At 48.2% G+C, this 121,763-nt stretch overlaps 3 protein-coding genes and 1 non-coding gene across 15 annotated transcripts; 3 read left to right on the top strand and 1 right to left on the bottom strand.

Annotated features, from left to right (window-relative positions):
• The first annotated feature begins 11,223 nt into the window (after positions 1-11,223).
• Positions 11,224-13,709, top strand: her1 (hairy-related 1). The gene is made up of 4 exons (XM_072706894.1): positions 11,224-11,265; positions 11,739-11,834; positions 12,131-12,224; positions 12,666-13,709. Exons 1-4 carry the CDS (start codon positions 11,224-11,226, stop codon positions 13,466-13,468), a joined length of 1,035 nt encoding a protein of 344 aa, XP_072562995.1. The 3' UTR covers positions 13,469-13,709.
• Positions 13,710-16,083: 2,374 nt separating this feature from the next.
• Positions 16,084-16,176, bottom strand: trnar-ucu (transfer RNA arginine (anticodon UCU)). Its single transcript has 2 exons — positions 16,140-16,176; positions 16,084-16,119 (listed from the first exon to the last, which is right to left on the bottom strand). It is a non-coding gene; the product is annotated as a tRNA-Arg (tRNA).
• Positions 16,177-18,155: 1,979 nt separating this feature from the next.
• On the top strand, positions 18,156-27,042 carry mepcea (methylphosphate capping enzyme a). 5 transcript variants are annotated; one of them, XM_023803607.2, is made up of 6 exons: positions 18,156-18,608; positions 18,684-18,762; positions 19,149-21,113; positions 23,279-23,497; positions 24,477-24,600; positions 25,269-27,042. In XM_023803607.2, the coding sequence occupies exons 3-6, from the start codon at positions 19,194-19,196 to the stop codon at positions 25,322-25,324; spliced, it is 2,319 nt and encodes a 772-aa protein (XP_023659375.1). In that variant the 5' UTR covers positions 18,156-18,608; positions 18,684-18,762; positions 19,149-19,193; the 3' UTR covers positions 25,325-27,042. The 5 variants fall into 5 exon arrangements, with proteins under 5 accessions (XP_023659375.1, XP_023659373.1, XP_023659377.1 ...); XM_023803605.2 differs by having other exon boundaries at positions 18,684-19,027; XM_023803609.2 differs by lacking the exon at positions 18,684-18,762.
• A 7,713-nt stretch (positions 27,043-34,755) lies between these two features.
• LOC111839579 (disks large homolog 4) lies at positions 34,756-112,562 on the top strand. Of its 8 annotated transcripts, none has more exons than XM_072706408.1 (22): positions 34,756-35,335; positions 75,151-75,312; positions 77,340-77,396; positions 96,713-96,766; positions 99,512-99,562; positions 100,167-100,291; positions 101,673-101,842; positions 102,393-102,529; positions 103,121-103,265; positions 103,355-103,493; positions 103,733-103,889; positions 104,757-104,859; positions 105,412-105,526; positions 106,045-106,221; positions 106,802-106,844; positions 107,132-107,165; positions 107,256-107,303; positions 107,673-107,774; positions 108,165-108,337; positions 108,721-108,833; positions 108,922-109,013; positions 109,204-112,562. In XM_072706408.1, the coding sequence occupies exons 1-22, from the start codon at positions 35,306-35,308 to the stop codon at positions 109,308-109,310; spliced, it is 2,334 nt and encodes a 777-aa protein (XP_072562509.1). In that variant the 5' UTR covers positions 34,756-35,305; the 3' UTR covers positions 109,311-112,562. The 8 variants fall into 8 exon arrangements, with proteins under 8 accessions (XP_072562509.1, XP_072562508.1, XP_072562511.1 ...); XM_072706407.1 differs by lacking the exon at positions 34,756-35,335 and adding an exon at positions 55,483-55,581; XM_072706410.1 differs by lacking the exon at positions 34,756-35,335 and adding an exon at positions 58,073-58,089.
• The last annotated feature ends 9,201 nt before the right edge of the window (positions 112,563-121,763 follow it).

Below are 121,763 nucleotides of genomic sequence, written 5' to 3'. Positions count from 1 at the left end.
TATTTCGGTGAAAGGAAGTAGGTTATTAAAACATTACGTATTGAGTGAAAATTGCAGAATATAATGGTACAATCATAATAAAGTAACGAGGCAACACACATGCCAGGGAGAGCTATATACAGTTCTAAAGAGATAAATTAAATAAAAACACATTTTTAAAGTTTTCACTGCTTTAAGATTTAAACAGGAACTAATTTCTTTCTTAAAAGCACATTTACACTTCTGAATATGAAACTTATCCATGAAAACAATTAATCAGTTTTAACACTTTAAAGATTTATCAAATTTTCATAGGAACTGAGCTTTTGCTGATTTTCATTGAGCCCAAACAATACGTGTTTCCAAAAAAGAACAAAAACCATAATATTCATAGAAATAAAATCTTAAGAAGTTTGCCAAAACAAAATTAGCAAACGGGCAGTTCCGAAACTGAAGTAGGTTTACAGTGAAACAAGTCAAATAAAGTAAGGAAAGGAAACAACGGATTGCATAACGAAACAGCGTGTTTTAATAAAATATATTATGTTCCTTTCTAACGTACTAGGAACTCGGCCTGTGATTATAGGATTAGCATACCCTTTCATCCTAAAATGTAAAAAAACCCAATTTAGGGTTTCCATCGGGTGCCACGCGGCGAAAGGACGGCGTCTCCAGCGGCGTCTCGACACCTCGACTTCCGTCGGCGCGTGGAGCGATGCAAATGACCACGCTTCGCACTTAACGCGCCAGTAAATTCATTGTCTTTTCCAGCTCCTTTTTAATCTCCCCAAAAACGTTTCCAAATCACACACTTAAAGTAAAAAAAAAAAAAAAACTTTACACAGTTAAACTTATGAACATGTATATTAAAACCAGCAAACAAACGGGATAATAAAGATTATTATTCTGCGGTTTTAAGTTTTCTTTTAGGTAGAGTCAGGCGGTTATGCACAAAGCATTTTGCAGTGTATTTGTGTTCTTTAGCGATTGATTTCTTGTTAATAAATGTAATATAAACAAACTTCTGATTTTTAAGCTTTTCGTTTCAGACTGGGACAAGATAAAGAAAGAGAGCTTATTTTAGGTCATGACATTTGGCAACACGCTCCGTTCCGTTCCCACGGAAGTTACTTGCTTTGATCCTTTTCGCATACTATAAGTGACAAAACAGGTGATAGCGCGTGCCTTGCGCGCACCTACAAATTATGCAGCATGTGGCAAGACGAAGGAAAATTTGACAAGAATAGATGTGAAAAGTTAATGTAACATTTAAATTTCTTGGAAGACATAAAAACCATTTTATTTCACATTCGTTGGAATTATGTAAGTAAACACATTACATAGTATGCAGCGTCTGTAGTAAAAATAAGATTTCTTCACAATGTAGCAGTTAAAACCGAAATCCAGTTTGTGCAACAACAAAAAAAACCACATGATCACACCCAAAACTGGAAAAAAACTACCGAAAACTGTAACTGAACATGTATTACTTTAAGCCATTAACGATATTTCATTTATTTATACTCTTTAAAAAATAATTTCCCGAGTTCTTGGCGAATGTAATGTACATCTTGAAGCGACTAACATGACGAAAGTTGGGGGCACGCGCCCCTCGAGGTGTGAGGCCACTCGTGCCTTTGGGCTGACTTGTGAAAAGTCGAGCATCACTCCGAGTGACGTCACACACGCGTGTCTCTGCACTGAGATTTGAAGTAAGAAGTCCCTCCTTATTATTCACATTTACCTGAACTTCAATTAGGCTACATGTTTGTCATCTAAATGACAAAAAAAATGTCAGCGTGCTTGAACATTTGTACCATGAATACTCTGGATAAGACTGTAAATATACCCACAAATGTTTTAAAGTAATGCTTTTTTTGAATGTGGATGAAAAGTACTTTAGAATTGTTTGACTGTTTGTGGTTAATTTGCCCTTAATCTGAAATCAGCTTTGATGCGTCTAAACTGTTCTATGTAATGTAATCTCATGCGTTTTCGGACATACCTAACAGTGAGAAATGACTTGTTAATGTGGGAATGTAAAGTGTCTTCGGTTCTCACCGACAAAACTACCTCGTTCCCAGAACCCCACAGCGTGAGAATGGCTCTCACCTGCAAGGTCCACCAGACTGCTCTCCTTAAGGAACTCACCAGGTGCCTGATTTAAATGAGAACGTATAGCTTGCGTGCTTGTAAATAGGCCAATAGTCCAAATATATGTATAAAAAGCGACGTTATTGTTACAAGAGAATGGTCATCAATAGTCCCATTTTGGTTGCCTTTTAGTCTCTGCTCTGAATTACAATTAGCCTACTTTGACTGCTTTGTCTCCTAATCTCTTGTTGCCATGGATCAATTCACCTGTGGCTTCTACCATCATAAAACCGACTTCTCGCCTAAGTGTCCTTAGATCTGCGAATCACACCTCAGTGTTACACGGCTGTGGGAAACGCTGCGGACAAATGGTCACTCATTGCATTGTGTAGGATTTTTTTTTTCCATGTTATGTGTAGACCGTGCTGAACTGAACCTTTCAATTATGAACTTGAATTTCTTATTTACGCACTCACAGAACTAAAACCTGGAGTGACACAGGTAAAAAAAAAATCGTATCCGCAGAGATGCACGTCAGCGAGGCCAGTAAGGCAGTAACGTGCATCGCTATAGATATGCATTTTTTTTTGTCTCACTCCAGGTTTCAGTTCAGTATTCCTTCATACGTAAAAATTAGTACACTACGCTACTTGCGTACCAGTTACGTGGATCCCCGTGTATAGAGAAATAGAAAAAAATATTTGGAAATGAAAGCATTTCCTGTAATCGTGTATATCCACCGCTCGAAATATTTTGCTTAAAATGAAATGAATCATTTTCCCAAGCTTTTGATTTGGTTAGTCCCATGTCACAAGGTCGAGAAGTCAACATGAGCAGCCGAGAACAAACCATGCGGGTGTTATAATATAAACAGTGGCGAGGGAGGATTTTTGTGTTACTCGTTTGATATGAAATGAGATACAAATGCTAGCAGGCAATAAGGACGAGGTGCGTATTCGCCTCGGCTCTGGGAGTGAATCTTGAAGCGGCTCCCACAGTGACACTTTCCCCTGCGCGCGCTAACCCTTTTTTGAAATGCATACTTTCATTGCTTAGAACTGTGTTTGTGTTTAAACTCATATAGCCTATTAATTATATATTGCATCACATTTGCCTCATAATATATCGGCCTATAGCGAATAGCATGAATTATGACGTGACTGTGAGTAAGAAAATGCAATCATAACATCATAGCGAATCATAGCGAAACTCATGGATAGATGTGTTTATTGATGCACGTGGACGCATATAATATATAGAGCCCGTGGTTCGAGTTTAGAAACGCAATAAAAATAGGTAACTTGATTTTGAATGCCTAGCCATTTGCTTAGTGAGGTGTGAGGGGACACGTGTGGGGGGGTAAAAAAATCTGGCGTGTGCCGAGTTCACGCCTCAAGCAACACACGCGTGGGTGTTGCTTGTTCCCACTTGCCATTTGGGTCCACGAGGTCTAACGTAGAGTTTAACTTGCTCGTCTTCCACTACCCTCACATAACTAATATTTAATTAAACAATATAGCCTTGGTCTGTATGTTTAAATACCCGGGAAAAACATAATTTTATCCTCAAAACCTTATCGATTGATATAAATAGATTTTTCGCACAACAGTACAAATACCGTTGTAATTCAAACCAGTTGATTTGGTAAATAACACAAGCAACACAAAAATCTTTCAAAACTCTAATATATGATCTCTATACGTTGTCACTGTCTAGGCTACGGCACCTTGCACTTAAATGCATTTGGCATTGCCTTAAATGCAAGTTGATTAAATAACAATGAAATTACACCCTTGACTGAAATGGCCAGTTCCTATAACAAACGCTCGCCAGAAGGTGTCGCAAGCTCTCCTCGGACTTCTTGTTCCTGAGCCTTTCCAAGAATTCCAGCGCTGAGAATACTTCTTTGAAGCAAGTTAAAAACCACCCGAAGCTTTTTAACCCATCTACAAACTGTATTACTGTTGGTGTTTTTGTGAAGTGTCATTTGCAGACTGCACTGGGAATAAACATCGTCTCCGGACTTTGGGGTCCCCTGCGATGAATTCGCCAAGCGGCGGGGATGAGGAGATCCTATTATGAAAACTTTTGCCAAGCGATCCGTTTTCCCGACCGGGGGCGCCCCTCGCGACATTTGCTCTGTATGCCAGGCAGCCAGTCCAGCCCTCGTCGTTAGTTACGTCGTTAGTTAAGAATGAGTTAATAATCTAGATGGGGTAACGAGAAGATAATAAATGAAATCCGTTAAAACCCTGTTTTCCTGTAAGCCTATACACGTGTAAGCCGGTTAGAGAATGAACCATCTATATTTTAAAATATTTCATACTGCAGATCTTTTTTATTTTTTCCCTCAAAAATTTTCATTATCTCATAAGCCTGTTGATTGGCGTCGAACGAGTCCGTGTCACTGAATTGTGCCTCTTTATTATTATTATTATTATTATTATTCGTTAGTAGAAGTATAGCGGTAGCAGTCATCGTCCTCGCCTGGTGCTAAACAATGCCATTCGCTTTATTTCCTGTTTGTTGCAGAAAGTTTGCATTTTTTTGGGGGGGCATTTTTTCCCGGAAATAATATATGCCTTTATACTGATCCTACTTGTCTGTCATTTCCCGTTGTAACATAAAAGACTATGCACAGCAAACAGCTGAGGCCTACATCAGCAACACCCCTATACAGATAACAACAAAACTTAAGAGCTGCTGCCTTTACGAACTGACAGCACTTTAATTACTCATGAATCTGTAATGTCGTTAGCTATCGAAAAGCTAAAATGCTGATGGGCTCATATATATGATCATATGATAGTAAAATAAAAACGAATTTAATACATTGTCGTGTTTTTTCTTATTTCAGTTGTTTTATGCAGCTGAATTTATTAATGTCCATTGTAACCTTGCATTCCTTTGCTGATACCCAATACATCTTATCACCGCTTTTTATTGCTGCGTTGCGGTTCAACATAACTTACAACCTTCATAGCAGGAGCATATAAAACTTGTACAGAGGATACGTAGAGGATATACATGTAAAATATACACATGTCACATAAGCACGTGTGCATTGAACATGACATGTAGGTAGATTATGCGCAACGATTTTGAAAAAAAAAATCAGTTTATCGTACATCCCAAGATAGTCCATATATACAAATAGATATATAGATATCTACAGATATTTACACATATTACAGCTTTACAGTGTCCCTGAAAGTGTTCAGCTGCTCCTTGAGTCATCAGTTGATGCCATTCCATTCATCACAATCTTCCATGCACAGCAATTAGCAGCCAATACACTGGATCTCAATGACAACGTTCGGGCCATTGTCATGTCATTCAGGTCACTGATCTCCTCCATCTTGGTGGCAGACACGCGTCTCTACTGCGGCCATGGTCTCCATACCTCTCCTGTGGCGCCCCCTGGCTTTGGGAGGACCTCTAGCGGGTAAGAGGGGAGTGGACAGGGACTGAGCCTCTGTGGGGGGACGTGGGCAGACGGGTCCAGGACCCCGTGTCCGAGGACCTGCTCCGGGGCTGGCTGCGGTCCACACCAGGGCAGGTGGCTATGTGCAGCCAGAATCCGGGTTTTGCTGGGGGGCTTCGACAATGGAAGGGGAATCACAGACTGGGGGAGGGGGCCGGCATGCTCTAGGGGGTTCTGATGGCCCCCAGCGCCATCCACGCTCCCCTCCAGCTCCCGGCTCTTGGCCGCAATGAAGTGGCCCACTCTCCGCAGGCACATCCGCATCCCCTCGCGGTACTTCAGGTTGCACTCGGCGGGCAGAGACGTCGCCCTCTCCTCCCTCAAGGAATTATGGGCCCCACTTCCTGTCAGCTGTGGCCCGGACGCCGTCTCTCCCGCGCCTTGCTCCGCTTTCAGGAACTGCACCACACTCTCCAGGATGGCTGCCTTTTCCACCTTGGGATTTCTTAACCTCTGTAGGGGCCAAATCAAGACATTAATCCAGTGCCAATATGCGTTACAATAAACCATTCATTAAGTTTGCTGTTGCTTTACTCATTACACTGTTAGAAAAAAGGATAAAACCCTGCTACAGTTTTGCTCCCCCAGGTACAAACAACATTAATATACCTCCAATTGTACAAAAATGCTCCTCAGAGTCCATTTCTGTACCTTAAGTTAGACTAAAAGGCTCATATACCTACAGCTAGGGAACAGCTGGCAGACCCTGGAGGATACAGCCCCAGGGACAAGAAACCGACGATGTATATGAAGGCTGTAAAGTAATGGAACATCTGAACAGAACAGCACTGACAGAAATTAACATTGGCTTTTACTGACCTCATTTTTCGTATTTTCTAGTAACAACAGCCGTAATGTTTCCAGACTTTGATTGATGCGGTCTCGTCTTCGTTTTTCCATTTGCGGTTTTGGGACCTACCCAAGTGTAAAAAGAAAGAAAAAATATTATTATTTGCAATAATAATAACAATAACAACAAATTTTAAATGACTGAGTCGGCGCACAATGGTTCACCAAATCATTTTAAACGACACAAATGTGAATTTACAGCGCCAAAAATTTGAAATATTTAAGGTTATTTTGAAAGCAGAAAAAAACAAATATTTAAGTTGCTATAGTGCATTTCAAGTTTAACAAGTAATAACTGGAAAGGGTATAGCATATTCTTACTCTTTTCAGATCTTTGGGGTCTGCGTTTTCCTTGGCCATTGTTTTCATGGTAGTATTAAACAATGTCCTATAATTGATATCCGAAACTGTCGTCGACCTCTTAGTGAGATCGCGGCGGTACAGTGAGCTCTCTTGTACGTCTCGGAGACCACGCCCAATTGATGCCTTGTTGATGCAGGTCGCGCCCCTTCCTGTTAGCCACAGGTACAGATAGGTGTCAACTCTGATTGGCCACAGCCTTGAACGTAAGACAATGCGACTAAGTTCACTTTTAATAACCAGGGCATATTTTGATTACCTTACAGTGAAATTAAATATTGATTCCAATGTAAGCAATAGAGCCACTGAAATTTAAAGGCTGAATGGACATTAGGAGATCCCATTCAAGAAAATCTTAGAAAAATAAAAAGATTTCAAGTATAATCGCTAAAACTTCGACCAAGGTTCGCAATCGTTAATTAACCGAGGGTAACAGCAGATATTATGCGTATTATACTTAGAATAACGACAACTAAATCAATAATAAAAAAAGATACGCCTGAGGAATATACGTAGGCCTATCCCCCCATGCCTGCAGTAGACTGAGCTAAGTAATCGTCCTCTCATCTCTCCTTATTACGCAGGATAAAGCAGCACAAAAGCCCAGCCATCAAGAAAAATATGAGGAAAAGGGCACTTAGGTTTATCAAAGGGTGGGCATTTAGGACAAAATGGTCTTAACACCATGACTGAGATGCTGAGTTAAGTTACAACTCTGAATGTAGGTGAGTAGAATGGTCTACTGAAAGGCTCCGTTCTGTGCAAGCTCCGTGCCTTTAAAATATGTCGATAATTTCCTACCAGCTACGTTCCGTAATTGTAATTATAGATTTATCGTTTTATAGTAACGAGAAAACACATCTGGGGACAACCCCTCATTGACCTTTTCGATTTGATCATCCTAAATAAACTACGCCAAACTTCCCACCCCCCTTTCTCCAATCTAACCACAGACACGCTTTTTGTCACCTCCAGATTTCTCGTGTTGGTGTTAAAACCAGGTTGCTTGGGGAGACGAGAGCAATTCTCCACTAATATGCTCTTCCAGGTTCACTGAGAGAGACAAAAAAAAAACGGTAATTCGTCTGACAACAATAACAGCAGAAGCTGGGCTAAGAATGGATTCGACCAAGTGGCAGCACGTGATAATAAACATCCCACGTGTCAAAGAAATAGTAATGATAACAGAAATATGGCCCGATGTGTGTATGCGAACACTATCGACCCTCTAAATGTAGCTTCCCACGGCACCCCTGGCTTAGTTGTGAAATTCCTTTTTCTCAACACTTTTGTGAACCATTTCTTATCAGACCAAGCAAATATGTATAATATGTCTCTTCAGAAAATTCAGAAATTATTCGTTTCTTATTTTTTTGAAAAGCTAATCTGGTTAAGCTTAGAATATTTTAGCCAGCAGATCTCTTGCCTTGGGCAAATTTTATTTTTGTTGTTTGTTATTCGAAACTCCAGCTGAATGTTGAACTTTTCTGAAAAAATTAAAGTGAGGATATGGGTCGGTTCTTAGTAACTAAGAAGGCAGTTTCTGAAAGACGATGCTGCCTTCTGCGTAGCGTTGTATTTACATTAATTCGCATTAATCGAAGGGAGCGGAGGATGACAATCTTCGTCCGATTTGCACTATTGCAAAGGGAAGAAAATGCCTGATACATACATTAAGGAGAATGTGAATAGCTAAGGTAATATAGCCACTGGGGTTGTTGTGCATTATGTTTTTCAGCAGTAAACAATCTGCATTGTGGCTCTAAATCACTTTTTCCCGATTACCAGGCCAAGTACATTCACCTCGTAGATAGTAATGAGGAAAATGTATTTTTGCTACGCTTGTATCTGTATCCAGAGTACTTTTAAACAAATAAACGACAAACTAAAGTTAGTTAGTTAATTAATTAATTAATTAAAAAACCGGACATGTCGTTTAAACAACGAATCAGGCACTTGGAATGGCCGACAAATAGTCTGTCTAATATTCTTTCAGGTAGGAAAATTGCTTCGTCTGTCGGTAAAACAATATTTGCCCTGCCTAAGTTGTATTCTTCATGCTTCAGCGTTTTATATGATCCAGTGCATTTATCCAGTTGCATTCCCGTTGCACGGACCACAATTTGCTTCCCACGCGTAATTGCTCTAGACTTGACACCTGTGTGTAAAAGCACTTCCCGAACTCTATGCCCAGGGACCAAATACACAGCCGCGGCACGCTTAACGGTGACACGCAATGTTTTCCTGCCTTTAGCGGCACACTCGCCCCCCACTGTTTCGCACGCGGGCACAAACGTTCAGCTACAGCTGCAGTTTTATACCTGATGTTTTTTTTAGTATTTATATTTTGCAGGGAATAGGATTTTTGGAGATATGAACCGCATCTTTTGTCTAAATTATTGTATACATTTGGCAAGGCTTCAGAATAAAAACGTATTTGAAATGTACATCAACCGCGAATTTCCCTCCGTGGATAAATAAGTATCCATCCATCCATTCATCATCTAACCCTTGGGTCTAGCCCTTCTGTTTCGCGTGTGCTTTGATTTTTCACTTTATGTATAGTGTAACTCCCCCTTCTCATTTGCTGTCTGTATGTGGGACCGTTGTTCTGGGAGAACGTTGTTTCGTGCTCCTCCACACCTGTGGTATGAAGATAAACCCACTTAACTTGACTTTACTTGAAATGCCGGTCTCTAAGCAGGCTTGGTAGTTGGAAAAGTCAACTAGCTTATATTCGACCGTCCTGCCTGCAGAAATTATGGTCCACACGTACACGTCATAAAAGCATGTGGCCTGACTTTGAGCTGGCGAAGCTGCGATCGTGTGTTTTCTGTCACTTCCTTGCAACACCGCGTTGCTGTTCCCACGGGAAACTTTGCTGTTCCCAGCGCTTCGCTTTCAGACGATATTAAAGGAAAATAACGCACCTTTGCGATTTTTCCCACACACTTGTCGAGTCAAATTATACAACTGAATTAATCGCCTGATTCAACTCATCTTTTTAAAATCACAAGAAGCGTCTATGACACAGTCGGGCACAAAATAGCATTTAAATAACTTAAGACCAAACTGTAGAACCAGTACACATTACCATGCATTTTGGGTGGGTTTTTTTCGCTGGTTGTTTTGCTGATGAATTGCACATAAACGGTCTGGTTTGCACACAACATGCACCTAACACTGAACTGGCTAAAGCGGAATTGTAAAAAATGAATTTGAATGCAGAATATCCAAATGCCTCTAGCAAACAAACCAAAAAATAAATAAACAACAAACTATAGTCATATGGGAGTTTTATTGATGTTGATGTTGACTGATTCTCACAAGAGAACGCCAAATGCGTGTAGCCAAACTGAAAACACCTTTAAGTGCCAGATTGAGCTCGTGGCTGCGAGGTGTTACGTCATTCACCCACTCAGTAGTAAACAGGACCCTAAAGTTAGATAAGGGACATGATTGTTTGTGTTAGTCGTTGCTGCCTCTCAATAAAATCTTATGGGGGATTTAGGGGTTAAAATGACCTTGAAGCAAAACCTTCAAAATCAGTCATTCCTAGCATATCCCTCTCAGAATAAAGGGTAAAAATTTGTACCTTTGCTTGTCACTGGGGCTGTACCTTCAAGGGCCTGCCAATTGTACCCTTAGCTGTTGGGAATTGTACCTTTTAAGGTACAGAAATGGAATCTGATTAACATTTCTGTACCATTAAAGGGTAAAAATTTGTACCTTTGTTTGTCACTGGGGCTGTACCTTCAAGGGCCTGCCAATTGTACGCTTAGCTGTTGGGAATTGTACCTTTTAAGGTACAGAAATGGAATCTGATTAACATTTCTGTACCATTGATGGCACATTAATGCTGATTGTATCTTCGGGATGTTTCTCAGAGTCCAAAGCCCAAGTGACAAGCAAAGGTACAGATTTTTAGCTTTTTTATGTGAGTGTAGGGACCTAATAACACAGTCACTAAAAGTTCATTTTCATTCAAATTTCACATGAATATCAAACCCCCAAATACAGTGTAGTGTTTTTATCAGGATTAACGTCAAAAAGAATTTCTAAAATAATTTTAGATACTTCGATTTTAATTTGAAGAACTTTTGATGAAGCCTCATTACTTCACGATAAGCAACGCTCAGTTATTTGGTTGGTCTTCAAATTGGGGAGATAATTCAGTTCAGCCCCATGCTAACTTTCAAAACATTATAATTAAGTCTTTAAACTACGCAGACTCCGCTCAGGGGTGTCACTTTGCTCACTGAAAAGAAGGTGTTGCTGGCGACGTCACTGTCACCTTTCAGACCACTTGTCACCGCGTATATAAATGGGACCAAGGTCTCGACTGTAAGAGTTTTCTGAAGTGCGTTTGCTTGGTTGATGATTGCGAACTCGAGGGTCTAATACACTCACCGACGTTTTACTTCGACGTTTTCCCGAACTGTCTTCCCGAAGACAAAATGAGGGATTCTAATAGGAGTACTTTCAAGACAGTTAAAAGGGTGAGTTCTTAACAATGAGATATCTTCCCAGTGTTTTCCTCAACGAAATAATAATAATAAATATTCAACTTGTACTACAAAACGATTATTTTTCAGTCGAATAATTTACTGTTGTTGTTCATAAAAGTTGCATCCTAACGATTAGACCTATACGTTTATAATATAACAATATATGATTTGTAAAAAAGTGAGAAATTTAGAATAAATTTGGGACATTGAAATGGGGAATATATGCCGGGTCAAATCGAATAATTTATCAAAACCTTACTAGCTTATTCATTACGTCTAGTCATTTGAATCCCCCCAAAAACACGTTTATCACATATAAAGTGCGCACATAAAATTACAACCTAAAATATTATTGTAAACTGCTTTCTAAATATCTGTCAATTCTGTCAAACTGTTTTTGGCCAACTACACCCAACAGCTACAAAACAGAATGCCTGCCTAAGTTATTGTGTCCCCATCTCCAGGTGATGAAACCTCTGATAGAAAAGAAGAGGAGAGACCGAATGAACCACAGCCTGGATGAGCTCCGGACGCTCCTATTGAGCCACACGCTGGATACGGTACATCTGCCATAACTTTCTCTCAAGGGCAGGGGGCGCCCGATCGCGCTGCAACACGTTTGCCATTATTTTTATAAAAGTGTTGTATAGAGTATTATTACAACAAACATATTCATTCACATACAAACAGGCACATGTTTTCTTTCAGTAGGACTATATAAAAAGATTTATAGATTGTAGATAAGCAATTTGTATAGAAATGCAAAACCTGTGCGCATTTTATGTACCAGAATGCGCTTCTACACGGCGTAACCGCAACGCTTCGTAACGAGATGTCCAATCCGCTTTAATTTCAGCGTTTGCGGAACCCCAAGCTTGAGAAAGCAGAGATTTTGGAACTAGCCGTTGAGTACTTAAGGAAGAGGACGAGCCACGGGGATAGAAGTACAGGTAATGTTCACAGAGTGCGCCTTCTCAACCGTGTACAGTTCGATTCAACTAAAGATAATCTGTTTATCTAATAAAAGCAGCGTTCTTTAAATTTACCGGAATAACTATGCAATTTAATGACTTAATAATTTCTGTTGTTAATTAAGGATATCTGCTTTTCTCCTTCCCTCACTTTCATCTTCCTGTCCCAAATCAAACTGACTGGCTTATTAATCTATCGTTTCTTCTTACATGTCCACTTTGAAACCATTTTCTTGCTATTAATTGGATCATCACACATCTTCCTCTACGCACTCTGCACTTAATCTACCGTGTATTTCACCTTTACTGTCTTACTGTCCTTCATTTTTTTGGTTTTCTGCATCTTAATTAATTGATGCTTCCTTTCATACTTTCTCTCTCTCTCTCTCGCCCGCTTCCTACCACTTCCCTATATCACAGATCCAGCAGGTAAAGCCCTGGATGGGCTGACAGGGACTGTGGCTGATTCAGCGGGAGGGGAGCGTACCGCACTCCAGACGGGCCCTGCATGCCCTTGCTCAGGCGGGTACAGGCAGTTTGACTCCCGCCTCCCCGCCATTGTTGACTCTATGCAAGGCCCCAAGCAGGAGGGCCGTTCCTCGGGTCTGAGACAGAGCCCCGAGCCCCAGAGCCCCTCAGACTTCTGGGGAGGCCAGAGCCTGCCAAATGACCCTCCGTTGTGGTTCAGGGCCACAGATGCTCTGTGCCCTACACAGGGCTTACCGCCAGCAATGCTCTGCCTCAGCTGTGGCCAATCGGAATTGTTCCCTGCCTCTTTACCCGCCTTACCGATGTACCCCAAATTCTCCAGACTCCAGCAGCCTCAGAGTCTAGCCTCTATTCTTCCATTTCCATCCCCTCCCTATTCCCTTTCTCCTCCTCCCTCACCCTGTTACTCCAGCTCCTCCCCTTCTCTCACCACCCCTCCTCCATATCACTCCCATCCCAGTTACTTCACCTTTCCTTCCTCCCTCTCTCCTCCTTCCTCTGATTGCTCCCTGACATCTCTCTCTATGTCACCTCCCCCCATGCCTCCCCCCCCCAGCTTGTACCCTCTGGTTCCTGTGGAGACAGTTTGCCCTCCCCCTATTACAGCCCATCATACCCCTATCAGCCGTCCTCTTCCTGCAATTCCCTCCCCGACCAGGAGGGGGCACAGGAGTGCTCAGAGACGACAGTTGTTCCCCAGTCCGACGCAAACAATATGGAGACCTTGGTCTTGAAACAGAATAATATTCATGACCACCAAGTGGACTCTACAAAACTGGACCATTCATGAGAAGAAAGCATAAAAAAGGAAACCCAGGCCTCAATATTTAGCCAACAAAGGCAGCCAAGCTAATAGAGTGAATGTGCAATCAGACCAGGATTTTTAAAAATATGTATACAAAGTGTCTGTCGTAGAAGATTTTTAATGTATTGTGTCATCAGTCATTTCACTTCACATCTGCATCTTTTGTGTCACTGCTCATGCCATGTAAATATGTTACTGTGTTTATATAAATATAGCTATTTATTTTTTTCTCAAAGTAACTTGTAAATATATTGCAATATTTTAATTAAGTAAAGGTCTATATTTTAAGATTGCCTTTTCTCTCCTTTCAGCGTGATTTATGCACCAGGCATAATTGGGTTTTGTAGACATCTGCATAACAAAGACAGTTTATAGCAGGGTTCTTCAACTCTGGACCTCGATTCCAAATCCAGGCCGTGTTTTCAGTTGTCCAAGGTAGTTAGTTTAATAATTACTGATTCTGATTGGTCAGAGGCTTCACACCTGACTGACGGGTAAAGGAAGGCTGGAAAACCAGCAGTGCTTGGACCTCGAGGACCGTGAGTTGAATAACCCTGGTTTATAGCAATCAAAACGTTATAAATACATGCTCATTAGTTTGCACTCTGACTCCGATTACATCACACTTCGACTGCTTATTCTGGTCAGGGTTGGGGGGGTGGGGGGGTGGACTGGAGCCTATTCCTGGCAGCACATAACACAAGGCTGGGATAAACCCCAAAGATGATGCCTGTCCATCTACAGACACACTTATACAAACTCATGATGGACAACAGAGATACCAAATTAGCATTACTAAAGACCTTCAGTCTGCATGCAGAAGCTGAATGGAAATGGGAAAACCAGCAAACTCCACACAAATGGGCAGAGGTGGATAATCCAGGTCCAGAAAATATAAATCCAGACCAAGATTTTGTTTCGACCAACCAGCTGAGTGCTTTGTGACTGTGACTCGTTAAACTGAAATGATTGGTTTGAAATAAAATCTGGGTCTGGAGTTTTACTTTCTGGACCTGAACTGTCTCTGCTAATGGAGCAGAATCTAAACCATCAACCCTGAAGGTGCAAGTCTGAGCCAGATCAACCATGCCTGTGAAAACCAGCATTTAGAACCAATGGCCAAGCGATTTCCTTCCCTGATGGATTCTTCTTTGACAGAGACACCTGTGTCAGTTTATTTCTGAATCACATACCTGAAGCAGAGTAGAACTAAATTATAGCAACGACAAAGGCCCGGAGCTTGGATGAGATTCAACCCCACAACTGTTGGATGATCGCCAGAAACCCAACACACTGCCCATCACACCACAGAGCCTACAAAAATTACTTGATCCAAATCAAACTTGCCTGTGGTTGATAGCATTATCCTACAAAGGTGATTTCACTGCAGACGTAGATACTTTGATATAACAGAAAGCCAGCTAATGACAAAGCCACATGACTCGAGTGGGCGGCAAATCCAGAACTTTTAAAAGGTTTTACCCAATCAGAGTCTCGAAGTCCAACACACTCTCCATTGTGCCACAGAGCCTACAGAAGTAACCTGATTTAAAATAAACCTGCCTTTGATTCATAGTATTAACTTAGAGTTGACTGCAGATGCACTACTCAATAGAACATAAGGCCATCTTTCACAACTAACCAATCTGCCTCTCACAAGGATTCTTTAACAGAGATGTCAGACCAGCATCAATTTACTTCTGTATCAGAGGCAGCACACAATCAAATGATGCTAACAACTAGACCCCGTGACTTTGCTGGGACTGAAGTCTAAAGATCCAACAGCCCACCCATTACACCACAGAACCAACAGCAACCTCTTGGTTCAAATCTAACATGCCAGGGATTTATGGCATTAACCTAGAAAGGTGATTTCACTGCAGATGCGGTTGCTTTGAGTTAACAGAAAGCCAGATTCCAAAACCAACCTGCCTCTCAGAAGGATTCTTTGACAGAGATGTCATACCTGGGTTAGCTTACTTCTGCGTCTGATATCTGAGGTAGCGCAGAACTGAACAATGCTAATGACAAAAGGCTATGACTCTGGTGGGACTCAAACCCAGAACCATTGAACAGCTTCACCTACTGTAAAGCTAGAAGTCCAACACACTATACATTGCACCACAGAGCCTGTTAAACCAGGCCAATTCCTGTGATTTATGGCTTTAACGTTGCTAGAAACATCACACCAGTGTTGATTTTTTTCTGAATCATATATCTGGGGCAGAGTAGAACTAAATGACACTAACAACGAAGGCCAACAGACTGGACGGGATTCAAACCCACAACCTTTGGATGATCTCTAGAAGTCCAACACACTACCCATTGTGCCAGACCAAATAAAACACGGCTGAGATTTATGCCATTGACCTAGAAAGATTTCACTGCAGACACATTTACTTTGATAGAACAGAAAGCCGGCTTTCACAATCAATCTGCCCTTCAGTGGGATTCCTTGACAGATATGTCACACCTGGGTTAGTTTTTTCTGGATCTGATATCTGAGGCAAAATAAAACTGATTGAAGGTAACGACAAACTCCCACGACTCTGGTGGGACTCGAACCCACAACCTTTGAATAACTACACCCAATCAACACCTAGAAGTCCAACGCGCTATCCATTGCGCCACAGAGCCAGACAAAAACGTCCATTTCAGATCAAACATGCATGTGATTTATTATATTAACCCAGAAATGTGATTCCACTGCAGTATCGGTTACATGTTACGCAACAGAACACCAGCTTTCACAACCAAGGGCCAACCGATCTGCCTATCAGACGGATTCTTTGACAGATATTGCACACTTGGGTTGGCTTATTTCTGCATACAAGCCCAGTATCATGAAGTGCAATTTGTCGGTTAGCTAGATAACAGATTTAAGATAAACCAGTTTAAACGGACTTTATGTTAGTTCACTTACATTTAGCCCAGACTACCTTAAACCTGACAAGTTATCCAGCTAACTAACAAATCCCGCATCAAGATATAGGTCCCGGATACCTGAGGCAGAGTGGACCTGTACCATGCTAGCCACAAAAAGTCCATGAAACCAGCAGGGTGTAAACCAACTACTTTTGAACAACATCCAACAAAACTTTAGAAGGCCAATGTGTATGCAATGTATTGCGCCACAGAGTTGCACATAAATGGACGGACGCAAATTAAACAACACTAGCATACAACAACATAGCATTAACCCAGTAAAGTGATTTCAATGCAGATGCACAGAATGCCGGCATTCACAACCGAGGGCAAACCAATCAGCCTCTCAGAAGGATTCTTTGAAAGAGATAATCACAACCGAAATCTGAAATCAGAGATAGTGTGGAACTGAACAGTAAAGGGATTTCACTACAGATGCACCCTATAACTCTGAGAAGATGGCAATCCACAACCTTTGAACTACCTCCCAGTCAAAGTGTAGTCTGCCTATCCCAGTCATGGTTGTGGCGTTTTTTATTATTCGTATTGTCACTATTATTTGCGAATATATTACTTCTACCGAGTTAACGTATAATAGGCACCCAAGCTTTGTTAAGGTCATATGACCTCTAGAGGGCGCCATCAGAGCCGTTTGATAGTTGGATTACAGACTTTCGAATCCAAAGTAGAATTCTGAATTCTTAGACTGCAGGAAGAAAGCATAATAATATAAACATCAAAAGATGCAGGTAGCTCAAGAAAAACTGGCAACAATAAATATATTTCAAATAACATAAGAGCAACCTGTTATGAATTTCTCTTATTCTAATCTAGTCTTAGTCTCTGGTAAGCAGCTCCCGTGTTGCTGATATATTTACATATATACGAGAATGCATGCAAGTGATATCCCTTTGCCATCTATCACCAGATATTATACTGCATATTGCCAAATCTGGACACACAAACATAAAGTCTTATCTAGCTATACATCCATTTTTTCTACCCGCTTTAAACAATATGTAGTTGAAATGCTTAACGATTTAAACTACAACTGGGAGTATCGAGAGGAATCGGTATAAAGAATGGAAAAGATTTTTTAAAACTATTGTTAACTTGAAAACTGCATATCCCATTAGCAAAGCTCTGTTCGTCAGGCCCCTATGCTACCACATGTTGAAGGCGCTTGTCTGTGGGGGAGGGGCGAAAGTTACTTTATATAATTCCTTAAGCTTTCTCCTAAATGTCCAGATATACAGCTTAGTTACTATTTTATCAATCTGCGAAAAATGTTTCTATAAATACAGTATTGAGTCTAATGTGTCAGCAGAAAATATCCCAAAACCGTGAAGGTTGTTTACACGAGTCAAGAGGTAGTCTTGCCCGGTTCCTGTTTGCCCGCGTTAGATCACGGCCTCCTAATTCTTAACTTCACGCATTTTGACACTAAAACATTTTCGAACGGAATGAATAATTCTTCAGGAAATATATTCAGTCGTTTTTAATGTTTTGGTGGTATTTACCAAAAATTGCGATATCTGTACGGGCAGAGTTTCGGATGCCTAATGAATAAAAACCGGGGGCTTTCTTGAACACCAATACGTGTATGCCATTGGTTAGTTTTAGGACTCTACGCTTTGAAAACGCCACGTGATTGGTGTTTGGGAATGTCAATCAGTGTGTGCGGCGGTCCAGAAAGAACATATAAAGAGCACTGAAACGCCAGAACGGTGCGCGAGAGCGAGCGGATGGTGACAAACTTGTTCATCCACTTAAATAGCTAGTAGTTCAGAGCGAACCCGCTCACAGACATACACACTTACACACAGACTGGCGCGATTCAATCAGTCTTTTTTAATTAAATGATATCGTTTTTTTTCTTAGGGGTGTGTCTTCCCTTTTTCATAATTTTTATTCGTGTCATAACGTTTGGTTGATAGCTATTAAATTAGCTTGCTAACCAGTAAACTTAGGGGCACGATGTGAATTTGTCGTCAGCTCAGCTGTACGCTATATTTGTTTTTTTTTTTCTTCTCTTGTCGTGGAAAATAGCTGAGGTGGGAGGGAGGTTGGGGCTGCTCACCAAAAGAGGAGGCGGCGACCAGGCAGTTGTGTGTTTATCTGTGAGCCTACCGCTACGTTCGTGAGTGAGTGCCTTTTTTTCCTCCGTCGAGCTTGTGTTGCTTATGAATAATTCATAACTTTAAGAAGTGTCCCGACAGGAGGCGTGGTTATGCAAATAAGCCCACAGATACTTGCATAATACAGGAGGCACGTTCACGTACGGTACGCAGGGAAGAGGTGGGTTTTTACGACGTACGACGCACGAACGTTTTTTCTTCGTCAACTTGCTTCGCTTTCTGGCCAAAGCTCATGTGTATGTCTTGGTGCATAGCAATCGGGTGTCAGGACTACAGTTGGACACTGAAGAACTATCAGTTTCTTTGGTCGCTAGTGTGTTTTATAGACCGATATATGGGTGTTTACTGATCCATTATATACAATATACGAACTTGCAACTGTTTAGAAAAGCGGTGTGAAACGTGAAAGTTCCAGGTAGTGAACAGTGAGTATGCCTGCACTTATTGTTTGTCTATCATATGTATGTGTAAAATGGGGAAAACGAGATATAAACGTTGAGTCTGATCACAACATTTTTTTGTTGTTGTTTGATTTGTATTTTTAAGATAAATGCCAGCTCCGTCACCTGTCTACGCACCGTCCAGCAGAAGATGATAGAAATGTCAGTGGACAAAGAGACTGTTTTGCCAGGTGATGTAAGAGTGGATCCTGCAGCTCACCTGCAGCCACAGCAAGGAACAGAAAGAGATGATCGCTGTGCCCAGGGGCCCACAGTGGCGGAGGCTGATATGGCGACTTCCGGAAATTCAGATTCGGCGTCCACATGTGCCGTGGTGGCGCTCACTGGGAGCGGCATCCTGATGGAGAGCGACTCGACCAACAGTTGTGGTCATGCCGAAAGGGTGGAGCTTGAGGCCAAGATGGCCGGCTCCCCGTTTAAGCCTAGAAACGGCCTGCAGCAAGCGGAACCGCAACGGCCGCCTCAGCCACCGAAGCTGAACAAACGGCGCAACACCATGAACGTGGGATTTAAGCATCCCGGTGTTGGCAAGAGACGCCGACGGGCCAATTCTGAGAGTGACCCGGTCCTGCCTACCAACTTCCTGCTTGGTGGGAATATTTTTGACCCGCTTAACCTCAACAGCTTGCTGGACGAGGAGGTGAACCGGGCCATCAACGCAGAGACGCCCAAGTCTTCGCCGCTTCCGGCGAAGAGCCGCGACCCTGTTGAGATCCTTATCCCGCGTGACATCACTGACCCACTCAATCTCAACAGCACCGGGGGGGACGCCGGCATCCTGGCGTCGCCCATCAAGAGTGGGGGCCGAAAGAGGCATCGCAATCGGCACCACGGGGGAGGGGGTAACGCCGCCACCTCCGCCCACCCTGAGCCCTCTGAGCTGGAGAGCACAAAGAGCAGCGAGAGGTGCACTGTCGCAACTGCTGGTGGGGCATCTGCAGCTGAAGGCGTAGTCCTGGAGGCCCCCAGAGAGGGCGCTGTCTTACTCAGCTCCATGCCCTTGCTGGAGTCTCCGCGGCCTTACGAGCTCAACACTGTCATCAACTGTAGGGATACGGTAGTACCGCCTATCTTGCCCCGCGGCACAGCCAGCTGTGGACCTGAGACAGCGAAATTGGCTGCACCTCCATCCCAGCAACTCAGCTCCCGTCAACGTAAACGCAGGCGAGCCTCCAGTAAGTGTGAGTCACGCCCGGCTGCAGTCACTCCCAACTCCTCGGCTAAGAAGGGTGGCAGTGAGAAGGGGCGACGGCCTGGTCAGGGTGCTCCTCAGACGTTTCACACCCCATGCACCAGCACGGGGGGCGGACGGAGTGGACCGGCGCCGAGTCAGAGTCACCGGAAGCCGCGGCAGCAGCAGAAGTTCCAGTATGGTAATTACAACAAGTATTATGGTTATCGCAACCCGGGCTGGAGTGAGGACCCGCGCATGTGCGTCCTTCAGCCAGAGTGGTTCCAGGGCAAAGCCGTGCTGGACCTGGGCTGCAACACGGGCCACCTGACATTGGCGATCGCCAAAAACTGGCGGCCGGCACGCATCGTCGGGCTGGACATCGACAGCGCGCTGGTGCATGCTGCTCGGCAGAACATCCGGCACTACCTGTCCGAGGTGCAGGCCCAGCAGGCCCGCAGGGCGGTCCGGGAGGACGCTGGCGGCAGCCACGGTGACTCCACGGGCCGACGGGATGCCTTGCCGGAGTCCCCTAGTGGCGGAGCAGCAAACAACGTCCAGAAAATGGACAGACCTGACAAGAGTGATAAAAAGACTGAGGCTGGACTGGATGTGATGTGGGTGCCGGATGGTTCTACGAAACTGGCTGAGCCGCCTGTGTCCGTGGAGCGTGGAGACACTGGGGCAGTGTGTTCAGAGGATATGGAAGGGGTAGAAGGCACCATGGAACCTGAGCCCCCGCGCAACTCTCCCATGGATGTGGACCATCCTTTCCCTGTCTCCCTGAAGATCTCCAGGGGCCCCATCGCTGCCCCCCCTCTCCCAGACACTCCTCCCGCGGTCCCTGGTGACTTTCCTGCTAATATCTCCTTTGTGAGGGTAAGTGTTCCCCCTGTGAGTGGGTGTGTTTTGCAGGTACCTGTGTTTCATTGTCACGCTTCTCGTCATTGATGCTATAAAACCCCCTTTTTGAGCTGGTGAATTGAACCTAAGGTTCCTTTGCGGCTGCTGCTGTCTGCGTGCTGCCGATTTGTGGAGGTCTGGACCACCACAATCGGTCCGTTCTGCTGTCTCTGGGGTCGTCGTTTAGCTCATGGTTTGACAAAGCAGGGCTTTGGTGCCGGTGTCATCTGCCTGCCTCTTCCTGTTCGTTCACAAGGACGCGTGTGGCTGCCACTGAAACCATACTGCAGGGTGTCGCTTTTAAATTCTGGTTGTCATGTTTTTTTTCTTTCTTTTTTTCTTAGTAGGTAGTGTGATGTATGTGGCAGCGTGTGCTCTGGATTCATAAATGTGGAGTGAGGCCTGTTTTTGTTGTTTTGTTTTGTTCGTAGATGCTTTGGAAGGGCTGTTTTTCATTATCCCCTGTGTAACACTTCCTGTCAATTTACTTACTCTTGTTCTTGTATCTGTTCATACGCATGTTTGTCTGTTGGTTTCCTCTGTGGAGCAGCGTAGCATGTGGATTAAACCACCCTCCCCTCCCCGTACTCCCCCTGGGCCCAGAGTACAGCTGTGGGGCCCAGTGTCTGCCCGGAGCTCACTTGTGCCTCCCCATGACAGCTGCGTCCGTACAGAGTGGGAATCCCGGAACAAGGGTGCAGTGTCTCTGCATCCGCGCTGTTTACCACTTTCTGTTTCGTGCCTCTGCAAGATGTTGGGAAGTTCATAAGTAGAGGCTGCAGTTTGCCCCGCCCCCAAATATGAGTAGAATGGTAGCCAGTGCTCCTGTTGAGGGTGTGGTCCCGTGGGGGTTGTATTATCTGAGGTGTGAGTGTGTCTGTGAAAGATTGTGCCGATCCAGTTTGATTGTGTTGTGCTTTCTCTTGGATCCCTCGCACCGCAGCTCTCTTCCTTCCTTGTCTTTGTCTAAACACGGCGAGAGCTTGCAACCATGCGTGTGGGGAAATATCTTTGTTTTGGACTGTCAGGTGACTTCTGCGTAGGTGTGTTGCTTTAGGTGTGTTTCGTGTCCATTTAAGAGGAGCACAATTCCTTTAGAGTGGTTCATCTTACAAAATAGCTCAGAAAATATGTGAGGAAGATGAGGAGAGGCGTACTGGAGCTGAAATTCCAGCCACAACTTGGACATCGTTCAGGCAGCTCTGCAAATACCACCGCATGGTTAACGCCTTATTAGCTTTGTTTTTATTTCTGCTGTGGAGCGTCAGTGTGGCTTGGTGCTGCCGGCTAGTGACCGGAGTGTGCAGTGCACCATGACATTTTTATTTGTAACTGGCAACCAGCCCAAAATTATAAAATCACATCCTGTCTATCTATCTAAATGACATCACAATAAAACAATATGATATTATAAATATTTTTATTTTTTATACATTTGTTTTGCACAATGACTATGTGTGTACAGTCAGCTTTAGTTTTTATTTTCCTGCTATGCTGTTGTTGCTAATGGTCCGATTCTGTATCTCTTCATGCAGCTGGAAATCTTGCAGTGTGGGTTCAGTACTTTGTTGAAGGTACACACACCAGCATCTTCTGGGTGACGAGCAGTACATTGCTTAACGTACATGGTGAATGAACAACTCGCCAGTTACAAATAAAAATGTCATGGTGTACTGACACTTGACAGTGAAAATAATAAACAAAGCTAATAAGGCGTTAACCATGTGGTGGTATTTGCATAGCTGCCTGAACGATGTTTAAGTTACGGCTGAAATTTCACCCCGCGACCCTGAATAGGACAAGCGGGTACAGAAAATTGATGGATGGATGGATGGATGAATGGAAGAAAAATATGTTTGGAGATGCGCTGCTTACGGAATCAGACCGACCAGGCTTGTTGGCAACATTCATGCTCAATTACATGAGGGATAATGTTGTGTTTAATTTGAACTGGTTATTTAACATTTTTGTGCCCAAAATCCTCATTAGATGCCAGAGGTCAGTTTATCCTAAAATCATGTGACTGCATGTAAATCCTCATATAATGTGAACTGCCATCTAAAAACTGAAGCAGCAATAAAGTGGACGCTCCTCGTAATGTCAGGCAGAAGCTAACCGGGACCCTGGTCTCCTGCCCGCAGGGGAACTACGTGCTCGACAACGACATATTGCTGCACGCCCAGAAGCCGGAGTATGATGTCATCCTGTGCCTGAGCGTGACCAAGTGGGTCCACCTGAACTGGGGAGACAGCGGCGTACAGCGCCTCTTCCACAGGGTCTTCCGGCACCTGCGGCCCGGCGGACTCTTCATCCTTGAACCGCAGCCGTGGGGCTCCTACGGCAAGAGGAAGAAGCTGACTGTGAGTGAGGAGGTGGCTGGGGAAATAAGGGGGCTGGAGGGGGTGGTCAGAGGGGGGGGGGGGTAGTTTCACTAGGCAGGGTTGCAGAATTCAGGGAATTTTCAAAGTTGGAAACTTTCCATGGGAATTAATGGAAATAAACTGGAAATTTAGTCTATAACAGGGAACTTAATCGTAGGAATTTAATTCAACATTCATTTTTTTGTTGTTCAATGAGAAAATTGATTAAAGTTATACTCACAAATTAATCAGTCAAAATTGTCATTTTTTAAAAATCCTATATTAGAAATTTGCTTGCATGTCTGTCTATGACAAAACAAAATGTTTGTATACGAGTTTGTATAAACTGTGCAAAATTTCCAGTTCTCCAGTTCATTCCCATGGAATTCCAGCTTGGAATATTTTCCAAATTCCATTCCCATGGAATGGAAAGTTTCTGGCCCCGTTGCAACCCAATGTTATCAGTCACAATCAAGGGGAGCATGTGAGAGTCGATGGCGGTGCAGGGAGATGAAGGGATGCATAGATAATCATCAGCACCTGAAGCCCGTTCTTTGATTATCTGATCCAAGAGTCACGTGGTCCCAGGGCTTCTCTGCGGCCTGAGCAAATGGCCCCCTCACGTCGGAGATTTTGTGTCACGGATCCTCTTGAAGGAAGCTGCTGTGATTTCCCTGCTGCTAGAGGAGGTGGTAGTAAGGTGGGAACAGACTAAATCTGGCACAGTGCCTCTAACTCAACCAGCAAGAGATCGAGTTCAGTCAGAGAAGTCGGTGTTGGAGAACTGAAATGTGGTGTTTTGGAGGTGGGAATTTCAGGGGTGGAACCATTTATCTGGTATAGGCAGGTCCATGGGTACATAGGCAGGGCAGCGAGTGACTGAAGTGCCCCCCCCCCCCCTTTAGAATCCAGTCAAATTCCTTATTGCAATATTTGTGGGAAATCATTCTTGAATGTTCTCCCCCCTCTTCTTTTCCAGGACGCCATCTTTAAGAATTACCACAGTATCCGCTTCAAGCCCGACCAGTTCAGCACGTATCTGACGTCGGAAGTGGGCTTCTCCAGTTACGAGCTCATTGGGACGCCCAAGAGCTCCTCCAGAGGTTAGCCCCACCCCCCGTCCGCATTAGCCCCACCCCCCGTCCGCATTAGCCCCACCCCCCGTCCGCATTAGCCCCACCCCCCGTCCGCATTTGCCCCAATCCCAACCCTTCTGCCAGCAGCATAACGTTCTTACGTTAGCACTTGGGGCCCCACTTGATGTTTATTGCTAGAAATGGTTCAAAACCACACACAGGTTAATCTCATCCATTGTTTCCCCGAAGGTTTACAGCTTGGGGGGGGGGGGGCAGACAGACACCGACAGGATTCATGGTGTTCATGTGTTTCTTTTAATGACAGCAGTCAATATAAAAAATATAAATATAAAATATAAAGATATTTTTAAAAGGCAGATATTTTTGTCTGCTTTTCAGGTGATTGACGGGCCACATTATCCGACGCGCTCTCTGTCTGCTGGTGGGAGTGTGCTCACCTGTGTGTACGCACATTGGGGCGGAACTCTGCCGTAAATGACTTCTGTTGTGATCTGGCGCTATATAGAAAATAAAATTTAAATAAAATTAACTTGACCTTCAAGGGGGGGGGGGACGGGAGGTGCTATAATGGTAGGGGAAACACTGTCATCCTATGTCTCATCATCCATGCACACGCACACACACACACACACACACAAATCCCCTGTCAATAACTCCATCTCTTCATCCCACAGGATTTCAGAGACCAATTTACCTGTTTCGCAAAGGGCCATCACCTCCCAGGAAGTGACCCTGTTTCTGTAGTGACTGGCGGGGAGACGGTGAAGACTCCTGCCTGGATACGAAGGAAGCGGCCTGACCTTCGCTTTGGGGCACGCATTCGGAGCTGCGTCGACGTTACCGTCATGCGAACGCGTGGGGTGGGCAGGGGTGTTTTGAGCAGGGAGATCGTCAAGGAAACGGACAAGCTGTTTACGCAGCTGCACGCTGATCTGCGAACTGAACTTAAACATGCGTACACACACATGAACTAAAAAAACAAAAAAAAAAAAAACACACAATGGTGTGGTGTTATAGTGTTTTGCTCCCATTCAACCGTTCCTGTGTCAAAAGTGCAGCTAAGAGTCTTTCTCTTTTTTTCCTGGTGGGGGGGGAAGCGGTTCGGTCTCTTCCTCCCGTCTGCTGCCGACTGACACCTGCATGTGATGCCAAAGACTTTCATTTGTAGGACGCTTGCCAAGCGGAGTAGCAGCGGAGTCCACATGCTCCTAGTCTGCCGTCTGAGGTGCAAGGCCGCAGGGAATGTTCAGCTAGGTTGGCACTAGGATAAGACTTGAGTGGATATCAAGATAATAGCCCCCGACCTTCACCATCCCATCTGTAGTACAGACGGCCGCCGTGTGAATTCCCAGCTGCAGCCGATTCTGGACCTTGCCCAGATCCCTTCACGCCGCATCCAGTTGATTTGGACACAAACGCCCATGTGAGAGAGAGACTTGGGGGCAGTCAGTGCTGTGTCAGATTCTGATCAGACGTCCGATTCTTATCTTGCACCTTTTGTAGGACTTCGTTTGGGATTCCGATATCTGAGAGATCCTTTCCGATCTTGACCTTCCGATGGGAGGGAGGGTCTGTGTTTGTTCCCCTCATCTCTCTCTCTCTCTCTCTCTCTCTCTCTCTCATTCTTTCACAATCATATCCTGGTATTCTGATATACCCCACCCCCCCGTTCAGGAGGCAGAAGACATTGATTATGTGTTCTGGTGTGAGAGCAGCAGACTATAGATGGTTTTTTTTTTTTTATGTTTTTTTTTTTTAACTGTCCCTAGATTCCTTGTTCAGCTCATTGTGTGCTTATCAAAGACTGTGTTTTGCAAGATTAGATTTTTGTGAGAGCACAGGGCCCAAGGATGGGTGGCGAGGTAGGAATGCTCTGTGCTATGGTCTTCACCTACCTTGCTTTCAGGACTTGTCACATGTACACACACATAGTTCAGCTCTGGGAGTTGTGTTCTGCTAGCAAACATTTGCTCAGAGCTGGTAGAAGATCTTTAGATCTCTGAACCTTAACTCATGATGCTGTCTTTGGAAAAATGTTTTACCTGCCATTTTTTTTTTCTTCAAAAGAAATTCTTCAAACAGGCCTCCAAAGTCTGTCTTCAGTACGCCTGAGCACACAGTAACACAGGATTGTTTTCAGAACTCAGTGCTGGGATCATTTAGGATCTTTGCTGTTCACTAGCTTTTTTATGTTTTATAAAATTGCACTGGTGCGATGAGAGAACTTGCCCTGTTGTCTGTTGTCGAGAAGAACAGCTGCCAGTAGTTGCTGCTGACACCACTATAAACAGTGCATTTGGGTGGGGGGCTGCTGTTCTCTTTGCATTTGGTTCTGGTTGTTTCCTTTTTAACCTGCTAGAAATGTTTTCAAAAACGGACACTCACTGTTCTGCAGCTTTTCAATGTTTTACAAAGTGATGGAAGAAAAAAAAATAAATTTTTTCCCTAGTCGGGTCAGTTTTTCTTCTTTACAATGAGCGGCCATTCAGTATGACCTACAAGACCAGTAATTGATGGGCTGCCTAGCGGCAAAAATTGACATGACCAATGACAAAAGGTGCTTGTCAAAATCTTGATTCGGCCGTGAATACCTAACGACATAAACTGACAATGGTAATTAGTATAAGGCAGTGTTTCCCAGTACGGCCCTCAGGCGACCCACAGACAGTGCAGATTTTTGCAGTAGTGACCTGGGACGAAACAAAAATGTGGACCGAACGTGGGTCCCTGAGGACAGTATTTGGAAATGCTGGTCTAAGGCGCTGCAAAAAACCTTATAAAACCAGGATAACGGTGCCATGTGCTGCTTGCGGATCTTGAAGCACAGCCATTGGGTTGGGTCCAGCAGAAAAATTACGTTTTAATGTGCAGCCCTTGTTGTGTTTGTTTGTTTTTCGCCACCATTTAACGTCTTTATTAAACAATTCATTGCTGACGCTGGGCACGCGCTGGAGGAAGATTTATGGAGTACAAACCTACGCCAATTTAAATTACCCATTTAAATTACCCTCACAGAGAATACAGGCCAATAGATGGTAATTATTATTCAATGAGGGTTTTCTTCGTACAAAATGGACGACAAACTAAAAATTATTGATGATTAATAATTGCTTTTTAATAACCGCGGAGTAACCGTTCAGAAAGCCGAATATTAAAGGTCATCAACACCGTTATCTTATGTACTATACAGGCTATATACCCTCATATGGATTATAGTTTAATTAAAGAAATGAACAGCTTCTATTGTAGCGGTAATTTATATTTATTAGCATGAAAGCTGATATCTGAATTGTGTCCTATCATTGTTTATCATTTTCATAGTGTCGTTGCGTCTGGGCATTTGTAATCAGATTACCGGAAATTATAATAATAAAAAAATAGATACTGTCATTGTCCAAAATTCCAAATTATTTATACTTCATTTTTTCCTAAGTCTAATAAATTTAAAATAAACAGATCGATGCGGGAGCAAGGTCCACCCACGTATTACGAAAAGCCCGCCCATTTTCCATTTAAGCATCTGATTGGCTAATGAAAGCTACCGTACGTTCCTTGTATATTCAATACTTTCAGCCCTTAGGGTAGTTCATTCATTTTAATTTGTATCACTATAACATCAATTTCTCTTTCAGTATTCGTGATCAAATTGACACAATTTTGCAGTGAAAAGAATAAATGTGTAACTGGGTCAATCACACATTTATTCTTCTTAAAAGCACGGCACTTTATGATAAGATTTGGATGTGCCGTTGTCGGTTGAGGTCTGACTGCGGTTTTATGGTAAGCGTTTAGGTGACATCCTTTAATATAAACTCTTATTCACCATTCGATTTTTAAACATTTCTTACGGGAAGTTGTTTTTATCAACCTAAAGGCTCGGCATGTTTCTGTGTCCCAGCATAAATTAGACGAACGCCTCGATTTTTTACCCGTTAAGTATAAATGCCTTAATTACCTCACAATCTTTAAAGTGGTTTAAAGGTAAGCAGTCACAACTAACGTAAGAGAACTGTTAGATAAAAAAAGTCAGAGAAATATCCATTAAACGACAAGGTGGGATCAACTTTTCGCGTGTATATAATTATCAGCACTCAGTTTCATATCTTTGGTTAGTATTCATCAGGCAGGCAGAAACGGTGGTTTTGTTTGAGAGTGTTTTTGGTACATAAATATGCCCTACCGTCATGGGCATAACTTTGGGTTGTGCATTGGGGTGTGGGGTAGTGGTTGAGGTCTCCACCCATTTATGGAGATCTAGGGGATGCATTGGCTGGCTTTGATTATTGCGGGGGTTACAATCCCCCCTTAATTTACGCCCATGCCTACCATGGTAACTGCGTTAAAAAAGTAACCCGCTCTCCGAAATCTTGAAATATGTAAATTTTCTATATATATATAAAATACCTATATTGTTAAATGCGTGTTATATACATTAGAAATGATCAAAGTTACATAAATTATTTAGAGTATGTGTCATTGTTTTTGTTATGAAAGGCCCTAGGACAGGGTCACATGTTGGTCGCTGTGGTTTATTTGATACAAAGCTAGGGCAAACCATTTACCACACGCTTCCTAGATCTGTATAGCAGTGTTTCTCAAACCGGTTCTCGGGGACCCACAGACTGTCCATATTTTTGCTTCCTACTGGGAACTAGGAGGGAGCAAATATGTAGACCATCCAGGGGCCCGCGAGGAGCGGGTTGATAAATACTGCTGTATAGGCCTGACAGATACCGTGAACGCTCTGCTTGTGTGCATTTGCCCAGCAGACACAGAGAATGATCTGCATGCAATGGAGACCTGTCAGTCCGAGGGTGACGAGAAGTTCAGGGCGCGAGCTAAGAAGCTCCTGCAGATCTTTCAGAGTGACTTCTTCCAGACACTCTAAGGTGAGGACCACTTCTTTAAGCTCTAAACGTCACAGTTATATACTATATACGGGTAGCATAAAAGCTCACCCAAAATTAAACTTTACTGTCATTGTACGCGTGCACATGCGCAACTAAATTAGATAGCTGTACGGCTTAGCGCAAGCATCACACATAAAAATAGTATTGAAATAGATCGTAGACTAGAATAAAACAATTGCATTGCTTGCACATTGCCCATTTATGCAAAATAATTTTATTTGTTACCTTCAAGTTCCTGACCGACAGGGAGGTGGTGTCTTACGGATCGTAGTAAATGTCCCTGCAGAGACATCTGTGTTTTTTATTCACAGTCCGGATGCTTAAAGACGCTTTAAGCCAAAACTTTGAGCCGATTAGGTCTAGCCGTCTTGATTAGATCGATCAAGCGTAAAGCAAATACTTGGATGGCAGCCTGTAATGAACTCTCCCGCTTTCCCCCCAGTCTCACAGACAGACGGTCATTCTGCTTTTGGCATTTGCCGGCAGTGTGATCTAATTCAGATAAACTAACTATTAAATCAGCCGCTGATTCACAATTTAGTTCATCCAGGCTACCTTAAATATAAGCCATCTCAACAAGGATGTAAATATTTACCTCCCAAAATAAAATGGTAGGCATTTAAAAGGGAGCTGTCCTTTAGGTTATTATGAAAACGATTAGGCTGTATTTAATAATTATCCACAAGGCCTGGCGATTATTAAACCTGAATCCGATAATAAAATAAATTGCCTGGAAAAACATGAAAATAGTGACACAGCTAGTGTGAGGCAGGGGGCTGAATTGCATTTCTGCATGTTTTTGATAAAAGCCCAATAGCTGTCTAACGCCCAAAGGGATATAAATACTCCGGATGGGTCTTCCAACACGTTCTGGGAAAAGCAGTAATGTCCCTTTCCAAAGCAATTTTCACCGCTCCGTGACTTCATTCCCACCTCTCCGGGTAAGGGGGGTGGGGGGGGTCGGCACTCCGCTAATCCTCCGGATTTGCGATGCCGAGCGCCGACTCGCCCCGCCGAGTAAATCCGAGCGGCTCCCCGAGGTGGCTGGACGCGGCGCGGCCGGGTGGGTGTAGCCTCGCTCGGCGAGTCGCCGTCCGCACCTTCGTGCAGCGTGACCTATGTTTAGAGCGCCGCGTGCATGCTAGCAATGGGGGGAGAAGGGACTGTAATCCGGTGAAGTCACACCTTTTTGGTTTACGAAACACGTGAGAACAGACAACATGGCTTCGAATCAAAAAAGGTTTCAAGGTTGTTCTTTTTATGGTAACCCAACCCTTTCGCTTATATTTGCTTGATTTTTAATTTTAAAATAGCCACCTTTACAATTTACACCTAGTGTTGGTCTGCACACATTGTCACACAGATTTCAGGATAATTGACTATTTGCTTGTGGATGATATGACATGTTCTGGGATGGAGAATGGGAATGAAGGAGGGTTCGGCCTCCAGCAAACAAAATGTTTTCTGTTCTTTCCCTGTGTTTGTGTGGGTTTCCTTCTTGTCCACCAGTTTCCTCCCACAGTCTAAAAAACATGCAGTTTAGGTGAACTGGTGTCTGTAGCCCATAGTGTGTGATTGTGATCATGTTCTCTAAGATGGATTCACATTCCATTCTGGACGCATCCCCCCCCCATGCCCTTTGCATTCTGGGATGGATTCCATGCTCAAGGTAGGCCCTGTCTCAGATAAATGTTACAAGATTCTCTTCAACTGTCCTGAGAATTCATACATTTTAGGAAACTCTTGGTACTTAAGCCTTGGGTTGTATAGGGAAAAAAAATAGCCACGTTGTTCTTGATGGATCAGTGTTATAATCTTTGTAGAAACAGTGCAAATGCGGAGAGACACAGCTGAAAAGGTAGGACTCCATCCAGTCCCCTGCTGTAACTGGCTGTGACAGATGGCAAGTTGGCGCCAATCTTCCTGCACTGCGGTGCGTGATGTTGATGTTGTGTAGGCTTCCCCAGTTGTTGCAGGAAAACCTCAATCCAGCCCTCCACTCCCCCCCCCCCACCCCCCCATCATCTGGAATGGAAGCACGGGTCACCACTGCTCTGTGGTGTCTAGCTTAGTGCTACTGTTTTTACCCTGATTTTTACTGTGTAGCTGGCGATTTCAGTCCATATTATAGTTCTGCCCATTTATACAGATAGATATTCCGCTGGAATGGATTAAGTACATCCATTAAGGGATCAGGGTCAATCCTAGGATATTTGCAGAAATTTTAAGGTGGGGGCATAAAAGGGGCCAACCTTATTAATGATATGTTTTGACTTGGTGAGTGACAGGGGATGGGGCACTCAGCCAATCAGCTTTCACCTGTAGGCCAGTGGCCCTATAGCCCCGCCTCTGTATATACCCCTGTAAGGGTTTCAACTGGTAGGGTATGTGTTTGTCTTGTGACTCTGGTATTTAATATGGGGGGGCAATGAGGACCGTTTGCTGGCACTCAAGCACACTGCCGGAAAAGCGAGATGGAGGACTACCAGCTGAGTGCTATTAGCGAGTATGGTTAAAGAGATTAGCTTACCCTTCCTGTTTCTGTGGGATTTAGGGCTGAAGTCCTGCCAACTCGCGCATTTCAGATGCAGTAACCAGTTCATTTGAAACCGCAGCTGTGAGATTATACTTGTGGATCTGTGGGGGCAGGACTCGCGGCTGTAAAGCATCTCAAAGGATTCTGACTGGAGGGAAGGATGCATAGAGAGACCCACAGCTGAAGCACTCATTCAGGCACACGCTATTCAGGCCAGACCAGGTGAATTTTAAATGCCATCATTCCCCTAAAGTTCTTGCAAAGATTTAGCAAAAGAACTAGAGGCTGATTTGATCCATGTTAAAATGGTAGTCTTTAATATAGTGTGGTTTAGTCTGTGCTTTTAGAACTTCTGTGTACATGGAGGCTGCCAAGGGATTGTGTTTTGCTTGATTGTTTTGAGCTCTGACGTTTGAAACATAACCTCCCTGAAATGCATGACAGGCTATTCAAATACCTGGCCCCTGCCCCCTGTCTCCCTCCCCCGCGCTGCAGACATCCAGGAAGTCTAGGAGGTGACCGTGAGTGACACCCAGGGATGGTCTGACGTGTCGTCGACTCAAAGCCTGGTAGGCGAATATGAGCGAGAGAAAAAAACCCAGTGACCCTCTTTGGACCAGGCAGGGACATCTCACACCCTGACGCTGTAACTCACGGCAAATCCCCTTAGTGACGCTCACTGACGAGGTTTGATCTGTGGTGATTTGGGCTCAGCTTCCATTCACTGTTGCCATGTAACAACAACCATTTGCAATGAAAACAAACCCGATACAGCGTCCCCTGCAAGAGAAGCAGACAGTATTGGGTGGCCAGAGACGATCAGGTTTTCAGCCTGAGTGGAGAGTGAATGGCAGGCCTGAGAGTGCAGATAATGGTCCCCCTTCCTAATTAATCTGTTCTGGCCTTTTGTCGATGAAAAAATCTTGAAAGGACCTCTGGTTTTATTGCTGGCCTCCTAAAAAGCTAAATGCTAAATGTCATCCGTAAAAAAAACAGAACTGTATCCCCAGCATGCCGAGGATGTGGCCTGTCAGGAAGAGCAGCCACTCAGCAATGATGAGGTTAGCATCTTTTTTTTCTTTTTGGGGAGGGTGGGCGTCCTAGGATGCTGATCACATGACCTGTCCATCCATGCTTTGTGATAAATTGTCTGTGCTTTGTCTACTCTTATTGACAAGATCACGAGCCGCAATAACAGCCACATGTGTAGAGGCTGTGCTGACAGTCTGTTAGCGGAATTAGCCCATGTTGACGCAAGGCTGTATGGAGGCTGATCTTTGGCTAAGAATGACGATTTTTGCATAAGCCTTAGCATTTTTTACTAGCCGTTTATGTATTACAGGCTAATGCAATACCTGATTCACCTGTGGTTCACTCTCCTCTGTACTGACAAATATTCACCAGCAGAGGACGCCAGAGGAGCGTGCACTGCGATGGCAGTGAGGCAACACCAATGTAGACAGTGTTGTATGTTGTTCAGCAGATGCTTTTTCATTCTGGCTGACTTTCATAAGGCTTTTGCGCCGTTTCACATATAGATTAATGGAGTAATTGGGGCTAAGCATTCACCCAGCAGTACCCCTCTGCCCCCCCCATGAGGGGGCAGTGTTGCTTACGATACACTTGGACCTTGTGGTTAAAATGCTGCAGGGCCAATTCCTAAAACCGCTCCGGATATTATCCTCTTTAAAAGTAGTACACCGTGATAGTAAATCATTTATGTAGAAATGTGCATGTAAAAACCTATTTGTACTTAATGAATACTTAAACAGGCAATCAGAATCGCTAATGATGATAATATTCCGTCCGTCCACCTGTCTTCCGTAACTGCTTACCCATTTCCAGTTTTCAGGCTGCATCGGGGGGGGGGGGGGGGGGCGGGTGCCTCAGCAAACACGCCATCGGCGCATGCAGGAGCGTCAGCTCTCGGACCCCCCCAGGGAGCAGGGATGTGTTCATGTGCTTAATTTCTAGGGGGGAGTTCACTAAGGGGCAGAGGGGTTGCGGGTGGCAAGCGGGGGCTAGTGGGCTCCTCTCGTGGCCCACAGTCTTAAAGGCTGAGCATCCCCTGGTGGAAAAGAAGATGGAGGGGAATGGCTGGAGCAGCGGCGCTCACTCCCTCTCTCTGCCACTCTCTCACACGCCCCCCCCCCAGGTATCTCCATGAGTCCCCCCCCCCCCCCCCACACACACACACGTGCATGACTGGCGGTCCATGAGGGATGTGGCGGGCTCCCGCACACTCTCACACATGGACTCGCCCGCGCGTGTAACCGCAGGAATGTCCACATGGCGGCGACCCTCTGTGTCGCCATGGCGACGAGCGCTCCATCGCTAAGGCAACAGCTGCACGGTGCTGGCGCCGGTTCCCTCCCAGCCGCCCCCTCGCGCCGCGCGCTCCTGCCCGCCACATTCAGCCCGGCTCTCCCCTGCATGGCTCTCTATCGCCACTGTAACACACACATCCCCCCGATAAACTCCCTCCCCCAGGGTGCCCTGCTCTGGCTACATCTGCATTCACAAGCTCCCTCCTCTTCGTCCTCACGCCCCCCCGCCCCACCCCCCTCGCTCTCCCCCGCTGCGGTTTTGCTGCCGTTCACTCCCGCGTCCCTATCGCCTCTTCTTTCCTTTGCTCTCTCTCTCTCTCTCTCTCTCTGTCAGACCTCCCGTCTTCCCCTCTTTTATTCTCCACCCCCCCCCCCCCCCCCCCACTCTTCGCCCCTCACGCATCTACTCGCCCCGCTTCTCTTCTGGTGCCACCGCTGTCACTGGTGTCCTTAGTCTCGCGCTTGCCGTATCGCTGTCCTAGGTGGCGATGTGGACACGCTCCCGCTCCCTCTCTCTCCTCCTCGCGCACCGGCCCTGAGCCCACCCCTCCTTTTCATCCCCCTCCTCTCTCCCTCTCTCTCTCCATTCCTCCCTGTCCGCTATTCCTCCCTCGTTCTCCCTCTCTCTCTCCCTTTCACTCTCTGCCTCTCTCTCTCATTCCATCCCTCCCTCTCCCACTTTGCATTCATCCCCCCCTCCTCCTCCTCCTCCTCCTCCTCCCCACCCCCCCGCCACCGCCACCAACACCCCCCCTTCCCTCCCTCCTCTCTCCTTCACCAGTTGTCAGTCCGACATAAAAAAAAAAACACGGCGAAACGAAGAGAAGAGAAGGGACCGGCAGGAAGACGGGAGGAGAGGGGCAGGCCGGGGAGGGTGTGGGGTCCAGCCCTCTTATTCGGAGGGTTGAGCTGAAGCGGACCCCTGTCAGGTCGGTACCATGGACTGCCTCTGCATCGTAACTACAAAGGTGAGTGGAACCGCTGTTACTCTGTGTGTGCACGCGTGCGCTTGTGTCTCTGTGTGTGTGAATCGGGGGGAACGGGGTGACTGTGCCCCTCTCTTCGGCTGCACACCGGCGTTTTCCCTTCCTGCCTGCCCCCCTTCATTAGTCCTACCCCGATGGGGGGGCTCTCGGGGAGGCCCGCACCCCAGCGGCTTCTCCCCCCCTCTTTCTCCCTCACGCGTGTCGCCGTGCCACGGTCGTCTGTCCCTCTGTCCGTACCCCCCGTTCCGAGCGGCCAACAACAGCAGTGTTCTGTCTGGGTTCCGGCTCGGTGGGGGGACGAGGTCGGGTCCGGGCGGAATCGTGGCCCGGCCCAGCGTGGTACCGGGGTGAGTATCGCGTGGAGCGGTCGCCATGGAGCTCCGGGTGTCTCCAAACTTAGAGGTAGCTAGATTGTGAGGGGGGTTTGCATGGGCAAAGCTGCTTTGTAGTCAGTTAAGCTGGATTTAGGCTGTAGTGAGCAGAGGTGGGATCTGGGTGGGGGGCTCAGGTAAGCGGTCCTGGGGGGCTCAGGTAAGCGGTCCTGGGGGGCTCAGGTAAGCGGTCCTGGGGCAGCCCGGTATGGTGGCTCCATTGCAGGGAGCGTTTACGTAAGGTGGCGACTGTTTCTCTCTCTTGCCGTGGTCACTGATCTATCTATCTGTCTATCTTCTTCTCTCTCTCTCTCTCTCTCTCTCTCTCTCACTCACACATCCCCCGAGGCTCATATGCGTTTGGCTGTTTATTTATTTGCTTATTTATTTATGTATTCTGATGTGCGGCTGGTGGCTTTCTGTGTGACGTCCTGTACCGGCTTGTGCAGGAAGCATGTGGATCTTTGGTTCCGGGGGGGGGGGGGGGGGGGGGGGATGTGGCTGGGGGGGGGGGCACACGCTCTCCGGTGGATGGAGACATGGGGACCACCCAAGGTCTGGACCCTTGGTGTGACCACAGTTCGCTGGAAGTTGGCAGGGCGGCGATTAAGAAACTTACTCGCGTACGCCAGTGAGACCCTCCGCCGTAGTGAAGCACGGCATTTATCAGCTAGAAGCGCGTCCGCTTTCGCTCCCTTTTGAGCAAATTGCCGTTTAGCTTCTCTGTTAATCACAAAACGTGGACACCAGCCTGCCGTGTGGGTGTGAAAAGTCTGCCTCCTCATCTTGGAGGTGGCATGCTGCGTCTCGGGGATCCTCCGGGTCTGTGTGTGTGTGTGTGTGTGTGCGAGCGGGTTTACCTATCCTTATGGGGACATAATGTCCCCATAACGTGATAAATATCCGTTTTTTTCCCTTATGGGGACCAGGAAACAAACTCTATTCTATAAAAATCGGTGACTGCTATGAAAAAGCTAAAAAAGCAAAAACTCTTGTATTTTGTTAGGTTACTTATGGTTATGGTTAGGGCAGGGTAGGGGTTAAGGTTGTCATAGTTAGCGTTAGCATTTTTCCCCATTGAAATGAATGAGCGGCCCCCATAAGGATAGGTATACCCTACATGCGCGTGTGTGTGTGTGTGTGTGTTTTATAATTATTAAATTGTAGGGAACTGTAACTTTTTACCTTGTGGGATACATTTTTTTGGTCGCCACAAGGATAATCTCAATTTTACATAAATCTGTGAATGTAATCAAAGAACTACTTTGCATTTGGGTTATACTCACAAAAATGAACGGAGAGTCCCCATAAAGACATGAGTATGCGGACTGTGTGTGTGTGTGGTCTGGGTTTACATGCCTGTGAGAGACGTGTGCTTGGATGCGTGTGGTGTGTGTGGGGGTAGGAGGATCATGTGTAGATGTGTGCACTATAGGTCAAGTGGTGAAAGTAGTGACATGTGAAAAGCTCCAGCTATTACATATGGACCCCCTGAATGTCCTGGGCTCACAGGGAGACTCTCAGTAGTCTTTCGTGAATGAACCATGGAGAAAATGTGAGAGTTATCAGCAGTAATGTAGGTCTGAACCGTGGCTGTCATGGGTGTATTAGTGCTGTTCCGCTGGCCGAGAAGATGAAGCTGTGAAAAGACCTAACGAAAGTACAAAAGGAGAATAGGAGACGGTAAAAGCTCGCCCCGTGGTGAAAAGCACGGCGTCCGTGTCGAGTGAGCCTCCGCCGACTCTATTGTGGCACGGAAGCCATTCTCTTTATCACCGAGCCGCGAGGCTGGACCACAGAAAGATGACTCAGTGGATAGCATTTTGTTAGACTGAGTTATGGACATGGGTGATTGCTGCTTTGTGAGGATTTGTCTTTGCAAGGATGCATTGAGATGAATCAGGCGGTGATTTGGTGGGGGATTTGTCCTGTGCCATTTGGTAAGGGCTGTTGGGAGTGCACTTTGCCCTGTCATATTTACTGGTGTTAATGGGAGTGAACTTTGTCCTGTCCCATTTCCTAGTGTTGATGGAAGTGCACTTTGCCCTGTCCCATTTCCTAATGCTGCTGGAAGTGCACTTTGCCCTGTCCCATTTCCTAATGCTGCTGGAAGTGCACTTTGCCCTGTCCCATTTCCTAATGCTGCTGGAAGTGCACTTTGCCCTGTCCCATTTCCTAGTGTTGCTGGAAGTGCATTTTGCCCTGTCCCATTTCCTAATGCTGCTGGAAGTGCACTTTGCCCTGTCCCATTTCCTAATGCTGCTGGAAGTGCACTTTGCCCTGTCCCATTTCCTAATGCTGCTGGAAGTGCACTTTGCCCTGTCCCATTTCCTAATGCTGCTGGAAGTGCACTTTGCCCTGTCCCATTTCCTAATGCTGCTGGAAGTGCACTTTGCCCTGTCCCATTTCCTAATGCTGCTGGAAGTGCACTTTGCCCTGTCCCATTTCCTAATGCTGCTGGAAGTACATGTTGCCTTGTCCCATTTGGTAATGCTGCTCGGGAGTCTCTGCTCGGGGGCCTGCTTGGGGGCCCTTGGGGGCCCTTGGGGGTCTGTAGTCATGGCACATGGGCCATAAACATGGATGGTGCCAAATTGCTGAGGAACTGGAAGGACATAGCAAGCTGGACAGAACAGGAAACTGCAAGTCATTTATTAGCGAAATCTAAGTGCCAGAAAAGCTGCGGCTTTTCGTGGAGAATCTCTGCTGCTGAATAGACACTGTTTCCTTCCCTTCGCTTCCAAAATCCCGTCTCCCTTTTCAGTCTGGCTGGCCCTTTTTGTATCTGGAAGACATTTCAGCCATCCAGGCATCATTAATAGAGCATTTTCACAAGGACTCCATTCATTATCACTAACAGATGCCGCTTATTCAGCACACGGAGCTGAGTGCCTGCCGGTGTGACTCAGGCGGAGGTCCCAACATCACTGTGACCTCCCAGGATTCGACCTACGATAAATCAAATACCTCTGACTAATCAATTTCTTCCTTAATTTCCTTTATAATGTCGCCATTGTTTCTTGTTGCCATTGTAGTTACCTATTTCCCTATTTCATGCTTTATTGTTCCAGTAGGACAGCTGGTACCATGGCACAGAAGGCTCAGAAGGTTGTTTGTTTAAGTCCCAGAAGCTGTGCTGGTGTACCCAAAAGAAAGCTGCTTTAATCGTCATATAAATTGGAAAATGGTTGCCCGGGACAACCACACCTTCTGAGCTTTAAGTAGTGTGATTATTGCTCTATTCTGCTTTTGGTCCTACTGTCCCGACAACATGGTGTGCTCCCAGAGCCAGTCTGGAGTTCAACCTGGCCCCATACGTGACAGGGGAACACGAAGTACCCCCCCCAGCCAGTTTAACTTGCAGCGAGTCTGCAAGCTTCCCGGGATGAACGAGACAGAGGGTGGATTTTGGCAACACGGGCGCTGGAAAAATGATGCCTCCCCCGAGGTCCGATGTCGAAGAAGACCTTGGATGGACTTGAGCAAGCCAGAGGATGCTTTGAGCCTCTCTCCGTGCCATGCTTCACTGGTAGAAGAGTTCGGCTATACTAGGCAACAGAAAGGCCATGCCTGAAATGTGCCCACCACAGACATATATATGTTTTTCTCTCTGTACTTTTGGTCAAATTGCACTTTGGAGCTTTAAAATGACTGGTTGTGCTGCTTTAAGATGAAAGAGACTGAAGGAGCTTTGGATGGAGCAGAGAGTTTTTTTTTTTTTTTTTAAATGTTGGTCATTGGAAACACCCCACATTCATCAGCTGTCATGTTAGCCACGGTTAAGGTGGGGATGGTTCTCTTCCTGTATGACAGACCAATCACACGCTTCCGTCTCGACCCAGATCCTTCCCTCCCACACTATGTTAGCTGAGTATGAGCTGACCGCTTATTTGTGAAAAATGCAAGCAGCATTTCGGAGTTAAAAACAGACTTGCTAACATGAAAGTGTTATTGCCGCTATCAGCAGCACCCCCGCCACACTGGTTAAACGCATCGTGTTCGCGATTAGCAACACGAGAAGCTGAGCCTCACGTTTCCATAGCTCCGGCCGCGATTGTCAGCGTCCCCCGGCGACAGGCCGTCATTCGCTGCCCACCTTTCCGCCGCCACGGCTTCCTGTCCAGTCAGAGAGACGGAGGACCTGGACTGCAATGAAACTGCTAGCGAGACGTGTGCTTTTTACGCAGCGAGGTGCCGGGGAAGGTGGGATCCTCTAGAACGCGGTACGCTGCACTCAGGGGGTTATCGAGCATCTTGTGAACCTACGGTTGGCTTTTCATTTACATATCTCTCCCACATGTGGCAATAATGAGTGTATTTTTGAAAAAAAAACAAAAAAGCAGGCTGCTGGATTGAAACACATCCAGAATAATATTTACATTTTATTTATTTAGCAGGTACTCTTATCAAAAGTGGCATACATTTTCTTTTTTCTCAAGAAAGTAGGAGCAGGCCGTCCCTGGAGCAATTTGGGGGGGGGGTTAAAGGTCTTGCTTAAGGGCCCAGTGATAAAATCTCTCTTCTGGCTCTGGGATTTCGACCCACAACCTTCGGATTATGTACAGAGTGTCCTAGCCTGTCCCCTAGCCTCTGTCATCAAGTGTTTTTCCTGTATCCCTGAATCTGCATGTCGGACAGAAGTTCTCAAAGTTCAGTATCAAATCTGCTGTGAGCCGCAATGGTGGCCAGGGAGTGTCACAGGGTCGGTCGTAATCCGGGGGTGCAAACGAGATCCTAAACACACTTGGGGGGAGGGGGGGGCAGCCTCAGATTCTGGCTTAGGGGGCCTGGTAGGGCAGGCACACAGGATGACAGGGATGGTGTCTTGGGCCCCCTGATTTACATAGTCACATAACGAGTATGAATATGGTGATTTATGTAATTATGTATTATGATTAATGATCAGTTAAGAGTCAAATTTACATATAGCCAGTGCAAATAAACATGTAAATTGTATTATGCATTTTAATCTGTTAATTAGGCTGCACTTTGGAATTTAAGCGCGTTTATCGCATTTCTGCCCGCAGGCCGCATTGTGTCGGATGCTCCCGGCCGGAGTAAAGTAACTTAGCGTGCTTTATTGTCCGGTTAATGCGGCGTGATGACAGACCATAGGAGTAGCTGGGTGCTATGGCAACGTCGTCCTCGCGTGACGTCATCACACGACAGGCATCGCAGTGGGCTTTTATCACCGCGCAGACCATAATAAACACTGCAGAACACACTGAGAGCACCTTAATCCTGCAATACAGATTCATGGCAGTTTTTAACTGTTATAGCAATCATGAAAATTATATAAATAGGCAATAATTAAGTCATTGAATGCTGTTTGCTTTCACTAAATATTTTTATGTTCACTACCCTTATTTTCTAATAGGCCAATGGCCAGTGCAGTTAATGTTATCTCATAGGTTGATATGACTCCCTTGGGGGGGGGGGGGGCAGTGTCTTGGGAGTTTAATGGTTTCTGTTACTGCCTCGCGGCTCTGGTGCTGTTGGCTTGAGTGCAGCAGAGCTCTGTGAATGTGTTTGGGGGGGGGGCGGTTTGTGGTTCAGTGGGTTAGGTTGCCAAACTTGCCGTGTCTGTGATCAGAGGTCGTTGGTTCGCATCCTACTGCCAGCAGAGTGAGTTCAACCCCCGGTGGTTTTGGGACTGACTGGTCCTGCTTTGAAAACACAAACGTTCATTGCTTTGGATAAAGGCGTCTGCTCAGTAAATATAAGATAAATGGCGGATCACCACACTGAAGATGGTTGGATGTTGGTGCCGTCGCTGTTTATGACAGGCTGAGTGAAATATTCTATCCGTCCTTCTCATCTCCGCGGTGATGCAGATTCACTGGGAGCCTGCAAGTCCCAGGAAAACCAAGGCAGGAGGTTTTCAGGCCGCTGCTGCCCCCCTCCCCCCCCTCCCCCCACCCCACACAAAGTGCGGCATAGGCATTTCTGAGGCTCACGATTCGCCTGCCACAACATGTCTGTGGATTGTGGTAGGAAATCAGATTTGCCCAGAGGAACACGCAGGGAACTCCACCAACAGACCCAAAGTGAAAACCAATGTATATTTAGAATTTTCTGATCACATACATCAGTCGGTCTATTTTAAAACGCTGCTCTCCAGTAATGCTCACGCAGATTCCGAGACAGAAATAGCATTTAGATTGTCTTGGTGATTTTTTTTTTTTTGTTACAAATTCATATCCAGTAAATGTTTCGACACCTCAGGTGCTCCAGGGTATTTTTAGAGTTTACTCTGAGCTTCAAAGCACTTGCTCGACTTTTGTTGTTTTGCTTTTTTTTTTTTAACTGGGGAGAGGGGATAACTTGTAAAGGCCATTTTCTGTCACGACTGACATGTCCCCCTTTTCCACTCGATCAGTAAGACCCAGCGTTAAAAGCCGTCTGCATAGAGGAACTAAATATAAAATTGGTTGGATATTTCAGCCGGGAAGTACGACTTCGATGTGTTAGTGCCACAGTGGGCATATCTGTTATTTCCATCCTGTTTCTCCACATCATCCTGTCGTATTTGGGAATAAGTGACTTATGGACAGTATCGGCGTCTGAAGCCAGATAATATCAGCCCCTGTTCTGAGAGAATTCTCCGGCCCTAGTGCTGCTCTTGTCTACCCTTGACTCACAGCCTGAATGTGAGCTCGATTAAAACGTGGGCCCCCTTTCTAGAGGGGCCCCGCACAAATCTAGCCCCACCCCACAGCTTTTTATTAATTTATTTAGCATCATTTGTCCCTCCCTCTAATTAAAACTATCCCACTCAGAACACGGTCCCCAGGATGTAAAAGGTGTTTTCCCTGCTTTTGAGATATTCTCCTACACGGCCATGCTCCTGCTTGCATTTTGATTTATCCTTACAAATATTTGTTTACTTAAATTGCATTCTGCGGGGTATAAGTGCCATGCTTGCAGTTCAGCTTTATCATTCTGCAAACATGTGAACCCCCCCCCCCCCCTTGTGTAGCCTGACCCTTTTTCAGGGGATGGGGTGGGGGGGTAACATCGCTGAGAGCCAGAGGGGGTGTGGCCAGCAGGTGGCGACCTTAGCCTCGCCGTGTCGCCGCCCCCGGCAGCCCGGTGACATCACATGCCTCCATCTGTGCTCCTGCCCGCCGGCACGCCTCTGATGCATCTGCCCTGGCACATGGCACCTGGGAAGGTGGGACTAGCAAAGGACAGGGCGGGTGGGGACGGGTGGGTGAGTGGTGTGGAAGGGATGGGGAGGAAGCAGGAGGTCGGGGGGCGGCATCGGTCAGTGTCTGGTCAAATGTCTAAGAGCACAATTCATGTGACCATATACATGGTCAATTTATAATGTGAAATTATATTCAATATTCTCTGGTTCCGTGTTGCAATGTGTTTCCAGAACCTTCTGTGGCAAGTTTTACCCCCAATCTACCCCCCCCCCCCCCCCCCCCCCCGCCCCCCATCCAACATCCTCCCCACAGCTTACTGAGCTTTACCCCTGCCCCCCTTATGGCTCATGCGGCAATTCAGAGCTGGAGCCGGGCCTGGTTCTGGTCCCGGTCAGCGATGTGTCACCGTGGGGGGGGGGGGCATCCTCCTGGATCCACCTGGAAGATGGTTAGCTTCGCTGGGCTGATGCTAATCACAGGCATTTGTAAAGTGTGAATCGAGTGTATTGCACAAAGGTGTCCCCTCCTCCAGCAGTCAATTACAAACTGCCGCAGTAATGGCGTGTTGCTGTCAATTTAATTACACTCGGTGGTTTAATTGTGTTGCCGACGGGCAGCATGGGGGTGGATTATAACGGTCACACCTGTTTAAGGAGAATGTTTTAGATAAATGCTAATGCAAGGTTGCTTTGGTCATTTGCACCCCATTGTCTGGGCTGTCATATTAAAATCAATATGTGTAATTTGATGAGTCTGTATAACTTTTGTCTGCTCGATGACTGAGGTCTTGCTTGTCTTGCTTCCTGTCTGCTCGTCTTCAACTCTGAGGTGGCTCCTCGCACCGCAGCGACCTGCAGGAAGTAAGGCGCTCGCGGCGAATCAGAAAGCGGCGTGACGGAGGAGAGGCAGCACACTGAAATGCCACCTTTTGTGGCGAAAATCGCATACGGAATGTGGCGGAACTTAAGCGGAAATGTGACGGTATCTTGTGCGTGAAATAAGAATCTAAACTATGCCTTCGAAAATAATTTATTTCGATTTCGACCATGTTTCTGTCTTCTGGTTTTTATGTCGTTTTGGCTGCGGTCTTCACATGTCTTTAAACGTTTCTGCCTGTGGTCTTTACACATTGTGTCTGTGGACTTTATGTGGCTCGACTGCATGTCTTTATATGTTTCCGGCAGTGGTCATTACTGTACGTGGTTCCAGCAGCCTTTACATGGTTCCAGCTGTGGTATTTACACATTCTGTCCATGATCTTTTCATGGTCTTTACACCTTTTCAGACCCAGTCTTCACATGGTTCCGGGCATAGTCATAGTCTTTAGGCATCCTGGTGGCGGCTGTGGTCTTTACATGTTCTGGCCATGGTCTGTAGCGGTTACGCCCATGGACTTTACACGTTTCTGTCTACAGTCTTTACACATCCCAGCTACGGTCCTTATGACTTTTCAGCTATGGTCTTTACACAGTATTGGCTGTGTTCTTTACGCCTTTTCAGTCGGGGTCTTTACCCGGTTCCGGCTGCAGTCCTTACACAGGTCCAACTCTCGGATAGAGAGCATGACCCCAGCCCGTGCTCTCCTCCCCCTCCTCCTCCTCACCCCCTCTTCATCCTGTTAACTGCGGGGGCAATGGGATACGACACAGGTGTTCACGTGTGTGGTCAGTGCCATCGTCATCTTCATCTTCATCGTCATCATCATCGGCATCAGCATTCGCGCTGTTTCTATCTACAGGCTCGCCTTGGGACAGCGGTGTACTCGGGCAGGTGAGGCGGGAGGTGGGGGGTGTGGGCAGCAACATGGCCCCCTCCCACACACACACACACACACACACACACGCAGGCAGGCGTGACGCCAGTCAGATGGAGTCAGCCGTCCCTCCCGCCCACCGGTCGCCTCAATTATTCATCCGGCCGCCGCTCTGCTCCTCTCACTGCCGCTCTGCAGAGCCCATTCACACAGCCTCAGCGGGGCAGGGGGGGGGGGCAGCAAGCCCATTCCCACCATTTCTCATGACTATAACCTGTGGCCACCCACAGCCACCCCCACCCCCTCAGACGGCCATCGCCGACACCTCAGCGTGCCCCCCCCCCCACATCCGCACCCCCCCAGTTCTTCCCAGAATGGATCCCTGCGCGGGCGGCACACATCCTCCCCCCACTACACTGCCGAGCCTGTCACGAAGCCACTGGCTGCCAGAGCCACAGCGCCACTCAGTGTTCCTCTGCCTGTCTGCTCAATTACCTGCTTGCTTGATCACTTGTTCATACCTCACACACGACAGACACACATGTTAACCCCTCACACGCTGAAATCACATGTATTAAAACCTCGCATGCCCAAAAAACCTCATGTTCAAACCTCACAGTGTGTGCTCCTGTTTTGAGACACACACACACACACACACACACACAACCATGTTTTTGGATATACATACGTATATAATACTGCACAGATATACTGTTTGTTTGCGTGATACTCATGCAGTGAAAGTCTCATGCACAGCACACCACTTTTTGGAGCACTGAAGCTTTCACTCCCAGGCTGAAGCAGCATCTGTAACGGCCTGGGTGGGAGCAGAGTCTCTGACATTCCGGGCAAGAGCAGAGTCTCTATCATTCTGGGTGGCAACACAGTCTGTAACGATCCAGGCGGGAGCAGAATCTGTAACGTTCTGGGTGGGAACACAGTCTGTAATGATCCGGGTGGGAGCAGAATCTCTGACATTCCGGGCAGGAGCAGAGTCTCTACCATTCTGGGTGGGAACACAGTCTGTAACGATCCAGGTGGGAGCAGAATCTGTAAGGTTCCGGGAGGGAGCAGAATCTCTGACATTCCGGGCGGGAGCAGAGTCTAACGTTCCGGGTGGGAGCAGAATCTGTAAGGTTCAGTGAGGGAGCAGAATCTGTAAGGTTCAGTGAGGGAGCAGAATCTCTACCGTTCAGGGCAGGAGCAGAGTCTCTACCGTTCTGGGCAGGAGCAGAGTCTCTAATGGTCCAGGCGGGAGCAGAGTCTATCACATCACAGGTGGGAACAGCTTGTCTAATGGCCCAAGTGGGAGCATTGTCTCTAATGGCCTGGGCAGGTTGGGCTCCCGCCACCACATTAAGGGCAGCCTGAGGCAGCAATCACGCCAACAGGCCAGGGAGGCAGAGGAACATTGATGCTAACAGGCTGCACCAGGGAGAACATGCACCTGTGCTCTTTAGAAGCCCCACCCTCACAGAGACAGAGATGATGGAGGATTCTGCATCCGGGGCCCATTGTCCTCTTCCTGTCGGTGGTGTTACTCCCCACTCCACCTTTAAACTGTCACAGCCTCCACCTGTATCTATAGCCTGAATCTATTCTCTCTCTCCTCCGTTATCACCTTCAGTCGTTTCACTTCTTTCTTGCTGTCCATGCCCCCTCTCTGTCAGCCTTGTTGCGTCCCTTGTTGCCTTTCGTCCTCTGCCTTCCCATTCCCTTTTTTCCTGTTCCTCCGGCCTCCATTCTGCCCATATCCTCCCTTCCTTCCTGCCCTCCCTCCCTCCATCCTTCTCGAATGTAAGTCCTGCGCGGTTTCTGTCTGGCACGAGACCCATGCGCGTTGGTGCCTGAGTGCATCCGAGCTGCGTGGGAGCATGCCGGAACAGTCCGGCCAGCTGATCGCCACGGAATGATTCTCTTTATTTCTTCTGCTCTGTCTCTTTAAGACCTCATGGTGCCCCCCCCCCCCCCCATTTCATCATTACATCACCGAAGTGTGGTTCTCCTGTGTTAATTGAAATATAAATACCTCGTTATTCACCCACCAGCGATGGCTTTAATATCTGCTCTATGTTTGCCTAATGGAAAAATAGAAGCATACCTGGCCGGGAATTGAACCAACAACCTCCTGTTTGCACTTTTGATGTGGAGTGGATGTCATGTACCAGTGTCATGTACTATAGCATTTAAAGCACAGAATATTCAGCACTATAAAGGCTTATTTATACTGCAGTTCATATGCCAGCAGGCTCTTCAAACATGGTGATTTAACTACTATAGATGCTGTATGGAACATCTGCCATGAGTGTGTCCCCCTCCCACTTCCTTCTTTTCGCTTCAGTTCCCCCTTCTTCTTCCCTCATTTCCGCCCCCCCCCCCCAACTACTCTGCCACTTACCCCCTCCCTGCCCCCCCAACAACTTGCACAGAGATTTGACCTTCAGCCAACGTGCATGTTGCGGCGAGGCCCACTGAGATTAGTACACAGGCTCTCTCACACACGCACACACACACACGCACACACACACATACCCCATGTGCAACAACGCCAGCTGCAGGAGGGATGTGCCAAGTGCTGGCGGGAAGGAGAGATTGTGGGGGGGCATGAACCCAGGACCATGTTGGTGCAGTTATATTTGTTTAAACACACACACACACACGTGCAAGCACATGTCAGCCACGGAAAGAGGTGCTTCTTTTAAAAATGCCCTTAAACTCTTTTAGCATGTAAAGCAGGAACGTGCAGGGGCGTGTGAATGAGCACACATACGCATATGTGCGTGGGGACACGTGTGCACACCCTAGTCAGGTCCCCATCCCTACCCACCCCCAGCTGCCACAGTCAGCGTGCTGTTATTTTGCTCGTTTGAACAGGTGGTCGCCGCGCGTGCGTCGCCTTCTGAGAATTATGGTTGGGGGGGGGGGGGGGGCATCCTCACCACATTACGTCTATGTTTCAGTATTGGTGCCCCTCCCCTCCCTGAGACTCAGTAAAGCAGGCCTCGTTACGCCAGATCAGCCAGGTGCAGTGGCACGGAATCGACACCAGTATGTTGGGGGTTCCAATCCCTCACGTCAAGCCCTTTGACTTTTGTGAGTTGCCATGGATACAGCTGAATGTACCAACATTTTCACCCTCTGTTGGGCAGGCGCTGGCATTGCCGGTTAGTCAGTGATGCCTTTCCCTCAGCCTGTTGTCGTGGAACCCCCCCCACAGACACACACACAAACACACACACATGCATTCTGAACCCCAGGTCAACCAGATGGTGAGGGTTTATTATTATGGTAACAGGCTTCGGCAGGCTGACGGCGAGCCCTGTCAGAGCGGCAGATGGGTCGTGGTAGCTGGGTCTGTCCGAGTCCGCCTGCGGCAGTCAGTGTGACTCCGTGCGAGAAGGCAGAGGAGGGAACGCCAACAGGCCCCCTGACTAACCCGCCAACACACTGAGCGACTCCCCTTCCACCGCAACAAAGCTGCCGTGGTCGGCCAGGTTTGGACCCCATCTCCCACCGGCGACCTTTGGAAGAGGCGCCAGATGGATAAAGAATAAGAAATCAAGTAACCTAAAAGAGCCAGACTGGTTTAATGGCATGGGTTTCAGAGCCTGTAAATCCCCCACTGACCTCGATTGTGACATCATCTGTATTGTGACGTCACATGCTGCAGCAGTGTCAGCAGGGAGCGTACAGCTGTGTAAGGTGTTATATGTACGCTAGAGAGGGGTCTGCTAGATTAAAGACGCCAGGGAGCGGGAGGGATGCTCGCCGGCAGTGTGTGGTACCTCTCCTTCTCTCTAGCCCTTCATCTCTCCTGGCTTGATCCGTTGCCCTCATACCCTGCCAGCTTTCCTCACCAAGCTGGTGAAATGTCCTCCTTTTACCATCCATCCCGCCGCCTCCCCCTGCAGACGGCCGGGCACGTGTCTGCCCATGTGTGTTTTCCTAGGTGTGTGACAAACTTCAGATGGCGGCCCATTGGTCTCCGTCGTTTGTCTTCCCTTTGGATTGTCTGTCGCCACGGTGACCTTTCATGAAGTTCCCTCCTCCTTCTCTGATAAAGGCCAAATACGCCGAAGTCTGTGTAAGTGTTCTGTGGCGGCAAAGTTCCGGCATTTTCCATTGGTGAGTGTGTGCTTATCGGCTTAACGGTCCGCTCTGGGAATTTTTGAGCACCTGGATTTATGGGCAGAGACTGAACACAGACACAGGCGGAGATACTGCATTAGGGGTCGAACCCGGGGCCCTGCCTCAGCTGTTTCGTACTTGACCCCTCTTCACCCCCTGCTCTCTGTGCACTTCACTAGTTTTACTTACATAGAAATGTTCTGAAAAATTATTGGATCAGAGAGATAACGAAGCAAGTTGTAGAGGAGGTGGGTCCAAGCAACTGGATGAGGCAGGACCAAGACATCTGATTGGTTGGTCCCATTTCTTATAGTTGCTAGGACCCATGTCCTCTACAATCTGATTGGTTATTTCTCTCAACCAATAATTTTTTGCTCTGCCCTCAGAACATTTTTGTGTAAGAAAAACTCCCAAGGGGTGTGTTTTTCACCTCCCACCTTCCTCTATTCTGGCTGATTCTTGCTCTTCCTCTCCTCTCTCCCTATCTCTCTGTCTCTCCACGGCCCTAGCATGACCCCATCCCACCCCCCCAATGACAAGGAAGACATGGAGAGAGAGATGAGGTAGATGGTGACTGTGGGGGGGAGGGTGATGAGGATAAAGGAGGGTACAAAGACCATGTCTCTAACGGGACAGGAGGGGGCATTGACCTCAGGGGCAGGATGAGGCAGAGAAAAGGGCGACATGGGAGATGGACAACAGCAGGGACATTAAAAGGGAGGCAAATGACGGGCAGGAACTGGAGCCCAGCCTGCATCCTTCTCTCCCGTTTCCTGTCGTCGCTGGTAACACGAGCCTGTCTGAGCCACGGCGGCGTCTGGGTACAGAGAGGTGTAATGCGCCCAGGCCTGATTTCGGACTAACTTCCCCCTCCTCATTTCCTGGTGAATTGTGGCAAACTGACGCTCTCCGATTGTGCCCTGAGTGTCAGAATGCAGCAAGGAGACCAGCTTAAATGCCTGTCATTATAATATTATGTACCACTGAGGGGAAAAAAAACCCGAATCCCTCTGCAAACATTTTGGTTTGATCTCATCAGTAATGTCCACAATGAACAGCAATAAAAGCTGCAATTGATGGTAATATATTAAATTGTTATATGTGAAATGAGCTGTGCAAGTAGGTGCAACATGATCTTTGGGGAATTGGTTTCTGTCAGTGGAAATAGCAGGGTTTGTACCAGATGAAGCATTTTTTGTGTAACTGTAACCGCTGTTTGGTTTTAACCGCACCGATTTGGTCCCTGGCAAATACTGACACCCAGTGGAACTTTTGAGAACTACATTTTTATTTCAGCGGTAACCGACGCTAGTATTAAATGTATGAGTCATTTATGACTTAATATCCGGTTAGAAATTTTGAAGTGGAAATTCTATGTAAGAACAATTGACCTTTTCCATTGCGATTTTGTGCCTGCTGATTTTATGGTTTGCTCTCTTGTTTACAGTAATATGTCATATTTACATATTATTTATGTATTTTAGATGCTGAATCAGGAATTGATTTTGGGTTCAAGTCCTGGGAGGGTTGTGAATTCAGTCTGGCTCTGTGGCACGATGGATAGCATCTTTGACCTTTAGACTTTGACTGGATGAAGCCATTCAAAGGTTGTGGGTTTGAGTCCCACTGGAGTCACAGGCTTTTGGGAGGCAGTGGATTAGAACACTGTGATCATGATCAGAAGTTTGCTGAATTGACTCCCAGGCTTCAGCAGAATAGTTCTATCGTGGCGTTGCATTGAGCAAGGCCCTTAACTTCCAATGGCTCCAGGGACAGGCTGCTCTCAAATATGTATGTCACTTTGGATAAAAGCTTCTACTAAATAAATATATGATCTGTTCCTTCAAATATTATAAAAATGTAAGTGGATGGATCTATATTGGAACTTAAGAAAATTGTGATAGCCATGCCATTTGTCACTGTCAGTAGTTTCTGGGTGAGCAGCCGTTCCTCCTTGATATTTAGCATGTCAGGGTGAGTTTAGTGTTTAGAGTGGAAGGGCCAAGACCCGGGTCAGCATTTGTTCAGACATCCAGTGCTGGTGTACTAGCACTAAACAGATATCTTCAGGTGTTGTGGGTTTGGATCCCATAAGCAAGTTTCATTTCAGATCCAACAAAAACTCACTTTCATTGCAGGGCATTCATAATAAACAGGAGCGTGCTCACCTCACCCAGAACATGTCCTGCAGTTTCCACTACACTCCATTTTCTTTGGCATCCATAAAGATTTTATTAGATTTCTGTTATATTATGAACTTTGATGTGTGAATAAGCTGCAGGTTTCCTTATGAGGGTTTGCAGCATTTCACTCATTTTGCATGCTGCATATTTACCACCATCACCATAGCAAAGTTACAACAAACGTCTTTTGAGTGACACCCTGTTATCCAGATCACATCACCCAGAATCAGCAGGGAGGAGGGGGGGTTCAGACTGTTCTATTTCAGGGTGAAAGGGTTGAGCAAATGAATAATGATGTTAAGGGTGGCGAGTACGAGCTACTGTGTCTCGGGCTCTGATAGGGGTAGTTTCACGCCTGCCCCCCCCCCCCCGCAGCGTCATTAATGATGAGCTCGCTGTCTGTTTTACGACCATTGTTTCTGAAACTTTGACTCACAGCTGCTCGTATGGAAAGGGATCCAACTCCCTGACAAATGCGATATGCCGCCATCATTCAGATGACCCCCCCCCCAACAAACCACTGGGACAGAGCCTCGATCGAGCCTCATGACCCCCGCGATGGCGACTTCCTGCAGAGGCGTTCAGCTCCCACAAGCTCAAGGCCTTCGCTCCAGAACGAATGTTATCGGCGTGGACCCAGAAGACGATCAGTCACACAGAACCACAGCACCACTGCATGTGGATCTCTGTTGATGGGTTTATATTAGACATTACGTACAGTCCATCCATCCATCCATCCATAACCACCTTATATGGTACAGGGAAGCAGAGAGCACAAGGCAGGGGACACCCTGAACAGGATGGTATCTGCATTACAAACCTCTATCGACATTACGTGTAGTAACAGGCCCCTATAGGGAACATGAATTACAGCACCTTCTGCCTTTAAATGTTTGTTATACCGTGTGTGTGTGTGTGTGTGTGACCACTTACCATGTACCAGGTCGCAACAGGCAGAGCGGTCGTCCACGCAGATGAAACTGGAGGAAGTGCCTGGATTTGACAAACAAATTACAGCCCGATATCCCAAAAGAAACAAGAATAAAAATCCAATCAGGGCGGCCCTTATCGGTCGCACTCGTCCAATCTGCTGTCGGCGAGTGGTCGCCCGGGCTGGCTGTCATTGTGCTCAGCCTGAAGGACGCCCTCGAAGCCGCCAAGGGCAGCGGGACAGTGTCCCATAAGGCTGCCGGTGGGGGGGGTGAGGGAATCTTTCTGGGGATTTTTTCCCTGCGCTAACAGACTGGCTTCTTCATTTATTTGATTCCCTGTGAAAAACCTCACAATCAGAGCTTTGCTGTAAAACTCTTCATTAAATAGCACTGCGCTGTATTCTTTAAACGTATAACGTTAATTGACTGTTTGGTTGAGATGCAGCAGCAGCATTGTGTCATGCAGAAACTCCCTGTATTTGACAATGTAGATCTATTTGAAAATGTTGGTCGCTAGATTTCTCCAGCAGATGGGCCAGTGTTTGACAGACCAAGCCTCAAATGGGGAAAATGACCCCCATTGTTGGTTCTGGTTGTATTAGATGTCCTACTTGACGAAGCATTGTTGGTAATCTATGTATGTTAGCATCGGTTAGCATGTGCTAGCTTTTGTTAGCATATGTTAGCATTGCTTAGCTTGCGTTAGCACGTGCTAGCTTTTGTTAGCATATGTTAGCATCGCCCTGATGCTTGACAAGGCATAGGATGCTGAAATGAGGCTCATTAGAACAATGAATTATTCAAGCAGACAGTGGTAGCAGGCATTTGTAGTGCTTCACATGTGTCAGCCAGAAGGTTTCTGGATTCTGATCTTAGGGAGAGATGTTGTTGTGCCTGTGGCTTAACCCCCCCCTTCCTCCGCCCCCCCCCCCCCCCCCCCCCCCCGTTGTGGCTTTAGTTCTATGTTGTTTGCACATCTACCCCACGCTCGTCCAGATTTTCTTCCCTGGTCCAAAAACGTGCAGCCATGTAAATCACTGTCCATACATCGCCCATAGCGTGTGAGCGTGAGCATATCCTGTGATTCCTGGGACTGGCTCCAGACTCAACGTCGCCCTCTGCTGGAAACGAGGGAGGACAGACAGATAGGTGTCATTGTTGTTTTAGGGTGCAAAAATAAAACCATGTAACTAATGCGGCAAGGTTTTAATGCGTGGCTGATATTTAGTATGCATGTGCTGTAGACCCTACTCCTGGTCCTTTGCTGATCTCTCCATTCTCTTACGTAATCTGGTGCATTTGTGGAATGTGGAAAGTGTGTCTTTTCGCAGCAGAGAAGTAAGCGCTGACCTTTTTGTGGGCAGACTAGTGCTTTCATCTCTCTGATCTTATGGGGGGGGGGGGGGGGTTACTGTTTTTAATGCGCTGTGCCTTTCTACCTCGATTTTTATTCTCATAATGAGCTGCTTGCGTGTCTAAAACACAGATTTCCATGGATACCTTGTTGTCAGTTGATGATCCATAGAGCAGTGAAGATTAAATGACTCGGGGAACAGTGGTGGTACCTTAGAATAGATTAAACGCGGATGAGAAATCAACGCATGCAAAACATGCACAGACAGACCCGAACGCGCGCAGATGGACCCAAACATGTGCATATGGACCTGAACACATGCAGACAGATGCAAAAGCAGACGTGCTCAGATACACCCAGACCATCGCGGGCACGCCCAAGGTCCGGCACCGCGCGCTTCTTCCATCTTCTGCCATATTTGTTTGACTTCCTCTTACTGGTGATGTCAGTTGCCCAGCAACCAAGCTATCAAGGCCTGATTGTTGCCATGACGATATGCCAGGGCTATCACAGGATAGAATAGAGACGGGAGGAATGAGAGGAAGGGGGGACCGGAGGAAGAGAGAGGATGAAGAGAAAGAGGTGAAGAGGGTGCACTGAGAGGAGGCTGAGCAGATGGGCTGTGAGAGGTAGAGTAGGTTCATCTCCTCCTGAGCTGTAATTTTCTGCATTTCTGACCTGCAGTATGATGTAAGGGTGGGGGGGGTCGAGCAAATTTTCCACATTCTGGAAGTTCCCTAAAAGAGTTATGACCCGTCTGAAGCAGCATCTCCTCACATAACTCTGCCCTTCACCATAACTTCCATTTACCACTAACGTCGATAAATACACAAACAATCAGTGATATTTCTGTTATTGATCTGGGAGGAAAATGACGGTCCCCTGGCTCCTGTTTGCAGTGTCACCTCTGCCCCATGTCTCCCCCCCCCAGTCCCTAGTTACAGTGCCTGATGGGGGGGGGGGGGGACATGGGTTGGTCTCTGTGTCATCATGGCCCTGTTCACTCCACGTCTCAGGATTCTCATCCTCGAGGGACCTGCTGTTGTACCTTTGACCTTAACTTAACTTAGTGTTTTTTCTTAGTAATTCCAAGATCCGTGCAGTGTAACGATGCTGTGTGACGGCTCAGTCCAGTAGGAGTATGAGATCCAGTCCCTGAATGGCCTCCTTCAGCAGCCCTTCCCTGGGCCCAACCGCGGCCCACCGAGCCCCTGAATCCGGTTCCGCCCACCGTGCAGAGCCTGTCCCCCCCAGAGAGTCTGTGGGTGTCTGTTTACTCTGCGGTTTACCACCTAATTACCGCCGTCTTGGAGGATGGAGGGAGAGGTAAAAAAAGGGGGGGGGTTGAGCCAGTGTATCGTGACCCCCCCCCACCCCCCCCACTTGATCCAGGGTCTTAACAACACAAAGATACCCAACACTGATATACAGACTGCTTTTCTGCAGTGATCTGCACACAGTGGTAATGTAGTGTTACACCAGGATGATGTAACAACTTACGCCATTCGTTTTGGCGTCATTTGCTTATTGGTGGTAGTGTTCCCAGCTGGCGTCCCAGTTATTGGTGGGTCGGGATGGGGGGCGGTACTCTTGCCTCATGCCCTGCCTGAGCGTCCAGGGGGCTCCTGACTCACCAAGACCCAGTCCTGGATAAATGCTCATGGGAGATGAGTGATGGACGTATCGTGCTGTTGATGATGCTTTGTCTCCCATTTGTACTTGTACAAGAACATTGGGATGCGTTTCATTTTACACGTCCCGTCACGCTCTCCTTTTAAAGCTTGGCGTCCAAACTCAGGGACGGTCGTCCATCCAGTGCCCCCGTCTCACAGTTACCAGGGAGGCCGAGTTATAAAGGACGGATGTGAATGGAAGCGGAAGGCAGAGGGCACCGTGTGTTTGTGCGTCAGGTTCGAGGCGGGAGCACCGCTGAGACTCGCCCTCTCTCTCTCTCTCCCCGTCTCCCTCACTCACTCTCTTTCTCAGTTCTTCTCGCCGTCTCATCCTCGTTCCCTCCTGCTGGCGTGTCAGAAGCGCGTCGCGTACAACACACAGTCCGCCGGGGATCTCCGCTCCGACACTGGCGGGGTGGGGGGGGGGCGCAGAGCCGTCACACATCTTCTCCGGCTTCCAGGAAATTCCACCCTCCTCATCCTCTGCGATCGCCCCCTCCCCTCCCTTCGCTCGCGCCCCCCCTCCCTCTTTCTTTTTCGTCTCCCCCCTCCCTCCTCCTCCTCCTCCTCCCCCTATCCCTCGCTCCCTCTCTCCCCTCTCTGCCAGCGTCTCAGACTCTGCTGTTTCCTGTCTTTCTCTGATGAAGGGACGCACTAAGCTCCCCTTGCTCTGTTCTTGTGTGGTAGGTACAATTTATCTCTCAGGAGAAGCATCTCTCCTCCGTCTCATCCCCCTCTCTCTCTCCCTCTCCTCCCTCCCTCACCCCTACCCAACCACCCCCCCCCCCCCCCCCCGACCATCCCTTGCCATGCCGTGCTAACTCGGAGTGTCAATATTGCCATGGATGGTTTTTCAGCCGATAGCAGCAGAGGCTGTGTTCTGCGGAGTGTTGGTGGGGTGGGGGGGGGGGACGGCGTGGGGGTGTCTGTCTACTTGCCGTCATGCCGGATTTCGCAGAGAGACCTCCAGTCAGTCACCAGCGTAGTTCTGCGCTCGCCAGCTGTGAGTCACTGCGTGTTTGTGTTTGTGTTGCTGGCTGCATACTTGGCATGCTTCGCGTATGTCACCATGCGTGTCACCGTGCGTGTGCATGTATACCATGTTTTTCTGTGTGACTGCCCCCCCCCCCTCCCCCCAATATTCTGTTTGTCCCTCCTCCCCGCCGGTACGTCCGCCCGTATTGATACCTGTTTGACTGCAGGCCGTGATGCAGATCTCTGATGTGTGTGTGCATGTCTGTGTGACTGCGTGTGTCATATCGCGTGTGTTTTAATTGGTGGCATGTTTGCGTGTCAGAAATGCGATGGGTGGCCGACCCGGAGGACTTGTTGCTGGGCGGCGGTTGAAGGTGTGGCCGTGTCCATGTGTCTGGGGGGGGGGGCGATCGATCAGAGCCCAGTGTTGGTTGGGGGGGCAGTTGTCCTCACGCTTCACGGTCCGTTTCCCAATCGGAGCAGGACTAATGAGGCGTCCTGTGTGACGAAGGCCTGACGGGTGCCAGGGTGCGGGGGGGGGGGATCTGTTTTTTATGGGATGCAGCAAACGGGGGGGGGGGAAGGTTTTCACTTTTCACGCCCTTCCTTGCCCCCCTGCCCGCTTTTGACCAGGCTGTTGTGATGATGTGAAATGTTTAGTGGTCAATATATAATATTCATTTGCCTCCTGCAGACAGATGTGCGGGAGGGGGGGGGGGCACCCCATGACCACATGACCGTGAGGATGAAACTCCAGTAGTATAGCCAACCTCCTGCTGCTGGGAAGTCTGGTCCTTCTTTGAGAGCAGATGAGGATGATCAAAGGTGGAAAACATAATCTAATGTACATGGACGGTATCATAATGTGGCTGAGGCAGCGTTGAGAGCTTTGAGGGGCTTAGACCCTCTGCAACAAGTATTATTATGGTAGACAGAAAAGCTGGTAAGGGGGCTGTATTCTGGACCAGAAGGCTTTAGGTTCAGGTCCCGCTTGTACCCTTTGGAGGTGTTTGACCCGGATCATATCATGGAAAACACATAACCTGAAAACAATAAGCTGTATCAGCAGCTGAGTGTAAATTAAGAACCAAGTTCCTGGTAATTAATCTAAATACAAAGCAAGACCCTTTAGTTTCCCTTTGCAGGTCTTTATGGTGTGACCCAAGGCCAGCTATGGTTCCTGTGGGGATATGGCTGACATTTCATTTAACAGATGCTTTTATCTGAAGCGACATGCAATTTAGAGAACAGGGTCAGCCAGACCCTGGAGCGTTTGGGGGTTAAGGCCCTCATTCGGGGGTGCAGTAGTAGAATCACTTTGTCAAAACTGGGATTTGAACCACCGACCTTCCAATCCCAAGCACAGGTTCCTGGCCCTCCAAGCCACATATTGCCTCTGGGAACCCTGCTTCTGATTTTCTATTACCTCTCCCATGTCATGGCGCATTTGTTTTTCAGTAACCATCTCCACTCTGATTCTCTCGATGGAATCACAAGGCCAGTAAGATCGATTAATGGCTTGTTTCATTAAGAAAGGCTGGGTGAATTGGCAGCCTGATCATGGATCATTCTTGAAGAATGATTGGTTGGATGATTACGCAGGCTAATGGTGATCGTCAAATAGGACGGAGCGGTTTTCTGGCAACGCTGGGCTGGAAGCTGAGTGATCACACGTGACTCTGTCTGTGGAATCCCACACCTTGGCCTGTTGGGTCATTTTGACCAAGAATGGTTGCCATCACTCTTGAGGTCCAGGACGTAAAAGTGGATTCCTCAGCATGTTCCACATCCTGTTGTTATATTGATGCGATCAGACTGGACAATTAATGAGTAATGTTTAATAGACATTTAATTATATGAGCACAGCAGTCTCCAGGGCCTACAAATGCTGAGGGCCCTGATGGGGCCTCTGCATGTCAACCAATGCCTCCCCAACCCTTTGTAGGGCCTGAAGCAAAATTTGATCAACATAGGTGTCATTTGTCATCTTCTTTCCCATTCTGACAGGCTGGTTGGATGGGGCGCCCCCTGGTGGCTGCTAGGCCCTAGGCAGCCTCTTAGTTTGCTTATGCCTTGAGCAGGCCCCGGTATGAACACAACACCAGCTTGAGAGCCATTCACCCAGACCAGCGGTTTTCAACCTAGAGGTCTAGAGCAGCCCCTGCTGGATAAAGAAGCAAAAAAGCCCACCCTGGTTTTCTGACCTTGCGTTAGTGGTAAGGAGTCCCAAAGTCTGTTCTGTTTTTATTTAAGAATCCATAGTTTGAGAACGGCTGAAAATCCCTGGTCCACGTTTTTGCTCCCTCCCAGCTTCTGGTAGAACATTATCACATTGAGGACCTTTAGAGGAACCTGAACATCAGCATGCTGGGAGGGAGCAAAAATGTGGACCAGGGATTTTCAGCCGTTCATCAGCATGCTGATGTTCAGGTTCCTCTAAAGGTCCTCAATGTGATAATGCTCCACCAGAAGCTGGGAGGGAGCAAAAACGTGGACTGCCTGGGAATCCCTAAGGCCCGGTTTCAGAAACACTGTATTAGACCGCAGACAAGGAAGAGGACGACTGTAACTGACCATGTCATGGCTTATGCCACAGATTAGGGGATAGCTGTCATTCATCAGTGTCTGAAGCTAAGGGTGTAACTCTGTGTAATGTGTTGTTTTATTAATGTAATATTTACTTCGGTGAGCAGTAATATATAGTGGTACCTCGGTTCTCAAACTCACTAGAACTCGAATTTCTTGAAAGTCGAACAAACCACTTTGACCTAGAACTCGATCTGAATATCAGAAGTCGAACCGTGAACGCTGACCTAATATAAATTGTACACGCCAGGAAATGAGTCATACTACAATGCAATTCTTACTTGAATGCCTTCTTCACAGACTGGACGATTAACCAAATAAAGCAACGCAACATTACAGTAACTAACAATAAATAAACCACTAACTTACGTGTACTATTAGAGCATTTATGTCATTTATTTAAACTTTATTTTACCAGGTAAATTAACTGAAAACCAGTTCTCACTGCTTTACGTGATATTCTGGAGAAATAGCAGATTACGCATCGAAACTGCCTGGGATACAAACGTCATGCGTGTAACTAAACTCTTCAGCCAATAAGGGCAAAGGTGTGTCGTCACGGAGGCGGTTCCAGTTTGTGCAGCCGGGTGAGAGGTCGCAATGCATCTAACCGTAATGCATTGCGTCAGGATCAGAATGCGTTGCTTTAAGCCAGCGCTGTAAGCAAGTTGAACGCACCCAATGACCGGACTGGGGAAACAAACTGAAACGCGGACTTAACACAGAGGACTAATGACAACAACCAGAAACAGCTGATCACATGGGGATCCCACACGAGGTTAACGAGGGGGCGTGGCACATGAAAGGAGCGGACGATCAGGGCAGGACAGGGGTAATGTTGGGATAAGATCTTTATAGTTTTGGAAGCCATTCCAAAAACCACTGTAGTTTATAAATTTAGTTCGTACATATAATCCTGTGTGTGAGGTTATAACTCTTGTTGACATCTTGTGATCTGAGTCTGAAGCAGAGCATGCAGATTGAAGACCTCTTTAAGCTTCTAATTTTTAGGAACAGTATCAAAAATTGGTACCTGGAAAAAAAAATAGAGGGAGAGAAAAACATGTCTCTAAACCAATAAAATAAACTTAAGTTTGTTTTGTTGGCAAGGACACTGAACAAATTCATGAGAGTTTCAGTCTGTTTCAAACCCGGAGGTGTGCCGGTTCTTTCCACGTGAAACATGTGGAACAGACCGACCAATGGCGGCTCCCCACCCCCTGTGGATGTCGTCATGGAAACACGCTGGTTCTTGGGAGTGGTGCTTTGGCTGTGTGCTGCTGTTTGTATCGTATGATGCGGTAACGCGGTGGAGACTGATGTTGCTTTGAGATGCAGCTGGACCACATCTCCATGTCTCACACAGCAGGCTATTGCAAAGGCTGTGATGGGGCTATTTTGTCAACTAATGTTCTTCTTGGAGAACAGGGCTTGTGTGGAGAGCAGGGTTCACAGGAACAGGAGTCTCCACAAGTCCTCTCTGAACCATCCCCGTTTCCCTTCTATGGATTCTGCTGCTGGGCAGGGTACTGGGGCAATTCTATGATTTTTTTTTTTTAAAGTGGAGGGGGTAAGAGGGGCCATAATTCATACAGAGGAGCTAACCATACAGTTAGCCAATGATATGTTGTGAATTGGTGAGTGACAGGTGAGGGGGCACTCCGAGGGCCAATCAGCTTTCAGCTGGGGTCACTTCACCTTGGCTCCACCTCTGTGCACGCCCCTAGCAGGGTAATACAGAGTATTGTGGAGTAGGGCCTGTTCTGCATCGGTGACCTGTTGCTCAACAATCACTTGTTGCGTGTGGGACATCCTATAAATATTCCCCTGTGAGGCATGTTATATTGCCCCTCCCCCTCACCCCTGAAGTCCCCTTACGAACCATTTGTTGTATTTTCTGACCCCACTAGGTGGTGCTCTTGGTTTGCTTTTGGGCGTGCTTTCAGTCTTTTTTTTTTAACATAGAGCACCACCTAGTGGTGTCAGGAAGTACAGCAAATGGTTCATGAGGCTTCATTTGGCCAGCACTACCAGACAGTATTGACTGTAAAGATGCTGTAATTGATAGTGTCAGTAGATACTGTGTGGTGTTAGGGAAGCAGTTTAAACACAGCTTAGCTGGGGATATGCTGCATTGCTGGGGTCTGATCTACCTCCAGTCTAAGGAAAGCCAGCTAAGAAGAGGGGGAAAAGCCACCCCCACCCCCGCCATTACAAGCCCTGCAGGGTACTTTAAGGGGTCTCTCCTGTGAGTGGAGCACTGGCCTTTTCCAATACTCCCTGCTGCATGGGTTTAATTTGGATTATATCACAACTCTCATTATTAATGCTAATGTATGTGTCTCCAAAGTCAGGACCTTCCCAGTCGTGTTATTTCCTTTTTGCACTTTCAGCACAAGAATACTGATTTTACACTAGAACTCATAACTGGAATGTTTTAGGGCCTGCCAAGCTAAGTGTTTGCAGACTTTCTTTCGATTGCTGATGAGCATGTCACCCTTCCGAAAGGAAGCTCACTGCAGGAATAAGGTTACTCATTGTGTGTAGAGAACCATGTAAGATATTTCATGTAAGCATTCGGATGGCGTACCAGCTCAGAGTTACAACAGCTGAATCTTCCTATGATTACATCCCACTTTCCATTTACTAGCCTCTCCATCCTTATGACCACGTGAATGAGTCTCAGTTGGTGTGCAGTACGGTGGGGGGGGGGGCATTAAAACTGAATTTCAACCTTTTATATTCTGTTCTAAAACCAGCATTATTTCACCGACCGTTTTCCTCCTTTATTTCAGATTCCTCTAGCTGCGTGACATTTACAGGCGGTCAAGGTCGACCCTCCGCTTTAAGTCGTGTTTTATATCCATGGAAACCTTGAACAATCGGGCGCACGAGAGAACGCTTTGTACAGACATAGGCGTGCGGGCGGAGACGCCGGCGCACGCGGATCACGGGGCCTGCGGACGAGCGCGGCTCCGATGAAGTTCGCGTCACTTTTATTGCGTGTGAAGGAAGAGAAACGGCGGAGAGATAAAGGAGGATGAGCGACTGTTTGGTTTCCGTTGCTTACCTGTGGCCGCGTATGTGAATCACTCCGTGGCTGTAGTAGAATGGAGTCAGCTCAAGTGCCGGTATATTTAGCAACGGGGCCGTGAATCACAGGCGCGTCTGAGTAGGAGTGTGGAAATTTCGACGCGTGTCGTCACAGGGCAGAGACACTTGTCAACAGGGATACATAGTATCCTGGAATGGGGTGGGGGTTGTTTAGAGGGAAGGAAGACCCCTCAGTACAAATGGCAAACCATCGGTCTTATTGTATGCAGTTTATTTATGAGATAGCTGGGTACCAGTGCAAAATAACGGCTGAAAATGAGCATAGGGTATCAAAGATAGTAAACATTTCAGAAGGAAGGATTAATTGCGGTTTCGTCTTCAATTTTTCACGCACCGTCACACTTTAGTGCAGAAACAAAGAGCACTCCTTATATATGACAACAATAAAATGAGTTTTAAATGATTAATATAGGTTCTAATGTCGATTTGCAATTTGGGCGGGTGGTAGGGGGTGTACAGCAAATTAATATATCTGTTAACATCTTCGCGGTATTTCTGCAACACTAGCGGGACATTTTCGTTTAAGGTAGAGATGTACCAGCTCTGCTGTGCTGTTAAATCCTCTCGTTTCGTATACGACCGGCACATGTAGTTATACGGATGGCCGATTTAGTTTGATTGCTCGTGCGCAAGGGGTATTGCGCCGATTTATTGCTTGTTTAACATATTTGTTCATGCGTGTTGGAATAGGCCGGCTCGGCGATGTCGTACATGGCACCGGGGCGGGAGATCTTGAAACGAGAGTCGTATTTATGAAGTTATTGATCGAATAGAAAGACGGGGTTACTTTGCTGTGTGCTCAATCGATATGTGTACATACATGCTTGCTGCTTCGGTCTCACTGGAAAACAAAGCAAATTAACCGATCGGTGTGAAACACAAGCGTTATATAACCACATAGCTTTTGAAACTTATACGTAGCACGGTCTTTTGGGGATGGCAGTGCACCGGTCGCTGAATGACGTCCAGGTCCATCCAGCCGAAATGGGTGGGGGAAGGATGTGTGATCCCCGGTACACGTGGGGGCGTACTGGCGACCGTGCTTGCTGCCGCCCTCGCCGCCTACCCAACGGCGGCGTGTCCTCTCTCTTCATGCTGACGTCAAGGCAAGCGAGGAGCTCCGCTCCGCAGTCGCTCCTGAGATGAATGCACAATAGCGCGGCCACCTGGCGCGCTAGCACCGCCTTGTGGATGAGAGCAGCCACGACAGCAAATGCAACGCGCTTTAACCAGCAGTCTGACGGTCAGTCAGCAAATGTGCAAACGATAAATAAAAACTCTGCCCTCGTTTAATACGATAAATCTGTTTATGAAAATATGTGACAATCTCCCACAGTGGACCTAAGTCATGTTTTGCCTTATCAGTAATTTGCCACGGAGTAAATATGGTTCAATGCCGGGCATTAGTAATTAGTTATTATCTGATATTGAACCTAGGCTGATACATCTAATTGCCTTATGCTTTTCTGCAGTAGGTGAGATGCAGTACTTAGACGCCAGAAAATTACCCGAGTGCATCGCAACAGCAGGTCTGACATGCCCTAACACCACTTTATGCTGGGATGGGACTTAGTGGTTTATTGACTGGAAGCCAAACACACACTGCCGTTTCCCTGCTGGCATGTTATTTGCGCACTGCATTGTCCAGCGGCATAAACCAGCGTCTCCCTCCATGCAGCTGATGAACTTGCTCTGTCTCCTGTGACGATGCTGGGGAGCCCCTGTTTATTCAAAGCAGAGCTTTGTCTGTTTAGAAGGTTGCGGAATGAGGTGGTTCAGGAACTGGACGTTGATGCCGTATTATGGGTTCAGATCTGAGGTGAGGTACAGTACCACATGTCTGCAGCAGTACTTCTGAGAATTGTCTTTCACCTGAACCATCTCAGTTAGCCTCTACATACTGTATGCAGGCAGAGCTGGGTAAATTTCAACATTGTGAAATGGTCTTACACAGTAAAAAAAAAAAAAAAAGGTATTTTGGTTATTGATTCAATTAGCACTGATATTAAATAAAATGTCTCTGATCCTGTAAAATTAAGTCCCCCAATAGGACACTGGCCCACCAGTAGCCATTGAAATTGCTTCATTTCACCTTGGCATAATGTGCACAAGTGCCCAATATGACACCAAAAGAACACAATGCATTCTTCTACAAGAAATTCCTCATTTTAGTGCTTGATTGACAGGGGTGGAAACCGGCCTGGTGAGACTGTAGACTCTCCCATCAGAGTTTGTCACTGGGAAGTATACTTTAACTATATCTCTGCAATCTTAGAGTCATTGAGATCTCTTAGCTGTGATAGCCAAAATAATGTACATCCGGGCCAGCTCAGGATATCACTTAATGATCTCTAAGTGGGTTAGGCTTTTATGCCCTCATTTACCTCAGCAAAAACAATTGTTTGGAGGCACCTGTCATCTTTACACTGGGTGTCCCCCGTTTATGCAAGTCATTCTTTTGTTTTACTGCATTCCTGTACTGTTTAACATTATGGCTGGTCTTCATTTCAAGTAATCGGTTTACTGATTTCAATTAGGGATTCTGCACTTGCATCCTTGAGCAAAACTTATGCCGCAAATGAAAAATGAATGGAAGTATGAAATACGAAACCATACGCCGTGTGAGTTTGCTGTGGGTGAAATCTCCCACTTAGCCACTGAAGAATAAACCTAATTAATGATAATGAGCCTCTGTGCTTTGCAGAGACCTCTGTTTCCCAAACACAGCAGTTTAATTATCGACTGAACACAAACACAATGCAAAAAAAAAAAAAAAACGTGTTTAGTCCAAAACACCCGGAATGTATTAGTCATTTTTATGATTCTTTTTAAACTTTTTTTTCTCCCTTTATAGAGAATTAACACCTTTGTGACCCTCAAGCCTGTATTTTGCTTTGTGTTTAAAACTGTGAGGCATTTATTTAGTATATTGTGCAGTGTCATAAGGTCATATTGGTATATGCATGCTGGTTATGTTACTGGTAAAGGAAGTATCACTGGAAAATATGCACCGATATCTATTTCTATCCTGTCTCTGCTTGACTCTGACACCGCTGCGTCTCCCTGTCACCCTGCCGGGTGTAATACATATTACAGAGCCAACACCAAGGCGGGGATTGTGGGTAAAGACCAGGGAGAGGAGGTCACCTTGGTCGGTGTGAAAGTTACCGGGCGGCTGCTAGTTACTGCGAACGCATTGGGGAGGGGGGTCGGCCCGAACAGATAGGAGGCGGCGTGCTCAACAGCGCGCATGATACATTCAATAAGTAATACCAGTAGGGTTTCTGGAATAGATCTTGAAAAAAATGCATGCCTATATTTTGTCAGCTCTTCATTGAGCTGTGCTTAATTATTTATGCATTGTTTTATATGCGTGATGGTCTGGTATCGGTATGTTTCCAATGTCATCAGTTCCGCAGCAGAATAAAGTTCACCGGACACTAAGCAGTCACGTTGAAGGTACGCAGTTCAGAACCACGGACAGCGGTCAGTGGTTATGCGTATCTGCGGCCGCCAGGGAACGCTGTTCGCACGTTTTCTCACAGAGTTGCCTCGACCCATTTAATAGTCAGCTGCAAGATCAACCCGGAAAATAATTAGTTTAGTGTGAAAGTGGTTCTTGTGTTGGTAACAGAGAGAGCCTGTTCGCTAGTATAAGGATCAGCAATCGCAGGGGCGCTTTCCGCGGCAGAGGAGGGAAGACGCCGAAAGGTTCGCGCGGAAGCCGCGGGAGCTGGGACAGCCTGCTTCGGCAGCTGACGACCTTCATTTCGCAGAGGAGGAAAAGGAAAATCAGAGCAAAGGTGGCCGGGCTGTGTGTTACGTGTGTCCACGGGTTTGTGTCCACGTGTGTTCACTTCTCTCTGTAGCTGTCCCGATGCCGTTTTATTCGTGCGTAAACCGTTTTCATCCTTGTGAGAGGCGCCTCGTCCTGTGAACTATCTCTAAGGTTACCTTTCACTTAGGTGGCGTGTTAAATTTACACATCGCACCTTAGCCCCACATTATTATCAGCCCCTCTCGAGCTGTTTCATTCGGTTATGTATAGAGGCCTACGTCCATAATACAAACAGTGGCTATCCGTGTTTTTATGTTTACTCTTGGCCGATCTTATCGCTGTCGATCGGCGTAATTGTATTCTTAATCGCGGTATTTCTCTTTGTTCATCCTTGCCTTTTTCCCCCGGACATCTTTAAGTAACACTGCGCTCGCATTCCAATCTTTACGGTCGATCAGACCCCCTCCCTTGCTCCCCCTTGCTTTTTAGTTTCTCTCTAAGGAGAGAGAGACACACACACCCATACACACACACACACACACACATAGAGAGAGAGAGAGAGAGAGAGAGAGAGAAGGTGGAGATTGCGAGAGACAACTGAATAGGGAATGGATGGAGAGTGTGACACTATTTTATACGTTGTTAACCATGCAATATTTAAATGAACTTCAGCAACTGATTGCTTGGTATCATTTTGTAGGTTCCATCCCGTAATTAAAGCAATAAGTACAATAGCGCTCGGATACACGCATGCCGACTGCCACTGGGATAACAAGCGTCTTAGGATACGACTGAGCCGCTTTTGAAGCCATCCCCGCTGCCCGTTTGCTCCATAGCCTGCTCTGAATCGCCGGCGGTGGACAGTAGTTCGGGTCTATGGGTGTCGAGCTGATGTCTCCGCCTGTGAGGAACCTGAAGTGCTTTTCGCCGGTGATGTGTCAGTGTAAGGTCGTCTGTAGTAGCCGGACCCTGTCCATGATGTTCGGCTGCAAGGTAAGGCGACACCGCGGCCGGGCGCCTTTCTCCCCGGTCCCCGCTCCCTCCGACGCGTCTCTCCGATGTGCTCCGAGAGGAATAAGCGATGAATGAACCCGGGGCCTGAAAAACGGCGTGTGTAAGTGAAATGCGAGTCGGGCGGGAGGTGACAAAAGCCGGCAGATAAGGAATATCAGAGTTAATTGCCGCTTATGAAATGCATCACATCCGAACGCGATATTTTGGAGCTGCTGACTGCGCTTTTTGACACTTATGTGCTGGAATGAAATTCCTGTTCGCTGCAGCACAATTGTACTCCCTCAGTATAATCTGATTTTAACTTGTCGGCATTTGTCCCTTTTCTGCGGTTTAATTTCCAAATCCGTTTCGGTAATTCAGTGTCGCGGTGCGGGTTAATAAAGCCATGTGCCAAATTATATAGTGTTGACAGAAACTACGGGCTGGACACGCTTCTTGGGTTTAAACTTCGGACGCGTGTATTCCTGGATTTGTATAATCTGTTTAAATTACACGAATGAGAACAACGCGGCCTGTTTCACGGGTTTTTGAGTACGCAAGTACTTTGACGTTTTAACACAAGTCAAACTTCTTACTGAGACAAATTGGCCTGTAATGTGCCAGATTTAAACACGCTCATTGCTCATTGCTGTGTTATTTACATATTTTTTGATTTGTTGATGGTGCTGTAGTTACGTTACAGCATGCATAATAAGTATTACGCATGGTGTATAATAATTGAACTATTAATATTAATGGATATTGCACCCCCCCCCCGACAGTGCCACTGGGGAGACGATGGGCACAGTTAAATGACACTTCTCATTTGGCTTCTGCGGACTGTGTCCACAAGGGTGTGGTGATTGATTTTTATGCCGCTTGTCGTAATACAGCAACACGGAAACAGCCTAAAACGTAATATTTTAAATGATAGGCCTATGTATTTATCTTTCCGTGGCAGTTTTACTGGCGGTTTATATACGCAAGTGTTAGTTTACTTTAAGTGGAAGTGGTGTGCGAAAATTCCACAAGGCGAAACTTAAATAGGCCTATCTACTAATAGTGCAGTATAACTATGAATGATGAATGTGCTGGGTCTGAAATGTATTACGCGTTTGATGTGTTATGATTGTTTGACATTTGTCTTGGCACGCCCTTAAAATATTATTTGCCCCGGAATTCTAATGAGGCTGTCTTTAAGTGTGGTTTTTATAACATGAAATACCATAATTAAATATACAATAGGTATAATCATAGCCTACTTGTTAATGTACAGCTAAAAGGCTTTTATACAAAAAATATATTATAAATGTAACGAGTCCCCGCCCCCTCTCAGTATACCATAATACAACGTTCTGTGAAACAGAAATTCAATTAGAAATCAAATAGCGCCATCAGACTGTTTAGGGTACTGAGGCTGACTGAAATAAGCTCCTGTGTAAATTTCCAAGGCATTATGTGGCCAAACTTTGCAAATTCTTCCTTTTAAACAACGTCCCTCCCCCCCCGGCAGTTATATCGGTTCACGCACTATGCAGGACTTCCGGAGAACAGAGCACATCTGCCGTATGAGCAAGCGGTAACATATTGGGCCTCATAAATAAAATATCTCAAACCCTCATTCACATTTTATTCCTGTTATTCTTGCATATGCCCTGTTAGTCGCTTGGCTGATGCATTTTCCCAAAAGGACCTACAGATTTTACTGGTATGTACCCCTGCTAGGGTTACTGCATCCACTGGCTGTAATTCATGCTAAGTACCTTACTCAAGGGTACTATACCGTAGTACCACAGTTGGGACTGAGAAGGTGGTTACTCCTCGTCTTTGGGCTGGTTCTTTCCTATTACCATGGTTTTACCTGTGTACCCGGTTCCTTCACCCTACCCGGTACGATGGCATTCTCTCGTCCCATGTCTGAGGAATACTTTGAGTTGGGGGCTGCCGCGTTTCACACTTACAATCAGAACTTTGGCTAAAAGCCCCTTTTGTTCTGCCAGTTTGTCTGTGAGGTCCAGCTCCCTCCATCCTCATCGCATGGGTGGGACACAGTGAACTTTTAAATGACCAGAATGGAAGTATGATAAGCCACGTGAGTGTGTGTGTGTGGGAGATTGACGGCCCTGTCTGGAGCGGCACGGCCAAAGCCTATGTGTGCCAGTGCACTGTCCTTGTCGCATAAATCAATACTGCACTGGGCAGTGGGGGGGGGGGGGGGGGGGGGGGGGGGCGTGGTGCCATACATATATGTAGACTCGACGTCTGAGGAAATAGCGAGCAGACTGTTAACAATCAGTGTCTCCGTGGGATTCAGACTTGCAGTTCTGTTCTTATTTGTAATTACATCACATGTTCGTTTTTAAGCCTCAGCTGCATATATTAAATATTCTAAAGCTGTAGCCTCAACGCAACTGCAGTTTAAAGGTGACACACTACAGCCCCGGCACCTGAAGGTCGCAAGGTCAGTTCCCTCGTGGGACAACGGCTGTTGTACCCTAGCACTTACCCAGAGCGGTTCAGTAAAAAATACACAAGGACACATTATATGTCTGCAAAGCAACTTAATGACTGCGCCACACATCCCTGTGGGGAATTATGGGAAATTCTCACAGAAACACCCATCAGCCGCGATATCCACGTCACATTCAGTTATACATCACAAGCGACCTCCATTTTTCTCCCTCACCACAAAACAGAGATTCTGTGAGTGCTCATTGGGGGGTGAGAGACATTAAAATCACTGGGGGACAGGACTAGGGGCCGGCCACTGGGGAGGGGTCTGGATGTCGCTGCATGGGATCGATGGAGCAGCTCACGGGGGACTGGTTAACTATATCTTACGGGAAGGGAAACCGACCACGGGTCTTGGCCTGTGCTGTCAAGACCCAAGCCACCGTCTGCTAGCCGATCAGGCTGATCGATAATCCTGCCCGCCAAGGACTTTTGGGGGCGTGCGAGCGGAACCCAAGCTGGAAGCGCTGATCCCACTTGGTCCTCACGGCTCTGCAAGGAATCCGACGTGAGCCTCATGATATTTGTTATCCAGCGTGTAAACAACCAAATCTCACATCTCAAGGAATTTGGGTGTGTAGCGGGCCTCCCGGGCTTCAAACCCATAAGCTTCCAGTAATCAGTCCAGAGTCAGTATGCTGTTATTGAGCTTCACTTCAATGATGTCACCCCTCACTACATCAGCATGGGCTTCCTGTCTTTTCCCAAAGGGTCCAATAAGTCTGGGTGTGCCTGTGAGTTCATGTCTGCTGGCTTGGCAGGGAGTGTCTCTGGTGGCTGGGGGGGTGGGGGTGGCTCACATTACATCCTCGACTCCCCAGGTCATTCGATAAACCCGATACCTTGTTTTACATTTTATGGGAGCAAACTGAAGTCGGGCGGCACCTCCGCGGCCTCACTTCCTGTCACATGACTGTCCTCCGGGGCCACTTCCGTCGCTCATCAGTGTATCAGCGTAGATCTAACCTTGGATATAGCTTCCACTTTTAAATGGCTGCCTCCTCTCCACGTACACATCACGTGCAGACAAACACACGTCCTCTGTCAGAATGCAATCTGGCGAAACCCTCGAGATTTGCTGACAGCAGGAGTTGCGTTGGTTACAGCTTGATCCTGATCAATACCCAGCACATGGCATGTTTGTACGGACTCAGACAACTGAGTCACCATTTAGCCGGTAGGAAGAATGTCCTCTTCCTCACATCCCTGAGGTCTGAGGCATCCGGAAGCATCTGGGCAGAATGTCGGAACCGGAAGGGCATAGGTCTGAATCCCCAAGTTCTGACCTGTTGAGTAACATGGTTTTTTTAGCTTCAGGTCCAGCTGTTCACGAAATATAATGACGGCATCAATTATATCGACTGCAGGTATCTTATGATCAGAGGTATTAAATTATTGAGAGGTTATTAATATTTATCTGTTTCCTGTATGGTGTGTGGTTGAACTGTGTTTCGGATCAATCCGTCATCTGGGACTGGAAGTAGCTCTCTGCGTTTGCCAGCCTCGATGGCTCTCCACAGCGAATGTGTACGTACACGATGGAGGAGCCCTAAGCTCCGCCCACTGCGGCGATGCGTCCTGGTGCGCTTTCACGCCGGGCCTCGTACCGCAGGTTAGGAGTGAACCAACCACTCTCTGTCTGCGGTGGTTATTTTAGCAGGTCAAAGGTCAGCTCTTGGGAGTAACCAACATGGCTAAGGGACTGACACATGGCCGGAGAAGCGGCAGTGGCAGAGTGTCAGGTACGGAGCGAGGTGAGGGGGTGTGAAATGGCCAGGGCTCCCTTGAGGAGGCCTGTGATGCAGCGTTCCGCCTTTGCGTGGAGAAGCCGCTCACCAGGGCCCCAGAGGAACCAACCCGCCTCAGTTGGCACAAATGGTCCGCCCCTCCCCGCCCCGCCCAGGCACGCCCCGCCCCGCCCAGGCACGCCCCGCCCCGCCCTCGCCCCACGCAGGCACGCCCCGCCCCGCCCCGCCCCGCCCAGGCACACCCCGCCCCACCCAGGCACGCCGAGACCATCCAAGTCCCCCCCGGCTAATAAACCCATTTTTACGACATTTGAAATGATATAATGACTAATGGGGAGAGTGGTGATGTGTGTGTGTGTGTGTGTGTGTGTGTGTGTATTATTGCTCAGTGTTTTCCTATGTATGTTTATGTGTGTCTGTATGTTTGTGTGTGTTTGTATTCTCCTGTGTGTGTGCAGGGTTGCTGTTCCTCCTTGTGGCAGTTTGGGGGCGCTGTCACACTGCAGCATAGAGGACAGTCTGTCCCTCCCCCTTAATCTCTTAAATACTCCTGACAACAGCATTAGCAGCATCTCTCTCCCTCTGTACACAGCTCTGCCTGTCCAGTTTCCTCAGCAACCTCACAAAGCCCCGCCCCCTCAGCCTGACCCCGCCCCTCAGTCTGACCCCGCCCCCTCACAAAGCCCCACCCCCTCAGCATGACCACGCCCCTCAACCTGACTCCGCCCCCTCAGTCTGACCCCGCCCCCTCACAAAGCCCCACCCCCTCCGTCTGACCCCGCCCCTCCCCTCCCCATCTCTGTATTTTAAATTCCCAGCCTTGTGTATTAAATCTTGTCATGCCTAAATACCCAATTGAATGTCAGCTCTCATGCTGTCCTCCCCTCCCTCACACACAAACACACACTCACACTAACACACACATGGGTCTCCATCTCCCTACAATGATCCCCTCACACAACTTCCACGTGATCTACTAATTTTCTGTAACATCCTATTATTACAATCTGTGAATTATAAATAAAACAAAAATGTTTCACTTTCCCTGGATAAATAGCAGTGACGCAGTCATAATCATCACTGTCAGTATTTAAGTTGTTCTGTTTTGTCATGTCCCAGGTTGTGGTCTGCTTGTAGACGACTCTATCGTACTGCGAATAATATTATGTGTGAATATCCTAGAAATTCTCTTTAGGGAGTGAAAGTGTTTATCGAAGCAAAAATCTGGGGCACGCCTGACGGGTGTTGATGCTGAAACCAGGAAAAAGCATGATCTCTGCAGCGAAGTAGAGCAGTAGTGTCTGGGGGTGGCGCCCGGGCGCGTGTAAGTAGGCCGTGCTCAGGTGAGGGCCGTGGCCGGATGCTGCTGTGTGCAGGGAGGCCCTCAACGCGCTCGCGCCATCTCTGCTTCCCGCTTCCCGGTGCCAATTCACTCCCCGTTGCTGGGTGTCTCATGGCCTTGCTGTCTCGGTGTAATGTGATATCGTAGGAGCGCGCCCCCCCCCCTGCTTCCCTCCCCCCCCCCCACAGTTACTGCTCTGCTCTGTATCAGTTTCTTCTGCTTCCTCTGAAGCTGCGGCCTTATGGTGCGGCAGAGTGTCTGCGTGTGTATTTGTATCTTTTTGATTGTCTGTGACTTTATGTGCGTCTGTGGTCGTTCGTGATGTCAGAGTTCAGCTTCTCAGTTGCTGCAGGCTGCATTGATTGTGATCGCTAGTAGTTGCTCGATGTCGCTGACTGTGCTGGTTATATTGTAGATGCTGTGAGTTGCTGGTTGCACTGGTTGCAGATGCCACATATTTCTGGTTACACTGGCTCTGTGTACAGAGACCAAGTGGGTAGCGATGGAGGTTCTGGACTGCTGGTTCGATTCCAGCCTCTGCTCTGGGTCTCCTATACTGGTGGCTCAGGTACCACTCGAAATCTAAGAACAATTGTTCAGGTTTCTCTAAATGGCTCTCAGCGTGCTGGTGTTCAGCTTTCACTCAACAGCATCCATAATGTTGATGTTCAGGTTCCTTTAAATGCCGCTCAGCATGCTGATGTTCAAGTTCCTCTAAATTTCTCTCAGTATGCTGATGATCGGGTTCCACTAGGCAGCTCTCAGTGTGCTGATGTTCAGGGTCCACTAAACACCTCTTAGCTTGCTGATGTTCAGGTTCTCTGTCAGCTCCCTATGCTTCCCAGACCCGGCTCCAGGTCCTCGTGGCCATGATATGACAGGGTAGCTATCACATATTAACACTGTGCATCGGATCTCATGTCTCTCTGATGGCCCATGGTCAAGTTTGCCCATCGTCTACGGATTCCGTGCATCTGCTCTGACTTACAGAAGGTTTCTGCGGTCCACTCTGTCAGCTTACCTGGTCCAGGGTTCTTTAATGCGGTGCTTCATGATGTCGTTCTGCACAAACAGTCCTTAGCACCTGGTAGCATGCAGCCCCAGAGAGCGATATCCCAGCCGACCTGCTTCCACTCGGTTGGAGGAACAATTGCAGCCACTCTAGAGCAGGGGGGCGATGTTGTAGTCGTCTCCTCTTGTAGTCGCCTCCTCTTGTAGTCGTCTCCTCTTGTAGTCGCCTCCTCTTGTAGTCGCCTCCTCTTGTAGTCGTCTCCTCTTGTAGTCGCCTCCTCTTGTAGTCGCCTCCTCTTGTAGTCGTCTCCTCTTGTAGTCGCCTCCTCTTGTAGTCGCCTCCTCTTGTAGTCGCCTCCTCTGGCAGTTCATTGTAAAATCTGCCAGGCTGGAGATACGAAAGTGTTTCAGATCCAGCATAGACTTTGCTATCTATTATTTATTTGCTTATTTATTTATCCCCGATTGTCTCACATCACTTAACTTCACTCAGGGGTGCAGCTTCTTTACGAGAGCAATTCAGAGCTGTGTGTGTGTGTGTGTGTGTGTGTGGGTGTGTGTGTGTGCAGAGTGCAGTCCCATGCAGCCAGATAAAAGAGATGAGCCCCACAGGAACAAAGCCGGCAGCTGCCCTCTCTGCGTGCGGAACGGGGGAGGGAGAAGGTACCACGTATGCGTGTGCGTGTGCGTGTGCGTGTAAGTGCTCGCGCGCGTGGACGCCTGGGGAGCAGGCCGCTGGCGTGGCTCAAGGCCGAGGCTGTTTCTCTCACTGGAAAGCGACGGTGTCAGCTGGACGTGTGTCGCCGCACGTTTCACGCCCCTGTGAGGATGGTACCAGTTACAGGGATCACTGTCCAAAAATAACAATCCCCTGCCCTGTAGTCAGCTGCGGGAGAGACCAGCACTGGGGGGGGGGGGTATCACCAGGCTTCTTACTGCTTAAAATGAAAGGAACTGGGTTCGGTACCATTTTATACCATCCATCCATCTGTAGGCCCTTCCATCTATCCTACAACCACTTGACCAGTATGTTTTTGGAGAATCGGCATCTCCGAATTGCCTGTGATGTGTGTTTGCATGTTATGGCGTGTGACATTGTGTGTGTGTTTGTGGTTATGTAAATATTACATTGTGGGGACCATATCTCTGCGATATCATGACAAAAACCTGTTATTTTGGTGTTGTGGGGACCATATTTTTGCCAAAAGTCTTGCATTTTGTTTGGTTACTTATGGTTAAGGTTCGGGCTGGGTAGGGGGTTAGAGTTGTAATAATTGGGTTTGAGTTTGCCCCATAGAAATGGATGGACCGCCCCCATAAAGATATAATTACAAACCTGTGTGTGTGTGTGTGTGTGTGTGTGTGTGTGCCCTGTGATGAACTGGCATCCTGATGTGCATCGTCCAGCAAACTCACTTTTTGTTTACACTCCGCAGTCACAGAGAGGCGCCAGCTCTCTGCTCGTTCCCCTGATCTTTCTCTCTCTCTCTCTCTCTCTCTCTCTGAAGCCTAGAATGTCCCTGCATTGCGCTGCGCGAAGCTCTGAAGTTGGCAAACATCTCTTACCTTGACTGTTTTTATGAGTCTGTTTATGTAAATCCGCACCCCTGCCATTTATTAGCAATGTGGCTGCATGCCTTCTATATCCTGTGATGAATGTTTGTAATGTTTTGCTTTTTTTCCCCCTTTAATCCTGACCAGGTTATTATTGTAAATGAGAGGATCTCGCTCAGCCGGCCTGGCTGAATAAAAGCGTAATTTAAAAGTGCTGCTTCAGGGAAAAAAAAGTTCATATCACGCACTTTGCTCTCCGACTCTGTTTTAATTGGAGGGAAAATCCATAAACAAACGGCCCCGTCGCCCCTGTCCTACCGTAGGCTCCGGTTCGGCTGGGAAGACGATCGCGTCCCGGTTAGTTGATGGCCTTTTCGTCCAGAATTGATGCGTTTGCGGTTCGTTAATGAGCTCGCTCTGGGGGCCCAGCCACCGAACTGGGGCTTTCGGCAGAAACCAGAATTAGTCTCGTCGTCGATCTTTCAGAAAATTAAAAATCGTAAAAAGGACCGAATTTGCGTAACAGGCGTTCAAAACGATTTAGGCGCAAAGAGCGTCATTCCAGGCGTTCTATTACTTCAGCCTCTCATGCCTGCCCCATTATGACATGCCACTGACTCCGTCCCCCCTCCACCTACAGAAATACAGGTACCAGGATGAAGAGACCCCCCCCTTGGAGCACAGCCCCGCCCACCTGGCCCAGGGGAAGAGCGGCGAGCTGCTGCACATGAGCGACAAGAACCTGGCGGCCATGGATAATGTACACGGATACATCCCCCACGCTCACCTATCCCCCATCAAGGTGAGTCCAGGGGGGCGGAGCTTTGGAGATAAGTTACACAATATTGTTTGGGGATACGACCACATGGGGCACTGACCCCAGCTGATTGGCCCCCGCTTCTGTCACTCATCAATTCAAAACATATTATTGGCTCATGGTAAGGTTGGCCCCTCTGTATGAATTATGGCCCCTGAGTGGTATACGCCCTCTTACTCATTCACACCCTCTCTTTGCCCCCCCGCTCACTCCTTGCTCTCCCTCTGGGGCGTGCAGGACCATCTGTCCATCCTGGCGGCGTAGGGGGGGTGGGAGTCCGACTGCCTTTTAACGGCTCTGCATTATTTAGCCCCCCACCCCACCCCACCCCACCCCACCCCACCCCACCCAACTGGCACACAGAGGCAGACACTTTGTTTGGCTGCGGTTTCATTTTAAATCCATCCTCTTTATTAATATTACATTTCCACAGCAGTTATAGTGTTCTTACCACATTTGAATCCCTAATATATTTCTGCTTATTGAAATGTTGATGTGTGCTGGCGTTTCTTGTATAATAGACCTGGTATGTTCAATGCGGATAAGGTCTCTTACTCATGAGTCCCTATCATGGTGATCGGCAGGGCCATTTAGCATCTCCCACGTTCCCATGTTTCCTATCAGCTCTCCCCTCCTGACCAATAAGGATGCTCACTTTCCCATCATGTCTCCCCTCCCCACCAATAGGAATGCTCTCTTTCCAATCGGGGGCCCATTTCCCCATACAATGTTTCTTATATCCCCGGGATGCCCTGCGGTGTACAGATGGAGATGGGAGTGTGTGAGGTAGGAGTCGCCTGAGGGTCCTGACATCAGTCAGCCTTCACTTATGACATCAGAGATGGGCTCAGGGGTGTCCTCTCTGTTGCCTGTTTTTGTGTCTCTGAAACTGAACCAGTCATCCAGGCAAAAGCCCTCGAGGTTTTCTGCAGGGGGACAGATTTTGGGGCTGTCACCTCTGCCTGGCTTCTCCCCTAGTAGCTGGTCTTGTCCCTTTGCTTTATAGGTAATGCAATCATCGACAATCAAGGCTTCAAGTTTCTCTCAAGACTAGTAAGTGTATAGAGGGGCGGGCCATGTGGGGCACTGACCCCAGCCAAAAGCTGATTGGCTTGCCCTCCTGTCACTCACCAATTCAAAACATATTATTAGCTAATGGTAAGGTTGGCCCATCTGTTTGCAAGACTATACTATGTCCAGGGTTCCTCCAAATGGGTGTCAGTGATATAAATTACTTACATAAAAAGCATTTATTAAGACATGAAATCAAATCAAGCTCTGAGACAGGGAGTTGGTCCTATTTTAGCATAACAATCCCCAGGCACTGATTGGACTTAGATTTAATTACAATATTGGTCTCTAGAATCTTCAGAGTGTCTATGGGGTTCCCCTTCCCTCCCTGCTAATACGCCAGTAGAAATGTTAAAACGAAAAAAACCTGAATGTTGATTGAGGGAAGGAAGGTCGCTCTGAGGTCTTTTGATGTGATACGTTATTGTCTGGAGTTACAATTATTTTTGGAACGCTGTCCTACTTGGTTGTCTCCACGTTTGGGAGAAATTTAAATCCAAACTCACTAGTAATTCTACGCACTGTGTGGCGATTTGGCTCCCCCTTGTGGTTAGGAAGCGGAACCACCGACTATTTCAGCACAATGGACAGCTCACGTTATGATATTTACGTTACGCCCTACATCTGCATCCCTGGTATTCAGAACGTTGTGACAATGATGGCAGTCTGATGGCAGTTCATGTGCTAGTTTTATAACTATTACTGCATCCTTTTCTTCCTCCCCAGAGTTCTTTCTTCCATTGGTAATTTTTCTTTCCCTCAAATATTCCTGATATTGCTTCATTTTATCACTGTGAACGTCACTTAATCCTCCCAGCCCCTTCCACATAAAGCTCCTCCTATTGGTTGTTCCCCTGGAAGGTTCCATCCCTTAGTCCCGCCCCCAACCCCTCTGGTGTCGCCCTGTGGAATCACCCCCTCCCTCCTGTGTTATCTTGCAGCCAGTGTTGATGTCGGCCGGGCACACCCCCCTCTACACTTCTGCCACCTCCACCCTGGTAAGATTGCGCGTCTGCCCACGGGCGGCCCTCTGTGACATCATCAAATCGCGCCAACGTCACCTTCTGACATCCCATTACTTTCCACCGGTGTCATCGGTGCTGCCGTCGTTTTCCTCATCGTCATCACCATCGTTTCCTCTCTGCAGAGAGAGCCGCTGCCGTCTTGTACATTCTGGCCGCTTCTTTCATCATCGGCCGCGCTGACGGCTCTCACGCCTCCATCTTCACATCGCAGGGCGTCGTTAACATTGCGCCGTAATTTCTGATGTTTGTGTCTTTGTCAGCGTCCTTGATCTGAGGAGATGTACGTAATGCTGCCAATCACTCCAGGGCTTTTATAATCGTGTCTCTTCTGTATAAACACAATGTCGGAATGTAGCTGTGTAGAGACGCAAAAGCTCTCACATGATGTCAACGCTGCAGAGTTCGTCTCTGTGGACTGGCGCTCATGTGTGTGCGCACATCAAAAGAACATTTGACGCTCTTACTGATTGGTGTCATAGACAGTTGTGCTAATGCCCACGTTAGGGATTAACATCTGAACACCACAGCGAACTCAGACAATCCTGACTGCTCCGCTCACATGGACGCGATGACGTGTGTTTTCTTCTACCGTTCATTCCCTGTGGGGCTTAATTAGCCTCATTAGTCAATTATTTAGATTTGAACTTTTTCATGCTTCACGAGTAGAATCCTGTGGTATCTACGTCATTGATGGTCAGGTATGAAGATTCCTCCAGGAAAGTTATTTAAGCGTGAAGGTAAAAGCAGTCATTAAATCTGTGTTTATACGTACACACACCGGCTGAGCGTAATGTAGGTGGGGCTGGCGGCTGTGGGGTCTATTCAAGTTGAGACGTTGTCACAGGTGATCCGTATGGTTAAGGATTACCCTGTAACCAGCAGGAATTCTGATTACCTGTAACTTATCTGCATAGGACTACAGCCCAGCCATAAATCTGTAACCTTATGACCTTCTGTGAAGAGCAGATGTACGCGTATCGAATCCCCGGGTCCTGTTGTCTGGCCGTGTGTCGGCAGTGCACTCATACATCCACGCTGGCCTCTTTCTTACCTGGCTTCCTGTTGTACCATTTAGCTTAACCTAAATGACTTGTTTTTTTTTTTGTTTTTTTTTTTTTTTAAAAAAAAGCTGATAATACAGCACCTAGCAGTTTCTTCTATTTGTTTAAATGTGCAAAATAAGGACAGGAGTCATGACCGTTGTCTGATTCCGGGCCCAAATGGCACAGTTAGCTAATGGCCCCCATTTAAATGGTTGACTGTGTGTTTCCGCGTAACGGCTGCACAGGGAATATGGAAACTATACTTGCAAAATCTGACCAGCAGGAGCATTCACCGCACCACCGGAGTCTGGCCAGCGGGTGGCAGTATTTTACCTTTTGATCTATTCGTATAGAGCATCCCGCGCTAACGGAGCTTTTTATTATGCTGCGTGCACAAGTGCCCCACGCTGTGGTTTCAGCAGAGACTTTAATATACTAATAAAGGATGGATTTATTCATACAGAGGGCAAGCAGTTCTGACCATTTAAATGGCAAACGTTTTATAAATGTAGTCCATTACGTTGAATTAAAATGACTCTCAGTGACCTTCTGATTTGAATCTCTGTTTACGGGGGTGACAGAGGTCAGGAACCAGACCCCGAGACTATTACTGATACATGCGCCCAGAATCTATAACTGAAGTTACTGACATGGCACAGAATAGTCAATCGCCGTAAATTACAGAAACATTTGAATTGTCTTGATGTGGTGCAATCTTCTAATGTCACACACACACACACACACACAGGAGTGACTCACAGAGAAGAGCGACTGTGAGATGACACTTGAGGATAAGACTGTTAAATGACTGGTAGAGATGGAAGGAGAGTGACCCGCCTGGGTGGGGTGAACAGGGTGTCCAATCACCTGTGGTGGCCATGGGGGTTAAACAGCACTCACTAGCAGCCCCGTTCCTGCCCCCCCTCGCACCCCATCCCTGCCTGTACCTATCTGCCAGTGGCCGTAAAAGACGACACTGCGGCACTCGGAGAATGCTAACGCTATTGCCACTGCTAACGGGCTCTGGGGGCCGGCCCACATCTCCACACCCTTCAGCATGCCGCCTGCCGTCACGGGCCCTTCCTAATCTCCACACCTCACCAGGGATCTGAACCTACAACCTACTGTGGCCCTCTTGGCTGCTGCCCTGACTTGCATTTGCTGTGAGGTGTCATGTGACTTTCAAATAAGCCCCATACTAACTCCCCCCATGATGATCTGTCTTATGTCCTGAGGGGGGCATCAATGATACTAATAGCAGTGCTCTTACTGGAGCACCCCCCTGAATTCTGTTTGCATAATGTGTGTGTGTGTGTGTGAGAGAGAGAGAGAGAGAGAGAGATCATCTTAACTCATAACAGACATTCTGTGAGATTTCTTTGTCATACCCACAATGCTTTGCAACATCCCAACTTTAATTGCATTACAAAAATATGACTGTACCCTTAGCGGTATGGCTCCCAGTGTCCATCGCCAGTTTCTGCTTACGTAGTTTAATAAAAACCAAGCCCCTCACATCATATATTCCCTGCCCTGCCTCATAACTTCAAGTAAATTGGATTCGGAGAGCTGAAAATGCTTTATCGTGTGATTATTTTGGCTCTCAGAGACGCATCCTGAGACAAACTTTTTGTAGCCCTCCACGGGGGTCCTCTCCGCTCTGCACTGTCAGATTCTGTGGATTCATGGGCACCGGCATCTCACTTCCTGTTTGGTTGCAACCATGCAGGAATTCGGTGCATGGACTCAGTCGCGTTCCGATTTCGGGTTAATCCCTTAAACCACTTTACCTTCTGGTTCCCGACTCTCTTCCGTCTTCATCGCCATCCTCCTTCCCTCATTTTCTCTCACTCTTTTTGCAATCTCTTCAAGCCCCTTCTTTGTTTGTGGACGGCAGCCTCTCCGGGATTCTCTACCGCAAGCGGCTAAGGCCGGGATAGTGGAGTAAGACATGTTTTGGAAGCGAGGTTGATATCTGGGAATAGGAGGAGGTTGGAGGGGGGGGGGGTGTGGGTGAGCGAGGGATGCAAGAGGGAGGAGAGTGAGAATTGCTCAGGGAAACAGAGAATGAGGATCAGGAGAAGGCGGGAGAGTGAGGGAGAGGTACAAAGAGCTGACAGGATGAAGTCTTATTTTCCAAAGCAAACATGTCAGCCTGGCCTGACCTTACATAATGCTGCCCTCCTGCTGTGTATGCCGAGGAACCGGGACCCGCTCGTGTGCAAGTGTCCAGCGTGTCGCCAACTTTCCAGCTTTTCATGGGGAGGAAATCGGGGACTTGTACAGGGCGGGGCCACTGCCCCCAGCTGAAAGCTGATTGGCTCACTCAGCGATTCAAAAAATATCATTGGCTAATGATAAGGTTGGACCCTCTGTATGAATTATGACTCCCCTTACGCCCCCCGCCCCACCTTAAAAAATACTAGAATAACTCCTGGAGAAATTGTGCTCTCACAAAGACAGTTATGAAAATTATGAAACTGGGGGAATGATGCTGTCTGTGCGCTGTGTGTCTGCGTATTGGATGTGTTTGCATGCTGAGTGTGTTTGCGTGCTGTTTGTCTGCATGCTGGGTATCTGCATGCTGTGTCTGCACACTGTATGTGTCCACACACTGGGAGTGTTGAGCACATGGTGTGTGTGTCTGTGTGATGTGTGTGCCTGTACACGGGGTATCTGCATCTGTGCGCTGCATGTCTGCATGCTGGATATCTGTGTGTTGTGTGTGCCTCTGTACTATGTATCTGCACAGTGTGTTTGCATGCTGCGTGTCTGCACACTGTCGATCTGCGTGCCACGTGTCTGCATGCTAGATGTCTGCGTGTTGTATGTGCTTGTATGCTGTATGTGTCTGCATCTGCGTGTTTAGCCTGGACATTCATGCATATTCATGTCACGCTCCACTCTCCTCGCTCTTCTTAATGCACGGTGTGTGCTCATCCCAGCCCGTCCTTCACCGGTACCACAGCCTGCTGCCAAAGGCTCTTCGGAACACAGAGGTAGCGCACAGGTCCAGCTGGAAACGGCGCCGGGGGCCAATCAATACAGTAAAATACTACATCCAAGTTAACAAGGCTCCTCACGGCCACAGCCCCCTCCCCAGCTCATCCCCACTGCGGCTCTGGTGCCATACGCAGTCCTGAGAGTTAGTGACAGGCAAAATGATACTTATGAACCATTTGATGTATTTTTTGACTCCACTAGATGGTGTTGTCTGTTCAAAAAAGGATTCAAAGCATGCCCCAAAGCAAGCCAAGAGCGCCATCTAGTGGGGTCAAAAAAATACAGCAAATGGTTCATGAAGCTTTATTTGCCCATTACTACTGAAAGCATGGGGCAGGCAGTGGGAAGGCATGCATTTGGGCCCGTCCTCTGATTTATCTGCTATCGTAGGAGCGGGATAGGGATTTGTCCGTGTTTGTCCCAGGTACCAGAGCGCCCCCTTGTGGTGTCGAGTGGTGGAAGCCCCCTTGGATGGACCTGAGTGACAGGCAACATGAGGGGGGCAGTGAAGAGGGTATCAGAGAGTCATGCACGTTTCAGACGGACCACAGAATCACATTTACTTTTAATCATTTAGCCGACTTCATCTAGACTTCACATTCTTTGGTCACTGAGGCAGATACATTACAGATAGTACCCAGGTAATTCTGTGATGTCTTCTACCTGGATGTGACAGTCAATCTACAAGTAGCTTTAACTCCATCTGTGCAGATTTGGATTTAAACAGTATTGCTCTTTGCTTTTCTATACTTTAGCTTTGACACATTATTTATTACCTGCTACATCCCAAATTCCACCCACGTCCTAAATTATTTCTATTAGATTTACATGAAGGATGGAGAGACTTGGCTCTGGAAATAACGCTGAGATTAAATAATAACAGGGAGGTAAACCAGAGGACCGCCAGGGAGGAATGACAGAGTGGACTGGTGATAAGGAAAGAATGAGAGGGGACAGAGAGAGAGAGAGAGAGAGAACACGAAAGAGAAGAGAGACGGGGGAAGAGAGAGAGAAAGAGAGAGCTACAGGCAGAAGCGATAGCAGCGTGTGACGGAGCAAAAAGAGGAGAGCAGGACAGAAGGGAAGCGCATCACGTTTTTCGGAGGGAATTTCCACCTCCGATGCGCCCGCTGATCTAGGGCGTGACAAATGGAGAGATACGAGACTTAGACCAAGGCGACTTGGCGGAAGCAGTCAGTATTGTGGTGCTGCCGTCGGGAGAGGGATGGGAAGCGGCGGAACTTCGCAACCTGGAAAGCAGGCATCCTGAGGTGGACCAGCGGAAACACCGCGCCGCTCATTTGTATCGATCCGTCTCAGAATCGCGTAATTGCGGACCGGCTTGTCGATTAAAGTAACGTAGCGCCGACATCTGAAATACTGACCTTTAAAGAAATCGACTAAATTTACACGTTGGTTGATCGGCGTGTTGAAGCTTTTTAAACGCAGATTTAGATGCTGACAAAAAGGAACTGGGAAATACAGATGGTATAGAGGCTCGTTTTATAAGTCTTACCGCACTTCGTCTTCATCGAACAAACAAGTAAGCATGTGGATTTGGGAAAAATAATTTTTCAGAGGAAAAGTGAAGTAGTATATATTTTCTTTTAAGCGCTGTATATATTTTGGTCTTGCATACCCAAGTACACATTTGGTCGTTGAGGCGCTGAATTATTTGTTTAGTCATTAATGTAATAGCTGATATTTCTGTGGATGATTTAAGTAAAGCCACCCCTTCACTGCTCCTCTCCTCTCCATCGTTCCGTTCACCCTCTACCGAACCGACTGGCGCCCATTAGGTTCCCTGCCACGAGTTGCTCAGCGCCGGCCGCTCGGGATGTTCGTGTCGGTGTGGTACGCCAAGAAAATGGGCCGACGTTTTATCAACAACGTCCGGAAGGCTAAGAAACAGCGGCATCAGATGATGGTAGGCCACGTCATTCATTCATTCGGTCTCGGCTTTATCACTGACGGTGCATTAAGGAGCGCAGGTCTCAGCTCGCGCAGAGCCTGGGGGCTGAGTGGGTTCTAGAGTCGCGCGGTGTCGGAACCGGTTTAGAAACAGAGAAACGCATCATCAGTCATAATTATGCATGGTGAATGTGTGATATCTGTACCGCATGATTTGCACGAGTTAAATAGCGTATATGATACTAAACAATTAGGCTCAATCTTTTTAATTCAGACACGGTATAAAAATGACCGTTATGAAGCGATGGAATATTATAGTGTTCCTTTTTTAGATACGAATTAGTAATGAATCGTGGATAGTCTTTCTGCCACTGTAACCCAAAACAAAAACATCCACGGAACGTAATAAAACCCCCCAGAGAGCCCAGTACATAAAACGCATTGACAGCAGGGCATTTCGCCACCAACACCCATCGATTTTTCCGTCCTTATTATTTAATTGCGTTTAAACGCCGAGGAGTCAGAGCCGGGGCCCGCGTGAGCTGAGTGGGCGCGCGATAACAGCACGCGGTGTCACGGGGACGGTGCGCGCGTGCGATTTCCGCGCGCCCGAGCTTCCGCGCCATGCTCCCGCGTGCTCCGTGGCGCCCAGCGCGCCCATCGGCGTTCACGCTCGTTTCCAGTCGCCAGTGCGGGGGTCGCCTTGTGTATTTGCAAGCTTCTGGTGCACACCGCGCAGAGGGCTTCGACCTCTATAAGTGCCGCCTTGCTGGGCTGCGTCTTACCAAGATATTTTCTTAACGAGCGTTTTCTTGCTTTTAATGCGAACGCCTCGGTACGCATGCAGGGATAGACAGGAGGCAGGGTGCAATCAGATGTGTGTCCAGCCCTAGGCGGTCACCGGGGGAACCGTGATATTACGGACACATCTTAAAGTGGCATTGATTAGTCTGCTTTGCTCAGATCCACCCACTCCTCCATCTGCTGTTTGTCTTAGAAGGAAGTTCTGTAGTGCTTCAGGTATTTTGCTTATGTAGTGTGTGTGGGAATATTAATATGTTAGTGGGGGTGTTTATGTGTGCTTTCTGTCAAGCATGAGAATCTGTCAGCTCTGGGTAGTAAACAGTAGTGCATTTCTAGTGTGTGTGTGTGTGTGTGTGTGGGAATGAAACCATGCAGCAGGATTTCAGCTTCCGTGCATTTTTTGGATGTTCTTCTTGTCCTGTTGGACACACACATACACACTTTTCCGTACACAAATGAGTAAGAGTGTGTTAGAGCTTTCCATGAGCCTCTGAGTGACTTTTTTTTTTTTTTTCTTGAAAAGACAACATGGCAGTGTGTTCTCCCCCTGCCTTCCTCTCTCTCTCTCTCTTTTCTGCAGCTCCCACATTTCTTCTGTCATCATAGATAAAATTCTGATTGATGCGAGCAGATTAATCTTCAGCTGCCAAACTGTAGATGGTTTTACGACATGAGAATGTTATTATCAGAACTGTAAAAATTATCCGGCAGTTATGTGCTACAAATTACCGGAGGGAAAATGTTCTCACCCACTGCTTTCTCTGTGCCTTGCTGCCAAACCTTGGGGCACACACACCAGTATCACACTGATTCTTTATTTGGGAGGGTGGCACAGAATGTTCTGGGTTCTCGTATCAGGAGCCTAGCCGACAGATACATGGATGGCCAGGTAGCCCGTTTCCCGGTCTGGCTGTCATTTTGTTACTTTCTGGTCCACTGCCTTGTGCCACATGTTGTTGTTGGTTTTTGTTTTTTTTATATGTACAAGGAGGTTACCCCAGTTTCTGGGACACCAGGGTTTGCCTGGATTTCGGAGGGAAGCCCCGTCGGATCAGTCTGTTCGACTGATAGTGACACAAGCCTCCGTCGGCCGCGGAATTCTGGGAAAATAAATGCGCGTTGATCTGTGACCCCAGTGACTCATAAAAGCTACCCCGAAGATGGCCTAATGCAGAACTGGGCCCGTTAGGCGAGACTGATGAACAGAGAGCCGTCCAAGGACATGTTTGTAATCGCTGGCATCAGCATCTAAGGAAATCCCCTACACAGGCATGGACAGCTAGGGGTGCAGATTTTTGAGACTGCTCCACTCCTAAAGGCAGGCAGGACTAACACTGCCGTAGGTCCGTAGGTGCAGCCGTTCCAAGCAGTGTCACTGCTATGTCAGTGGGAGATGAGAAAGTAGTGACGTATTTCTGTCCTCGTCCTAGCCCTTCTGCTGTCTGCCAGCTTTTAAAAGCCACCTGGCCTAACGACCACAAATCAATATCTGTATTAATCTCCATAATTGATTCCACAATTTAAACATTTTTTTTTGGCTCGATATTTTAAGGCAAACAGTGAGTCTGATGCGTCACTGTCGGTTTTTCGTTCACATTTGAGAAGATGGTGAAAATCTCAATCCGATTTTTGCCCACGGGGAGGTGTGGCGTTTGTTTCTGGCGTGCGACGAGGGCAGCTTCACACTCGGGCGAGGGTTCGTGCAGGAGCACCCCGTGAGGAGCCGATACCGGCGCCGTCGGCTCTGAAGCCGGCAACCCATTTCAAGAGAAAGGCATCCACATCCGGCTTGTCCGCAAACCCGGGTCCGAGGCCGCCGGTTCTGGGTTCACGCCGGGACGAGCCAGTGCTGGCAGATTCCGACAGGAGAGGCAGTGTGAGGGGGAGAGGCAGATGTTTGGGAAAGTGCCTTGGTGAGAAGAGGCAGAGCATTCTGGGAGATACGGCGGGGAGGGCCGGGGGGAGGGGGAGGCGAATTGAAAGCGAGAGATGGAGGAGACATTTTGTGAGAGGCTCGGGTAGGATGATACAGTCTGTACGACGAGAGGAGCCACTGGAGGAATGAAGGACAGACAAAGATAACATTTTGTTTGAGAAACAGAGCCCGTCGATTTGTTTCCTTAATGAATCCCACACGGGGAAGACTTCACGCTCTGTCAATTTCCTCCTTCCTCGTCCAACTCCTCCCCCACCTGTCTCACCCCGACTCCAAAGGCGGGGCCGCAGGAGCGGGAACCAGAACCCAAGTGGTGTCCTCTTAGCCCTTTTTCCGATTCTGGAATAACGGGGATCCTCTCCCAAGGGTGAACTGACGATGGAGAAGCATGGGAATGCCAGATGTTTTAAAGACCAGGTGAGAGTGCGCAGCTGTGAGTGCGGCCCCTCCTGCTCACCGAGCTGCTCTGTCTATATTCAGTAACGGCCGTCGGCCCTGCTTCTTTTCATCATCCCTCCTTCACACTCCCTCTCTTGCACGTGATACCCCTCATGCTCACACCCAAGCCACCACACCAAAGCAGTGGTGAATAAGAGGGTGTAGTGGAGGGGTTAGGGTTGACTTGGACCCTTGTGAGGGATACTGTCCACTGACTCTTTGCACCCAAACAAGCTTCACGCCCAAGTTCCCCATGAATGCCGCACCTGGGAAAGCAGGCAGTATGGAACCATAAGCAGTGGGGTATGCTCTGATACCTTTGAGCCACGTTCATAACCTCCATTAAATGCAGTTTTATAAGCTTCTGCTTCCCTACAGTCATTTGATAAATGTTAACCATAGTAAGATGTTTACATGCGACACATGTTTGGGGGACTGTTTTTGGCTTATCAGGTTAGGACTCTGAAGGTCATTGGTTCGAATCCCAGGGCAGGCAGATCGATCCCACCCTTGGGCCCCTGAGCAACCCCTAACCCCCAGGCCCAGGGGCAAACAAGAGAATTTCCTCACGGAGCTTAATAAGGCATCGCTGTTTTGTTTAGACCAGTTTTAGATGCGTTCTCACACCTGAGAGTTCATCTGCAGTGTAAGTGTTGATGCCAGTGTTAAAGTCAGCCCTGAGGCTGCCCAGCCACTAGATGCCTGAACGGCAAGCTTCTGTGGGGTGGTGGGGGGGGGAATCGCTGCCAGAATCCTTGGAATGTCGCTAAGGCAGAAGACAGCCTGTCTTCTCTCTCCAGCATAGTGTGGCTGTACTGGGATGGGGAGGAGTGTGTTAAAACCAGAATGCAGAAAAATGGGCTGTTAAAGGAACAGCGTGCAGAGTGTGGGTGGGCTAAATCTGCTTATATTCACCCCCCCCCCCCACCACATATCCTGCTGAAATGTGGAATTTACCATTTTATGCTCTATTTCAAGAGCTCGATAAGGCCCAGCTGAGTCTGTCTGCATGTGTCTGATTGTGTCTGTCCCCACGAGGTGCTAAAACCTGGATAACCAGGCACTGTGGCCATCGATGTCCCCAAAATGCCTAAAAGTGCAATAACTTCTTTTTATTTCTATTCATTTATACTGGCTCAGGGTTACAGATCGTTAATTATAGCAAAATGCGAGGATGTCCTTACAAGCTGTACCAGCATGTGGGGTATACTCCCATCTGGTGGTCAGGGGAGGAATTGCATACGGCTTGTGGATGACTAGCAGCACTAGAGAGGGATGTCTAGTGAGACTCTGTTTTAATTAATCCAGGGAAGAGAGGAGTCAGTGGAGGACCAGAGGAAGAGAGAGGGAAGAGAAAGTGTGCGCGCACTCGCCGGCACGTGGGGGGTGCGAGGTTTACACTAACACAGTGTTGTTTGTACCTTTACGCTATGCACTGTGACTCGGACATAACTCAGCCATGTGTATAAGACTCACACGTGTGCATTATACATGCTACAATCACGTGTACATTTTCAACCAGCGCCACCACCACCTCTGCTGGTTACGTAACTACTCTTGAACTCAGCGGTGATGTGCAAGTGGGTCCGTATCAGCTCCCACCCCCTCACCTCCCTCTTCCTCCTCTTTCCTTCACCACCCCCCCCCCCCCTTTTTAATTGGCCCTCTCTGAGGGGCGGTGGTACCATTGGCTCAGAGCCATCGGCGGGGGCTGGCGTGTGCTTGTGCTGGAAGGGCTTGTGCCTCGGTTTAGCGATGCTCGTCACGTGTCGCCTCTCGCTGTCTCTTCGGCGCTCGGTGCCGGCAGATGAATGAGCGAGAGCGTGAATCTTCCTCCAGCGTAGCGGGCGAACCCTGCAGATCCTCTGCTGCCCGCTCGGCCTTAACGACCAGGATGCGTCTGGTTGGCGGTGAGCGGGTACCACGCTGGCACGCGTCCCTCAGCGCCTTGGATACGCTCGCTGTAGGACATCCCATCTCACGCCTACACGCTAATTATAATCGCTCGCTGGTGCATCGTCAAAAGCTTCCACCGCGGGTTCCCTGGAAGAGGCCTTTATCCTGAGAGCATTCTGCCCCCACAAACTGGTGTCTTCTCGCTTAATCTGGTCACAACCCACCTCCAGCTCTTCTCCACCCCTGTTCTCAGGTTGCCGTCTAATATAATTCCACCGGGCAGAGTCGGCCCTGTAGCAGACCCCATCTCCATCCGCACCAAAACTCTCCGTTGGGCAACAGCCCCACCTGCCAACCTGCTACAGAAGGTTCCTCCTGGATGAATAATTAATAATGATGTATTCATAACATTGCTCCATCTGTGCCACACTTCTGAGTGCTGTGACCTGCGATCTACCCTAGTCTGCTTCTTTCTTACTTCATTTAACCAACCCCCCCCCTCCCCCACACACAAACACCTTCTGGCTCTCTCTGAACTCATGCTTAATGATTAAAAGCACTTTTCGCTACGGTTTTGATGACTTGGTGGGATTTCGCCTGGATCGACTTGGAGATGTAAGATGTGTGTTTAGCGGAAGGGAGCGTTTCAGACGATATCCGAATTCTGAAACGGAAGACGGTGACGGTGGTGTCTGATTGACCGTGGTTACTAAGTCACGCCACCTTTCTCTGGCTTACTCCCGAATATAATATAATTTAGAGTTTGTCATTTACATACTATGTGACCTAATCCATCTCTTTCTGATTGGATGACTGCCATCATGTGACGTGAGCGGAAGACCCTTTCCAGAAGCGATTTGTCAGTCTCCCGCTCATCTCGGTGAATCCCCCTTACTCACGCACTCCTGGTCAACAATCTGCGTGATCATTCTTACAATGCCTTTACCCCCTCGGCCCTTTGCTTCTTTTTAAAACATCGTTAATCAAAAAAAAACCCAACAGGATGATAGGTTTGAATTCTTCCTAATTAGGCTCCTGTGCATCTCGTTTTTCGCCTGGGATGGACGCCCAGGTGAGAATCGAGCGATTTACATTTTCAACGTGATCTTGCCAACCACTCACAGCCTAAACGAAGGGGCCCGACAGACAGGAAACGGCCTTTAGAGAGCCTGCAGTGTGGGTGACCACAGGCAGGGGGCGCTGTTGTCCTTCCGCTGCCTCGGGTAATGGAACAAACACTTTCCCTGGCAAGATTGATGAGCAGCATATAGATTGAGGATGAAGGTATGGTAGAGATTTCTGACCCCTGTTGGTTACTCATGTATGTCCTCCAACAGGAGAATTCAGAGGTTACTGTCTGGCATCGTGCTGTGATATTTTACTCATATTCTGCCAAATTACACCTGATTATAAAGCTAATTCCATTACATTGAATTAATAATATTATAATTCAGTTAATGATAAATTACCTGGAGTATTTATAAGCCAGGTTCTCACCTACACTGCATGTGAAACAGGAAGCTGATGCCAGCTGTTGGGTCCCAGGGCTGTTTCCAGACCACCGTTAGCTCATTCCTTTGGTGTCAGAAGGTTTCTGTTTCTCAAACGTTCCCTGGGTGGTCCAGGCCGGTCCGCTCCTGCCGGCTGTCGCGCAAAGGTCGTTTGCTCTGGGCCCAAGCTGAGTTTTAGGTGTCACTGGACTTTTTGACCGCGTCTGACTGAAGGACTCCCTCGTTTACATCGGTGCCACGCTCAGGAATTGGGTCAGCTCCCAGCCGCAGGCAAACACAAGCTTTAGACCCAGCCGGGGATTCTAGACCTGTTTGTCTCGCGCGCATATACAGTCGGTGAAACAGCCTGAATAATTATGCTGCCTTTTTTTCCCCTGACATCACATTAAGACGGAGGTGATGGTGATTCGGCGTCACTATTGCTTGTTTCAACTGTCGTACCCATGTCTGCATATTGTGGGTCTGTGGGTTAGGAGGCTGTGTCTGTGATCAGAAGGTTGTTGGTTCAAATCCCTGCATTGGCAAAATGGTGTTGCCATTGGGCCCTTGAGTAGGGCCCTTAATTCCCAATTGCTCCAAATACCGGTTGGCCATGCTTTCTCAAAAATGTATGCTGCTTTGCAAAAAGGCATCTGCTAAGAAACATTTCCTGGACTTGAACTAGTAACCAACTGGTAAGGAGTTAAGGCCCTTACCATCTAGTGCTCCTTCCACATGTATAAGCCCCACTGGGTCGTCGCTATATGCTAACAGCACAACATGAAAATATCTGTAAATATCAGTGATCCGGCAGCTGATGTTGAAATAGGTGGATTAGGGGACAGGCGTGGGAGAGAGATATTTTCAGGACATGGGTATTCACACGGGGGGCGGATGGGCAGGTCCTGAGGCAGCAGGCCGCGTTGAGTCATGGTTTGGGTCGGTCCTTGGCTGAACGCACCACCGGTTCAATCTCCACCAAGATGCCTACAGCATACAGAGGTGCATTGAGATGAACTACAAACCCATTGAATGAAGCAAATGCATATGTAATTGATGAATCAAATGCGTATGTAATTGATGAATCAAATGCGTATGTAATTGATTAATCAAATGCGTATGTAATTGATGAACTGAATGTACAGGTAATTAAAATGAGCTGAATACGCATGAGGATGGAAAGAAGCCGGCAGTCAAGGACACTGAGGCTTCATGCGGTTCTGTCCTCTAGGGGGGGTGGGGGGGGACTGTGTTTTAGAGTTTCTAAATATAGGAGGATGACGATGGAGGCGAGTCTGAAAAGATGCTGTGTGTCTGTTTCTGATGAGCCGGACCGGTCTGGGCTATTTTTACTCCCCACATCCTTTGTCCGCTCCCTCCTCCAGCACTGACAAATTAACCATCTTAACGAGCAGCTTTAATTAGTCTGACTGCCGGAGGAAGAGGAGGGGCCGCATGGGAGAAGCTGGGGGGGGGGGTGATGTGACGAGAAAGAGGTTTTATTTTTGGTCACTCCGCCCCAGGAAGTGATTGGAAAGGGGATTGATGAGGAGAATGTGTGTGTGTGTGTGTGTGTGTGTGTGTGTGTGTGTGTGTGAGGTGGGGGGCGGTATGGGGATGAAATGTTCCCATAATGCGATAAAAACCTGTTATTTTGGTGTTGTGGGGACCACCTTTTTAGTCCCCACCAAAGGGAAAACTCAGTTCTATAAACATCTGTGACTGCATTCACTAAATTAGCCAAAAATCCTGTATTTGTTTGGTTACTTGTGGTTAAGGATGTCATTGCTGGGATTAGGGTTATGGCCATGAAGTCCCCACATAGATGGAGATACCTAATCTGTGTGTGTGTGGGTGTGTGTGTGTGTGTGCGAGCGGGTTTACCTATCCTTAGGGGGACACAATGTGTGATAAATATCTGTTTTTTTTTTCCCTTATGGGGACCGGTTTCCTGGTCCCCATAAGGGAAAACTCTATTTTATAAAAACCGGTGACTGCTATGAAAAAACTAAAAATGCAAAAACTGTTGTATTTTGTTTGGTTACTTATGGTTATGGTTAGGGCAGGGTAGGGGTTAAGTTAGCGTTAGCATTTTTCCCATTGAAATGAATGAGCGGTCCCCATAAGGATATGTTTACCCTATGTGTGTGTGTGTGTGTGTGTGTGTTTGTGTGAGCGTGACCGTGCTGTCATGCAAATGTGAGTGAATGATCTCATGACCCGTGTCAATGAACACGTCTTCCCCCTCAACACGCAGAATTCTGGGAAGCAATATATTCGGAGACCAGCTCCATTAATCACATCTGTTATTCTAATCTCTTTGGTTTTAAAATGCCTTCATTTTCTAATTTTTTCGTCATGTAAACATTTCCCGTGAATGTGTGCACGCTGTTCCCCAAGACTGCACCTCATCAACACGACCGCGACCCCCAAAGTGGGAGTAATTGTCTCGCTAATTATATGGGTATTAGAAAAGAATACGCTTTGTTCTTTGTTGCTGTGAGAAGTAAGATCCTTGCCAGTTGGCAGCTGATTTCGAGAGGATTTCAGGGCTTTCAAGGTGGGGCATTAACACACACACACACACATACACACAGGTTATATCTTTGTGGGGACTCTCCATTCATTTCTATGGGGAAAACTCTAATCCCAACACGATGACCTGAACACCTACCCAGCCCTAACCTTAACCATAAGAAACCAAACAAAATGTGAGACTTTTGTCATTTTTAATTTTTTTATTTCATCCACAGATCTTTGCGGGGACCTGAAAAATTGTCCCTACAATGTCAAAATAACGGGTTTCTATTACATTGAGAGGGAGGGTGTTTCCTTCAGGGCCAGAGATCTTTGGTTCTGGTGACATCTGGAGCTTCTAATTGAGCCTGATACCGCCGGTGATTTAACAATCTGTCCTAATCAGTTAGGTGAGCACCATCTGGGCTGGAGAGCATGGCTCTTATTGGGCTTCTCAGACTGAATCGATATCCTCTGGCGTAAATAAGACATGTCATTGTGAGGTGGGGTAGGGGACCCTGGGGGAAGGAGGGCGTCTGCGGGGCGGGGTGGATCAGGGGGGGGCGCACCGTCTGGTGGAGACCTGGAGCAATATGGGCGAGGGAGGGGGACGCTTCTCAAAGGTCAGATTCACTCAGAAGTGTAGATCGTTCTAGAAAACGGGTAAGATTTGCGGTTCCTCCTAACCAAGAGCGAGGAGCCTTGAGGTCATTCTGAATGGGAGGGTCCAAGGGAAGCGGCGCTGAATGAGCACCAGGCAGATCAGTGAGGTGCATCCGTCAGTGAAATCCAGATGGCCTGGGACCTTCTGAAGTTCTTCGTGAACCTGCAAGCTGTAGGGTCTCAAAAAAAAAAAAACAGCAGGAACTCAGTTCTGGACTTGCAGATAGTTCCCGTGTGTTCTTCAGGAGATCTTGTAGGACCTGGTGAAGTAGGAATGGACCTGGATGTGTATGTGGAAGAGGTTGGCGTCTGGTGTGGCTCCCTGGGGGGGGGGGGGTCCACACCGCTGTGGCAACAAGCCCAGAAACACCTGATGAAAAGGATCATGGGATTTCTCAGGGTGGGGTGGTGAAGGACAATGTAGCTCTGGGCTCTATAATGGCATCACGCTAGCGACCCCCCCCCCTCCCTCCTCCACCCGCGTTCCCCTCCTCTATCCCGCTCCCACCATCTCCGGCACTCCCGCCACGCGTGGTACGGGCAGGGGCCCATGGCAGTGACGGTGACGTCAGTTCACCTCCTTGCCGGCGACTAGGCGCAGTACGGCGATGTCGGCGCAGTACGGCAGAAGATTAACACATAGAATCTTCCAGACAGACATTAAGGGTTCACCTGGAAACCGAGGATGACTCATAAAATGTGTCAACGTTTGGTCCCATTCTATGGATAGTGTACGGCAGTGGGTTATGTAATGTATGTATCAGTAATAAACCATTTGGATAATGTCCTTCTCTGTGATGTTGTATCGTATGATGTAGGGTTTTGACAATCACTATGGAAATCCTGGTTGCCATGGAAACAGGTTCCCCTGAGAACCGAGCAGCTGTTGCTATGGAGTAGTCATGGCAACGAGCAGTCAGGGGAGTAGAATGTAGCGAGGGGGGCGGGGGGGGGGGGAACAACGGATCGCACCGCAGTCTTAAAAAAAAAAAAAAAAAACAAGGTCTTTTATAAGTTGAGAAATGTAAAGTTACGTAAGGGTCAGCTAGGAACAATCTCCTTCCAACGCCGGGGGCAGGGTGTGCCCTTGGCTTGTAGTACTGGGGGAGTTGGCTTGATTTTACACAAAGTGCTTCCTAACCCCTAATCAAAAGGGGGGGGGGGTGACACACCCACCCGGAACCAGAGCTCTGAAGGCCGGGGGCAGCGTTTCTTACGCAGTCGATGCTGGTGTTCAGCTTGGGTGCGGTTCAGTCTATGTAGTGATGAGGGTGGAGGGGGGGGGGTTAAAATGAGGAGGGAATCGAAGAAGCAGCCGACGGACCATGAGTGGAGGTGGATAGATCTCCCCCCCCCCCCCCATAAACCCCCTGCCATGATACAAGGAGGATTCCTATCCTGTCTCCTCCTACACATAGAAAGACACGCTCTCTCTCTGTGAGCCCGTGCCAGTCGCCGTGACACTGCAGTGCCAGCAGGGGACGACCTCTGCCCCCCACCCCCCCGGCCACCGTCCCTGTGTCCTGGAAGGACACCACAGGCGTGTGCGTTTGTGTGTGTGGGGAGGAAGCCGATTACATAACTAGGCTGGAGCTGGTCCAGGGCTGTGTGCCTGATCTGTTTGACTGCCTCTTTTTTTGGGGGGGGGGGGGTTGTTCTGGATTGTGCCAAACAGTGATAGATAATGAGGCCTCACCGACAAAACAGCAAAGATACTTCATCCTGTTCCGAATTTCTGCCTTTTCTATTCTCTGTAACCTAAGACTTTATAAAGCGAAGTTCTCTTGACAGCTTGGCGTTTTTCACATTTTTTATGCTGAGGAGCTTATTGAATTTCTCCTAGTGGGAAACTTTTTAAAGGTGATAATTAGGTTGCGTCTCTTTTTTAGGAATGCCGTATTCTGTTCCTCATGTTTAATTTGATTTGCATAGCTGAGCATCCTTCGCGCTGCAACTGCTGATTTATAAGCAACACAAACTGACCAGGTGACACAGACCTGACCAGGTGACACAGACCTGCCCAGGTGACACAGACCTGTAAACAACACAAAACACACACCTGGCTATGTGAGGACACCTGATGATGTTTATGCTTGTATTGTCTGCTGGAAGAGTTGAGGTAGGTTGTTGTACTTTATTTTGTCAGGAATAAGACACAAAGAATAAAAAACAACAGGCAGCAGGGCGGTGAAATGTGTTAGTCGGGAGGCTCCAGTGACAGCCACCAAACTGGGGCTTATTGACAGGCGATGGCCAGCAGGAGGCGCTGTGGAGAAAGAGCTGAACCCATTAGCCAATTAAAATCCTTGGAGGGGAACACTCTGTTACCTCTGCCAATGGCAGAAAGGGTACTAAACGTGAATAAGTGTAGCAGGAGGCTCATGGATACAGATGGATGCCATCTTCCTTTGTAATGTCGCTAGCGTGTGGGATTCAGATAGGGGGGGGGGGGGTGTCTGAGAGGAGCCACATTGCTTTGAGAAGGTGCTGCTTGCAAAAAAACATGCAGAAGTTTGGTTGCAGAGGGAAGCGAGAGTTTTGTGCCCTTTGTGAGTTGGAGACCGGAAGCATCTTTAAGCTTTAAGTCAGGCCTGCACTCCATACTGCACATCAACTAAGTAGGAACTGTTTATTTAGGGTTAGGGTTCTTCAACTCTGGACCTCGATTCCAAATCCAGGCCGTGTTTTCAGTTCTCCCAGGTAGTTGTTTAATAATTACTGATTCTGATTGGTCAGAGACTTCACACCTGACTGACAGGTAAAGGAAGGCTGGAAAACCAGCAGTGCTCGGATCTCGAGGACCGTGAGTTGAATAACCCTGATTTAGGGTGTTGAATCCTGAGGGGAGGAGCTCGTCCAGGCCATGTGACTAAGATTGTCTGTGCTGATTGGTTCCGGTGGCCTGTGGTTTTCAGTGAGTGTCACACGTTGGTGTGTTCTGCCTTGCTATATCCAAGTGACCCAGCTGACACCAGCCCCAAGACCCTCGGCCACCTCCTGTCCTCCTTTTATCCTTGAGCCACTGATCCAGTGTTTAATGTCATCTGCTTTTCTAAGTGATTGCATTTGCATTGTGTGAGTGCCGTCCAACACCTTTCCCCGCCCCCTCCTCTACTGTCCTTGAAAAGGTTTATTTTTTAAAAGACCCACGATCCCCTGCCAAGTCTCTGTGTGGCATGATTCCACTGGCCGCCCCGATCCGAGACCCTCACTGCACGCGGTTTATGGTTCCGCGCCCCGCGATGTCGGTGGCCGTGGAAACTGCACTGGACGGCAGAGAATGCAGGCTGTGCCTCATGAGCTGCAGTATTTCGTGACTGAATCTTATTGACTCTGTGTTTCCTGACAAGGCTGGATCATTAAGGGCTGGGGCATTTTTGACATATGTACCATGTGCATGTCTGCGTGTGTCATCATCATAATGAAAACATTTCCCATAATGCACTGGAACATTTATACATCATGGGGTCAGTTCTGGCAGTATTTCCGAAACCACAGGTTCGTGACTCCAAAATGATCTGGTCCCCTCTCTCTGAAGCTGTCATTCAGAATATATCTCCCGCCCCCCCCATCTTTCTCTCTCTCCAGGCCAATTCCCCTCCAGTGGTCGTCAACACGGAGACGCTCGATGGCTCCCCCTACGTAGGTTAACAGCTTGTTTTATCTCAGCTCTCCAGCCAACCTGACAGTGTCTTTGTCACTCTCCCACTCAAGTGTTCTGTTGCCCCAGCTGACCTCTCAGTGTTCTGTTGCCCCTGTTACTACTTCTCTCTCTCCCACTCAGTTTTGCATTTTTCTCAGTCATACCTCTAGTTTCTCACTCTCTCAGTGTTCTGTTACCCCTGTTGCTGATCTCTCTCCCTCTCAGTGTTCTGTTACCCCTGTCGCTGGTCTCTATCCCTCTCAGTGTTCTGTTACCCCTGTTGCTGATCTCTCTCCCTCTCAGTGTTCTGTTACCCCTGTTGCTGATCTCTCTCCCTCTCAGTGTTCTGTTACCCCTGTCACTGGTCAATCTCCCTCTCAATATTCTCTTCCCCCTTTCTCTGATCTCTCTCTCTCTCTCTCTCTCTCTCTCTCTCAGTGTTCTGTTGCCCCTGTCGCTGGTATCTCTCCCGCTCAGTGTTCTGTTACCCCTGTCACTGGTCTCTCCCCCTCTCAGTGTTCTCTTCCCCCTGTCGCTGGTCTCTCTCCCTCTCAGTGTTCTGTTACCCCTGTCGCTGGTCTCTCTTCCTCTCAGTGTTCTGTTACCCCTGTCGCTGGTCTCTCTCCCTCTCAGTGTTCTGTTGCCCCTGTCGCTGGTCTCTCTCCCTCTCAGTGTTCTCTTCCCCACTGTCACTGATCTCTCTACCTCTCAGTGTTCTCTTCCCCCTGTCGCTGATCTCTCTCCCTCTCAGTGTTCTGTTACCCCTGTCGCTGGTCTCTCTCCCTCTCAGTGTTCTATTACCCCTGTCGCTGGTCTCTCTCCCTCTCAGTATTCTCTTTTCCCCTGTCGCTGATCTCTCTCCCTCTCAGTATTCTCTTTTCCCCTGTCGCTGATCTCTCTCCCTCTCAGTATTCTCTTTTCCCCTGTCACTGATCTCTCTCCCTCTCAGTGTTCTGTTACCCCTGTCGCTGGTCTCTCTCCCTCTCAGTGTTCTGTTACCCCTGTCGCTGGTCTCTCTCCCTCTCAGTATTCTCTTTTCCCCTGTCGCTGATCTCTCTCCCTCTCAGTGTTCTGTTACCCCTGTCGCTGGTCTCTCTCCCTCTCAATATTCTCTTCCCCCTGTCTCTGATCTCTCACTCTCTCAGTGTTCTGTTACCCCTGTCGCTGGTCTCTCTCCCTCTCAGCGTTCTGTTACCCCTGTCGCTGGTCTCTCTCCCTCTCAGTGTTCTGTTACCCCTGTCGCTGGTCTCTCTCCCTCTCAGTGTTCTGTTACCCCTGTCGCTGATCTCGCTCCCTCTCAGTGTTCTGTTACCCCTGTCGCTGGTCTCTATCCCTCTCAGTGTTCTGTTACCCCTGTCGCTGGTCTCTCTCCCTCTCAGTGTTCTGTTACCCCTGTCGCTGGTCTCTCTCCCTCTCAGTGTTCTGTTACCCCTGTCGCTGGTCTCTCTCCCTCTCAGTGTTCTGTTACCCCTGTCACTGGTCTCTCTCCCTCTCAATATTCTCTTCCCCCTGTCTCTGATCTCTCACTCTCTCAGTGTTCTGTTACCCCTGTCGCTGGTCTCTCTCCCTCTCAGTGTTCTGTTACCCCTGTCGCTGGTCTCTCTCCCTCTCAGTGTTCTGTTACCCCTGTCGCTGGTCTCTCTCCCTCTCAGTGTTCTGTTACCCCTGTTGCTGATCTCTCTCCCTCTCAGTGTTCTGTTACCCCTGTCGCTGGTCTCTCTCCCTCTCAATATTCTCTTCCCCCTGTCGCTGGTCTCTCTCCCTCTCAGTGTTCTGTTACCCTCCTGGCATTCTTGACCCCCACTTTTTTACCTGCTCACCCTGTCCTCACTCCTCTTTTTTCTCTTATTTTCTTATCTTTCTCCTCTTTCTTCTCTTCATTTCTCATTCCATTTCAATTCCTCATTTGATTGCCTTCCCCCACCAGCCAACATCCATCTGCTCACTGCCCCCCCATGCTGTCGTGTCCCCCCCCTTCTTGTGAGACATGCCTGTTCATACCCACAAGTGCCCCATGTTCTGTGTCTGACTCTCCATGTTCCAACGTTAATACCCCCCCATTGATTTCCAGTATGTTCCAGTCTGTCCCCCCTGCTCCCCCATTGATTTTCAGTATGTTATAGCAAGTGCACCATTGTACCTCAGAATGTTCCAGTACACACAAACCCCTATGTGTCAGCAAGCTCAGACATATGTTGCACATAAGACAAGCTGTGTACTATAGCCTTGCTCATCAATGTATTATTTCTAAAAAAATATATATTAAAAATTACGCTTCAGTATGGATACTACTTTTACTTAAATAAGCCTTTTAAGATATATTTCACTTTATCTGGAAGTAGATTTTGCTTTAAAATCTCTCTGTTTTGTGTTTCTGTTCATCTTTGATAAGACTTAAAGGGTCTTTTTCAGCACAGTGTTCACTAAACGTTGTGACATTATACTATTTTCATAAGAGAACAAATGTAATGACTAAAACAGCTTAATATTATCCAAAGTATATTAATGATTGCTTATTTAGTAATACAGCATATATTTGTACATAAATAAAAGGAAATATAAATATTATGAAATATAAACAAACAGGTGACACTGGAACACGGTTTTGGCTGAGTGGGGTGAGTCGGCACCCTCTGCAGGGTCACACGGTTCTCTGCCGGCTGCACGCTGGTTTCCACTATGTAAAGGTCTGCGAAAGGGCAAAAAATGCTTTGTCTGAAGGCATGGATCTTATGCTCCCCCAGGTGAACGGGACCGACGGGGAAGTGGAGTATGAGGAGATCACACTGGAGAGGGTAAGGCGGCCCATGGCAGGCACCCAGCAGTGCCTCAAAATCCCACTGTACCATGACTTGCACGAATGGAACCCAAACCCACCCGGCGTTTAGCCGTTTGTTTGCGGGACTGCGGGTGGGGGTGTCAGGCACTCCTCACGGGGATGGGGGGTTCCCTGAGTTAGAAACCCTTCAGCTCAGTACCCCTGAGGGCCCGTCTCGTTTTTCATAAACCCAATAACCTGCCGGAACCATGATAATGTTTTTATCTGTTGAGTGGTGGCAGATTGAGGCAGAGTACCAGTAGGTAATGAGGTTAATGATTGTACAGATCAGCTGCGCTGCTGTGTCAGGAACTGCAGCAGCGTTCCTCAGCACTGAGTCACGGTCTGTTTGTCACCCGATTTTTTTAGCAGTTGGAGGATCTAAATCCTGATGTGCAGCTGTATGTGTGTGTGTGTGTGTGTGTGCGTGAGTGCCTTTACATGATGTGCGGGTTTATATTTACCACATTGTGGGGACCAAATACTTTTTAGCTTAGGGTTATACCCATAGAGATGGATGGAGAGTCCCCATAATGATAGGAATATGTGAACTCCACATGTGTACATGTGTTGGTTTATAGGGAAACTCGGGCCTGGGCTTCAGCATTGCCGGGGGGACGGATAACCCTCATGTTGGGGACGATCCCAGCATCTTCATCACCAAAATCATCCCGGGGGGGGCAGCCGCTCAGGACGGCAGACTCAGGTGTGTGCCGGTTTCCTCCTCATCTTCGCTCGGCTCTCATTCCCCGTCTCCATAGCAACACATGCCGTAACGCACCAGTAGGTTGTCAGTTCGGAACCCGGGAGGCAGCTGCCAAGCCTTTAATTGGTTTAATCCTACTGTGTGAGACCCATCCTGCTCTTCCATACATCAGAAAAACCGTCCTCTGTCTCTCTGAGTCCTTTATGCCACATTTATCTGCAGAGTTTGTTGCCATGTGCAGATCATTCCCTGCCCATGTGTGAGACTAATGTCTGACTGTAAAATGCCATCCGCTCATTTATTCAAGGGGCTTTCACACATTCTGATTGGTGCTGGAAGCTGATGGCTCCCTACCAACAGATATCCGCACAGGGGACCGTCAGGGCGTGCATCTGCTGTGGGCTTTGAACATAAACCCTCCTTGACCCACTGGTGCTGTTCTCTATACCCTGCAGCCCTGGAGGTTTTAGCCTGGTTACCCATGGTAAATGATAGTGACTAAAGCTGGTGAGTAAATCTGGATAACCAGTAGGTTGGGTAAACAGAGGTTTCAGGCGGAGGTTTCGCAAAGCTGAACCATCGTGGAAGCGCAAGGGCGGGCCGAGAGAGAATCCAGGCTAAATATAGCGGCGTGTTGCCGGAATGGGCCTCCAGAACCTCGGCAGGGCGAGCGCTGGCAGGAACTGCGGGCAGCCGGGAACTCAGATGTTCTCACATCTCAGGAGACTTATTTGAGAGAGGATGCAGAGGTGGCATAGTCCCGGGGGATTATGGGTACTGTAAAGCCCAGGTGTGCGTTCAGAGCTGGTCTGGGGTGCATCGGTCTCTTATTCACCTTCTTAACATATTTCCCACCTTCTTTTGGTAAATTGGGCGCCGTCCACTGTGGGATCAAAGCTTCATTCTCCCCCTGACCTCCTCTGTGCGGGCCGGGAAGGTGACACACGACCTTTATGTCCCCACACTCCTGTGACACTCACACACAGCTGCAGCCCCGGCGCTGGCTTATGAGAATCAATTAACGAAAATGCCACGCGATGTTAATCACAAGGCCGCGGCATTTTTCGCTGTGCTTGCGCCGTTTCCGCGGTCACCGCTCTTTTCGTTGCGATGACGTTTACGTCAGTGATTCCATTCGCCGCATTTACAGGACCGGCGGATCTTGATGGACCCTGTTGATGCGTGAGCTCCAAGCCGGGGGGGGGGTTCTGTTTTATTAAAGGGGCAGAGCCACTGAGCCTAATGGGCCGCGCTTCATTACACAGCACTGCAACTTTAAATGCTGGGACTCACCAACATGTATCAAAAAAGAAAAACTGAACCCAAGATGGCCGACCAGGCAGCAGGCGGGACAGTGAAATGCCACCTCCTGTCCCCATAGTGTCAACGACAGCATCCTGTTCGTGAACGATGCCGACGTGCGGGAGGTGACACACAGCCAGGCTGTGGAGGCCCTGAAGGAGGCGGGAGCCATCGTCAGGCTCTACGTGATGCGGAGGAAACCGTGCTCCGAGAAAGTCACCGAGATCAAGCTCATCAAGGGGCCCAAAGGTAACAGGAGCTTGTGGGGTCAAATCCCGAGTGGGGTTAGGCTGTTTCCAGCAGTATGGTATTTCTGTTGTACCCTTGTTCCTACAGTAGGGTATTTCTGTTGTACCCTTGTTCCTACAGTACAGCATTTCTGTTGTACCCTTCCTCCTACAATGGGGAACTTCCATCGTACCCTTGTTTCTGCCATAGGGCATTTCCACTGTACCCATGTTCTGACAATAGGGCACTTCTGTTGTGCCCTTGTTGATACAAGAGGGCACTTATGTTGTACCTTTGTTCTTACAATAGGGAATATCTGCTGCACCCTTGTTCTGACAATAGAGCCACTTCTGCTGTACCCTTGTTCCTACAATGGGGCAATTCTGTTGTATCCTTGTTCCTGCAGCTGCTGAAGTTTTGGTAGAGGTCCCTTCTTACTAAATAAGCGAAGTTTGTGTGTTTTTCGTCCAATCAGTAAATCATTAAGAGACTCTGTGATGCAGTGCAGTAACGTATCAACGGGCTGTGCGTCCCCCAACGATGGCGCTGATGGATCTGGGTTTGCCCGCAGGCCTGGGGTTCAGCATAGCGGGTGGCGTGGGCAACCAGCACATCCCCGGCGACAACAGCATCTACGTCACCAAGATCATCGAGGGCGGGGCAGCGCACAAGGACGGCCGGCTGCAGATCGGGGACAAGATCCTGGCCGTGAGTCGATTCCCCCCCCGCGTGCGGGGACATCGCCAGTGGGTCATGTACCAACCATGCATGCGGGAGATGGGATGGCTTTGTGTCATTTGCAGGAAAGAGCAGAAAGTATTATTAGACATGCTTAGCTGTGTAAAGTCACTGCACACAGTAAGGCCACCTGCAAATTAAACGCACAATTGACATGTACGCACTGAGACGCCATGTCCTCTCCCCAACAGCAGGGCGGCGCCCTTCCTCACATCGTCCCTAGCTCCCGTAGCTGCATTAAGATTAGTCTGATCTGCCGAGACCGAAAGCATCTTCACCAGCATCACAAAAACATGCTCAGTGGGGACTGACAGATACTAAATGTCTCGCTGCGCAGAATGTGTGTTGTTTGCTGGAGCGACAGCACCCCCTGATGTCCAAGTAGGGAATTGCAGCTGGGCTGCTGTTTGAGGCCACCGGCTGTTCGATAGAGTCGACTGCTTCGTTTTCGTTCTGGGGGGGGGTGGGTATCCTCAGCTGGAGATCGTCGCCCAGCGAGGTGTGGCAGTGGTATGAGCGGCACGCGCCTGAAACTCCGTGTGCCTGCGCTGCCCCCTGCAGGTGAACAACGTGTGCCTGGAGGACGTGATGCACGAGGACGCGGTGGGGGCGCTGAAGAACACGGCGGAGGTGGTGTACCTGCGGATAGCCAAGCCCAGCTCGCTGTACCTCACCAACTCCTACAACCCCCCTGACATAACCAGCTGTGAGTCACGAAAACCCCCCCAGCTCACGCGTGTGCATGTCTGCACGTGTGTCAGCGTGCGGCCTCCTAATCTCCTCCCCCCCCCTCAGCGTACTCCCCACACCTGGACAATGAGGTGGGCCACTCCAGCTACCTGGGCTCGGAGTACCCGCAAGCCCTGACCCCCACATCCCCGAGCAGGTACTCGCCTGTCATGAAAAGCATGCTGGGAGAAGACGAGATCCCCAGGCAAGCCTCCGCCCGCCGTGCACACACCCCCCCCCAATCTGTTTTTCCTCATCTTATCCCCCATTCCTGTCGTTAAAAACTTTAACAATAAGCACCTGGATGGATGGATGTATGTATGGATGTGATTTGCCTGTCAGCCGCAGTTTACTCCCTCCTCCATTTCACACCCGTCCACGGGGACCTGTTTCCATCGCCCCCATTATCACTCCCATAATCCCCGGCGCCCGGTCTGCCCACAGGGATCCCCGCAGGGTGCTGATCCACCGCGGCTCCACCGGCCTGGGCTTCAACATCGTGGGCGGCGAGGATGGCGAGGGCATCTTCATCTCCTTCATCCTGGCTGGGGGGCCGGCCGACCTGAGCGGGGAGCTGCGCAAGGGGGACCAGATCCTGAGTGTAAGTAACCCCCCCCCCCCAATCTCCCTCCCCCTCAGGCTATATTACCTGGCCTTCAGCTCCATGCCTGCCTCTGGACTCCAGCCTGCGTCTTTTGCACGGTCTCTCCCTCTTTCTCACTCTTTCTCACTCTCTCTGTCTCTCTCTCTCCTTTGCCCCAATTCTCCAGTGTCTGCTCTTATCCCTCCATCTCTTTTTCAATTTGTTCCACTTGATTACCCCCCCCCCCCCCCCCCCCGCCCCCGCTGCCGTACATCCTGGGGTCTTTCACTGGCCCAGTAGGGACCCAGACCTAATGTGGGCGATGTGTCATGAAGGGGTCCCTTCCTGCAAGTCCTCCCTCTCTCCCTCCCTCTCTCTCGCTCTCTCTCGCCCCCACGTCTCCCTGTTCACCTCACTACCGCTCCGCTGCCGTTCTCATCAAGAATAACATGACGTCCCGCCAGTGGAATCCACATCAGTACAGCAGTAGGGCTCCAGCATAAAATCAAGGGCAAAAATTCACCGGCACGCAACGCGATAATATCTTGCTGAAGCCCAGCTTACTGTCGCCCAGCCGTCATTAGCACTGCGTCCACAGGTGGCAGCAGTGAACACATAGGAGAGTAGCCAGAGGCAGCTGAGGCTGAGATCAGCTGCAGGATGCTGCAGTGCACACACGGCCCAGGTGGGCGGCGGAGCGGGACTGAGGTGTGTTCCAGCGGTGGGGGTAGATGGCTGTTCTGATCGGTTGAGGCCCCGAGGTAGGAGGGCAGACACATTAGATCCACCCTGATGCCTGTAATCCTCGCTCCATACCTCTCGGGGTAATTTTGACTTGGCGTGGCTCATACTGAATGCTACAATATGCCCCCCCCCCCCCCCAAGGTAAATGGTGTGGACCTGCGCACGGCCACACACGAGCAGGCAGCAGCGGCGCTGAAGAACGCCGGACAGACCGTCACCATCATCGCACAGTACAGACCGGAGGGTGAGTGCAGTGCAGCACGGTACAGACCAGGGAGTTTGGTGCAGTACCACAGACAGGCTGTGTGAGTACAGTACAGAGCAGGGCGTATGATGCAGTACAGACCAGAATATATGGTACTTTACAGCCCAGGGATTATGGAATGTGTGTGGTCTGTGTTTGTTACGCCACACATACACTTCAGTCAGGAGGTGTGTCAAACAGAGACCATACATCCTGACTGGAGTGCGTGTGGTCTGTGTTTGTTACATCTCCTGACTGGAATGCGCGTGTGGTCTGTGTTTGTTACATCTCCTGACTGGAATGCGCATGTGGTCTGTGTTTGTTACATCTCCTGACTGGAGTGTGTGTGGTCTGTGTTTGTTACATCTCCTGACTGGAATGCGCGTGGTCTGTGTTTGTTACACCTCCTGACTGGAATGCGTGTGGTCTGTGTTTGTTACATCTCCTGACTGGAGTGTGCGTGGTCTGTGTTTGTTACATATCCTGACTGGAGTGCGCGTGGTCTGTGTTTGTTACACCTCCTGACTGGAATGCGCGTACGCCTCTTTTCAGAGTACAGCCGCTTCGAGGCAAAGATCCATGACCTGAGAGAACAGCTACTGAACAGTGGGATGGGCTCAGGAACCACCACGCTGAGGAGCAACACCAAGAGGGGCTTCTACATCAGGTAACTGAGGGTTCGCCTCTTTGACCAACACATCAATGTGTGACCTTCAAGAGCGTCAATAAGGGCATTTAGTGTATTAAAGGGACAGGGGCATTAAAGTGGTTAAGAGTACAGACTTGTAACCTGGAGAGTCCAGCCCCAGGAGGTCTCTGCTGTTGTACTGTAGGGTATGGTACTTAGCCATATAAACATATAGACACACACTTCTAGATACAAGTCTGTAACCAAAAATCACAATAAATGTAACGAAAAATTCTAGACCCCTTGACAAAATGTCACCTTGGGCCCATCTGCCCATTAAAATTCTTAATTTTATATATTCAAGAGCCCCTTTTAAGTGTTGCCCCCCCCTAGGTCCGCCAGGGTATCCATGCCCCCATTGCACCCTTACAGTGAACAGATAGCAGGTCACCCAGGGGCATGTGACACTATAGCCAGCAGTGATGATGTCAGTCCCCCTCTCCTCCTGCTTGTATAAACATGGTGACTCACATGTTGGCTTCCCTTCTCCCTGTCAGAGCCTTGTTTGACTATGACAAGACGGCCGACTGCGGCTTCCTCAGCCAGGCGGTAGGCTTCCACTTCGGCGAGATCCTGCACGTGCTCGACTGCGGGGACGAGGAGTGGTGGCAGGCGCGGCGTGTCAGCGCCCAGGGGGAGGCTGACGAAGTTGGCTTCATACCCAGCAAGAGGAGGTCTGCCTTTCGCTTGTGCGCTCTGCCTGTCTGCCAGTCTGCCTGTCAGTGATCGGGGCTTTGTATCACTCTGAGTCAGTTCGTCTTCCCATGCGTTTTCCTGGTAGTCTGTGTTAGGCAGTCTCAGTGTCTGTCTGCCTGTCAGTTTGTATGACTGTTTATTTGTCTTCCTGATAATCTATATCAGGCAGTTTCAGTCACTATGTCTGCTGTCAGGGTGTATAACTGTTTATTTGTCAGGCAGTTTCAATCTTTGTCCATCTACCAGTTTTTGTATTGCTGTTTATTTGTCTTCCTGGTAGTCTGTGTCAGGCAGTTTCAGTCTGTCAGTTTGTACCACTGTTGATTTGTCTGCTTGGTAGTTTGTGTCAGGCAGTTTCAGTTTCTGTCCGTCTGTCAGTTTTTTTTATCACTCTTTATTTGTCTTCCTCTTAGTCTGTGTCAGGCAGTATTGGGGCCTCTGTGTCTCTCCATTTATCTCTGTCATTGCATCAATCCGCTTGTCAGTCTATGTCATCTGACACCATCATCAGAAAACAATAACTAATGTCCCCTAAACCCTCTCTGTTATCCCCTACAGGGTAGAACGGAAAGAGTGGTCTCGGCTGAAGACAAAAGAAAGGGTGAGCATGAAAGATGAGTTTCAGACATTCTAGAGGGCTTATAAAACCTTCCAGGGGCCCCTGACCTGAGCGAAAGAGCAGGCATCTGTGTGTCCGAAAGACCCTGGCAGGAAGCGGCGAAGGAACATTTCCGCTGCGTTGCAACTTTTTCATTTATTTTCTGCAGCGATCTAATGTGTGTGTGTGTGTGAGTGAGATTGTGTGTACGCACCTGCCCCCCTCTCTCTCACCCTCTCACTCCCTCTTTCCCGCTCTCTGCTGCACTGCCACTCTACTCTCCACCGCAGGACCGCAGCCGAGACAGTATAGGATCCTCTATAGGTAAGGAGCCGCGGGGAAAGTGCTGTGACACCAAGCCGACCAGCCTGACACTCACTGACGGCTCATTTTTGGCGACGTTTCCTCTTTCAGGGAGAGAGGACACGGTGAAAAGCTATGAGACTGTCACGCAGGTAGAAGGTAAACGAAAGTGTTCAGTTCTGCTACCGCCCCCCCCCCCCCCCCCATCCACCTCGCCTCCCTGAGGTCTCACTTCTCCCCTCATTTCTCAGGTTTAAACAGAAAAGGCGTTAATTACACCACTCGAGGCCGCAGCTGACTGGATACAGAGTACATCATGTATAAAGCTGTTAACTTATAAATCATGCCTTTTCTTCAAATGTCACTAATAAAGTATAATTATAGGCATAAAGTAACCTGATGACAAATTTGTGGTTTCCTTTGTTGCTGGGCCCAGCAGAGTGGGCGTGGCTTGGCTCATTTTCACCCCACCTCCTTGTGTCCTCATTGCTTAGTTTCTCTTTTGTTTGCCCCGCCCCCTTTACCCAGTTCATTATGCACGGCCAATCATCATCCTGGGCCCCACGAAGGACAGGGTGAACGACGACCTGCTATCTGAGTTCCCCGACAAGTTTGGCTCCTGTGTCCCCCGTAAGTACACACGTGACGGGGCACTGGGACACGGGCGTTACTGGGAGATAAGGGACATAGATTCACCCGAAAGCATGTTAGTTGGATTTAAGGGGGGGGGGGGGGGGCAGGTGGCATTGGAGGAAGCCCACACAGAGTCAGGGCCGGGATTCATCCCCCAACCCTGGACGTGTGAGGCTACAGTGGGACCTAGTGACACCCTAAGGGCAACATCTGCTATGACTTTATCATCCTATAATGATATTATAATATTTTTTATATTTAGTTGGGTTATAATTTCCATTCAAGTGCAGCGCCATCCACCTCTTAATCGTAACGTTTGTGCAGTTTAATTGGCTCACATGCTGACATCTGGTCCTGCCCCCGCACCCACCCCCGCCCCCCCCCCAGACACTACACGGCCCAAGCGGGAGTACGAGGTGGACGGGCGGGACTACCACTTTGTGTCGTCGCGGGAGCAGATGGAGAAGGACATCCAGGGTCACCGCTTCATCGAGGCGGGCCAGTACAACAGCCACCTGTACGGCACCAGCGTGCAGAGCGTGCGGGAGGTGGCCGAGCAGGTGGGCGGGGCCGGGGCAGGCGGGTGGGCGGAGCTAAAGGCAGACAGGTGGGCGGAGCTAAAGGCAGACAGGTGGCCGGGACTGGGGGGCATGCAGGTGGCCGGGACTGAGGGTGGGGTGGGCAGGACGCTGAGCAGGTGGGCGGGGCCGGGCGGACTGGTGGGCAAGCAAGTGGGCGGAGCTAAAGTCAGGCAGGTGGGCGGAGCTAATGGCAGACAGGTGAAAGGGGGGGGGACAGGGAACTGGTTAAGCTAGAGAGTGGGGCCTGGGGGGCGTCAGGCATGACAGGGAGTGCGGCTGGCATTTCTGGCAAGACTGTCTGATCTGAGTGGCGCGCCCCATGTTGTCTCCTGTGCCTATGTGTCCGCTCACCCCCCGAGCAGCAGGGGAAGCACTGCATCTTGGACGTGTCGGCCAACGCTGTGAGGAGGCTGCAGGCCGCCCAGCTGCATCCCATCGCCGTCTTCATCCGGCCCAAGTCGCTAGAGAACGTCCTGTACGTAAGGCTTATACCGTCAGCCACCCCCTGCTGTAAACGGACCGCTCTGCTGCTCTGACAAACCCCCCGTCCTGCTGTCTCGCAGAGAGATCAACCCTCGCCTGACTGAGGAGCAAGCTCGTAAAGCCTTTGACCGTGCCATCAAGCTGGAGCAAGACTTTATTGAATGCTTTTCAGGTGAGATGGCGCCACCTTGTGTCCTGGAGGGTACATTACACCCTTAGCAAGGGATCATCATAAAACTTTGCGATATGTAGCTCTGATTTGTACTTAAAATACTTCATTTCTTAGCAAGCACATTTTTCCCCACTGGAATATAATATTGCCCCATCCCGCTCCTTACTGAGTCGCTATCTCCCGTGCGCAGCCATCGTGGAGGGAGACAGCTTCGAGGAGGTCTACCACAAGGTCAAGACTGTAATCGAGGAGCAGTCTGGTCCCTATATCTGGGTTCCAGCTCGGGAGAGACTCTGAGACTCCGGCGCTTTGCCCCCTTCAACCTAAACCGACGTCTGCACCCGTGACTCACCCATCTGTCCATCCCCACCCACGCTCCGAGAGAGAGAGAGACGGAGAGAGAGAGTGAGATGGAGGTGCAGACAGACAGATACAGAGAGAGACTGACAGAGACTGTCCAGCTGTGCAGTGCTCAGATCCTGCCCCAAAGAAAAGGGATACAGACAGAGTAATGGGTCATGATCTTACACCTTTCTGGTGAGAAGGAGACGGAAAATAAGCATTTAGGGCCTTGTGGGGACAGACAGCCCTCATTCTCCTTCACTGTCCCTCCCTCTGTCCCCCCCCCCCCCATCTTGTCTGTCCACACCCGGTGGATCACGCTTTCCCCACCCCCCCGCCCACCCCCTGGCGATGGGGCAGCCTGACGCTCCATCAGCACCTTCCCAAACGGTGATGCGGGATCCGATCGTGGACTGTGAATAATTATCATGGACATCGTTAGATCTAATGAGCAATGGATTCAGGAAAAAGGAGGAAACAAAAATATGGAACTGCCTGGGGGGCGGGGGGGGGGGGGGGGGCGAGGTTCTTAAAATTCAAGATCCTGGTCTTAGTCCAGTGTGTGAATATTTAAAAACTTGGGTGATTGGGATATAAGACTCAAAGGTGAAGAGATAGAGGGAAAAAGAGCCCCCCCCCCCACCAGGCATCAGGGAGGATGATGGGCAGTGATGTGTGTCTGTCAGGAGGGGCCCGTTAGGCGGGACGTCCTCCTCCCAGCCAATCACTGGCCTCCTTGCAACACAAAAAAAAAACGACCGTTGCTTACTTTTTATTTAGAGACCATCTGTGACTCACCAGGCAGTCTGTAGCACTGGGGTGGGGGGCACCGAGAACGCAGACATGGACGCGGAGATTTAGGGGCTCGGCGTCCCCCAGCTGACACACCCTCCAGCATCCCGGACCTGGTCTGAGATCAGCCCCGGAGCCCACCGGCGCGTGACGGCTCCATTCCTCGCTCCCCCAAATCATCCCCCACGTTTATCTCTCACCTTCTCTCTCTCCCTCTTTCTTCTGGGCCTCCTTAAATTAAGAAAAAAAGAAACGCTACGTAGAGACAACAAATTTAGATGAAACGACAGATATATGAATTAAATGATATCTATTATTTTAACGAGACTGACCGGCACAGGTAATCCTGTGTAGCGACCTCACATCGCCTTCATTCGATCGTTTCGTTACGGTTCTTTTCCAAATGCGTTCGAGCCTCGGTGAGACCCGCGCCGGCGTTCGTCCCGGCGTTCCTCCAAGGTGTCTCCGGTCCCGAGCTCCGGGCCGTCGCCATGACGATGGCCGTCTCGGAATGACAATGAGCCAGGTCGTACACTTCAGTGCCCTGAGGAGGGACCTTTATCATTTATTAGCATTTAATATTAAGATTGTATGAGTCTGAGCTCCCAGCTCTTACCAGCCGTCTTCGCATCAATATGCACCAGATTATGAAAGTTTAATGAACGCTTGGTTTTAAAAAGGAAAGAATTTATGGAGAGGGGCCTCAGCGGAGCTATGAGCCTCTTCCTGGCTGCGCCGACCATCTCCAGCTTGGCGTCGGTGCAGATCTGTACCCCCAGCGCCGGCTGGTCGGCTGGTCGGCGCCGTGACTATAGAAACCTCAGTGCCAGCCAGGTGGGGAGGGGGGTGCGGTCACTAACACACCACCGTACCTCAAAGGGGGGGTTCTCTATTCCTTGGCCAACATCGCCCCCCATTGCCATCACCCCCACCCGCTTTAGCCCCATTTAAGCTCCACCCCCCCCCCACCATGCCATCATAGACAAAACATCCCCCCCCCCTCACCACCAGTCCCCCAGCCACAATGTCTGTATTAGGCTGGCGGCTGATGACTCACTCTTTCCCTCCATGATTTGGCGAAGGTTCAGACTGTCGAGGAGGATCCCAGTTGCCTGGTGCGTGTAACTATAAAGGCACTGTGTCTCTGGACAGCCTGTAGGGAGAAAGCAACGGTCATAGGTGCCCCCACCCAACACCAAACACACAGCTTCACGTAGGATCTAAGCTGCAAACCCGTACCAGGTTGTTCCAGAAACGTTGCCACAAGAAGATGGTATTTGACGGCTCTACTGAAACCGGGAGGAGGTAGTAGGGTGGGAAGGGAAGTCGAGTGTCCTTAATGATGAAGCCAAGTCAGGAACCACAGCTCAATACGGACAGGAGGGGTGCCCGCTTCCACCGGGAATCGCCGGCGGCCAGCAGGGGGCGCAGTAACGGTGTCTGTGGGAGAACGACCGGAGGTCCAACAGGAAAAGCGAGACGTGGACAAACATGAAGCACCTTCACGCTTTAAGCCGCCCGTTTGAAGCCCATCTCAGCTGAATGGCTTGCGGACGGCGCCACTGGTTCGTTTACTGAGCAAAATTCGACAATAAACGCAGCCGTATCGTCGCGTGCACGGAAAGACGGACGCTCCTCTTTATTACATTCATCTGTCTGTCTATTTATTTATTTACGTTGGATTTACTGGGTTCCAGACAGCTCGACAGTTAAACCTTATTTATTTCTCAGCCATTCTTATTTATTCGTTCAGCTGCTTGACAGTATTTGGCCCACGGCAGATGTAAGACTGTGCTAAACTTTGGGGCTTGAACTCAGCTAAAACGATGCTAATTGAAACCCGGAGCACATATTTCTGGATCTTTCCACAGGTTTACAGTCGCTGAGGCTCACTCCATTTACAGATGGCAACATTTGATCTGCGTTCGGTCACCAGAGCAGATAGTAGATTGTGTGGCCAATAGCCAAGTACCTGAGCTGGTGTGTGTGTGTGTGTGTGTGAGTGAGTGAGTGTGTGTCTTTTATATGAATGTTTTAAGGGATACACATTTTTGTTCATCTCTCACACGACGCTTCTGTGCACAACTCTCACACTGTGGAGTAACCATTTTAATTTGCATCCTGTTTATTTTATGACTTCAATAATTTGGTTGCTTATCCATTTCAGTTTCAGTTGTTCGTATCATATCAAATTCCTGACCGTAAAAAAGTATCTACTAGTTTTTATTATAACAAATTAAACTGACAAACTACAAGGGGAAAAAAGGAATATGATGCAGATAACCTATAGAAAGTGTATTTGAAATAATTTATTCTGCAAGAAAGAGATTTAATGATGACGACTTAAATGTTTTATTTCGACGGATCGCTTGTTGTAAATTAGCTAAGAAGATAAATAAATGATATTTAAAAATATATCTTTGCCATCGCTTTTTTGTATCGTGGTCTGGGAGACTTTCCGTGCTCGCTGAAATACGCCGGCAAAGGTAACCGGCTGTTTTTGGGGGAGCGCTGAAAAAAAATCAGATTTGGTTGTTCTTACACAACATGACCACCAGAGGGGAGTCATACGCTTTGTAATCTATTTTTCGCTATAATTTTTCAAACACTTAAAGGGCGCTATTCCCTCTCACTCGTTCCCTCTTAATTCTTGTTTTTTTTCTTTTTGCTGATTCGAACTTTTTCTGACTTTAGGGAGATTGTCTCGTTTTAATTTCATTCCTTCTCCTTTTCTCCCTCCTGCTTTAATGCCAGCACCCTATTTCCCCGAGGAAGTTAAACAAAAGCACTTCCTTTGATGACCTGTGGTAGGGAGGGGGGCGTGGCACGGAGCTGAGTGACCCATTTCTGTGTCTGCAGCCATGTGTGTTTGTGTAACATACACTAGCACTAATGGCGGCTAACAGAACTCAGCAACAGAGCTTCAGAATGAAGAGAGTCAATGCATGGCAACAGTGAGATTGACACTGCATAGTGGCTGCCTCTGTATGGGACACTACACAGTCACTGCAGTGCGGAGGTCACAAGGGTAGTCTCAGAGTCATTGCAGTGCATTGGTCGCACTGAGAATTACTGCCCCATTACTGCACAGCAACCGTTGCAGAGTCACTGCAGTGCAGTGGTAATGATGTGGATCACTGCAGGGCAGCAGCCATGTAGTGACTGCATTGTGGGGGGTCACAACAAGAATCACTGTACAGCTGCCATCTTAGAGTCACTGCAATGCAAGAGTCACAGTCATCACTGTACAGCTGCCATCTTAGAGTCACTGCAATGCAAGAGTCACAGTCAGATTCAACATACATTCACTGCAGTGCAGGGCTCACTAATAATCACTGTGCAGTAGCAGTCTCAACGTCACTGCAGTGCAGGGGGGGTCACAGGCAGATTCAATATGCAGTCATTGCAGTGCAGGGGTCACAGTGAGAATCACTGTACAGATGCATGCAGCCTCAAAGTCACTGCAGTGCAGCAGGCCCTGCTGATCCATAAGAGGGCAGGGGGCCGCCGACTCCCGCCCCCCCCCCCACCAACCACCTCACGCTTTTCATCACCTAGAAACACGAGAGAAAGATGTTACAACAAGAGACGGTGCAGTTAAAGCAACAGGCGAGCAGAGATGGGAGAACCCAGGTGAAAATATGCTTTGACGGCCTGGAGGGAGACGCAGTGGAGGAAGGTGTGGGAGCAGGCATATTTCTGCACTGTGCTCTCACCCTTTGTGTTTTTTTCCTTTGCATTTATCAGTCTCTCTTTCCTTCAAGTCACAGCCAGAGAAACGCCGAGGATGCCCAGGTTTGGGTTTCACATGCTCAGGCACACATCCACACTGTCACTGCTTCACACTTTCTTACTCCCAGTTAAGTTTCTTTATTAAACGTGCAAGCTAGCAGTTTTGTGGATCAGTGAAACACTCCAGTATTTAAGCTGGATTCCTCACTCTGTCTCTGATACAGTTTCAGTCCCATGCGGAGAGCAGTGTTAATCTAATCTAGATCTTGTCTGTCTGGAAACACACACACACACATACACTCATACACGTCTATCGCAGAGCGTTTGGAGCACATTCTACGGGCCTGGGAATTCAATCCGCCTCCTCCTGCTACTCCACATCCTCCGCTGTCTCACCTCTCGCTCCCCTTCCGTTTCCCTGTATCCTGCTCCTCCTGGTCCGGAATTTTGCACCGAATAGCCGGAATATTGCAATGGGCACCTACCCCTAGGAATCGGGCCAGCTTGCCGTATTGCAGAGGTGCCATCCTCTTCCACCGTGTGCCCTTCAGTCCTCCGGCTGAAATAACTGCTGGGGGTGGCACAATAACTCCAGTGAAGTGGGCCCCCCAGGCCCTGGCCCAGCCCACACACCCAGAACCCCAGCCCCCCCCCCCCCCCCCCCCAAGGCCCTGTTCTCTCTTCGATGATCCGATAGAGCATATCATTTTCCCCCAGTACAGGGGGGGGGGGGTCAAGGCTGGAGGTACTGAAACCACAGCAGGAATATCCAAATGTGAAGAGAAAAACAGCAGGTAAGCGTGAGTGAGTGTCTGAGCAAGGGTGTGTGCGTGTGTATGTATCAGTGCATGTGTGTGTGTATCAGTGCGTGTGTGTGTGCATCAGTGCATGTGTGTGTGTGTATCAGTGCATGTGTGTATGTATCAGTGCGTGTGTGTGTGTGTATCAGTGCGTGTTTCTCTGTGTGGGGGGGTGCGTGTGTGTGTATCAGTGCATGTGTGTATGTATCAGTGCGTGTGTGTGTGTGTATCAGTGCGTGTTTCTCTGTGTGGGGGGGTGTGTGTGTGTGTATCAGTGCGTGTTTCTCTGTGTGGGGGGGTGCGTGTGTGTGTATCAGTGCATGTTTCTATGTGTGTGCGTGTGTGCATGCCAGCGGGTTTACCTATCCTTTTGGGGACACAATATCGCCATAATGTGATAAATATCCGTTTTTTTTCCCTTATGGGGACCGGTTTCCTGGTCCCCATAAGGGAAAACTCTATTTTATAAAAATCGATAACTGCTAGGAAAAAACTAAAAATGCAAAAACTCTTGTATTTTGCTTGGCTACTTATGGTTATGGTTAGGGCAGGGTGGGGGTTAAGGTTGTCATTGTTAGCATTAGCATTTTTCCCATAGAAGTGAATGAGCGGTCCCCATAAGGATAGGTATACCCGACGTGTGTGTGTGTGTGTGTGTGTGTGTGTGTGTGTGCGAGCACACGCGCGCCTCCATTATCCCCACAGCAGGACAGCATGGTCCCCAGCTCAGCATGACGAGCGTGTAACGGGGGGGGGCTCACATGCCCCTGTCTCCCAGCTGTGCCCGTCACAGAGTGTCGCAAATGAAGATCTATTGGAGTGACGGGGAGGCCGGCGAGCTGGGGGGTGAGGGTCAGCCGGGAGTTAACAGCATGCGTGGCTGGAACATTCCAACAATTATTATCAATTAGATCCACTAACGGCCTTCCCCTCAAAAAATAATTGCATAGAATATCGTTTGCATTTTCTTTCATGTCAATATTGTGTAAATGTCCAGATCTTTTGCGCTTGGTTTTTTACTTTGTGTGTGTGTGTGTTTGTCAGGTGTGTGGGTGGGGGGGGGGGGGGGGGGGGGGGGCGGGTAGCGGGTATGGATTATAAGACTGAATTATATTTGGCTGTTTAATGAATTCCAAGTGAATGTTACTGTGAGAACAATAGTTGTCAATTTCAAACCGGTCATGCTAGTAAATCTGAGGGAATTGAATTGCTAAGGACGAGGTGAGAGACTGGTGCACGCGTGAGCAAGCGAGCGGGCTGGCGAGTGAGGGGGGATATTATGGGATATCGTCGTGGGCGAAAGTGCGGGCCATGCAACAAAAGGCAAAATGAGAAAGAGCGGTGAGACGAGAGAGTGAGGTGGGAATGTGTAGGTGGGGGGTGTCACACACACACACACACACACACACACACACACACACACACACACACACACACACACACACACACACACACAGGATGACACAAACTCTGAGTGCTTGGCCCCATGTGGCCAGTTGGAAGCCCCAGCCTTAGGCGTGCACAGGGAACTGGTGTAATCGGTGTGATATGCGATACAGCACTTGGCTGAGCCCAGGGGCCTGGGGGTGTCGAATTCCCCCTCTGGAATTCGGGACTGCCCCCACAACACTCACTGTTATTTTCAACAGAAGTTTGGGCCCAAGCACCCAAAGCACTGGTCAGCTGGATGGAAAGTGGGGATACTTGCATCGAATCCCAATCACAAGCTTTTTTTTTTTGTTGTTGTTGTTTTTTTTTTTTTTAAAGGATGATCTCTAAACAAAACCTCAACTCTGGTCCTCCGCTTTCTAGCAGCACAGAAAAATTTCGCTATATGTTATTTTTACAGTTAAGGGATCAACGACAAATTAACGAGGCCGTCGCTACATTTGTGACCAGGCTGAGGCGCTATTTGCCTCCGTCACGGTAGACGCTTAACGCGTCTTGTGCATAGCTATGATAAGCCAAACGTCATATCCATTTGCTGTTATTTGTGCTTTTTGACTGTTATTTAAGCTGTGCAGCTGTGATTTCACCCACAGCTGTTGCTTTAACTCCTTTATGTCCAAGCAGACCCGTTACTTTGGATGATATATAAATAACAGGCTTGGGGTGATGCGGGTTAACCAGCCTTTCGCCGAGTGTACATGATGAAAAGCATGATCTTCCCTCTGTGGCTCAGGCATGCAAAATCCAGCGTGTGTCGAGTCCTAAGGCAACGGCCTTACATTTTTGATGGGGAACAAGGGCGCCAGGGGTCGCTGTTTTCGTCCTTTTCTTCCCTCACCCACAGGGACGCAGCCTCACCCTGCTAAAGATGACAGGGATGACAAGCCAGCACCGGGCGGGCGTGATAGGGCCTCATGACGAGGCCCCGGGGCTTCGCTCGCTTACCGCGTCACCGCTCCGGTGTCCCGCACTAAATCCATCACTGCCGACTGGCCGTCATAAGACAAAACGATGGATGGCTCCTGGGAGGAAGACACACACACACACGCACGCACGAATCCCCAAGATTGCCAATCTAAGAGAGGACCTCTTTCCCCTGCTGTCGTGAAGATGAGTCGGAGGGGGGGAGCAAACGGCGGAGCCATACCAGCTCATCCACCCAGCAGCGAGGCGGCTCTATCTAACGCTTGTTTCCCGTTACCTCCTCCCCCCTCCCGGGTCTTGTCGCGTGGAGCTACATCACAGCCTTTTATCTGAACGTAAAAGTACCGTGATGCGAATACATCGTACTTTTCCACCAGTCCAGGCTTCGATCTGTTTTTCCCCCAGACTCTCTCTCTCTAACTGAGGTGAAAGATTCAGCATTTACGCATGACTGGCGGTGCCTTCTGCCGAGGCGTGTCCGTCCCCGCTACACCACAACCGCACTCTCTATTCCAGCCAAGCGTGAGAAAACGACGAGTTTATTCCGATCATAAGACATCTGCTTCGCCCTCCGGCGGTATTCCGCCCGTCAGGGGCCACGCCGAAGGGCACAGCAGCGAGGGCTCCTCCTGGGACTTGAACAAGCAACCTTCCGGATCCGAGTCCGCGTCCTTCGCAGTCTCCCTGCCCTGTTTATTTGTTACCGACAAAAGAAATAGCTCATTCCCAAAAATAAAAACAAAACGCAAGCATTAAAAAGGGGGTTAGGGTCGCTCTCGCAGGACAAACCACACCACATATGTTATATTAGAAAACTCTCCCTGAATATATGGATCTTTTTCACAGAATATATTCCAACTTTTTGGAGTCGTGGTATGTAACTGTTATAATTGTGAAAACTTTAAGCATAATGTACAGGCAGGTCGTTATGTTTTATTCAGTATTTCGGTAGCCTGCTACAAATCTACATCCTTTTGTGCGACGCAACTAAACCGGCAAACAGTTGACAGTTGTATTTTCACATTGGTACAATCAATGACATTAATAATAAATGCCCGTATGCGCAATTGCATTAATAATAGACGTTTATCCGTGAAAGTGCAACCGCTGTCCTTTCCATGCGATTCACGGGCTGCGTGGCACAACAGCGGAGTCGCAGCTGCTCTGACTTGTGTAATTTTCCACAGGGTGGATTTTGGGTAATGACCAATTCTTTGCTGGGGAGACCCATAAACCCCAGTTGTAAAATCAAGAGGCAGAGTCCACGTGACCTCCGATGCCCAGCGATGGTCTGCGCTTGTATTCTGAGATTCCAGCGCCCTGAGGAGAGAATGACGAGAAGTGTTTGTCATACAGCCGTCGAGGACTGAAACCGGACCCTTGTCTATTCATAGTCCCGAACAGCATTCTAAAAAATGATTTAATGGGACAAGGTTAGGGTTGGCTGGCCTGTGTTCAGATATTTTCTGCCGGGTTATGGTATCCAAGATGGCCCATGGGCGTAGGAGATACAGGTGAGCAATTTGGAAGATCCTGTCGCCATCCTGTAAAAAAAATGTGTCCATTTCTAGAAAACATCTGCGAGGGACATACTGCAACAGCATCTGGCCCCCAGCTGTCAGAAAAGCTATGCTAGACTCTGATTCTGCTGCATCTGCGGACGTTGTCACCTAAGGCCAGGGTGGCGCTGCTGATCCGGGGTACACCGGTACTCTCTCTTCACGTCCTAACCTGGCCCTCTCTATCCATCCACTGAAATTCCATCCTGCATCTGTCAGCAGCGGGAGAACGAGATTTCCCTCCATGCGAAGGGGCGGATCGAGTGTTACCGAAGTCTTGTTTTTAAGATGTTTTAATTTGAATCCTCCGTGAATATTCTGCAAGGTGATCTTTAGGGCGTGGGAGCAGGTCCGGCTGGAATTAATGCTAAAACATTCTTGTTATGCGCAAATCTTCCAGCTGGAACAACTTTCAGTTTAAGATATTGTTCTCTATACCCGCCAGTCATTTCTCAAATAATTACATAATTAACTATAATGAAACTTAACACTGTGATTAATTCTCCGTCCAAAAAAATTAAACTGTAATTTCATAATCTTTCATTTTACTTCTCAGAAAAAAAAAACAGAAAGTGTAGGTTGTGAATATGAAGTTCTCGGTTTTCTACAAAAACAACGCAAAGCCCGATTTCATTTTGTGGGAAATTATTTCGCCTTATTTCATTATTTCACGTGCTTATTTACCTGTACGTCTGAGGATGACTTTTGACATCCATCCATCTTCTAATTGCTCATCCTGATCAGGGTGCCGGGGGGCCCAGAACCCTACCCAGGCAGCACAGGACGCGAGGCAGCGGTGCACTCTGGTGTGCCAATCATTTTGGACATCCATCTCTATAATTGTATCTCTGTATTTACTTGCGTACATTGTTCAGACAGGCGCATAATACCTTCCTGTGACATTCTTCGCGTCTTGTGCCTTTAGGAAACGAGTTGCCTGCCAGTATTCACCATAACAGTCGGGACACACCCTATAAGACTATAGAAATCACACTAAAACCACAGGAAAAACGGAGATCTTCCCCGCCGGCCGAGGCCCTCGTCTAAAACAAGGCAGACGCGCATTCCAGCAAAAATACGGGAGCGCATCGGGACGCGGGATCGTAAACAACTCTGAGGTTTAAAAACAACATATTAGTAACAGCCGATTTGAAATGATAGACGGGTATTAAACTAGGAATGTAGGTGAGTCAGGCTGCGGGCCAAATGATTATGAGTTTGGCTCTGTCCTCTTCACGTTGCGGGGGGTGAGAAGGCGAGTACAGTTCTCTCACTGTTACTGGTCACTTTCCAGCATGTGTCGACTCCCCCCCCCCCTCCCCCGCGCCCCATTTGCTCTATAATGAGCCATTGTCTTACTGTAATGTTCTATAGGCGCTCCGAGTCGAACTTTCCCAAATGAAATGTATCTTTCCTCTCCTGCCCTCGTTCAGCAATGTAGGTCAGGACTTGTATGGCTTTGTCATACGAGATAGCCACTTCATCCCGAATGCCCGGAGGTGAGAGCCCTGACTCCCTCATTTTTTTAAATAAATCTCTCATATCGGTTATTGATGAGTCGCTCCGCCGCTGCGGGCGGTTTACATTTTCGATTTTCTCAGTGCAAACTTTTCAAATCCCAGTCCCCCGGATTCACTTTGCCCAGTTTACTCTTCCTCCTCTTAATGAATTACGCCTAAATGAGCTATTTGGATGCGTAAATACCCTTGTAAATGTGGCGCATATCGCTGTTGCTTCGGGTGCCAGGGTCAGCCCCTGTTGTCCCACTCTGTCCCTTCCCCGTTTGGCCAGCAGGTGTTCAAGTCCCACCTCCTCTGTCTTTGTACTTTGCTCTCTAGTGTTTCATTTGAGTGTTTCTAGTTCTTGTATCTGGTGTTGTATTTGGTTTTTGGTTTTGTTCCTGGTGCCCCTGCTTGTGTCTTTACCTGTCTGTAATTCCCCAGTGTTAGTTTCTGTTTCCTTGGTTAGTTCTTAGTTTCCCTGTTTTCAGTTCCTTTTCAGTTCATTAGTTTCACCTGTGCCCTGTTTCCTTGGTTTTGTTAATTAGTCTCACCTGTCCTGTGTTAGTCTCGTTACCCCTTAGTATTTTAGTTCCTGCCTCTGTTCAGTTCCCGAGTGGTTCATTGTCTATGATGTGTTCTGGTGTGTTGTTGTTGTCTATGTGTGGGTTGTTGTCTATGTGTGGGTTGTTGTCTATGTGTGGGTTGTTGTCTATGTGTGGGTTGTTGTCTATGTGTGGGTTGTTGTCTATGTGTGGGTTGTTGTCTATGTGTGGGTTGTTGTCTATGTGTGGGTTGTTGTCTATGTGTGGGTTGTTGTCTATGTGTGGGTTGTTGTCTATGTGTGGGTTGTTGTCTATGTGTGGGTTGTTGTCTATGTGTGGGTTGTTGTCTATGTGTGGGTTGTTGTCTATGTGTGGGTTGTTGTCTATGTGTGGGTTGTTGTCTATGTGTGGGTTGTTGTCTATGTGTGGGTTGTTGTCTATGTGTGGGTTGTTGCTTGTCTTGGTTAGTTTGGTTAGATCTGCATCCTGTTTTCCTTCCTGGTTTTTTTTGGTAATATTACGTCTTTAATTTTCCCCTTTAGTTTTGACCCCTCGTGGTCCTTTTGGTTTCTTTGTGTTTATAGTGTTTTCTGATATATGTAATAAACCCCCGTCTGTCTCTGATCCGCAAGTGGGTCGTCCGCCATCCTTTCTGTGCCTGCACCATGCCTCGTTCTCGCACCCGAGCCGCCCGGATCCATGACATCGGGTGATTTTGTTAACACCGGAAAAAATGCACGATGTTTTTGGTTGTTAGTCTAAATGAAGTGGCGAGATGATATCGTGATATATTAATTATGTATGAGTTATGGATTAGGGACAATGGGTCATTTGTCCACTTTTACGCGTTTGGATTTACACGGCAGCTCAAATTACGCTCTGTAACAAGGGCGTCAGCATCCAGCACCCCCCCCCCCCCCCCCCCCCCCGCCCGCCCACCCACCCAGACGGCCGTGAGGTCGCAGTGTCGCTCCTCGAGCCTGCGGTGAACGCTGCCGCGTTCTGCATTAATTTTAGTTCATTCCGGTTAATCTGGTTCCCTCTTCCTGCTTATTACAGAAACGTTTTTGCCTCGAACCCAACGGGGGCACTAAATTGTTTCTCCAAC

This window comes from Paramormyrops kingsleyae, chromosome 24 (genome assembly GCF_048594095.1).
Source record: "Paramormyrops kingsleyae isolate MSU_618 chromosome 24, PKINGS_0.4, whole genome shotgun sequence".
Taxonomy (NCBI): Eukaryota; Metazoa; Chordata; class Actinopteri; order Osteoglossiformes; family Mormyridae; genus Paramormyrops; species Paramormyrops kingsleyae.
Note: the sequence above shows the minus strand (reverse complement) of the source record. Positions and strands in the feature narration are given on the sequence as shown.

Bases quoted from the DNA above. Each gene is read 5' to 3' on its own strand.
- her1 (XM_072706894.1), top strand. From the start codon at position 11,224: ATGAGGGATTCTAATAGGAGTACTTTCAAGACAGTTAAAAGG. The intron at 11,835-12,130 runs GTACATCTGCCA...CTTTAATTTCAG, and splicing joins TGAGCCACACGCTGGATACG to CGTTTGCGGAACCCCAAGCT. The intron at 12,225-12,665 runs GTAATGTTCACA...CCTATATCACAG, and splicing joins CCACGGGGATAGAAGTACAG to ATCCAGCAGGTAAAGCCCTG.
- mepcea (XM_023803609.2), top strand. From the start codon at position 19,194: ATGATAGAAATGTCAGTGGACAAAGAGACTGTTTTGCCAGGTGATGTA. The intron at 23,498-24,476 runs GTGAGTGAGGAG...CTTCTTTTCCAG, and splicing joins GCAAGAGGAAGAAGCTGACT to GACGCCATCTTTAAGAATTA. The intron at 24,601-25,268 runs GTTAGCCCCACC...TTCATCCCACAG, and splicing joins GCCCAAGAGCTCCTCCAGAG to GATTTCAGAGACCAATTTAC.
- LOC111839579 (XM_023803641.2), top strand. From the start codon at position 66,228: ATGGGTGTCGAGCTGATGTCTCCGCCTGTGAGGAACCTGAAGTGCTTT. The intron at 103,266-103,354 runs GTGAGTCACGAA...CCCCCCCCTCAG, and splicing joins CCCCCCTGACATAACCAGCT to CGTACTCCCCACACCTGGAC. The intron at 107,166-107,255 runs GTAAGGAGCCGC...TTCCTCTTTCAG, and splicing joins CAGTATAGGATCCTCTATAG to GGAGAGAGGACACGGTGAAA.